General features: G+C 40.6%; 2 protein-coding genes across 2 annotated transcripts; one reads left to right on the forward strand and one right to left on the reverse strand.

Moving 5' to 3' along the window:
- Nucleotides 1-31,808: 31,808 nt before the first annotated feature.
- Nucleotides 31,809-41,721, reverse strand: supt4h1 (SPT4 homolog, DSIF elongation factor subunit). The gene is made up of 5 exons (XM_052035581.1): nt 41,614-41,721; nt 40,185-40,291; nt 36,560-36,615; nt 34,034-34,087; nt 31,809-32,826 (listed from the first exon to the last, which is right to left on the reverse strand). The coding sequence occupies exons 1-5, from the start codon at nt 41,683-41,685 to the stop codon at nt 32,759-32,761; spliced, it is 357 nt and encodes a 118-aa protein (XP_051891541.1). The 5' UTR covers nt 41,686-41,721; the 3' UTR covers nt 31,809-32,758.
- A 9,013-nt stretch (nt 41,722-50,734) lies between these two features.
- hsf5 (heat shock transcription factor family member 5) lies at nt 50,735-117,122 on the forward strand. The gene is made up of 6 exons (XM_052035963.1): nt 50,735-51,260; nt 56,834-57,247; nt 75,923-76,020; nt 94,717-95,262; nt 106,061-106,250; nt 117,013-117,122. Exons 1-6 carry the CDS (start codon nt 50,735-50,737, stop codon nt 117,120-117,122), a joined length of 1,884 nt encoding a protein of 627 aa, XP_051891923.1.
- Nucleotides 117,123-141,995: the final 24,873 nt, after the last annotated feature.

Here is a 141,995-nt window from a genome sequence, read left to right on the forward strand (position 1 = left end):
ACTGATGTCCCAAGGACAGCCTGAGAAGATCCTGAGGCAAGAACGTTTAGAACTGTGGTCTCTTTCACAGCCATTGGGAAAGCTGTCCTGGCATAGCTCTGCAGGTACAATTCTGGCTGTAGTATACACAAATCACAGACACCACTCCCATGGAGTCACCAAAGGCATTGCTCCTTAATGAGGAAATCTGTTCCATGAACACTCTTCTGGATATCCCCTCCAGGACAGAACCTCACTTCTTCTGTTCTGTGGGCCTTACCCTCCTCCTGCCTAAGATTTTGGAGGCCCAGTGAAAAAGCCATTACTGCCAGATTATGAAGACAGCGAAAGACATATCTTGGGATTCTCAGTTGAATCCCAGCCACAGCACTTTCTCCCTCAAGTGAATGAGCAGTTTTCTTAAACAAACTGAACTTCAACTCAGTGAAAAAATTCTGCAGATATTGAGGATCCCTTCAAATAAACATCCTCATTTTAGGGTGGGGTTGGTGGAGTACGCCTTTCTGCTTCTGAATGCTGGGTTTCCCATGCATGGGAGGTAGAAATACATTCCCTTGATCCATTTGGTCTTGCCCTATCAGAGATTTTCCCCTGTTCTACTCATCCCTCCTCCATCTTCTCTCCTTCTGAAAATAAACTTGTTTTCTCTCTTTCCCCGTTCTGATGAAGAGTCCTGGTCCTGAAGTGATAACTGTTTCTCTTTCCACACAGTGTTATCTGCTGAGTTCTTTCAGCCTTTGTTTAATTCCACTGCAAGTGAAACTGAATTTACCCCCATGGTGCTAAATGAATTGTTTCAGCCCAGTTTGTTAGCATTGGTTTTAAATCAATATACTTAAAATACAGACACCAAGCTATCCAATTGGCAGATTAGCAGGAGTCATGCTAAAAACGGGCTCATGATTCATTCTAGAAATAAAATAGCACCCACAACATGAAAAACAAATGTGCACATACCCAATTTCATGGCCAAAGGTCACACAGTTCTCAGTTGAAGCAGAAGTGTCACTTGGTGGATATTCCCCACCCAGTTAATGTTCCACTCCATAAAATATTTTGAGTACTTTCTATTCTTTATCATTCCTGAAACAGAAACAGCACAAGGAGCTCTGAGTCTAACAGCTAACATGCAGAGAATACTAACCTGAGCAATATCAACAACACTCCAAAGATAAGGGGATGGATTTTGATACAAGCCCTCAAGAGGAGATCAGCAGAGTTAATTTGAACTCAAACCCCAGAAATAATAGAGAAGGGACAAGTGTACTGTATCCTCATCAATGCAGATGCAATGGAAATACACCCCAGTTCAGATGGAAATGAGGGGGACAGATGAGTGCAATACATTCAAGGCTTGTTTCCTAAGAAGTAGATAAAAATCTTAAAGGATTTTCAGTAGGTTTAGAGCAAGAAAATCTGCACTTTCATTTCATTAAGTGAATTTAACGGTCAGTTGTAGCTTCATTTGCAGGAACCAATGTGACTCATGCAGGGCAGAGCTTTCATGCTCCACCCAGGCAATGATGAGCAGTAAATAACATCTAAGCCAAACACAAATGAAAATAAAACTATCAGATGCTGAAATTAAAATTCTGATGAAACAATTCAATAAATTGTATTGTTTGCTTCTGGGAACAGGAAGAGAGGGAACTTTAGGCTGCTTGGTAGATTGGAGAACTACTGCAAGGAATCTGGTTACAAAATTACTAACAAATTATGTGAAAGTTGCAGCATGCTACTGATTGTCAGGATCAAAATGACATCAAGGTGTTGCAAGGAAATAAGTCCATGCAGAACACAAAGCAACTGCAATGCCACTTCCCAATGATTCATGTAAGGAAATAAACTGAACAAACAAGGGCAGTGAAAATATCACAATTTCTGCTGCAGAGAACGTGCCATGTTGTTTAGACTTTGTTGACTGGTCACTGCTACTTTGTCAAATATTCATTCATTTGATATTGTCTCAACAGTTATCACAGGCCAGTTTCATTCATATTATTTCAGAAAATGAACTGGTCTGTGCCCATAGGGAACATAATCTGGACAATGTCCTGTGCCAAGCTGAGAAATTGGAAGTATCATTCATGCCACACAAGTCCCAAGAATTGACCATCAACAACAGGAAAGAATCCAAGACATTCAAAAACATTATCATTGCTCAATCCCTATCTTTAACATTCTGCACCATGGCTGCAATATGTGCCATCTACAAGATGCACTGCGGCAACTTGTCAAGATTTCTGACAGTACTTCCCAGACCTGCAACTGTTATCATTTAAAAAGACAGGGGCCAAAGGCTCATAGGAATAGCATCATCTGCAATGGTAATGATGTTGAATATCTTCTAAGTCATAACATCCTGACTTCACATAAATCACTATACCTTTGTTATTTCTAGGTTAGAGTTTGGGAGCTTCCTAGCTAACAACACTGTGGGAATGTCTTCAGTACATGCACTGCAGCAGGTCAAGAAGGCAGCTCACCATTCCCCTCTTGAGAGCAATTAAGAATGAACAATAAGTGCTGGCCTTGCCAGTGACACCTACATCCAACATAGAAATAAAAAAATAGTGTGGTGTAATATTCCACATTAGTCCACATCAGTTCTTTTTTCAACACAGTGGTGTTTCCTGTAAAAGATTATTACATCCTCATTGTGAAGTTCTTCTCAGTTCATACAGCATCAGTGAAGTAAATCTGTTCTTCATATTTCCAAAGCTGATAGTTTCACATGGAAATTGCCATTGCTGCAGAGGAGGAATGAAATTAGCCCATTGATGATGATCTGTAAGGTGGAAGGACATCAAGAAATCCCCCACAGGCATAGACAGCAATTGTTTTATCAGGGAACAGGACATCTCACAAAGAGAGTAATTGCCTACAGCACTATGACAAGTTAACAGGCTATAGCACATAATACTGTCCTTTCCACCCACCTCAACCTCCACCTACCATTGCAGATAAATATAAAGTTCAATGTGGATTCAACTGCAGGTACAGTGTAAAGCACAGAGCAATATCACATTGCACATATTTGTTATACTAAATTGTTCTTTTCAGTGGATATGCCATGCACACTTGTACCAATGCACCATCTTGCTCCTCAGCAGACTATCCACTTGGCTTTACACAAGTCATCTGAAAACAATTGTATTCAGACTCCTGTCTTAATATTTTAATGTGTTTAGTTTGGAAGGATTAACCATAAAGCAAAGGGTAATCCAAACAGTCATGGTTGTGTGTGTTATATGGTGAGATGTATACTCATCTCGGTGTGGAACAGGGCCAATGGAAGTTTATCCTGATATATTGGTCACCACTGTATGCCCCTTTTCCATAGACTACTGACAATTTGGTGCATGTGCTGCTATCAGGCAGGTTATAAAAAGGACTAAATGTGTTATATCCCCTCATTTGTTTGAAACGGATAATGTTTCCTTACTGTTGTCATTCTTTGATGCATTCCGAAGAGTTGATGAAATAAACAAGGGCAGCTACAAAGTACAAGACCCAAATCAAGTACGACTTTAGAAATATAAAACTATTAAAATGAAATTCATATGGCTGGAGCAGAGAAGTTGCAATACATACAAGGAAGAACATTAAGCTACAGAAGATGGAATGGATGACTCTAGATATAGTTAAGCAAGGGAAACAACTGGAAGGATTGATGATACATTGAACAGCTTTAATCCAGAGGGAATTAAAGAGATCAGAATCAGGTTTATTATCACTGACATATGTCGTGAAACTTGTTCTTTTGCGGCAGCAGTACAGTGCAAGACAAAGACATAAAAATTACTATAAAGTACAAAAATAAATATAGTGCAAAAGAGGAATGACAAGGTAGTGTTCATGGACTGTTCAGAAGTCTGATGGCGGAGAGGAAGAAGCTGTTCCTGAAACATTGAGTGTGGGTCTTCAGGATCCTGTACCTCCTCCCTGATGGTAGTAACATGAAGAGGGCATGTCCCGAATGGTGAGGGTCCGTAATGATGGATGCCGCCTTCTTGAGGCACCACCTCTTGAAGATATCCTTGATGGTGGGGAGGGTTGTGCCCGTGATGGAGCTGGCTGAGTCTACAACCCTCTGCAGATTCTTTCGATCCTGCACATTGGAGGCTACATACCAGGCAGTGATGCAACCAGTCAGAATGCTCTCCACCATACAGCTGTAGAAATTTGCAAGAGTCTTTGGTGACATAACAAATCTCCTCAACTCCTAATGAAGTAGAGCTGCTAATGTGCCTTCTTCATAATTGCATCAATGTGTTGGGCCGAAGACAGATCTTCTGAGATGCTGGCGCCCAGGAACTTGAAGCTGCTTGCCCTTTCCACTGCCTACCCCTCAATGAAGACTGGTGTGTATTCTCCCGACTTTCCCTTCTTGAAGTCCACAGGCAATTCCTTGGTCTTGCTGATGTTGAGTGCGAGGTTGTTGTTGCGACACCACTGAAACAGCTGATCCATCTCACTCCTGTACGCCTCCTCACCATCTGAGATTCTGCCAACAACAATGGTGTCACCGGTAAATTTATAGATGGCGTTTGAGCTGTGCCCAGCCACAGTCATGAGTGTAGAGAGAGTAGAGCAGTGAGCTAAGCAGGCATCCTTGAGGAGCGCCTGTGTTGATTGTCAGTGAGGAGGAGAAGTTACTTCCAATCCACACTGACCGTTGTCTCCCAACAAGGAAGTCGAGGGTCCAGTTGCAGAGCGAGGTACAGAGTACAAGTAAAAGAAATGCAATCATATTTTCCTGTGTAGATGTTGAATGCTGTTTTGACAATGCTAAATTAGAGCAAATCAGAAATTTCTGGATGAGCTAAGTGACACTTACTGGAGAGAACGAAAATTTGGACTATTAACGCTGGTCAATAATGAAGATATCACCTGGAGCTGAAGTGAAAGGATTGTTCATGAGGTGACTATTTGTGGCAACTAAAGCTATTAGGAATAAGTGATGGCATTCAAATAGTCAAATGCAGATAATAAAAACTAGAATATAGGAAAATAAATAATAAAGTTGCTAAGAAAATTAAAATAAATTACAAAAAATGTATATCAAGGGAAATGAAATAGTAACAGAGCATTCTTTCATATAGCATTTTAACATAGTAAAAGGCCCCAAATGTTTAAGGAAAAATAATCAGACAGAAATTGGCCAAAAAATTTGGACTGGGGATCAACAGCTTGGCTAAAGTATATTTTAAGGAGCATTGTAGAGAAGGGAGCTGTGGAGGAGCAGGGGTTTACAGAGCTTGGAACCCAGACATCTGCAGGCTGATAGTAGGGCAAAGGACATCAAGAATGCACACAAGTCTAGCATTGGAGTAATGCAGCCAGAGGGCTAGCAGGTTCAAGGAGGTTTTGGATGAAGGGAGTGATGAGGTAATGAAGAACTAGAACACAAGGGTAAATATTGGATCTTAATATAAATCAGCAAGGATGTGATGGAGACTACAGGGCTACAGGTTCAAAAGTACATTTCTCCATCTAGTAGTCCAACAACTGAGCCTAATGGACATTGTTTCAGGAAGGGGCAAAGGTTTAGGAAGGAAAGGTAGGTGACTTGAGATAAGGAAGGAGTATAAGTGCAGTTTCCTGTACTCGGTGTCAGATGTGGGAGTTCCCGGAGTCTCCCTGCCTCCAGGAGGGCTATATCTGCACCCGGTGTGTCGAGCTGCAGCTCCCGAGGGACCATGTTAGGGAACTGGAGATGCAGCTCGATGACCTTCATCTGGTCAGGGAGAGTGAGGAGGTGATAGAGAGGAGTTATAGGCAGGTGGTCATGCCAGGACCATCGGAATCAAGCAATTGGGTCACAGTCAGGAGGGGGAAGGGGAAGGGGAAGGGGAAGAGTCAGGTACTAGAGAGTGGCTGTACCCCTTGACAATAAGTACTCCTGCTTGAGTACTGTTGGGGGAGACAGCCTACCTGGGGGAAGCAACAGTGGCAGTGTCTCTGGCACAGAGCCCGGCCCTGTGGCTCGGATGGGTAGGGAAGCAGTGAGGAGGGCACTAGTGATAGGGGACTCTATAGTTAGGTGGGCAGACAAACGATTCTGTGGACGCAGGAAAGAAACTCGGAAGGTAGTTTGCCTCCCAGGTGCCAGGGTCCGGGATGTTTCGGATCGCGTCCAAGATATTCTGAAGGGGGAGGGAGAACAGCCAGAGGTCGTGGTACATATTGGTACCAACGACATAGATAGGGAAAGGAATGAGGTCCTGAAAAGGGACTATAGAGAGTTAGGAAGGAAGTTGAGAAGCAGGACCTCAAAGGTAGTAATTTCCGGATTACTGCCTGTGCTAAGCGACAGTGGGTATAGGAACAGAATAAGGAGGAGGTTAAACACGTGGTTGAGGGATTGGAGTAAAGAGCAGGGATTCAGTTTTCTGGATCATTGGGCCTCTTTTGGGGCAGGTATGACCTGTTCAAAGAGGACAGGTTGCACTTGAATCTCAGGGGGACCAACATACTGGCGGGGAGGTTTGCTAAGGCTACTGGGGAGAGTTTAAACTAGAATTGTTGGGGGATGGGATCCATACTGGAGAGACTGGGGCAGAGGTGTTTGGCTCTCAAATAGAGGAGGCTAGGAGTAAGTACCATAGGCAGGTGATAGAGAAGGGACGTGTTCAGACAGGCTTGAGATGTGTCTATTTTAACGCAAGGAGTGTTGTGAACAAGGCGGATGAGCTTAGAGCTTGGATTGATACTTGGAGCTATGATGTGGTGGCCATTACCGAGACTTGGATGGCTCCGGGGCTGGAATGGTTGATTCAAGTGCCGGGTTTTAGATGTTTCAGGAAGGACAGGGAGGGAGACAAGAGAGGTGGGGGAGTGGCACTGTTGATCAGAGATAGTGTCACGGCTGCGGAAAAGGTGGACATTGTGGACGGATCATCTATGGAGTCTCTGTGGGTGGAGGTTTGGAACAGGAAGGGGTCGATAACTGTGCTGGGTGTTTTTTTATAGGCCGCCCAATAGTGACAAGGTTATTGAGGAGCAGATAGGGAAGCAGATCCTAGAAAGGTGTGAGAATAACAGAGTTGTTGTGATGGGGGATTTTAATTTCCCAAACATCGATTGGCATCTCCAGACAGTGAGGGGTTTAGATGGGGTGGAGTTTTTTAGGTGTGTTCAGGAAGGGTTCTTGACACAGTATGTAGATAGACCTATAAGAAGAGAAGCTGTGCTTGATTTGATATTGGGTAATGAACCTGGTCGGGTGTCAGATGTCTCAGTGGGTGAACATTCTGGTGATAGTGATCATAATTCTATCTCCTTTGCATTAGCACTGGAGAGGGATAGGAACAGACAGGCTAGAAAGGCGTTTGCTCGGAGTAAAGGGAATTATGAGGCTCTCAGGCAGGAAATTGGAAGATTAAATTGGGAACAGATGTTCTCTGGGAAAAGTACGGAAGATATGTGGCAAATATTCAGTGGGTATTTGTGTGGAGCTCTGCATAGACGTGTTCTGATGAGACAGGGGAGTCATGATAGGATACGGAAACCGTGGTGTACGAAGGCTATAATAAATCTAGTCAAAAGGAAAAGCATACAAAAGGTACAGAGAGCTAGGTAATGTTAGAGATCTGGACGAGCACAAGGCTAAAAGGAAGGAACTTAAGAAAGAGATTAGGAGAGCCAGAAGGGGACATGAGAAGGCCTTGGCGGGCAGGATTAAGGAAAACCCCAAGGCGTTCTACAAGTATGTGAAGAGTAAAAGGATGAGATGCGAAAGGATAGGGCCTATCATGTGCAGCAGTGGGAAAGTGTGTATGGATCCGGAAGAAATAGCGGAGGTACTTAATGAATACTTTACATCAGTATTCACCATGGCAAAAGATCTGGGGGATTGTAGTGGGGACTTGCAGTGGCCTGAAAAGCTTGAGCATGTAGATATTAGAAAAGAGGTGGTGCTGAAACTTTTGGAAAGCATCAAGTTAGATAAGTCGCCGGGACCGGATGAGATGTACCCCAGGTTGCTGTGGGAGGCAAGGGAGGAGATTGTGGAGCCTCTGACGATGATCTTTGTGTCGTCGATGGAGACTGGAGAGGTTCCGGAAGATCGGAGGGTTGCGGATGTTGTTCCCTTATTCAAGAAGGGGAGTAGGGATAACCCAGGGAATTATAGACCGGTGAGTCTTACCTCAATGGTTGGTAAGCTGATGGAGAAGATCCTGAGAGACAGGATTTATGAACATTTGGAGAGGTATAATATGATTAGGAATAGTCAGCATGGCCTTGTCAAGGGCAGGTCCTGTCTTACGAACCTGATTGAATATTTTGAGGATGTGACTCAGCACATCAATGAAGGGAGAGCAGTTGATGTAGTGTATATGGATTTCAGCAAGGCGTTTGATAAGGTACCCCATGCGAGGCTTATGGAGAAGGTGAGGAGACATGGGATCCAAGGGGACATTGCAGTGTGGATCCAGAACTGGCTGGCCCACAGAAGGCAAAGAATGGCTGTTGAAGGGTTGTATTCTGAGTGGAGGTCGGTGAACAGTGGTGTACCTCAGGGATCTGTACTGGGACCCTTACTCTTTGTGATTCTTATAAACGACCTGGATGAGGAAGTGGAGGGGTGGGTTAGTAAGGTTGCGGATGACATGAAGGTTGGGGGTGTTGTGGATAGTTTGGAGGGCTGTCAGAGGTTACAGAGGGACATAGATAGGATGCGGAGTTGGGCTGAGAAGTGGCAGATGCAGTTCAACCCAGATAAGTGTGAAGTGGTTAATTTTGGTAGGTCAAATATGTTGGCGGAATATAGTCTTAATGGTAGGACTCTTGGCAGTGTGGAGGATCAGATGGACCTTGGGGTCCGAGTCCATAGGACACTCAAAGGTTGACTCTGTGGTTAAGAAGGCATATGGTGTATTGTCCTTCATCAATCGGGGAATTGAATTTAGGAGCCATGAGGTATTGTTGCAGCTATATAGGTCCCTGGTCAGACCCCACTTGGAGTATTGTGCTCAGTTCTGGTCGCCTCACTACAGGAAAGATGTGGAAGCCATAGAGAGGGTGCACAGGAGATTTACAAGGATGCTGCCTGGAATGCAGAGTATGCATTATGAAAGCAGGTTGAGGGAACTCGGCCTTTTCTCCTTGGAGAGACGGAGGATGAGGGGGGACCTGATAGAGGTATATAAGATGATGAGAGGTATTGGTAGGGTAGATAGTCAGCGGCTTTTCCCCAGGGCTGAATTGGTGGCCACAAGATGACATAGGTTTAAGGTGCTGGGGAGTAGATAAAGAGGAGATGTCAGGGGTAAGTTTTTTTTACTCAGAGAGTGGTGAGTGCGTGGAATAGGCTGCCGGAAACTGTGGTGGAGGTGGATACGATAGGGTCTTTCAAGAGACTGTTAGATAGGTACATGGAGCTGAGCAAAATAGAGGGCTATGGGTAAGCCTAGTAATTTCTAGGGTAGGGACATGTTCCGCACAGCTTTGTGGGCCGAAGGACCTGAATTCTACTGTAGTTTTTCTATGTTTCTATGTTACAGTAGCAATATTAAAAATTGTCAGCAGGATCAGTGGTTGCAAGGGTGGAGTGAATTTTGCACAAGATGTTTGTGTACTCTTTCTCGAAGCTCTATTTTAGCCACCGCTGAAGTGTGTCAAGGTAGCAATCCATGGATATAATCATTCCATTTTACACACAATGACCAGCAGAGAGGGAAGGCAACATTGATCAATGGAAAATTAAATACGGAATTGTAAAGTATAATTAATGCTCAAATTGCAAAACACCAGGAACTTTGGAAATAGCTCTCATCAAGTCAGCATATCAGTGCACTGGATTTTATGGTAAAAGTGCAGCATTAAAGCAAATTCTCGCAGCATCAAAACATTGAAATGTTCCTGTAAATGTGGTGAGCCAGCCCATTGCTGGTGAGCAGTTATTGGCTGAGCCAATGCCTGAATACTGCTTTTCAGCAGTTTGTGGTATTTTTGCAAACTTTCCACTGACATAGGTGAGATGTGTTATCTACCCACAGCATCAAGGCCAGTCAATAAGTGGTGGTAGCACCTAAGACAACAGCAGCTTCTCAGCACAGCTCCACCTTTCAAAATCGTTCAATGTGGAGAAACAACTCTATAAGCACATTTTTAAAAAATAGTGGCAAGAGACTCTGCAAACGTGGTGCAGATGAAAAGATTGCACAATTCTAATTCCCAAGAGCCTCCAGACAGTAGCTGCTTGTATCAGGGTGTTAAAACCATGAGCCTGGGTGTTGATGTGGAAATGGATCTGTGTATATTCTGCAACTTCCTTCCTTTTGCTAGCTCTGAAAGGAGTGGGTCTTTAAACTAATTTATTGACTTATTTTTTAATGTCTGCAAGCCTGTGTGACATTGCATGATAAAGTAATCTGGCACTACCAGCTAATGGTCGGTAGAACAACTGAAATGTACCTTGAGGTAATCGACCAAAGGTTTGGTATATTGTCAAGGCATATTCAGGATGTTCAGGCACAACTTTGGTAACATAGCCAACAAAGAGTGCAACAACGTACTGGTCATAACTTCAGTAATGTAATGAACAAGTAGTAGTGTGAAATACTGAGCCAGACTTCAATAATATAACCAGAGACAGCACTGAAAGGTGCTCCAAATTTGAACAACCCTCTTCAGTGATATCTTGACTTCACTAACTTTATTGTTTGAACATTAGTAGAAGCCCAGTAGGTCCTCAATTGGAAGGGCAGTCATCCTAGACCACAATCATTCTTTGTCTATTGGCTGGCTCAGAGAAGCTTTAGTTAATGTCTGGCGACCAATTGCTTATTGGCTGCCTACAGTGCAAGGCCAGGACTGCAAGAAAGATTCAAGCAAGAGCTGAAGATATTCCCCAGGACATGGAAGTTCCTGGGGAATATCTTCAGCTCTTGCTTGAATCTTTCTTGCAGTCCTGGCCTTCCATGTACATGGAAGTCCCTTCCATGTATTATTTATGGTGTGTAAACAGCCAACAAAGAACAGACCAGATCTCTTCTAGTTTCGGGGAACCAAACCTTTGGGCTAGGGAGGCTTACAGCATTTGAACATACCAATAGTTTTCCAGTAGATCCTTAAGTCATTATCAAGACTAACTATCAAGCTGAATATTCTTTGCCTTATAAAGACTTTACTGGTACATCAAATATTAAATATCTTCAGTGCCATGCATTATTCATGGGTAACCACAAGCAATTAACATGGAATGTAGGAACGTAAGAAGTGGAGTGGGCAAATTAGAGCCTGGTCCACCATTCAATTACAATGCACTGAAATAGACTTTTATCAGATTAAATGGAATGATGAGTCCACCAGTGTAAATGTGGCATCTGTGATGGGTTGTGTACAGGGGAAGTCAGGGGTGGTATAGAATCATAGAAAGTACAGCACAATACAGGCCCTTCAGCCCACAATGTTGTGCTGATCTTTAAACCTCGCCTAAAAACTATCTAAACCCTTCCCTCCACATATCCCTCCATTTTAACTTTCTCCACATGCTTATCACCTCCATACGCTGCCTCCACCACCGCCCCAGGCAGTACATTCCATGCCCCAACCACTGTCTGGGTGAAAAACCTTCCTCCGATATCTCCGTTGAACTTTCCCCCCCATTACTTTAAAGCCATGCCCTCTTGTATTGAGCATTGGTGTCCTGGGAAAGAGGCACTGGCTGTCTACTCTATCTATTCCTCTTAATATTTTGTATACCTCTATCATGTCTCCTCTCATCCTCCTTCTCTCCAAAGACTAAAGCCCTAGCTCCCTCAGTCTCTCTTCATAATGCATACTCTCTAAACCAGGCAGCATCCTAGTAAATCTCCTCTGCACCCTTTCCAATGCTTCCACATTCTTCCTATAATGAGGCGACCAGAACTGGACACAGTATTCTAAGTGTGGTCTAACCACACTCAGTGGCCTAAATCAATAGCCAGAATTGTGATTTATTTTGTTTTCTTAAATACAAATTACAAGACCCTGCTCCAAAAATTGAGATTTGATTATGAAACTCATCTGACCTTGATGATTAATTTTACTTCTCACGGCACACCCTATCATTAGACTGTATAAGATAATACTGAACACTTTAACTCCAGAGTATATTTTCCATGTTGCCCTTTTGTGATTCACATCATTGGCCTTTCCCAAGACAGTAAAATAAGCTGACAAGTGAGGTCCATGCAGTGTGAGAGATACAAAAAATATATATAGAACATGAATATGTCATACAGATTTCTTTGGAATAAATGTGTCTCTAAGGGCCAATGAATGGCAGCCAGGTATTAGAAATTGTCATTTGAATGAACATATATTCATTCTATGTGTTCTTTAATAGACCCACTACAATGAATCTCCAAACAAGGTGGTGCAGCATTTAAAAATATTAAAATATTGAAATGCTGTTTGAACAAAGCAGTGCAAAATCCATTGAAGTTATGCTGGTTTAGCTCAATAAACTTTGTCAGACCACATTAACATTCTGGAAATGGCCACCACTTCACCAAGGTATTCAGAAGTTAGAGAAGAAATGAGCAGGAGAATATGGATCCCAAAGTAAAAAGCACAAGCTGTGAGAAATATTTTGAAAAGCTTAAGCTCCATGGTGCAGGTAAGAATAGTTGGCCTCTGCCATGGCAGCTTTATACTTTGGCACCAAAGAACCCTAGCAGAACTGAGTCAATTAGAGTTAAAAAATGTACGCTCCCATGGCTATTCATAGTTGACAGAAAGAAAAAAATATGGCTCAGAGGCCAATCACGGCATTGCTGCAAGAGTTCTTCAGGAAAGATCATGGATTCAACCATCATCAGTTGCCTCATCAAAGACCTTCAACCATGAGGCTCTTTACTTACACTTCCCGAATTCCATTACATTATACTACCTCTGAAAATAACAGTCAGATATGCTGACAAGTAATATATGCAGCACTGAAGTACTGGACAATGACCATCTTAAACAAGAAACCCCCAAACATGGAGTCAGGTCACAGATTAGTCATGATCTCATTGTACAGCAGAAGAGAGTTGAGAGGCTAAGTGGCCTAATCCTGTTCCTGTATTCCTCTGCTCTCTATTGTGTCAGTCCATTATCACAACATTCTGATGTATTCCAGTAAACACTTCAAAATCCCCTCTTCTACAGCTGCTCCAGTTTGGTGCAAACAAGCCTGTGTCATAACAACAAGTAACATCTTTAGAACTAGTTTGGTTATAATGATAAAGAATAAAGATCTACACCATTTCCTGTTTGAAGTTAAAACTTTTTCAGTATTCACAGAAATCTCCTTATGCAGCAAAGACAAAATAAATCTATGCACTCTGGTAAGAAAGTGATAAGTCAGTTAAAGACTGACTTGCCTAAACTGAATATGTAAGCAGTTCTTAATAGTGCCCTGCTAACATCAAAGCAACTCACTCAAACGACACCTCACGTCGCATGGAAGAGAACAGGAGCTGCATTTCATGTATTCTATTTGCAGATATCGAAAAAAAGCAATGCGAGTCTGATGAAATGAATGTGTTTGCGGAGAAAAGGAAAGCATGTAGCTCATTGTTAAATGGATTCTGCTTTCATGACAAGTATTAGCAAATGAGAGAAGAATCTGCCATCTTCATCCAGCCTGGCCTGTATGTGACTCCAAAACCTACCACTGTGGTTGACTCTTAATTGGCTCTTTGAATCAATGCTAGTTAGAGAAGCCCACATCCTGTGAACGAATAAATAAAAAAAAATGTTCGTTTGTGAGATAGGTTTCTCCTAAAGTTCAAAAGACTTATTTTTTTAAAAAGGTAGACCAATCATTAAAACGTACACCACCAAAAAAATATTGAAAAGGTTAATTGTGATGGTGTCCTTTATCTCAACGAGTCTGGACAACTAAATGGAGATAGTGATGTTTAATTGTACACAGCCTTGGTTAGACTCCTTTCGTAGTATAGCATTCGGTTTCAGTGTGGAAGGCATTGAGAATGCATAAGTCAGCCAACCAATGGCAGGGATGTTCGGCTGTTGCAAGTAGGACATTATCTGATGAAATCCACTGGAATATCTCTAATCAGAATTGGTAAATCTATGTGCTTTGGTTTGTTACTAGTTTTTGAAACAGACTTATAGCTTGGAGAAGTAAACTAGAAAACATTTTGGAGATTAGGTTGTATAAACCTGAAAATATGCATCAAGCCTCATGGTATTCAATTAACCTACTTCTGTTCAGTGCATTCACACAGCAATTCAAATTCATGCAGCCTGGTGCTTTACATGATTGCAGCATGCAGCAACAGTAACTGCTCCATTCATTGGCTGCCCAAGTTGAAGACAACTGGCTCCACTTAAAAGCAACTAAATGAAATATACTACAGATGCTGGAAATCTGAAATAAAAACAGAATATATCAGAAATATTCAGCAGGTCAGGCAGCATCTGTGGAGAGAAAACAGAGTTAATGTTTCAAGTTGAAGACCTTTCATTAGAATTGTAAGAGTTCTAATGAAAGGCCATCAATCTGTAACATTAGCTCTTTTTCTCTCTCCACAAATGTTGCCTGAACGAGAGAGTTTTCCAACACTTTATGTTTTTATTAATACGTAAAGAAAGACTGCACTTCTTAAAAACATGGTGTATTGTGGATGAAGGAACTGGTGGGAGATTTGAGCCAACTATACCCATTTTGTGAAAAACTGAAAAATAACTGGTCAGGAAAGGGAAGACCAAAATTTTCTTATTATCCACTAGAGGTCAAATTGCAAGTCATGGTGAGAAGGAGAAGTAACATATTTGATAATTCAGTCAACAGGCCCATCAAGTCTATGCCAACTCTCAGAGCATTCCCAGAAATCCCATTCCTCTGCCCAAATTCCAACTTGTCTCCAAAAACTACCCTGATTCTCCTGTCATCCATCTATACCTGGGCTAATTTTGCCAGTTAACCTCCCAGCGGGTCTTTGAGATGTGGGAGGAAAACCCAGGTGGTCACAGGGAGCATGTGCAAAATCCACACAGACAGCAACGGAGGTCAAGATTGGACTGAGCCACTGGAGCTAGAGCAACCACTGCACCAGTGTATCCTTTATTTATAAGGGATAGGAGGCCTTCAAGCATTAGATGGTGAGAAGAAATACCATAATTCTCATCAATGGTCAGGCACCAGTGGGTAGGAAGCAATGAATCCAGAAGTTAATACTGGAGGAGTCTCAGCCATTGCATATGTCCAACAAATACTAGTTCTTGCAGTTTGATTTGACTGAGAGCAGAGGCTGCAGGGAGGATGAGCAAACTGACGACAGCATCATGGGACAGGGTCCATTAAAGTTGGGGAAGCAAAAGGGAATGTAGTAATGATAGGCGACATAGTTAGGAGATAGCTACTCTTCTCTGCAACTGTGAATGAGAGTCCTGAAGGCTGTCACCTACCCAGTGCCAGGGTTAAGGACTTTAGGACTGGAGGGGAACTTGTTGGCAGGAGGACGATCCAGTTGCTGTGATCCACATAGGTACCAATGACATAGGCAGGACCAAAAAATAGATTTAGCTGAGGGAGTTTATGCAGTTAGGGTCTGAAGTAAAAAGCAGAATCACAAAGGTAACAATCTCTAGATTGCAATCTGTGCCATGTGCAAATTGGTGTAGGGTCAATAAGATCAGAGAGCTGAATATATGGCTCAAATGTCAGTGTGAGAGAAATAAGTTTTGATTTATGAAGGACTGCTGCCAGTACCGGGGCAAGAAGAAGCTGTTCTATTGAAACGGAAATCACTTCCAGTGAGACCAGTTCCTGTCATCTCAAGAAACTAGTCCTGTAGCTCGGGCATTAAACTAAATAGTTGATGGAAGGTTCAGGCGAGTTAAAATTTAGAAAGGTAAAGAGAGAGGGCAAGGCAATATTGCAAGGCAATGATATGGGAAAAATAATCAGACTTTATCGCGAAGGGGCAGAGTGAACCTGCAAATCATAGCAAAGAAAATGGTAAAAAAATAGAATTACTTCTACGAATTAATTTAGTGTTCATAACAAAACAGATGGATTGATGCCACAAGGAGATACAAATGGGTATGATTTGACATCCATTGCAGAGACAGATGGTCACAAGGTGACCGAGGGGACTGAATATTGCAGGCCACTTGATATTTCAGAAGGATAGACAGAAAGGAAAAGGAGGTGGGATAGCTCTGTTGATGAAAGATGAGATAAACATCATAGTAAAAATTTTTCTCAGTGTAGGTTGAGATGCAAATTCATTTTGTTGGCGATAAGAAATAGCAAGGGAAAAAAGTCATTGATGAGAGTACTTGATAGACTCCTAACAGCACCTACATTGTAGGGCAAAGTGCAAATCAAGAATTAAAGGGAACTTGCAATATCACAACATTGCAATAATCTCAGGTGATTTTAAAACTTTATATAGGTTGGACAATTGAAAGTGGCGAAGATAACATTGAGGACAAATTCATAGACTGTGTTCAGGACAGGTGCAGTGATATTGAACATATTTTGTATCAGTTTTCAAAGTGGAAACCCAAAAGTATAGCATAACAGTAGAAAACCCAGGGACAAAATCATAAATCAATAATTGTTACTGGAGAAAAGGTACTAGGCAACTCAAAGAGACTAAAGGCTGAAAAGTCCCATGGACCTCATGATCTGCACTCCAGGGTCTTAAAAGATAGTGATTGTGAAAAGATAATGGTTGTAATCTTCCAAAATTCTCTAAATTCTGAAAAGGTCCTAGCAGATTTAAAGACTGCAAATGTAACACCCCTATTCAAGAAAGGGGATTGATAGAAATCAGTTATCATAACTTCCATCATTGGGCAAATGCTGGAATCCAGTGTTAAGGAAGTAATAGTAGAATAGTTCAAAAATTAAGTACAATCAAGCATGTTCAACGTGATTTTAAGAAAGGGAGATCATATTTGGTAAATTTCTCAAAGTTCTTTGAAGACGTAACAAACAAGGTAGACAAAGTGAAACCAATGGGTGTAGCATATTTTAAATTCCTAAAGAGGTTTGATAAGGTGGTGCATAAAAGCTTACTGGACAAGGTAGGAACCTGTGGAATCTTCTGGAGGAGAGTGTGGTAATATACTAGCATGGATGGATGATGAGCTAACATGAAACCAATAGGATTAATAGCTGAGTAGATTATTAATGAGGAAGAGCTTCTTGATAGCACAGTCAACAACAGCATCTATCACCTTCCGGGTGATCCAGAGTAGAATGATTGGGTGATAATTAGTCAGATTGGATTTATCATGCTTTTTGTAAAAATGATGTTCCTGGGCAATTTTCTGTATTGTTGGGTAGATGCATGCACTGGAATAGCTTGGCTAGGTGCAACTAATTCTGGAACACAGGTCTTCTTTACTGCAGCTGGGATGTTGCATGGTCCAGTCATCTTTGCTCTATCTAGTACTCGATTTCTTGATACCACATGGAGTGGATCAAAATTGTTTGGAGCCTGGCTTCTGTGATGGTGGGGATCTTAGGAGGAAGTTGAAATGGATTATTTATTCAGCAATTCTGGCTGAAAACTTCTGTAAATGCCCCAGACATGTCTGTAGTGCTCACATGCTGGCCCCACAATCATCGAGCTTCCTCCTCCCATGTTAACTTCTTAATTGTCCACCACCATTCATGACCAGATGTAGTAGGATTTTAGGGCTTCAATCTAACCCATTGGTTGTGATATCACTTAGCACCATCTCTTGCATACTGTTTTGCATGCAGATAATAGTGTTTCATCATTTTTGAGTGTGCTTTGTACTGCTCCCTTCTGTTTCCACTAGGAAAAATATCCTCTCTTAATCCATCCTGGCAATGCCCCTTGGAATCATATGTTTCAATAAAATCACCTTTCACTCTTCTATATTCCAATGAGTGCAGGGGGCTCACCCTTTCTTCATTCATCAGTCTCATCATCCCAGGAACCAACCATGTGATCCTTCTACAAACTGCCTCCAATGCAAGTATATCTTATCTTGAATATGGAAACCAAAACTATATTCACCCATTCCAGGTGTGCCTGGACCAGCATCCTGTGAAGTTGAATTAAAATTCCCTACTTTTGTGCTCCATGGCCCTTGCAATAAAGGCTGATATTCCATTAATCTTCCTAATTACTTGCTGTAGCTTCATATCAAACCATTGGCTTTCATGAACCATGACCCCAACATCCCCCAGTAGTATAACATTTTGAAATCTCACTTTATTTAAATAATTTGCTTTTTCCATTTTTCCTTCAAAGTGAATAACCTCACATTGTATTTCATCTGCCATTTCTTGCCACCTACTTATCCTTTCTTTGTACTTTTCCAGGCTTTTCATGATTGGTCACAATTTGTAAACCCATCTCCTTCTGTTAAGGGCAGCGGAGATTAATGCTTTCTGAATAACAAAGGAAAGAGTTTAATGATGCGTCACCAGCAATCAAGGTGAATGAGGTTAATCTTTAAACTTCAACTCATTCAGTTCTCATTCACTGCACTCCCATTACCTATTATTCAGTTCTTCAATTCATATGCATTACCTCATTCCCATACATAGAACAGTACAGCACAGGAACAGGCCCTTCGGCCCACAATGTCTACACTGAACACAATGCCAAATTAAACTAAATCTCTTTTCTGCTTGTACATAATCCATATACTTCCATATTCATGTATCTAACAGCCTCTTAAATGCTACTGTTGTTTCTGCTTCCACCACTACCCTGGCAGCCTGTTCCAAGCACCTACCACTCTTTGTGTAAAAAAAAAGCTTGACCCACATATCACTTTTAAACTTTACCCCTTCACCTTAAATACACATCCTCTAGTCCTTGATACTATCAGGTCCCCTCTCAGCCTCTGACGCTCTAGAGCAAGCAACCCAAATTTGTCCAATCTCCCCTTAAAGCTCATACCCTCTAATCCAGGCAGCATCCAGTAAACCTCCTCTGCACCCTTTCTAAAGCCTTCACATCCTTCCTGTAATGTGGTGAACAGAACTGCACGCAATACTCCAAGTCTGGCATAACCAAAGGTTTATACAACCACAACATGACTTCCTTACTGTTATACTCAATGCCCCAACCAATGAAGGCAAGCATGTTATTCACCTTCCTTACCACCCTATCTACTCCTGTGGCCACTTTCAGGGAGCTATGGACTTGGACCTCAAGATCCCTCAGTATGTCAGTTCTGTTTAGCATCCTGCCATTAACTGTATACTTTCCCCTGACATTTGACCTTCCAAAGTGCAAAACCTCACACTTACTTGGATTAAACTCCATCTGCCATTTCTCTGCCTATATCTGATCTATATTCTGCTGTATCCTTTGGGGCGGCATGGTAGCGTAGCGGTTAGCACGACGCTATTACAGCGCCAGCAATCGGGGTTCAATTCCCGTCACTGTCTGTAAGGAGTTTGTACGTTCTCCCGTGTCTGCGTGGGTTTCCTCCGGGTGCTCTGGTTTCCTCCCGCATTCTAAAGACGTACAGGTAGGTTAATTTGGGGTTTAAAATGGGCAGTGCGGACTCGTTGGGCCAGAAGGGCCTGTAACCACGCTGTAAATAAAATTTTTAAAAAGTTTAAAAAAACCTACACTGTCCACAACCTTTGTGTCATTTGCAAACTTACTAACCTACCCACCTACATCTTCATACAAATCATATAATATATATGACACACACATATATAATCACAAACAAGAGGCCCCAGCACCAGTCCCTGCAGAACACCACTGGTCACAGACCTTCAACCAGAATAACACCCTTCCATCACTACCCTCTGTCTTCTATGAGCAAGCTAATTCTGAGTCCAGACTACCAAATCTCCATGGATCCCATGCATCTTAATCTTCTGGATCAGCCTACCATGAGGGACCTTGTCAAATGCCTTACTAAAATCCATGCAGACTAGGTCCACTGCCCTGCCCTCATCAATCACCTTTGTTACCTCCTCAAAAAACTCAATAAAATTTATAAGACAAGTCCTGCACTGCACAAAGCTATGCTGAGTGTCACTAATTAAGTCCATGTGTTTCCAAATGTGCATAAATTCTATCCCCAAGAATCCTCCCCAATATCCACTCTACCACTGATGTGAGACTCACCAGCCTATAAATTCCTGGATTGTCCCCATTTCCCTTCTTGAACGAAGGAACAACATTGGCTACTCTCCAGTCCTCTGGGACCTTGCCTGTTGCAAGTAAGGATACAAAAATCTTCATCAAGGCCCCAACAATCTTCTCGTTTGCCTCTTTCAATAATCTGGGATATATCCCATCAGGCCCTGGGGACATCCACCTTGGTGCTCTTCAAAAGACCCAGCACTACCTCCTTCCCAATCTCAAAATGTCCTCACACATTAAGGTGCCCCACACTAATCTCCCTAGCCTCCATTCCCTGATGCAAAGTACTCATTTAGTACCTAGCCCACATATCTGACTCCAAGCACAAGTTCCCTCATTTATCCTTGAGTGGTCCTACCCTTTCCCTAGTTATCCTCTTGTTTTAATGTATGTATAAAATGCCTTGGAATTCTATTTAATCCTACTTGCCTAGAATATTTCATGACCCCCTTCTGGCCTTCCTAATCTCCTGCTTGAGCTCTTTCCTGCTATCTCTATATTCCTCAAGGACCCTGTCTGATTTTGGCTTCCTAAACCTTACATAGGCTTCCTTTTTCTTCTTCACTAAGTTCATAACCTCTCTTGTCATCCAAGATTCCCCTACCTTACCATCCTTGTCCTTCTCTGGACTGGAACGTGCCAGTCCTGAGCTCTGATGTGGACTTGCTCCATAACAGCCACTCTCAATTAACTACCCCCTAACTCCTGTCTAATGATGTCATAATTTGCCCTCCCACAATTTAGTACTTTCCCCACAAGGTCCAGACTTACCTTCATTGATATTGATCTTAAAACTTGAGTAGTTGTGATCACTGTTCCCAAAATGCTCTCCCACTGAAAGGCAAGTCACCTGACCAGGCTGATTCCTGAGCAAGGTCCAGTATTGTCCCTCCCCCAGTTGTACTACACATGCTGTTTCAAGAAGCCCTGTTGGATGCTCTGAAGAAATTCTGCCCCATCTAAGCTTCTTGTGTCGTAAATATCACACCCACAACTTCTAGCAGCTATTCAACAAGGATAGCCACAATACCCAAACATGTTTCATACACCCATTCGAGGAGAAAAAAAGCAAAAAGCTACGGTCACTCAATCTTACATTTCCGGCCAATAGCTCAGATATCATTATTATATGTATTTAGAGGCTAGGATGGAAGCTGTGTGCTGAGACAGCAGGAGTAGTCAGACATAAATGGCAGAAGGAGCAAACCACCTCAAAAACCGCCCATCCCCTCACCCCATCAGGCACCTCCTGCCCCATCTGTGGAACAGTCTGTAGTTCCAACATCAGCTTCAGTAGTCACCTCAGAACCACAGAACTGGAGTGGTGCAGGTTATCCTCGATCCTGAAGGACCACTGAGAAGAGTGCAACAAAAAAAGGATAACACGGCAGTAACCAGGGTAGTGTTTAAAAGGAGAATTCAGGTTCTGAGGGGAATGTTCGCAGTCTATTTCTACAGCAGAGCAGTTGGGTGAAGATTTTGACGATCCAGGCCATAGATGAGAGTGGACATCAACAGCCTGGTACTTATGCAAGGCTGCCCATAAGCAATGCACAGTCAAGGAGCATGGAGAAATGCAGCTACAAGTTAGCACAAAGGCTGTTCATTCCCACATGGAACGGGTGACCATCACCAGGAACACACCGGTGGATACACCATGATGTCATAGATTTGAATACAGTAAAATCAATGTTCATTAAACGTCTGAATTCCACAATGGATCCCCTGTTCTGAAGCCTGGCATGCTCAGTCTTTATTCCACTGAGATGGTTTCCTAGTATTACAGAAGTCTACTATTCCTTTTTCCACCAAAGCAACATCATTGCTGAGGAGCTGCCATGGCCAATAACCTGCTGACCTCTCTCAGAATAAGGTCATGCTCCCACCCTAGAACAGCACCACCGTTGTTCCTAGTCAGCTAGGCAGCCCAAACTGCAATAGCCCCAGATAAGAATCGTAATTAAAGTTAGATCCTCGAGGTCAGAGCTGCTCAAGGTCATCTTCCAATGCCATCTAGGAAAGTACCTGATAGGAACAAAAAGGAGAGGACAAGGCATGCAAATCCAGGCACTAATCAATTGTGCAAAGATGATTTAGTTTATTTTTATTTGCATTTTATCAAGCCTGAATATATAAAATTGGATTGGAATGTGTTCTCTCTAGTGGCTTTTATTTTTTACGTGATGATGGTTAGTGAGAGGAAGGTTGTGAGGGCAGGACTTTCAGTGAATGTGGAGGTGTTTTTGAGCTCACTGATGTTTGAATGCAGAGGCCTGGCAGAAAGTGGGTGTCTGTGTTGTAGTTTCACTACCGCTTTCTCTTCACTACTCTTGCTTTTCTCTTGCACAAGTCGCAGTGGGGGTCCAGGTGAGGAGAAATTTAGAAACAAATACTGCAGTGTAGCAAGATGGGTAACAACAAGTAGTGTGACAGGAAGGAATACAGCAACAAATAGGGTCAAAGTAGAGAAATTGTTCTAAATGGTTGAAGAATTTATAACAAAACAGATGAATTGGTGGCACAAATAGAAATAGATTGGATTGATCTAATTGCCACCACAGAAATTGCTATTACAGATCACTTGAGGCTTTAGAAAGACTGGCAGAATGTAATAGGAGTAGGGGAAACTCTGATGATACAGTTGACATCAGGACAGCAATGAAAAAGGACTTTGGCTCAATACATCAGGAAGTATGACCCATCGGGTTGATGAAAAGGGACATTAAAGGACAGAAAACATTGGTACGAGTGCTCTATAAACCCCCTAAATGTTGCTGTACTGTTGGACAGAATATCCATTGAGAAATAATGCAGTAATTATGAGGGACTTAAATCCACATGTAGACCAGGCAAATTAAATTGGTAAAGGTGGTCTTGAGGAAATTTGAGATGTTTGCCAAAACAATATGTTGCAAATCCAATCAGGTTACAGTCTATTTTAGAACTTGACATGTGACAATATATTAGTAATCTCATAGTAAATTATACAGCAATGTGGATCTGCCTTAACCACCACATGCACAGAATGATATTTGGGGTAATGATGCCACATGGTGGACAAAAGAGGTACTACAAATGCAGGAAGGAAAGAACCCACCACACCAGAAATCTCCAATCCCGACAACATCAATTTTAGCAGGCCATAGGGCCAACTGAGTTTTACTATTCTGGTTTTACTCATATAAATGAATCGTGTGACAGTACAGCGCCAGCAATCAGGGTTCGATTCCCGTCGCTGTCTGTAAGGAGTTTGTACGTTCTCCCGTGTCTGCGTGGGTTTCCTCCAGGTGCTCCGGTTTCCTCCCACATTGCAAAGATGTACGGGTAGGTTAATTTGGGTTTAAAATGGGCAGCGTGGACTCATTGGGCCAGAAGGGCCTGTTACCACGCTGTAAATAAAATTTAAATTTAAAATTTGAAACTGAAATATATGTCTTTATTCTTTGCTTGTGTTAGAATATCTCCTGTCTGGTTATAAACTGCAGTTACTTTAGATTGCTGACTGAAGAATAAGAAAGGTATTCGCATTTCAAGCCAGGAGGCGCAAGATAAAACATATCTGCCACACTTGAAACAGTACTCTCAAATCACTGAAATGCTGAAAGTGGATTAATAAGTCTGTATAGAATTTTTTTAAACTTTGATTCATCCTAAGGAACTTGCATTCTGACAATCTCTTGAGTCTCTGATAGGAAATATATCTCCTGTGAAGTACACATTTATTATCTGTAGTCACTTCAGTTTTGCTGCTTACAAAGGAAAACAACAGCAGTAGGGCTATCAGTAGTGTATCAGCACATTCTCAGCCAATAGCAGTGTCTGGTGCAACAACGGATCAAAAAGCATACCACATGGTACGCCCAGTTCTTAAAAGGTACACTTACACTTAAGGTACTACAAAGATGTGAGTGTCGAGTGTCATGGATCATGATTCATCCTTGCTAGAACTGGACTGCTCTATCAGGAAGCATAACTCCCTACTTTTGTATTCAATTCCCCTTGCGATGAATGATAGCATTGTTAGTTTTCCTAATTTTTGATGTGAAAGCTTTTCATTTTAAATAGGCAAACAAAATATCAAATTGTGATTTAAAGGGGATCATGGCTGACAGGAGAGATTAAAAACTATTATTCTGCAATAGAAATAAGACAACAGCAATAACACCATGCAACAGAATTAACGTCAATTGTCAGAGATAACAGTTTGCAGCTGAGATAATGTTCTGTAGCAAGGTTAATGCTCTGTAACAGATATAACGCTCTGAAAATAGGATAATACCTTATAGCAGGAATAACACTTTGGAACAAGGATCATGGCATGCAACTGAGATAATGCTGCAGAACAGCATTAATGACCTGTAACAAATAGATGCTTAGCAATTGGATTGGGCTATTTTTGGTAAACATGTGCTGTATCTTGCACTAATGCTCAAATAGATCCCCAATAAAAAAGATAAAATTGGCCAAAATCCAGTTTGAAAACAGAGAAATGATTAAGCAGTAGGCAATTGGGCTCTTTGAACCTGTTCTGCCATTCAGTACAACCATGGCTGATTTTCTATCTCAATACTATATTCCTTCTCTTTCCCCATACTCCCTGATGCCTCGTGTCTGGAAACTTGTTTTCTTTGAAGTCTACTCACCGACCTGACCTCCACGAACATTTGTAGTATAGAATTCCACAGGTTCATCACCCTCATTGTTAAATGTCTTCCCCTATATATCCTGAGACTATGATCCCTGGTTCTAGAATCCCCCACCCCCCAGCATCCAGCCTGCCAAGCCCTATCAGAGTTTTGTAAATGTTAAGATCCCCTCTCATTCTTCTAAACACTGGTAAATATAGGCCTGGTTATCCCAGTCTCTCCTCATACTGAAGTCCAACCATCCCAGGAATCAGGTTGGTAAACTTTCATTGCACTCAATTGATGACAAGTATATAATATCTTAATTAAGATGACCAAAGCTGCACGTGAATCTTTGAGTGAGGTCGCATCAATGCCCCATATAATTGTCATAAGACATCCTTGCTCCTGTACTCAAAACCTGTTGCAACAAAGGCCATTTGCCTTCTTAACTGCTTTGATGACTGGCATATAAAAATATTTGGGTCACATTTTTCCACCAACTTTTCACAATCTCTTACCATTGTAATACTCTGCCTTTCAGTTTTTCCATACTGAAGTGGATAACTTTACATTTATCTAATTGAGCTGCATCTGCCATGCATTTTCCTACTCACCTAACTTGTCCAAATTGCATTGAAACTCCTTTGCACCTTCCTCAGAATTCACATTCCCACTCAGTTTCTTGGAGATATTGCATTCAGTTCATGCAGCCAAGTCATTGATCAATGTTGAGAGTAGCTGGGACCCAAGCATTGATCCCCATGGGTTCTCTATTGGTTACTGCCTGCCATTTTGACCCTCTGTTTCCTGTCAACCAAACTTTAATCCATCACAGTATAGTAATCCTAACACCACGCATTGATTTTGCTCATGAATCTCTTAGAGTCCTTGTGAAAGTCCAAATGCAATCAAACTCTTTGCTAATCTGGCACATCCAGGGCTTTGGTGGTGGTCAACTGGCAGATTTTGGATGTTATTCCAATAATACTCCAATACACTTTCAACTCATTTTTATTTTTTAAAGATGTTATACAGCAATATCATTTTTCTATTGAAGCCAGTGGGTTTAAAGAGAGCAGCAAATGAGACTCCATTGAGTTTAAAAAGATGTAGGAAACAGAACCAGTTTAGTTTCAAGGGAGCATAGAAACATAATCCTGGTGTGTTTTAAAGGAATGTGGGAAACAGAACTAGATGTGTTTCAAAAGTGTGGGGAAATGGGGCCCAGGTGAATTTCAAGGAAGCTTGGGATACAGAACCAGGTGAGTAACAAGGGATCACAGGAAACAGGGCCCCGGTGAATTTAAAGAGAGCAACTGGAGCACTGGCGTGTTAAAGGGAGTGCAGGAAGTAAGCAATGATTCACTGTGATTTGATCTACAGAAGATATTCTCATTACCATCTGTGCTGCTGCAGGGTACTGGGTGTTAGGAGAGGTCCCCTGTTTCACCTTTCGCAGAACACCATCACTCTGAGCAGGAGGAACAGCAAAGCAAGGGGAGCAGGAGTTGGGGAAACTGGAGCAGGAGGAGACGACTATAACGCATCATTGCATTTGGCACCCCACAGCCCCACCTTAGGAATGGGAACGACAAGGGTTGAGCAGATTAGGCTGAGGACACATGTCATTAGGAGCCTGCCACTAGGAATAGAGAATTTTGCTGAAGGACATTTCCAGGCATCTGTATTGCCCCAAAATCTCAGATAAGGACCAGGACAGGAATACTTTCATGGCCAGGCAAGATGCAGATAAACAAATAGATGGTACGCACATTGTCAGGCCTGCCTAGTGAAATCCTTGAGATAACATGGAATCCATCTCCATGATCTCAAAGGAGGTTCTGAGCCAAGAGATCTGGACTTCCACTGTGGTCAATTCTCAATGGCATTAATAATTAAAGGTCTTATTTTGAGTCTACTGATTTCTTACTATTAATTTCCAAAGTGGTTTTCAAACAAAATTCCACAGGTTCATCAACTATCTTAGGATTTTTAAACACGCCCTCATGAGAATTGCTCACAAGGGTTACATCACTAACAAAAAATACACACCCATCTATATCTAGGGAACATAATAAAATATCCATGACTACACAAAATAAAATAAACCAGGTCACCCTGCTTAACTTCCCTCCCTACACTTTAATAAGAATGGGCTCAGTTTTTAGCTTCATTGCCTTCAATTGTTGTGGTTGAATTTGAATATACGTCCACGACAAGGTCAGTAAAATGCTTATCAACCCCATACAACCTAAACCTTTTATTTTGGACTTATGTCCCATTGAGATGAACACTTTTGCAAGATCTATGCGAGATTTTTGTGGTTCCCTGTTGCTCTCAATAATGTTATTTAAAATGGCTGTTTTGATTACATTGGGGGCAGCTGTTAAAAATCCATTCTGACAACTGTTCAGGGCCACAGCCTCCCATTATTCGTTTGGCTAAGATCTTAGTAAACGCCCCAAGGGCAATGGAGCTGATAGAATCCAAATTTAACCCAGTCATGAGATTTGGGAATAAGAACTGCTTGGCTGTCCCTGATGCTATCAAGTACTTTGTCACATTTAATCCAAGAATAAAAAAAATTGTGTTAAAATCTCAATCTCTATTTTCTCTTGATCTCATTAAAACTCAAACCATCCAGGCCATAAAGTATGTCCTTTTTAAAGTCATTGAGGGCCTCCCTTATCCTGGCCAGACCGATCGCTGCTAACAAATTTTCATTCCTAGCAATGAATGAACACAGGTTGAAGTTACCAAAATCATTTTTTGACGAGCTGTACATTTGCTTTGGACACTAATTTGTTAGATATTAAAACATTTATATTTCTTTTACCTTTGTAATTTTTCTCTAACCCTAATAATTTAACAATCTCAACATTGTTTGCCAACAAGATTAATGACTGCTTTTCTATGCTGTTGGTTGCAGTAACATCACCATAAGACATAGGAGCAGAATTAGGCCATTCGGCCCATTGCGTCTGCTCTGCCATTCAGTCATGGCTGATTTATCTTTCCCTCTCAACCCTTCTCCCTGTAATCTTTGACGCTCTTACTGATCAAGAACCTATCAACCTCCGCTTTAAATATACCCAATGACTTGGCCTCTGCAGAGTCTGTGGCAATGCATTCCACAGATTCACCACCCTCTGGCTGAAGAAATTCCTCCTCATCTCTGTTCTAAAGGGATGTCCTTCCATTCTGAGGCTGTGCCCCTCTGGTCCTAGACTCTCCCACTATGGAAATATCCTCTCCACATCTACTCTATCCAGGTCTTTCAATATTCAGTAGGTTTCAATGAGATTCTTCCCCCCGCTCCTCTAAACTCCAGTGAGTACAGGCCCAGAACCATCAAATGCTCCGTATACGTTAACCCTTTCATTCCTGCGATCATTCTTGTGAACCTCCTCTGGACCGCTCCAATGCCAGCACATCCTCCCTTAGATATGGGGTCCAAAACTTCTCACAATACTCCAAATATGGTCTGACCAACACCTTATAAAGGTGTCCAACCTGTCCAAGTCCTTCTGCAGACTCCCTGCTTCCTCAACACTACCTGCCCCTTGAGTAATGATAATCACCATTGAGTAATGATATTACTACTCACGAAATCCACTGAGTAGTAGACTCAGCCCAATACATCTTGGATACATCCCTCCCCACCAAAGTAGCTACACAAGGCGCTGCCTCAAGAAGGCAACATCTATCATCAAAGACCCCACCATCCAGGCTATGCCATCTTCTTGCAGCTACCATTGGGCAGGAGGTACAGAAGCCTGAAGTTCCACACCACCAGGTTCAAGAACTGAATAGATGAAGGGAAATAGCTGTTCTTGAACCAACCTGCGCAACCCTAATCATTACCTCAGTAATAGCAACACCATGACCGCTTTGTACTACAATGGACTTGGTTTTCTTTTTTTGTTCTAATTGCGTTCCTTCTTGTATAATTTGTTTTCTCTTGTTAATGTTGTATATTTGATGCTATATGCCTGTGATGCTGCTGCTAGTAGGTTTTTCATTGCACCTGTGCATAAATGTACTCGTGCACACGACAATAAACTTGACCTCGACCAGAATTACCACTAGAATTGCAACATTCAATGCAGGTGACATGGCACAGCTGGATGAGGGAGTTTTATGCTTCATCTGACCTCTTCTGGTTAATTACTGGTGCAGTGTTGAAATTAAGGATTGTTGTGTGGAGTAGGTTGTTTGATTTCAACTTCAGAATTTCATTTTGCAGGCTCCTTATGAAAATCATCTACATTACAAAGTCCCTTCATCCAATGTGGGGAATGCCTGCCTCCTCTGCTGCTCTGGGAGATGAGGCTATGCTTACTGAGTAACCGCATTTCCCAGTGGCCACCTTCTTTCTACTTGCCCCTGCTGCTCTTCAGGCTCCATCTCTGGGATTTCAAGCTGCAGTCTACTTGCTTCTCTTCCTCTGGGACCAGCTGCTATTTACAGTTTGCTGGGTTGTACAGCATGCAGCTTCACATCTGCTTGGTGTGCACTGCACGATGCCAGCAGACTGATGCAGTCAACAAAATCTTACCTTCTGGAGAATGGTGTCATTTTCCATCACTATCCTGGTGCTTGCGTGGTTGTAGAGTGCTCTGGCATGAGGAGTCATGGAGATAGAGAACAGCACCTTGTCCCCCAGTGTCCATCCCTTCAGATAGTGGCAATCATTCAAAATGCCTGCCAGTGCAAATTCCCCTGGGATGAAAGAATCATAATCATATGCTTCCTGGCAATTTGGAATGAGGAAATTTCACAATGACCTGATTTTTGTTTTCCTTTAGTACTTGTAATTTGATTTTTTTTTCTTTTTTTTGCTCTAGGAGTGAAGGACATGCCCAACTTGACACTGGTCATGTCTTGCTGCTCTGCATTTCACAACTCCTATATTCTTTTGTCTATGTTCTCACTCTCTAACTGCTCCCATTTACTCATTGACCAGGTAACCTTGTTTACAGCTTATCACCAATAGTCACCCCAGTTTTATCCCATCAGAGACATCCCCATGCTCCCTGCAGCTTAACAAGCTTTTTTCCTCTCCTTCCCAGTTCCGATAAAGGGTCTTCAACCTGAAACATTAATTTTGTTTCTCTTCCCATAAATGCGACCTGATCTGCTGAGCATTCCGATTTTTACTTTAGATTTCCAACATCTGTACTTTTGTTTTCACTTCCCAACCTGAGATGCAGGAACCCTTCAAGCAGTTAACAAAGATTACAAGAGGTATGAAAGAGTTCAATAATATTGAGGTAATTTGGTGAGAATTTTTTTTTATATAAATGAAAGGTACACTCAGCATGCTGGCTGTCTTGACCATAGGGCTGGCGAGCAGTCCCTGGGAATCCCCAGAATTGGATCATGTTACATAAAAGGAGTGCCCTGTTCTGCTATCAGACCTTTATAGGGGGATGCAGTTTTTAATGAGCATGAACAAGTGGAACTCAAAATTTGGGAAGCAATCCTCCAAATTGTTCCACTAACATCATATGTCATTTGAAAAGTTTTTGATGTCTCCATTGTGTAATCTTGGATTATCTACTCAGTGTGATCAGATCTTAACATAAATTAACATATTCAAGATAGAGCTTGATAGATTTTGATACATTAAGGGAATCAAGGGATATGGGGGTTAGTAAATAATTAGCCATGATTCTATGGAATAGGAGAGCAGGCACAAGAGACCAAATGGCCTACTCCTGCTTCTATTTCTACATAAAGAAATAGAAGCATGATAAACATAATTATGTTCATTAGCCATAAAACACTCAGGACATCCCAAGGTCATCAGGCACTTTTAAAAATATTTGTACATCAAATGATTATTCAATCCAATGCAAATTTAAGCAGAAATTGGACTTCTTCCTTCTGAAGACAAATTTGCATGCAGGAGCAGAACTTTAGCAGGAAAGGGGAATTCTGGAATGAGGGAGATGGCGCCCGACATCCTGGTTGAATTTTTTTTGGGAGGCTTTAAAAAGAAGAGAGGAATGAAGTGATTCAGAAAATGGGATGTACAAACTAAACTTAAATTCTGAGATGGGTGGAATGAGCAAGTAACATTAATCTAAACTCTGGGAGTCAGAGGTCTCAACTGCAAAAGATCACTCATTAAATTGAATAGGGCCAAAATAATTAGATATCATGAGTATTTTGAAACAGGTTTGTTAGACAGGAGAAATAATAGATCTTGGTAGAAACATTAGGGAAACCATGACTCAAAACTGGTCAAAAGTAACCCACAACCAAAATTTTCCAACCAAGCCACTGCTGCCTTTGAGATTCACTGAACAATTTCAGATAACCAGACTTCCTAGTTTTTTTGCATCTACTGCCGACCTGCTCAGCTTTTCTTTCGTTTCAGCTTTCCAGCAGGCGCAGTTCTATCTCTCTCAGTTTGACCACTGTTTATTCCCCTCTCCTGTTCTCTCCCTTTATTTACACCTCACAGGTTATTTGCCATTAACAAGCCTTCACCACCAATCTCTATCATCCATTTTTTCTTAACCACCACCTCTCCCACTTCTCTGCAACTTAAAACAGGTTTTCTAATTTGTAATTGAATGCATATGCCACTGTTATAGGATTTTCTCAGCGGGAACTTCCAGCCAACAAAAACATACACTCTGTTATCTGTAGCTTCTTTAAGTATTTGATTGGTGGGTGCCTATATTTCTAGTTGAAAGCCTTCTAAATTTGCTTTTAACTTTAGATGACATTTTCAGAACCTTCCAGAGAACATTTGTCCATCACATAAGCTGAAAACACATAGATATGTATTTATTTCCCCCCAAAAGATTTTGAAAAATTTTGGGAACTAAATTCCCCCAAACTATTTTTAGACAAATGATGAATTTGTATGAAAAACATTGCCAATTAAACTTTTTCTGACATGAATATCCACAGGACAGCAAAATAGCTCAAATATAATTCTGTATTCTTTGTAGTTGATCATAGATATGCACTTTCAATTCAGTATATTGGCTTATTTTCAAAAAGTGAATCACTATTTAATCTCAATAGCAATGAATCTTGGAGAGTTTGAAGTAAATTCGTTTGACAAAAAAAGTTTATTAAAGACCATGTAATATGGAATGCTTCAAATTACAGATTGATTTGGAACCTTTTTTCATTTGAGGTTTTTTTGCCTCATGGCCCAACAACATAGTGAATTTACAGTGTGTGAATGTTGAGAGATGAGTAACTGTTTTCTGCTTATCAGCAAAACAGTCAAATGAGTTGCTTTCACACAGCACAACCCAACTGGTTCTCTCTCACTATTTCACCTTAATCCAGTCAAACAGCTGCTATCATATACAAGTTTCACCCAGTTAATGTACAGTATCAGTACTAAATGTAAAGCTTCTTGGAAGAAACACTGACATATTGATCAGTCCCATTCTCTGATACTCCCATACCACCCTTGGTCCTTTCCCCAGCACGCACATACCAATTTTCCTTGCACCATACCTGCTGATAGAACACATGAACTGGAGTGGAAGCAAGTTATCATCAACCCTTAGGAACTGCTTGAGAAGACAACAACATCTGAAATTAATATCAATAATATTGGCCATTGTATTAGTTCTAAATAAAACATACTGGGTGTTTCAATATTTTTTCTCCTTCCCTCAGTAAAGTGTTTTACGTTAAAGTACCCAAATTTGCACTGATACTTGGCTTGTATCTAGGGTACTTTATTCCAAAGTTCACGAAACAGTCACATTAAACTTTTAGTGATGTATAAAAATAACATTTTATCCTTTACCTTGTAGATAAATGTTCACCTTAACTAAGAAGAACCATGTTTGCAGACTTCAGATCCTGCAATTAACTTCTTTGGAGTATAACTATAAATGTAACCAATTTGGATGCTACCTTACACCAATATATCACAACATACTTGGACTGAGATCAATACAAGTGTTTCCAGTCACAAATGGAAGAAGGGGATTCCTAATTGTAGAGATCATCAGTTGGATAGGAAAAACAATGAGGGTATTAAGATTTGATAGCTGTGTCTCTTGATTTGTAGATAACACCTCGACTTTTCAGTTCCCTCACAATACCTGTAAAAAAAGATCAATAAACCAAAGTTCAAATCATCAAATACTGGCTTCTTTTCCACAACTGCCAACAAACTCAGGATTTCCATACCTGCATGCACAGATGTAGATGTCTGAAACTTCCTGGCAGCTGTTTGCAAGTGATTATTTGACTATGCTATGCCTTTGAATATAAAGCGATTGTACAACACTTAGACTAGAGAGAAAAAAAACAAACTGCTGGAGGAGCTCAGTGGGTCAGGCAGCATCTGTGGAGGGAAAGGAATGGTTGACATCAGCCATTCCTTTCCCTTCATAAATGCTGCCCAACCTGCTGAGTTCCTCCAGCAATTTGTTTTTTGTTCCAGATTCTAGCATCTGCAGTCTCGTGTCTCCACTTAGACTAGGGAATCTGCTTAAACAACTGACACCAAATTGGACCTGTTGTAGAAACAGTATCTTCATTCATTTCAAAGATGATGAATGTTTGAAATACTAAGCATTAGTAATTTTTTTAAATCTGGTTTATTTAAATCTTTATGATAATTTTAAGTGGTTTCCTATTTTTCACCTTTATTTTCTAACTTGTGATAAAACTAAACAAATTTTAAACAACTTATTTGTTCTCAATGTTTCAGAATACCAGAAATATTCAAATCAAATAGCTTTGACAGCCAGATAAATAAGAGAGGGTCATTTAGCTTTTCCAACTTCACACCACAAAACCACAATCAGTTTACTGCATTGATGTCCTGATGGAGCACAGGTCCCAAGTGATGAGCTTCAGAACTACACTCACAGATATGCACATTAGGTAAATGCAAACCTAGCTTATAGGCGAGTACTACTAACGGGAAAACTTAGCCTTTGGATTTACAATGTAATCAACAAGAAAACAACAAAGCATGCTTATTCTAGGATATACTGCATCAACTTTTGACACTAAGCAGATTTGGATATATTCTCCTAAAGAAAATATATGCTACCACCCCATGCTAACTTTCAATATGTTCAAATATGCAGCCCATACCACTGAATGAGCACTTTTGTGCAAACTGCAGAGTTTAAGGGATGGGCAATTAGTGTGTGAAGAAGCTTCCTTCTAATCATTCTCATTCTAATGAGTGGACCCCTTCCCCACTATTCATTTCCTTACATTTCATAGATTTGAAATTATTTCTGCAACTGTCCCAATATCTGAAATGTAGCCCTTACAGATGTAATATCTTACCCTGGGGTAACCGTCCAGTCACTGATACTGCATAGATACCTGGCTTGAAGTTACCTGAAGAAAAACACAAAATAGCAATGTGACAGATTCAGGCCATCATATTTCAATTCAGGTAAACAATTACCAAGGATTTTCATTGTATGTGAAACAGTTATCAGATCTTCAATACATATTGATTGGTAGCCTAGCACTGCAGCATTTTTAAACACCAGAAGAATGTGCTAAAGATGCAAGATGTGAATGATGTAGATGAGTTGTGCAGATATATGATATTGTAGCTTTTAAGAGACATGGCCAACCAAAAGAGGAAGAGTGGCACTTTGAGGTTCTTGTTTATTATTGATGTGGTGCATCAATTAGATTGAGAGCGGGATTGAAAAATAGGGGAGGACGACAATACTGAAATAGTCACAGCTGTGAAAAGGGACAGCATCTTGGAAAGACCATTGACTGCAACTACATCGGTTGAAATAAAACAAAAGTGACAGTCATGCTGCATTAAAAACCTACAAGAAGACCAAGGGAGACAGATGAACACATTTCTGTTAAGTGCAAAACTAGTAAGATGGTAACAATAGATCTCATTTACCCCAATGTTAATTGAGATACGATCAGTGCAAGAGGTATAGAGGACACAGAATTCCTGAATTGTATTCAGGACTACTTTGTCAACTCACGTTCAGCAAGCCCAACAGCAGATTGCAGTGGGGCAATTCTGGATGTACTTTTAGGGAATGGATCTGGGCATGGACATTTCAGGTCACGACCCTTCAAGGTCTTGATGCAGGATCACAATCCCAAATGTCAGCCACTCCTTCACCTCCACAGATGCTGCTTGACTCATTGAGTTCATCCAGCAGTTTGATTTTTTTCTCCAGATTCCAGAAACTGCAGTCTCATGTCTTCAGTTAAGGAAAAGGTCAATTATAAAGCAGGAGTAAAAAGATTAAAATGAGGTTACGGTCAACTTTTCTGAGAAGTGATTTAGCAAAAGTAGACTGGAAGCAGCAACTAGATGATAAATCAGCCTTGAACCAATGGGAGGCACTTCAGGGCAAGATCCAATGGGTTCCCACAAAGTAAAGGATGCAACTGCAAAATCCAGTGCTCTGTGAATGACAATGTGAGGGTAGAACGAGGCAAAAAAAGTTATGTTGGACGTAGAAGCATAATACAGCAGAAATGTAGGAGTGAAATTAAAAGGATATTTAGAAAAGCATAGGGGGATATGGAAAAAATATTGACAAATTTCTTTAAAATCCAACTATGTTTTATACAAGTACACAATGAATAACACAATTAAAGAAAGAGTAGAGCCAAATCAGAACCAAAAAGTAACCTGTGTGTTGAAACATGTGGGTAAGATTCTGATAATTTTACTTTCTTTGCAAAAGATGGGGATGCTACCAATGTTGAAGTTGATACCAATTTATGCTACTGATGTGAAAATATTCGGTGGGACAAACATGGTAAAGGAGGAAGTATTAAGTTTAGTATTTATGACATATTCAAAGCTGTTAAAAGTGGCAAGGGAGGAAACTGCAGAAGTTTTACAGGACTAGAACCAGGGGATTGGAGAGCTGCTGTTGTAGTATAAAAGTTCAGAATCCAGAATTTGCAGTAAAATCAGAAAATACCAAGAAGCCTTGCGTACAGAAGAGAGAATGGTAATAATTAAAACGTCATTCTCTCTCCTCTCCCATCAGGCAGAAGATACAGGAGCCTGAGGGCACATACCACTAGGCTCAAGGACAGCTTCTTTCCCACTATGATAAGACTATTGTACAATTCCCTTATACATTGTGAGGTCAAGAGTCTATCTCAATCTACCTTGTTATGACCTTGCACCTTATTGTCTACCTACAATGCACGTCCTTGTAGCTGTGACACTTTACTCTGTATTGATATTGTTTTTACCCTGTAGTACCTCAATGCACTGTACAATGAATTGACCTGTATGAACAGTATGCAAGACAAGCTTTTCACTGTACCTCAGTACAAGTGACAATAATAAACCAATATTTTAAGTTATAATGGCTATTTTTGTCATCAAGAATGACAATCTCTAATCTTTAGCATAAAACAGCCAGGTATTTATCAGTGAAGGTGCTGAGGATTGAAAGCGTAGAGGTTTCTCAGGTTTTCTATGGATGATGTTTTAAATTAAAATTTTTACTTTAAGATATCATAGCATGAGCAAATAATGCTTATTCAATTTTCACAGAATATTGCAGATTTTTTCTGGTACACTGCAGAAGATCTTTACTTTTAGCTCTGAATGAGCTGACCAAGTTAAAGTAAATACTATGTTAGACTGTCATCAAGAGAATAATAAATGCACCTCCACAGCTATATAGAATTAAACTTTATTTTTAAATTTTCAGTATTTATACAACACAAGATAACCAATATGGATAATCCATATGACATATTAACCTACTGCACAGATATTTCCACCTAAATGATCCAATTATAAACTTCAAATGCTGGAATATTGGAATATGTACCAAACTGCTTTAAACTTACTGATTCGCTGCCACTTAGAGACCCAGCTGTCTTCAGGACTCATCATTGCTATGATCCTGAAAAAGAGACATTAACAACCTGAGCAGCAGCATCAATAACATTAAGCACTGCATTCAAGTCAAATAAAAAAATATTGGTGCATTCCAGATCCAGGATGCCATCATGAGCAAACATCTGAGATTTGGAACTAAAAAAAAAGGAAGGCTACATGGAATAACTGGCATCTTTCAAGCGTTTTTGTTTCTCCCCAGTCCATTTTGTACTTAGGGGCAGAATTCAGGAAGTACTATTTCATCAAGTTTATTTTTAATATATGGGCCGGATACAAGGAAGACACAGCCACAAGCTAAGAAAATTCTTGCACTGTTTGATGATGCTTGTTATAGTGGACAAAGGTAGCAAGTTAATTCCCAGTCTAATTAGTTAACTGATCTCAACCAGATAACATTGAGCTCACTATCAACTACTTGCTTTGACATTCTACATCCTGGAAGGAGAGGACAAGAAAAGAAAGCCAATATTACAACCTTTCATTAATACCCACTAATTTAAGCTGCAAAGTGTAAATTGTGTAAACATGGATGATGAACTTCCATGGAATTAAACTGTGGAAAATGCTTTGAGAGACTTCACAAACAAGTAAAATGCAACTTTTCCCTCCCTTCACAGGTCCATGATTCTTTTTATGCATTTTCATGGGCTTTCTTCCACAAAGGCTGGACTGGCACAATATAGCAACAATTTCAGTTGGATAACTTCAAAAGGTAGTTGACCAGAGAAGCATCATCTTATTAGGGACGGTCACCATGGTTTTGAGAGGGGCAGGTCATGCCTCACAAGGCTAATTGAGTTTTTCAAGGAGGTGACAAAACAAATTGATGAAGGTAGAGCAGTGGATGTGGTGTATATGAATTTCAGTAAGGTATTTGACAAGGTTCCCCACGATAGGCTCATCCAGAGATGCATGGGATCCATGGAAACTTGGCTGTGTGGATTCGGAACTGGCTTGCCCACAGAAGGCAGAGGGTGGTAGTAGACGGAGCGTATTCTGCCAGGAGTACAGTGACTAGTATTATTCCACAGGGATCTATTCTGGGACCCCTGCTGTTTGTGATTTTTATAAATGACTTGGATAGGAAGTGAAGGGGTAGATTAGTAAGTTTGCAGATAACACAAAGGTTGGAGGTGTTGTGGATGGTGCAGAAGGTTGTTGTAGGCTACAACGGGATATAGACAGGATGCAGAGTTGGGTGGACAAATAGCAGATGGAGTTCAATCTGGAAAAATGTGAAGTGATACACTTTGGAATATCGAACTTGAAGTCGACGTACAAGGTCAATGGCAGGATTTTTAGCAGTGTGGAGGAACAGAGGGATCTTGGGGTCCAAGTCCATAGATCCCTCAAAGTTGATAGGGTGGTTAAGGCGGCATATGGTGTATTCATTAATCAGGGGATAGAGTTCACGAGCAGCAAAGTAATGCCGCAGCTCTATAAAACTCTGGTTAGACCACACTTACAGTATTGTGTTCAGTTCTGGTTGCCTCATTATATGAAGGATGTGGAAGCTTTAGAGGGTGCAGAGAAGATTTACTAGGATGATGCCTGGACTAGAGAACATGTCTTACGAGGAAAGGTTGAGTGAGCTAGGGCTTTTCTCTTTAGAGTGACAAAGGATGAAAGGTGACTCAATAGACGTGTATAAGATTATGAGGGGGATAGATAGAGTGGACAGCCAGCACCTTTTAACCAGGGTTAAATGGCCCATACCAGAGGTCATCCATTTAAGGTGAGATGAGGAAAGTTTAGTGGAGATGTCAGAGGTAGGTTTTTTTTTAAATATACACAGAGTGGTGGGTGCCTGGAACACACTACCGGGGGTGGTGGTAGAAGCTGATACAATAGGGACATTTAAAAGACTTTTAGATAGGCACTTGGATGCAGGAAGAATGGAGGGTTATGTGCTGTGTAGGAGGGAAGGGTTAGATTGATCAGGGAGTAGGTTTATGTAGGTCGTCACAACACGGTGGGTTGAAGGGTCCATACTGTGCTGTACTGTTCTATGATTAAATTTTGGAAACAAAAACACAGCCTAATATATAGGTGCAAAGGGAAATTATAATGATTTAGAAGGAAAGAAATAGAATCCAAATTCTGGTCATAAGCCTCATCATGCCCATGCCAGCTGTATTACTCCTTCTTTCCACATAGTTGTAGATCAAAAAATATTTACAATGCCTTCTTTTGCCAATCACCTTAAATCTGTGTTCTCCAGTTACCACTACTGCCATTAAAAAGTTTTTCTTTAACCACTCTAGCAACCCTACTCATGATTTTAAACAATATGTTTCACAAACTTTATTTAATTATTTGAAGTAACAGAAAAGATTGCCTTTCCCTGCTCCCCTTCCCTTGGAGTATCCTAGTCATCCATCAGATGATCCACATCAGGAGCAATATCCAAGGAAAGGAGGTGAAAGATCATGAAAAATTATTTCTTTTTTCACCCAGACACTGATTTACAGATATCACTTTGCTGAATCCTTCACACCATGAAGTTTATTTTTCACCTTAATAACACTGAGTGGCAACAATCCCTTTCCTTGTGTATTTTTGCCCTGTAAATCCAAAAAAAAAGCTGGAGAAGGGGGCAGTTGGGGATTAGTTCTGGTATGATGGGACTCCTGAAAATGTTACATCCTGAGAAACAAAAGGAATAGAAACCAGGTGTTTCCTATTGCTTTCTCCCGATTTTAATAATTAACTTTCCAAGTAGAAGTTTTCTCTCATGCAGCCTTTAAAGTTTAAATTTCCCTATCAAAAGCACATACCTCCAGTGGACCTCAGTGTGTATACAGCATCTCTCCAAGAAAAAGATCTCCTGCTGCACTTAATGGCCTAACCATTTCAAACGACATGGCTTTGGTAAAATTTACAATTTCACCAAATGCAGCAAATAGAGGAAAATCAGATGGGGGATCCAATGCCATTAAAGTAGTTTACCCAAATTTCCATCTAGTGAAGTGGAGATAAAATTGTATGGGATTATTAAATACACCCCCAAAAAAACTGCCAATGAGTGATTTCCACTTTTGGTTTGGTTCTCTATATAATATACTATTGTATAGCTTTGTTTCATTATAAACCATCTTTAGTAAGAGCTCTAGTTTTGGATATTCTTCATTTTCCTACTCAAGCTAATGTATTCATTCTATATCTAAAGCATCTCCACTGCAAAGACTTCTTTTTTGCCCCCACCTCATTACTCTTCCTACAAGTACTTCATTTCAATACACCTGAACCAGATCAGTTGTGATCTGGTTTACCTTTCTCCAGTTAAATATAGTTTATATTTTATTGTTCCATGTTCTTTTCTATAATTTTCTAAATGCAAGAAATAGCAACTGCCACTCTACAAATGCTTGTACTATTTCTTAAATGAAAATTTTCCCAATTTTTTTTTCTAGGTACACTTGAGCCAAGAATATTGTTCCCAAACCCATACTGTGACCCCGGTCTCTGATGTTGATACCATAAAATCACATGGTGGCTTAATCTTGCAGCTAAGAAATTAACCCCACTTTCAATCAGAAAGATTTGGTTTCAAGTGTAGTTTTGTTAACTCACCCATCAAAAGAAGAACTAGTGCAGTCATACACCATCTCTCGATTTCCCTTCATTTGCAGATAGGCATCGCAGTTATCACAACCATCATATTCAAACTGATCTATGGTCTTCAAAGAGTTGAGGTAGGAGTTGAAGTAAAAAGACAAACATAAATGTCAGGCTTTGAAATTAAACACGATCTTTGTCTGTGACCGAAGACAGTTTTCCTCAAAATATAATGCAAATGGAACATAAAGGATTTAAAGCAAAGAGGCATAATTTATCCATACATTACAATATTATCAGTTTGAAAATGGTTTATTTCAAAACACCAAATGCAAATCGAGTAAGTTGGCATTGGCATGAAACTGAATAAGCTCACTGTTATGGATGATTGGATTTGGCTACAGTTCAAGTCACACAAGTTCATTTCCCCAGTACTTCAATTGCAACTATTTTTCATTATGTTGCAAAGGCCACAGTAACAATTTTCACAAGCTTGACTGTAGATAGGTGCAAAGGTAGGAATGTAATGAAACAAAATAGAAAATTCTGCACATATTAAACAGACCAGGCAACATTTGTGGAGAAAGAAACAGAGTCAATGTTTCGGACATTTCCTATTTTATCTAGATTTCCAGAACCAGCAGTATTTAGCTTTTGAATTGTACATTATATAACTTTCAAGCAATGTACTTGGCAAATCCATTATGGTCAAGATTACTTTTCATTTATACATTTGAGCCAAGTTTTAGGTGACTGTCCAAACATTAAAAATTCTGAAGATTGTCATCCAGGCAGAACTCCAAACATACAAGGAATCTCAGAACATATTAAAAGGAGACAGAAAACAAGGCACCCAGCAAAAAGATAATAATCACTTCCTAAATAAGAAAAAGATACTCAAGTTGGCTGAACATGTGCCATAATTTTAAAAAAAGACTACAGATGAAGGCTGAGAAATTAGGGTTAAATTGGATTATGAATGCCCAATATCCTGATTTTTTTATTTTTTAATTTTAGACTGGATCTCCTTCTTTGCTGCTCTGTTCACAATCGGACAATGCCCTATCATGTAGATTTCTAATTGTATTATGGAGCATTATTTATTGATCCAACTCTTTCATTATACATACATGTGATAGTACAATGTGTCAATTGCATCCTGTCATTTTCATGGTGAAAACACAAACACAGCAGAATTAGGGAAAGGTTATTGCAACATTTAAAACATTTTTTAAATACGTTTTTACGACTAGATCATACTCTGTGCAATTTGAAACCGAAGATACAATATGTACTGCTCTTGCCGGTCAGAACAACTGAAACCAAGCAGCAGCGGCCTTTAAACCCCGCTGTTTAACGCGAAATCAGGCCACAGTTGCCTCAAAATAAAAAGAACCACAACCTGAACGCGGTAATATCATAGGACGCCTCTCCTTATATTTACCTTCACCAACGAACAAAGAAGACAAGCTCGCAAGTGCCTCAAATCCTTCGGCACCGTCTCCAGCGCTGCCATGACTGATGTAAAAATTCTTTACGCTTTTCCGGGAACGTCCTGCGTTAAAAACGTCACTTCCGTAGAATTGCCCAATTGCCGAAGGAGACGCAGAGCCTTGCCACGTTTGTGTTGGCTTTGGTCATTGGTGTTGACCGATTCAACAACAACGTGGTTCAGGTCGGTCGGTTTTGGGAGCAGTTTCTCTGTTGCCACATTAACCAAAGAACCCACGTACAGGAGTGGAAGCAACTCGTCCTCGATCCAGAAGGATTACCTGAGAGGAAGATTTCTGATCGGAAAGAACAGCACATAATTTTATCTTCATTTACATTAGTTTGTTTCTTCTGACACAATTTAAAGTATAGTATACAAATAACATTACTGAAAATAGATTACCTGGTCATTATCAAACAGTTGTTTTAAGGAGCTTATACTATGGGAAGCCACACTAAACTTAAATAGGGATTGCAGTTTTAACAAGTGCACTGGTTGTAAAGTCCTCCAGTACCTACTGTTATGGAAGTTAATATGGATGGCACTTCTTTTATTTTAAAACACATATTCTTTCACCAAACGAACAGTATACATGAAGCAATGTCAAAGCCAATCCTCTTATCTGACAATGCAATAAATTTGACTGTAGTCTATGCAAGTATTAAAACATGCACCAGTGGTCAATTGTTTTATGTTTTCCAGGACAGCAGCACAAAATCCTTAGCTATTATATTTTCATTATTGGTTCCTTCTTCATTCCTCTTCTTTTAGCTTGGAACAATCTGCCAATCCTGCTCTCACCAAAGATTTTTTTTCATTTACTGTTGCGGGCAAGGCCAGCATTTATTGTTCATTCCTAAGTGCCCCTGATATGATTTTGCTGAGTGACCTTTATGAAACATTGCAATGCTACTGAAGAAAGTACTCCCACAGTGTTGCTGGGCAGGGAGTTCCAAGATCTGGCGCAGTACTATGTAAAACAGCAATACAGTTCTCAGGATGGTGTATGACTTGAAGGGACACTTGCAAATGAAGATGTTCCATGCACCTGCTGACCTCCTTGGTGGCAGAGATCACAGAATTCAGGGTGTCAAAAGGTGGAAAAAAATTCCAGGGTATTACACATTAGGAAAAAGAGGTTGAGCAGTGCTCTTAATAAAGGATGGCATCAGTACATTCATTAGAAAGCATCTTGGAGTGGAGCTAAGAATCAATGGGGAGGAAAACATAGGTAGTGTTGTTTATAGGACATATAGTAATAGTGATTTAGGTTATGGTTTAAAAGAGAAAATTAGAAGCCCACCTAACAGCGTTGATACAGTAAACATGGGGGACTTTAATCTACAATACAGACCAGGCAAATCAAATCAGTACTGACAATGTAGTGAATAAAGTCCTAGAGTGTTTATGAGTTGGATTTCTAGATCAATATGTTGAGGAATCTACTAGAGAGCAGCTACTTTAGATCCAGTACTGCACAATGAGAAAAGGTTAATTAATAATTTTGTTGTAAAGGGGTCTCCGGGAAAAAATGACCATAACATGATAGAATTTTACCTTTCGTTTCAAAGTGATATACTTCAATCTGAAACCAGAATTTTCAATGTAAACAAAGGAAACTATAGTGGTAGGAGGGGGAGGTTGACAAACAATATGAAGGAATATGACCGTGGACAAGCAATGTCTAGCACTTAATGAAATAATGTATGATTTGCAATATATTTAAATTCCTTTGAGGCAAATCGATTACAGGATAAATCAAAGATTGTATTAGGTCTAAGGAAAAGACTTAAAAATTGTAAGGAAAAAAACATTAAGCCCAAGAAGGGAATATAGAATATGATAGTCAACTAATGAGAAGCATTAAAAACTGAATGCAAGAGCTTTTAAAGTATGGAAAAAGAGACAAATATGAGTCCCTTACAGATAGCAACAGAAGAACTTACACTGGGAATAAGGAAATAATAGAGGAATTAAACAAATACTTAGTGTCTGTCTTCAGGATAGAAGACACAAAAAATCCCAGAAGAACTGGAGAACAGGATCCAGTGCAAATGAGGAAGTCAGAGTAATTCATATTGGTAATTAAGTACAAATGGAGAAGTAAATGAGACTGAAAACTGGTAAATCCCAAGGACCTGATGATCTATATGCCAGAGGTTTGAAAGAAGTGGCTATTGAAGATAGTGGATGTTCTGGTTGTCATCTTACTGAAATTCTGTAGATTCTGGAGTGGGGTGCTGCAGATTGGAGGATAGGAAACTTGCCCCCACTATTTAAGAAAGGAAGGAGAGAAAAAACAGGGAAAGGCCAACCTGTTAGCCTGACATCAACATTAATTTATGAAAGGAAAATTATGTTTGCCTAATGTACTGGATTTCGAGGTTTCATCCAGTAGAGTAGATAAGTAAAACCAGTGGATGTGGTATATTTGTATTTCCTGATGTCTTTTGATAAGGTCCCATATAGAAGATTGCTGAACAAGCTTAAGGGATATGGAACTGGTGGCAATATATAGCATGGATTGAAAATTAGTTAACAAATTTAAAACAAAGAGTAGGAATAAACAGGTCCTTCTCAAACTGGCAAGCTATGAATAGTGGGGTACCACAGTTTTGATGCTTGAGCCCCAACTGTTCACAATCTACATCATTGATTTGGCTAAAAGGACCAAATGTAATATGCTCAAGCTTACGGGTAACACAAAGGTAGTGTGAGTGGTAATTGATGATGCACACAGAATTCAAGAGGATATAGGAAATCTGAGTGAGTAGCAAAAACACAGCAGATGGAGTACAATGTCGAAAAATGTTTGGTTTTCCATGTCAGTAGAATGAAACAGAAATTCTGAGAAGTTTATAAATGGTGAGAGATTGGAAAATGTTAATATTCAAAGGAACTTGGGTGTTCTTGTGCATATCTCACTGAAAGCTAACAAAAAGATGCAGCAGGCAATTGGGAAGACAGTTGGCATGTTGGTCTTTATTGTAAAGGATTTGAATATAAAAGATTTCTTAGTACAATTATAGCTTTGGTGAGATAACACCTAGCATCCTCTGTACAATTCTGATTACCAAATAAGGGAGTACTTGCTAGATAAGAGTCACCAGTCTAGCTCCAGGTTTGGTGGGTGTCAAAAAGGCTAAATGGGGTAGACACAGAGAGGATGTGGCTCCCCTGGCTGAGCAGTTACAGAGTCACAATCTCAAAAGAAAGGCAAACCACTTAAGGGAAACTAAGGTAAATTTCTTCAAATTCTCCAACCTAGAAGGATATGGAGGCCCATTCACTGATTGTATTCAAAACAGAGATTGATATATTTCTGCATTCTAGAAGGATCAAAGGATATGCTGATAGGTCAGGAAAATGGTGTTGAGGTAGAAGATGAGCAACAATGTTTAATAGCAGAGCAGGCTCAAGAGCCAGAATGGCCTAATCCTATTCCTGTTATATTCTTATGTTTAGGAGGCCCTGTCAAAGTAGTAATTGAACAACATGTTGTAGAAGATACACACTGCCACCACAACTTCCTGGAGATGGAATGTTTAGGGTACAGAGTGGTCTCAAGCTTCTTGAGCGTCTTTGAAGCTGTCCTTGTTTAGTAAAATGGAGATTATTCCATCAGACCCCTGACATTTACTTGGTAGATGGTAGAAAGGCTTTGGGATGTCAGGAACTGAATCACTCACTAGAAGATACCCAGATCAGTGGTGGAGCTATTTTCTCATGCCGGGCACAGTGGAGGTGGTAGTTAGTGTTGGGAGAGTGGGTGTGAATTTCTTGCTAGGGTTCCATTCTTACAGTAATGACCCAATATCTTAGTCGACTTCAGGCAGTCGTAAGGGGCCTACCAGCCTTAATTTTCGATCCTAGAGGAGAAACTGCAACAACCACGCCTACCCTCCTACTATCTGCACTGAGTCCCACCAGCTCTACTTTTGCCTCTATCTTTCTGGTTGGCCTAAATGATTTTCTGATTCATATTTTGATGCTGGAAGACTTTGTGAGGGTAATACTGCTGAATGTAGTTAGATCTCTTGATGATAATTGTTATTCGCTTGTTTGGAACAAATTTTATTGCCTCTTATCAGACAATGCCTAAATATTCTCTATTTTGAATATTTGATGATAAAATAATTACAGGCGTTTCCACACAATGTTTACACATTTGTTACTGAAGGACATCATTTCTGTGACCATATTATAACCACTCTAACAGTTTCAGTGCCTCTGTGATCAGCATTTCTGATTAAAAGAACTTCATTGATATTGGTTATCTATTCAGAGAATTGTACATTGGATTTTATCAAAGGATCAACCAGAGTAACTTCTGGGGAAGATGGCCTGAAACTCATAATAGAGATGTAAAAGGTTGGTCATGGCACACATCAACTCCAGCCTCCCAGACAGCCTTGACCCATTGCAATTCACCTATCGCCAAAACAGGTCCACAGTGGACGCCATCTCCCTGGCCCTACACATCTCTGGAACATCTGGATAACAAAGACACCTATGTCAGACTCCTATTTCTCTGCCTTCAACACCATAATTCCAAACAAACTCCTCTCCAAACTTCTAGATCTAGGACTCAGCCCCTCCCTCTGCAACTGGATCCTTGACTTCTTGACCAACAGACCACAATCTGTAAGGATAGGCAGCAACACCTCTGCCAAAATTATCTTCAACACTGGTGCCTGCAAGGCTGTGTTCTCAGCCCCTTATTTTACTCCCTATACACTCACAACTGTGTGGCTCTAACTCCATCCACAAGTTTGTAGATGACACTACTATAGTGGGCTGGATCTCAAATAACAATGAGATGAAGCAAAAGGAGATAGCGAGCCTCGTGGCATGCTGTCAAGACAACAATCTTTCCCTCAATGTCATCAACACAAAAGAGATGGTCATTAACCAGGAAGTGGGGTGGAGTACACGCCCCTGTCTGTATCAATGGTACTGAGATGGAGATGGTTGAGAGGTTCAAGTTCCTAGGTGTAAATATCACCAATAACTTGTCCTGGTCCAGCACAAAGACACTTTGGCCAAGAAAGCACATCAATGCTTCTGCTTCCTCAGAAGGCTGAAAAAATTTGGCATGTCCCCAATGACCCTCACCAATTTTTACAGATTTACCATAGAAAGCATCCTTTTCAGATGCATCTCAGCTTGGTATGGCAACTGCTCCACCCAAGGCCACGGGAAATTGCAGACAGTTGTGAACACAGCCTAGTCTATCATGAAAACCAGCCTCCCTTCAATAGACTCTGTCTACACTTCCCGCTGCCTGGAAAAGCAGCCAACATAATCAAAGACCTCTCCCATCCTGGTCAGTCTCTATTCTCGCTCCTTCCATCAGGCAGAAGATACAAAACCTTGAAAACATATACCACCAGGCTCAAGGACAGCTATTTTGCTGCTATAAGACCCTTGAACAGACCTCTTGCATGATTACTAGTAGTGTGCCGAACGGGTCGGTGTTGGGACCGCTCCTTTTTACCTTGTACATCAACGATTTGGATAATGGAATAAACGGTTTTGTGGCTAAGTTTGCGGATGACACCAAGATAGGTCGAGGAGTAGGGAGTATTGAGGAGATAGGAAGGTTGCAGAGGGACCTAGACAGTTTAGGAGAATGGGCAAGGAAATGGCAGATGAGATTCAATGTTGAGAAATGTGCAGTTGTACACTTTGGAAGCAGAAATAAGCAGGCAGATTATTATCTAGAAGGAGAGAAGATTCAAAGTACGGAAGTACAAAGGGACTTGGGGGTACTCGTGCAGGATACCTTAAAGGTTAACCACCAGGTCGGATCGGTGGTAAAGAAAGCGAATGCTATGTTGGCATTCATTTCGAGAGGTATAGTGTATAAAAGTAAGGAAGTGTTGATGAGGCTCTACGGGGCACTAGTGAGGCCTCATTTGGAATATTGTGCACAGTTTTGGGCCCCACATCTTAGGAAGGATGTGCTGATGTTGGAGAGGGTTCAGAGGAGATTTACGAGGATGATTCCAGGAATGAAAGGGCTTACGTATGATGAGCGTTTGTTGGCTCTTGGACTGTACTCACTGGAGTACAGAAGAATGAGAGGGGACCTCATAGCGACATTTAAAATGTTGATAGGAAAGGACAGAGTAGATGTGGCTAGGCTGTTTCCTTGGTGGGTGAGTCCAGGACCAGAGGGTACAATCTTAGAATTAGAGGGTACAGTTTCAAAACAGAGATGAGGAGAAATTTCTTTAGCCAGAGGGTGGTGAATTTGTGGAACCCCTTGCCACGTACAGCAGTGGAGGCCAGATCAGTGGGGGCGTTCAAGGAAGAGATAGATAGATATCTAAATAGTCAGGGTACCAAGGGATATGGGGATAAGGCCGGAAATTGGGATTAGAATAGGTTTTTTTTCCTCCCCATTCCCCATTTCTTTTTCCCTTTTCCTTGGAGCAGACTCGATGGGCCGAATGACCTGCTTCTGCTCCCTTGTCTTGTGATCTTGTGATAAAGAACTCTTGATCTCTCAAACTACCTCGCCATGGCCCTTGCACTTTACTTGACTACCTGCACTTCACTTTCTCTGTAACCAGAACACTATATTCTTCATTCTGCTATTGGTTTTCCTTTTGTGCTACCTCAATGTACTTATGTATGGAATGATCTGTCCGGATGGAATGCAAAGCTTTTCACTGCATCTTGATAAATGTGACAATAATAAACCAATTACCAGTTACTGATTTTCCAGTTATGCCAACTGTTCAGGAGAATCCACAAGAAGTTAAAGGCAGGAGTAAACTTACTCTGCTATTCAATTTTAACTGACCCAAACCTCCAACCCATTTAGCCATTCTTACATATATCAAAAATAAATTTAATAGTGCTAGGGGAATAAAGAAATCATGGGAACAGAACAGAAAAGTGCTGATTTTGAAGTTATGCTATAATCATATTGAAGAACAGAACCAGCTTCAGGGTCCTATGATTCCTCCTTTGAACACTTTAATTAATTTAGCACCTATAACTTTTTGGTAAAGAGATGCAGATTTCTACTATGATTTGTGTTTTGAGGTGATTTTACTGCTTATTAAGAAAGAAAACAGCTACAAATACTGGAAATCTGAAATAAAAATAGACAATACTTAGCGAGTCAGCCAGCATCTGTGGAAAGAGAAATGAAGTAATGTTTCATGTTAATGACCTTTCATTAGAGCCAATTATTGGGGAACAAAATGTGGAAGATCAAAAGTGGAGTGAAAACACAGCTAGGTGTCAGACTTGGGGCAGGGGTGGAGAGATGGGCTCAGAGGAAACTGAAGAGGGAAAAAGATCCATAAGAATGTTATAATGCATGAGCTATTGAAGTTAACAATCTTTGATGCTTTGAAGGAAGGAAACCCTTTTATGAAGAATCAAATACAATGAAAGATGATAGAAACTGCAGACCAGAACAGCTCTGATATTGTGTAATCAGTGCTGCTGCAGAGAGATCGAGAGCACGTATGTGCCAAAGCATGGCATTAAGCATGAATCACAGGATGAGATGAGCAATTAACATTCTTGTCATCATGGGTGAAAATGAAATATGAAGGGTAGAATAAGTTGGAGCCAGAAATAATTGTTAAAGCTGTGAAAGGGAGTTTTGATCAACACCTCATCGAACATAAGAGGGGAAACAGAATCCACTGAAGTCATCAAGGTAAAAGAGACAAACAAAACTTGAGTCGAGAGAGGAGCAGAGTTTTTTTTAAGTTGTTCAATGAGGGGTCATCACCTGAACATTTACTCAGTTTCTCACTCCACAAAAGCTGCCAACCTCACTGAATATTTCTAGATCCTTCTGTTTTTACTTCACTCCTTAATGGCGTGATTCTCAACTCAAAAAGAAACACCTTCCTGTCTTGAATTCCTGCACCAGGGGAATTAAGTTTTCTTTATTGATTCTTTTTATCATTGTAAACTGATTGTATTGTTGCTAAAGGCAATTCCTTACAGTGAAATTTGAAGTTACAATCTTAGACAATAGTTTTCTCATTCAAAAAAAGTTAAGGGGTTGCTAGATTACATATCACCTTTCAAACTCCGTTATTTCCTATGAAATAAGTGCAAATTGGTATTGGTTTATTATTGTCACTTGTATCAAGGTACAGTGAAAAGCTTGTCTTACAAACCGATCGTATGGGTCAATTCATTACACAGTGCAGTTACATTGAGTTAGTACAGAGTGCATTAACGTAGTGCAGGTAAAAACAATAACAGTACAAAGTAAAGTGTCACAGCTACAGAGAAAGTGTAGTGCAATAAGGCGCAAGGTCAGAACAAGGTAGATCGTGAGGTCATAGTCCATCTCATTGTATAAGGGAACTGTTCAACAGTCTTATCACAGTGGGGTAGAAGCCGTCCTTAAGCCTGGTGGTACGTGCCCTCAGGCTCCTGTATCTTGTACCCGATGGAGTAGGAGAGAAGCGAGAATGACCCATCATAATTTACGATTACAAAGTTATTGTCCACAGATAATAATCATCCGTTTGTGAAACATCAGTCGTTTGTCAATGAGGAGCCTCGGCCGGAAAATAATTACCAAATGTCCAACTGACGAGTTGCTGGTCTGTTGGGACGAAACCGCGCGCGTCCGGGAGCGAACCGGATCACGTGCACGCGCTCCGTGGGCGACTGAACCGCGGGCGGCGTGGGGGAGGAACCTCTGAGCGCATGCGCCGCCCAGCTGCGAGCCGGCCGCCGGCCTCGAGCGGCGAGCCTTGCCTCCAGGCGCGTGCGCCCTGGGCGGTTGGTCGCCGCGAGCACGGGCCGGGGCTGTGCCGCGCGCGTGCGGCGGGCGCTGGGCACGAGCCCGAGCTCGGGCACTGATTGGCCAGCGCTGGAATTTAAACGGCGGTTCGGGAACGCGGACCAACGGTTCCATTGAAGGATCGATCGGCCGTCGGAACGAGTGATCGGCACCGATCGATATCAGTCAGAAGGAGCGCTCTGTTCCGGGCAAAACTTCCCCCCGCCCCGACACCCCTCACTACCACACTTTATGCTTCGTCAGTCAGCCCGATCGATGAGCCCTGTTGTGAGCCATGAGATGGAGGAGTTCCTTCTCTCCACCCCCATCAACCCCAATAACTTCCCAGCCAAGCTGTGGCGCATCGTGAACAGCCCCCGATACCGCTCGATCCGCTGGGACCCCCGCGGCGAAGGGCTCATCGTCGACCAGCAACTCTTCGAATCCGAGCTCCTCACCCCGATCAAGAACGTCAACAATGGTGCCAACCTGGAGCCCGACACCGACCTGCTCTTCAAAACCACCAACTTCACCAGCTTCATCCGCCAGCTCAACCTGTACGGCTTCAGGAAGATGGGGCAAGGGAGCGGCGAGCAACCAGTGCCTGGCGAGCTGGGGGCAGGGGATGGGCTACTTCATCACTTCCACAACCCCAGCTTTAAACAGGATCACCCAGAGCTCCTCATCAACATGAAAAGGCTAACCAGTGCCAACAAAGCCAAGCTGGCAGCTGGGCTCCAGGTCAACACCAGACCACCCAACCGTTTTCAGAGGTATCTCACCAACTCCATGGACTCCATTGGCCAGACCAAAGGGGACCGACATGGTAGGGATGGAGTTACAGTTACAGACTCTGATGGGTAGCGGGGAGTGAGAAAATTAATGGCAGACAAATAAAAACAAGGCTGTCTTTTCATGATGTTTACTATATGAAAAAATTTGATGGCAGTATCTTCAGTTCTTCATTTTCATTCCCTCATGTAATGTGGATAGTTCTGGCAAGGGTAGGAATTTATTCCCTATCACAAGGAGCCCTTTAGAAGGTTTTGATGAGCCAGCTTCTTGACCCTCTGCTATTCTTCATGGTGAAATTACTCACATGGTGCTGTTACACAGGGAATTAGAATCATGACAGCGCAGAAGCCAGTCATTAAGCCCACACTGGCTCTCTGCAAGAACATTCTAGTCAATTCCATTTCCCAGCTCTTTCCTGCAGATTATTTTTCTTCAAGCAGCTATCCAATTCCCATTTGAAAACAATAACTGAAACTTATCCTTCTCAATTCTATGGCAACAGTTCACTTGTGAGCTGCCCCAAAATTACATGGGCACAAGAACCAAGGTGTTGTGCCTGGATTTTTCTTCCACAATCTCCTGCTATTGTGAGCAGTGAAGATCATGGTGATTGTGCTGGAGAGCATATGGAGATGGAAAGGAGATTACAGCATGGTGGGGATGTCAAACAAAAAGTCAATTATCTCAGGACAGTGGGGATTAGTCTGAGAGATGATAGGAGGAATGGGAATGGAGGTTAGAAAAATGATAAAGACTGTAGGAGTGGTTGGTTTGAAGTGTATAGAAACTTGGGTAGGAAGGGAAGATGGGATCATGGGGAATGCTGAGAACATCAGTGCAAGCTGGAAGGGATGGGTGGGAAGAGATTAAAGGAAGATGGACACTCCAGCAGCAGCCCACACTGTTCAGTCTTCTGAGTAAAACCCCCTTCATTGTTTTGTAGAACTCATATGCATGACCAAATTTAAAATATGATGTCAAGTGATTCACATACTGTATGTGCCTGGCACTGCTCCTGCATTAGCACACTGCGGGCACAGAAATGTCAGTAATGATTTCAACCCATTGGTTTCTATTCTAACTTCTATTCAAAGCAGAAAGTTTGGGTGCCCCTAATCTTGGAGACAGAGTACTCTATCTTTCTTTGTAGGATAATCCACCCATTCCCCAATCAGTGAAAAATTGTTTCCCTTTGTCATAGATAGTGAGGATCAACTGGGGATTGTTGAAATGTGATTGATAGGTTCCAGGAATGTTCTGCTTAGTAACATCGATGGGCAGAGATGTTATGAAGCATGTACTTCATTTCTTTATTATTTGGGTCCACTGGCAAAGCCAAAATGAACTTTGTATTACTACCATCCCAGGAAGCATGGTAAACAGATGGAAGCATATTGCTTTTGTACAGACACAGCAAACAACATCCATTCTGGAAAAAAGTATAAACTGGCAGATGCTGGAAATCTGAATTAAAAACAGAAAAGCTAATATACTCAGTAGGTCAGGTAGCATCTGTGGAGAGATAAACGGAGTTAAAGAGTCAGTTAATGACCATTCCTCAGAACTAGGAAATGTTACTAAACAAGTATGTTTTAAGTTGCAGAGGAGGAGGAATAGTGAAAACAAAGTGAAAGTTTCTGAACAGGTGGAGACAAAAGAAACTGGATGACCCAGATAGTATTGGTATTAGCTTGTGGGGGTGGGTGATGAAGGCTTTTCAATCGCACTTAATAAGGAATCTAGGCTTTCAATTGCACCACTGAGGAATCTAGTGCACATACATAAACATTTTTAGTGCATTTGTTCACAAGATGCAGATCAATAGACTTGTAGATAACAAATAATCATTTTTTTGGTCTGGGTGTGCCCTGATTGATATATGCTGTTAAAGAGTTCACACACTTTGGCAAGCCATCTCATGCATGAAATCCAGTTTCTGCTTATTCTCACTGACGTAGTTCTCAACCCCAGTGAACACGTCATTAATTGCCTGTTTTATGCATTTGTAGTGAGCTGACCAAGAGAAGTATAAATACTGGCACCCTGAGAAACTTGCTATTCATTGACCTGCAACCCCACACTAGGAGGGCAACAGCAGAGAGGGGTACAGCATTGAGGGGAGTAGCAAAGAGGTAGCCAACAGAAAAGTGAAACTTATCAGATCAGATGAAGGAAAATAGTTAGGTCTGGAGTTGCAGCTGGGACCTATGTTCATGGAGAAGGCGGAGACCTCGCAAACGGGGGAACATAGTAGGGGTTGGAGCAAAGTTTGGCACTGTCAACAATTGGATGGATCAGTGGACATGTTGGGTCAGGTGATTGGTTGATTGAGAGTGGTGAAGAGAGTAGTATGGGTCAAGAGGGCCAAGAGTTTGGATAGGTGCAGGTCAGTACCAGGGTTGGGGGCCTGAAGGAGAGCCTGTAAATAATTAACAGATGAGTTATGTTTTGAATCTGAGGCTGAGACAGGCTCAGGGTGATACTTGTCAACAGAAAAACTTGTCAACAGCAGGACCAGGCCAGCTGACCCATTGAGCCTGCCTCACCCAAACTGTATAAAATATACCAATGCCCTGGAAATTGTAGTAATAAATAGTAGTAAAGGTCAATATACTATTTGCCTTCCTAATTGTTTGCTGCACGTGCATATTAACTTGTGTATGAAGACATTTTGTGAATGTCCCAATCCATCACCATTTAAAAAAAATACACTTCTGTTTCTGGCACCAAAGTGAATGACATCACATTTTTATGTAATACTCTATGTCACTCTTTATCCCTTTGATCCCTCATTCCCTCCCCCACTCAAAATCCCACCTAGGTTTGTATCATCTGCAAACTTGAAATTCCTCTCCGTTAACATATCAGATGACTGGTCCCAGGCCCAGCACATAGATGCAATGACAAGGAAGACGCACCAGCATCTTTACTTTCTCAGGAGGTTCAGCATGTCACCAAACACTCTAACAAACTTCTACAGATATACTGTTGAAGATATCCTGACTGGTTGCATCATGATCTGGTACGGCAATTCGAATGCGCAGGAACATAAGAAGCTGCAGAGAGTAGTGAACTCAGCCCAATACCTCACAGGCACATCCCTCCCCACCACTGGTAGTATCTACATGAGGCACTGTTTCAAGAAGGCAACATCTATCATCAAAGGTCCCCACCATCCGGGCCATGCCTTGTTCTCGCAGCTACCATTGGGCAGGAGGTACAGAAGCCAGAAGTCCTACACTGCAGTTTCAAGAACAGTTACTTCCCTTCAACCATTTGGTTCTTGAACCAACCTGCACAACCCTATTCACTACCTCAGTACAGCAACACCATGATCACTTTGCACTACAATGGACTTTGTGTTTTTGTTCTCATTGTGTTCTTTCTTGTAAAAATTGTGCATCATTTATGTTTAATTTATGTTTTTCTTATGAATGTTGTGTATCTAATGCCAAGTGCCTGTGATGCTGCTGCAAGTAAGTTTTTCATTGCACCTGCGCATACATGTATTTGTGCATATGACAATAAATTTGACTTTGACTTTGGAAATATGGTACTTGATTCACTAAACAAATCTCACACAAGCAGGATTCACAGTGATCTACAGGATTTGCGAGCCACTCCAATGTAAAGGTAGATCCTAAAATTGCTGCTAAGCTTGTTTATGCTTAATTGGTATTGATTGAGTCAGAGATCTGGGAATCTTTGTACTTTGCTTAAGTGTCAGTGAACTAGAGAGGGAGTATTCCTGCCCCTGAACACCAGTGACCTCTGTCATAAGGGAATTTGTGTGTATGTTGAATAACTATGAGAGTGAATGAAGCTGTGGTGATCCCACAGTCCAGCAGTCTGTTAGAATTTGTGGTAACTCAGTGACATCAATCTTTTCAAGGAAAGGAAGGAGAAAATTGGAGGATGAAAATAAATCAGAACTAGAAAATTGCAAAAAAAGTTAGTTATTTAGTCTCTCATCCTGTTTTGCCAATCTAATGAATCCTGTAACAATGCACTGCTGGGGAGAGAGTCCCAGAATACCATTACCCATTTTTCCCCTGTTTTCATTCCTAAATTGAGCCCTCTTGATCTTGATTCCAGCTCAAGGAAATGTTTTGCTTTGAGAGCACTATTATATTCCCCCATGTATTACATCATCAAGAGAATTAATTTGAAGTAATTTTCCATTAGTTATAGAGATAATCAAATGGGGAAAATGCAGTTGCAAAGGTGGCCTGAATGTCTCGAAAGTCCATGAAGTGATGCCAATCAAAAAGTCATTTCACACAGAGTGAAGTTATGTTTTGAAATTCAAGGCTCCTGTTTTTGAGAGTGCCACCATATTGATCTGCCTTCCACATTCCAAGATTGTCCTCAGAGTGTAGTTACTGTGAAGCTTTCTAAGTGGAGGAATCTACCCACAATTAATTCAGTAAAGCATCGTATCTAATGTCAATCTTCCAGTATACACCAAGAATGCTGAAAGAATAGCATAATTTTAATGGCTTAAGTAACTCATAGGAGATTGATACATTCAATTGATACATTAATTTGTCATGAACTGTGAAACTGAAATTCTTCTAATCACTGCTGACAAATGTTGGCGCTACCTGGAATTCCAGAAACGGGGCCATGATTGATTTCCTTGGGAAGCTTGACATTGCAGCAGAGTACAGTATTACCAGGAGAACTAGAGAGCTGGGATTGTTTTCCCTGGCGCAAAGAAGCTTGAGAGGAGATTTGATAGAGATGTACAAGATCATCATTGGTTCAGAAAGGGTAAAGAGATGGAAGCTGTTCCTGGTCATGGATGGTTCCAGGATTGGGGATATAGTTATTTTAAACAGAGTACTGGTTATAATCTGTAATTCACGTCCTGTAGAAATGATGGAAATGACATCAATTAAAAGGGTATTATATACATACTTAAAAGAGAATAATTTATAAAGGCAGGGGGGAAATGGGAATGGCAAGGATTACTGTACTAGGAGGCAGCATGGACTTAATGGGGCAAATAGCCTGCTAGTGTGCTATAAGAAATTATGGTTATTGCCCTAATTTCATGAAATTTCATGATTTTATAAGCATTTAGGAAAACACTGAAAAAGATAATATCTCTCAAGTTATGGTTCTACCACAAAAATGGGCCTCCCCTACCCCTAATCACTCTTAAAAGATGATAAATCCCCTTTTATACTGTATACTTTTATGCTCTTATACAAAGATAGAGCTAGCTTATTTTCAAATTTTAAATTTACCGAAGCTTTGAAGATGTCAGGAATTTACTGAATAATTAGTGGATTGAAATAATATTTCATTGGTGGAAAGTAGTAAATTAAATTTATGGACTATAACTAGAAACTAATGTGGCTACATTAGCAGAAAATGCTCAATGTTTTTGTATGCCTTGGCCAGTTATATTAATGAAAGCATTAACTGTTAATACCTCCATTAAAGCAGTGAAAAAGTAATGCTGTGCAGAAGGTCTAAGTGATTGTTCATTCATAGCAACAGCAATTTTTAGCTCTTTATTATTAAGTAAGAAGCTCTTATTTATTTATAAAAGTTGACCACCATATAATATTCTCTCCTCTGTTATGTTTTACGCAGGACCTGTGACAGTTGGCCAACTTCAACGAACATTCCGCAGGGATAACTTGTCCCCATACCCATTTATGTCATCTACCCACAATCAAAGTCCTTTACATACAGTGTCCATTAAAAATTTGTCAGGTTCTAACCCTGGTGGCCTAGATCGAACCCCAATTCCCCCACGTACATGGCACAGCTCTATTGGACTAGTGGCTGGACAAATTGATACCACCTCTTCTTCTCCATTTGCTGACAAAGCAATTCCATTTTCTGTCATACAACGATTTCCCACCGAGGTCACCTATACTCTGCAACCAAATCCTAATAATGTGCATGTTCAACAAGGATCTCAAGAGATAGGAACTGCTGGTCAGAAATATACCAGTTATCTTACTTCTCCTTCACAGTATCATCAGGCCTTCTATCCAACAGGTACAACTTTTTAAATCCTAGATGTTGCTATTCTTTTACTTGTTTTCGTTCATTTTGATTATATGAAATGCATTGCTAGGCTGCCCAATAGTAAACACTCTTCAGTCAAAGATGTGATCAAAGACTATCTTATCCAAGATCTCGACTCCATAAGGAGTTGTATGCAAAATTAATGATTTGGCATGAAATTAATTCAGGCTGGGCATGTGTGGTATTTATCTATGTATACTAAGAGAAATTATGGCAGATATTTAAACAGCATTGACAGGCATTATAGGGAAATGTACAAGGAGAGGGCAGTGTGTATATGTAAAACAATTTTTAAAATTCATATTACATAATTGCCAGATGAATAATGGAATCAGTTATGAATAGTAAACAAAGATTTTGTAAGCAATATTAATCCAGAGAGAGCAGAGAAAAAAAGGGGCAGAGTCAACTCTGCTTCCACCATGCTGCCACAGGACATCCTGGAGCTTCCAAAATTTGACCTGAACCTTGAATTAGACATCTGAGGACATGTTTATTGAGTCAACAGAACATTCTTCCCAAAATATTGTGCTCCATCCTAGTTACTTCTGTTTTCCATGTCACACATTTTGCTTCCCACAACCATGATGGCCCTACCCATGCTACCTGTTTTTTCTCTTTGAGCCTTCCGATAACTCCAACCCATCACTTACATCATCTCCATTATATATTCTGTTTTCTCAGTACCTTTGAATTCCAAATTATTGCTAGAAGATAGGAAAGTCTCAAGGCTTGAATCATGTTTTGGATAGAAAAAGAAAAGCAAGATACAACCATTATTCCAAACATAGCTTTACTAAGAAGGCTTCACATCATTTGCATTCACCCCTTCACCTGTTGTATCCTGCTGTGGACTTTATTTCTCTACTTTGGTTTCTACAGATGAGTCAAGCAGCAGACTGACAAAGAGGTATTCACAGAACCAACCTTGTGAATACTCACATTATCTTCAGACTCCATGAGATGTATACGTTAATCTCCTGATTACCATGTACCATCTTCCTTCAGCTGATGAATCAATACTCCTCATGTTGAATAGTACTAGGAAGCAGCACTGAGAGCAGAAATAGCACTGAGAGTAGAAATAGATGGTAATGTCCCCCATGTATATGCTGCATGGAGGACCTTACTGTCCATCATTAAGAGTGCCTTGACAGCAGCACCACTATGAGGTGGCCATGTCCTGAAAGACATAGGTGACAGGCTGGCTCTGGGGCAGGTGGTGAGTCAATAAACAAAACTACTTGATCCTCAAAAATCTGCCATGACATCATTGGTAGAAACAAGAATCTCATGGTCCTTTGGAAACAAAAGTCATGTCTGCACACAGAGGAAATCCTATATTTTGCCACTATCACTGTGCTGAATGGAATACACTCAAGCAGGTTCAGCAGCTTGAAACTAGGCATCTATGAGGCTTTGTGGGCTATAACCTGCAGCAGAATTGTATTCCACCACAATATGTAGCCCAATGGCCCAGTATATTCCTCACTCTGTCACTGTGGTTATATCAGGGGGCCAACAATGCTTCAAAAGGCATGCAGCAGGACATAGCAGCATCAGGTCTACTTAAAAATATGGTGCCAACCTGGCAAAACTGCATAACAGAATTAGGTGCATGCTAATCTGCAAAAAACAGGATGCAATGGACAGAACCATGTTAACCAATGGATCTAGTTGTGAACAGTGAAATGGACAACAGGAGAGGAGACACCACGAACATCAATATCCATAGTAATGGAGGAGTCCAGTATATGATGAACTGAGGCATTTGCAGTCACCTTCAATCTGTGATTCCTCGCAATTCCGGAAGCCAGTCTTAAGCCATACTGAGTCACTCCAAGTGATAGCAAGAAACAGCTAAAGGAACTGGATATAGAAAAGGCAAATTGGATCAGACAACGTTCTTGCTATAGTACTGAAGACTTGAGCTCCAGAACTAGCTGGGAGTCTAGTGAAGTTTTTCTAGTACAGTTGCAATACTGGCATCCATCTAACAATGTAGAAAATTGCCCAAGGATGTTCAATTTATGCACATATAGTAGGACAAAACCAATGTGAACATCTGCTCCCCAACTAGTTATATCCTGTATCATCAGCAAAGAGAAAGAAGGTGTAATTGACAGTGCAGTTAATTGAGACTTACTCTCTAATCACCTGCTGATTGATACTTGGTTTAGGTTTAATGAGGACCACTCAGCTTCAAACCTCATCACAGCCTTGGTCCAAACTTGGAACAAAGAGCTAAATTTCATAGACATTAAGGTAGCTTCTGACTGAGTATGGCATCAAGCAGCCTTAGTAAAAACTAAAATTAAAGGACAACAATGGGAAGACACTCAAGTGGTTTGAGTCATAACTCACACAAAAGAAGCTGGTTGTGGCTATGGAATGCTGGAAATACTCAGTATGATAGGTGAGAGAAACAGAGTCAACATTTCAGGCCAATGACCTTCATTCAAGAATAGAAAGCATTAGAAATTAAATGTTTTTTAAAGATGAAAAGAAGTAGGGGGGCGGGGGATGGAGAGAACAATGGGAATGTCTGTGATAGGGTGGAGACCAAGAGACACTGAACAATACAGGTGTAGTGTTGTTGACTGAGAGATGATAGTGAAGGCTTCTGTTTCTCTCTTTGGTTCCCATCCATCTCCTTCTGTTTCTATCCAAAGAGAGAGGGGGAAAGCTGGAAATTGAAATAAAACACAACTACAGTGAATGCTCAGCAAGTCAGGCAGCATCCGTGGAGAAAAAGAATGGAATTAACATCATAGGTTGATTAGTTTTCATCTGAATTGGATAGTTCCAATACAAGTTGGAAAGCAGGTTATCTGGAATTCATTATTGAGTCCTAAGGGCTATAACATGTCTAGTTGGAAGATGAGATGCTGTACCTTATCTTACATTAGACTTTGTTGGAACATTGCAAGAGGTGTAAGAGAGAAATCGGTGGGAATGGGATGGGGAATTGAAGTGATGGACCACTGTAATTTAAGTGTCATTCAATGGGACTGAATGGCAGCATTCTGCAAAGCAGTCACCCAGTCTCCATTTGGGTTCTCCAATATGGAGATTTTATCATGACCACTAAATGCAATATACTAAATTAGAAGTATAATTGAATTGCTGCTTCACCTGAAAAGAATGTTTCCTGTTATCTGGTGCCAACTAGATTTTTTTCACCATGGACATCCAATCCCTGTATACCTTCACCCCACACTAGGATACTCTGAGGACCTTTCACTTTCTCCTCAAAGAGAGGTGCAATCAGTCCTCCTCCACCACCACCAGACTCTACCTAGCTGATCTTGTCCTCAAACTACTTTTCCTTATAGTCAACTTACTTCCTGCAAATTAATTGGAATCCATATAGACCCAAGCCATGGTTATCTCATTGTGGGATGCATGGAACAGTCCTTGTGTCAATTCGACTCAGTTCCTCTTCATCACGTTTTCTGGTACAGCTGCTTCCTGCTCTCATACAGGACTCAAATGTTTCATTACATTTGCTGCCAATTTCCACTTACTTTCACACAGTCCACCTCTGCCTTCCCTTCCCCTCCTCAATTAAAGCATCTGCATCTCAGGGGATAGTTTATCAACTCTATATACATTACAAGGCCAGAGACTTCCACAGCTATCTCCTCCCACCCTGCTTCCTATAAGCATTCTATTTTCCCAGTTCCTCTGGCTCCATCACATCTGTTTTGATGATAACGCCTTCCACACCAGTGCTTCTGAGGTGTCTTCTTTGTTCATTAAAGTTGTCAGGGCTCTTAACTATATCTGTTCCATGTCCTGCATTTCTGCTCTCAACCCCCACCCCCGACACACACACAAACACACACACACACACACACACACACACACACACACACACACACACACACACACACACACACACACACACACACACAGGATAGGGTTCCCCTTGTCCTCACCCTCTACCCAACTAGCTTTCACATTCAATAGATGTTCCTTCATAATTTCCACCACCTACAAAGCCACCTACAAAGTGATATCACAGGCAGACACATCTTTTCCTCCTCATTTGTATTCTGAAGAGGCTGTTTCCTCTGTGAGTCCCTGGTTCATTCTTCCATCTCCACCGATGCCGATTCTTGTTCTCACAGCACTTCCAAATGCAACTCTTTCCTTCGCACTGTCTCAGGACTGAAGCATTCCCACCAAGTGAAGCAGTGGGGCACTTTTACTTATACCAGTTCATTATATTTGTCTTCTACATTGGTGAAACCAAATAAAAATGGATGACCACTTTGACAGTCTAACTGGCTGTCATATTAATTCTGCATCCCACTCCCATTCTGACCTCTCTATCATTGGTCTCTTACACTGTTCCAGCAAAGTCCAATATATAATTAAAGAACAATATTTCATGACCTGAAGAGGCATTTTACAAACCTAAAGGCTCAAATGAAGAGCAAAGCTGGCAAATTTTGTTACGCAGATGGCAGGAAGACCCACTTTTATCACATGGTCTTAGATATTGTTACCAACGTTATCATGGACTGTAATTGCACTATTACCAATAACAGAACCACCTTTGTAAGTTTAAAACACATCTCCTGTTACCCACTCCGACACATGTATTTTATTTTTAAATGCTATTGTATAACGGTGTAAAGGACTAATATTTTATAGCGTCTGGGCTGTGGCTAATTTGGCAAGAGAACCTTTGCTTTTGCAATCCTAAATTATAATTTGTTACCAGTAGCTTTGTAACTTGTATCAATTTTAGAGAGCAGTTATGAACCAATTAAGCAAAAGAAATAGTACTTGCAGATTTCGGAAATTTTCATTTCACTAAATGCTTCACAACTAAATATTTGTAACGGAACAAAACACAATCGGTGACTCTAGATTAATGCTACAGATAATGGGACAGGAAAGTGCTGAACCCTGAAAAATGGAGGCCAGATTTTTCCAGTCAACAACCGACTGTCAACACTGTCAGTATTTTTCAGAGATAGTCTCTTGAAACCTCACCTAAATAGGAAATCTCATGCTACTTTAATGGCCACTTTATGGAGGTCAATAAGGTAGAATGTTCATGGGCATCTCAACAGAGGGTTGCCTGATAATTTTGAGGAGAAACTATTACTCTAAAAGAGAGGGATTGGTGGCATGGAGAATTCTCTGCAACAGGCATAATCACCCTGGGTATTTGGAGAGCTCAACTTTAACATTTCCAGGATCTGACCATGCGTAAGAAAGCTTTACTTTATTGAAGAGGTCATTACAGAGATTTGAGGCCTTGTGATAGACTGATCAGATGTTAAAGCTGGAACTGCATTGCCTGTTTCAGTCAAGGTCACAGTACTTCTATGCTTCTGGGATCTTCCAGACCACAATGGGTGATCTAAGCTAGTCTAGCAATCCTTTTGCAGGGAGATCTGAGTCTCTAATCACTCTATAGGATGACTGTATTACACTTCCTATTGCTAGAAACAAAGATTGCAAGAATTTTGCAGGTTTGCCTTTTAAATTCAGAGGTAATCAACATTTACTTGAAGTATTGTTTGTCAATTACTGCTGGCAGTGGATCATGCAGATTTCCATGTTTCCGTTTTTCTTTACAATGTAAAAGGAGGCAATTCAGTCCATCGAGTTTATGCTGGCTCACAGAGTAATCCCACTCCCCCACTACTTTTCCTTATAACCTATTCTCTCCACATTCCCATTCCACCTACACTAACTGCATTTACAATGACCAATTAACCTGCCAAAACATATATTATTGGCACATGAGAGAAACCCAGTGCATCTAGCAGAAACCCATACAGTCACAGGAAGAATGTGAAAACTTCACACAGACAGCACTGGAGGTCAGAATTGGACTTGTGTTGCTGGAACTGTGAGGCAGCAGTTCTACTTACTGTACCACTATACCACCCAGAGCTACCAGGATGCATTAATAATTACATAATTGAGCTTGAAAGCAACATGGTCACTGGATTTTAAAGTTGTAAGATTTTAAGGCAGCATGGTAGCGTAGCGGTTAGCGTAATGCTATTACAGCGCCATCGATAGGGGTTCAATTCCTGCCACTGTCTGTAAGAAGTTTGTACATTTTGCCCATGACTGTATGGGTTTCCTCTGAGTACTCCAGTTTCCTTCCACATTCCAAAGATGTACGGGTTAGTAGGTTAACATGGGTGTAATTGGGCAGTGCCGACTTGTTAGACCAGAAGGACCTGTTACCATGCTGTATAAATAAAGTTTAAAGTTTAAAATTTGCAATAGTTCATAGCTATCCTGTGAAACTCTTTGATACCAGCTGAATCCCCACACTAGAATCAATTCAAGAATATAATTAAGAATACCATTGAGGCTCTCAAGCATAGGATTCGTTGCCTTGACTCATCAAGTACCCAAGGAGAAGTTATTGATATTTCTGGAGATCTGCTTCATATCCATAATATAGTTAGAGACCAGTTGTTACCACCAACTATTGTGCCAGATGGTCAAGCTTGGGAGTCAAAACAGGAAGAGGAAAAGGAAGGTGAAGGGGAATAAGCAGAAAATAACTGAAATTTTCAGCAACTCACTGAGGGAGAACAAGAGTTTTTTTTTCAGGTCAATGACCTTTTGTCAGAACTGGGAAAAGTTTTAAGTTGCAGAGAGTGGGCAAAGCATGGAAAGAACAGATGTGAAGATCAGGGATAGGGTGTGGAGCAGGAGAAGTTAAATGACCAGAGTGGCTGTGAAGCCAGCTAAAAGAGGGTAATAAAGACTAGTGAATAACAGCAGGTATGTCTGGGAAATGTATAAACAGAAAGAGCAAATTACCAACTGATATTACCAGAGGAAGGGAGAAATAATCTGTGATTGCTGGAAAAGTGAGATACTAGGCTAGAATGGTTGATTATATGAAGTTGTTGAATTCATTGTTAAGTCCAGAAGGAAATAGTTTGCTTAGGTGGAGGAAGAGGTGGTCAACTTCAAACACCCTTTGAGTTTCATTGGAAGAGTGTCTCAGGCTAAAAACAGACAAGTCAGAGTGGGCTAGGGAATTAAAATGGTAGGCAACTGGAAACTCAGGATTACCTTTGCAGACTGAACAGGTATTCTGAAAACCAGTCACACAATTTCCATTGTTTTCCTGAATATAACAGAGACCTCATTGTGGGAACCAACAATGAGGGGGGCAGGTGGGAACACCAGATGCTCCAGCTGAGGGGGATATCTACTGCCACCTAATTGAACAGCTTTCGTGAGATGCATTAAACTCAAGCTCGCATTGTCACATATACCCACCACCATTTACAACCATCAGACAATCCATTATCTGCTCATAAATCTTTCAACTACTTTCCCGTGAAGATCAAAATGAAAAGCTCCACCACCCCACAAGCATCAATTCCTCTGATTGCCCTAAACTCATTCTCGCTGATGAATTGGATGGCAGTTGCAAGGATAATGATAGGCAGATGGGTGAGGGGATCAGAAATAGGCTAGTAAATTCCTGTTAGATAATTCCCTCACTGTGATGCCAACAGATCTGTTCTCCACAATATTACTGGGTAGTATTTGCAGAGCTCACTCAGTGACCTTGTGGAGGACAAAGCTGTTGGCATCACAATCCACAAACTCCTTTCAGTTAACAAGCACTATGGCAACATGATTGCAATAAAATCTTCAAGTTCATCAGACACTGCATGATGTTGACTTCCACAGGTTACTATTAGTAAAATGGATTCCAGTCTCTTTATCCTACCATGGACCAAGATGGCACTGGGTTCCGACATCCTCCCAGGTGGGACCTGTATTCTTCAAAGAAGGCTCTCCACTGCAGCAAATATTTGGTTTGTCACACATACCTGCCTTTTTCTGAATTAACCATGCTAGGTTCTCATCTGACTCCTTCTCAATAGTGACTCTCTACTGACATTGGAGGCAGTCCAAAAGATATATACTAATTCCTGGGATGAAGCAGTTTCCTGTCATGAACAGCCAAAGAGATTAGATCGATGTTCTTTGGAGTTTAGATGAGGAGTGATCTTACTGAAATATATAAGGTCCTTAAGGGAAATAACAGGGTAAATGTCAAGATAATTCCACAAGCTGGATAATCTCAAATGAGAGGGCATAGTTACAAGATTTGGGCTCAGTCATTTAAAACAGAGGTGCATAAGAACTTATTCTCACAGAGGGTGGTAAATCTCTGTAATTCTCTACCCTGGAGGGTTGTGGAGGCTAGACCAATAGGAGAATTTTAAAAGGAAATAAATACACTTTTGACAGGTGATGGAATTAAAAGCAATGGGCATAGAAGAGGAGATCAGGCCTGAGGCAAATCAGCCATGAATGGCAGGGCAGGCTTGAAGGGCCAAGAGGCCTACTCCTGTCCCTATTTCCTTATGTTCAGCCTACCCCCTTCCCGCAGAATTATAGCATGTGGCTGTCCTTCCATCATGCATGGCAGCTGCTCAGTATACTTGATGTGTTCCAATGCAAGAATCCCTCTTCCAAACTCACCTGTGATTGCTAGGCTTCAAAATAATACCGGTGACAGTAATAGCCATTGATGCAATTCACTCCTCCTCATTCTCCTCCCTCCAGAATTGAGATAACAGTTGCTTTTCCTGAACTTGTTCCAAGAAGCATGGTATCTCTTTATTCAGGGAACTGCCATCACAAAGCTGAAAAGTTTGGAGTATAGCCTCGTGGCCATTATAGAATGATTTATGCAATGAACCCATATTAATGTTCGAATTGCAAATAAGTTTTAACAATAACATATTTATGAAAACAGCAGAGACCACATCCTCTATGTGAAATGCTACTTGCTTTGCCAGCAGCTGCAGATTCTGCCACTCATTTCCTGATACTGACTAGCACTGCCTCCTCAGGGAGAGTGAACATTAAGTTTTTCTTCCCTTCCCTTCCCTTGATTGAATAGGACTGCATTCCCCTGTAATGTATACATTTTTCCAGGTAGAGAAAGAATAGTAATTGTGAACGAGTGTATTGGGAAGTGTATTTACGTACATTTGATGACTTCCATAGTTAAGGACGCATGAGGCCAGATTTTTACTGCCAAAAATGCTGTCATGTGGATTGAATATTGAATGAATGAAATATGTTGACATAATTCTACTGGAAGTCATAGTGTAATGTAATCACTTGACTTAAATCATTAAATTTCAATGCAACTAGAGCCATGTCCTGGCATCAGAGCTCTTGTCTGTAACTTCCTGGGTTATATTATCCCATCCGTAGCTCATCAATTGCTTCTGTGGCTCTTTATTTTACATCTAGATGAGGAATCCTGTCCTCTCTTATTAACACAGCATCATTTACACTTTGGTCTCCATCCACACTAGTTGGCACATGACCAAAAAATAAATGAAATTGTTGTCAGAATTAACTTCATCACTTTTATCATATTTCATTTGCGGTTTGGTTTTTAGCAACTTCTGAACTCAAATTGCACACAAATTTTGACATTTGCAATGGTTTATGTATAATTTTGTGTACAGAAGCATGATCTTTCTGTACCATACACAGTCTACAAAATTTAACCTGGTACATTCATGTGTATTATGTGGCAGAACACATAAGATGTTTGCCACATAAGGTGCACATGGAATGATGTCACTCATAATTCAATGCTCTTTTGGAGCATTTACAGCTAAACTTGGAATATGCTTTTCTGTTTTCAAAACATAGGGAACCAAATTTTCATGGTACCCAATTCACTGTAGATGTGCCTTTTAAAGGGCTACTGAGTCACTGTACATTTACTACTGCACTATGCTAAACTAAACTCCAGAGGCTGCCTGGTGACTTGAGAAGTGACTAAAACCTGCTTCAGGCACAGTGAGTGAGGTCCTTAATATTACCTCTCTGTATTGTTGCTTCTGTTTGTTCTCAGTGGGTGTGCTGCACAAGGTCAAGTTATAGGGCAGGCATTGAAAGCAGGACAGACTTGCCCAGACACCCTATAGAAGAAGGGGAAGGGGTCAGGTCCTGAATATAATACAGGAATACATGCGTAAACTTACTGCTATCTAAGGAACAATATATCAGGAGGATCTTTCCTATGCCACAGGTGACAGAGATCCCCTTCAGGATCAGTGTGTTTAACCATAGGAAACTGGTGAAGACTTAAATGAATACTTCTCATCTGTATTTACCACGGAGAAGGACATTGAAGCTAGTGAGTTCAGGGGAGAGAACAGTGATATTCTGGAGCACATCAACATTATAAAGGTGTTGGAGGTCATGAAACACATAAAGGGGAATGAATCCCTGTGGCCTGACCAGGTGTGTCCTTGGATGTTATGGGAAGCAAGATAGGAAATTGCTGGAGCCTTGGCAGAGATTTTTGTATCTTTGTTAGCTACAAGTGAGATACCAGAAGACTGGAGGATAGCTAATGTGCCTTTATTTAAGAAGGGCAGCAGGGAAAAGACAGAGAACTACAGGCCTTACAGCAGTGGTGGGAAAGTTATTGGAAGGGATTCTGAGGGACAGGATTTATTTCCATTTGGAAAGCCAAAAACTGCTTTGGGATAGTTAGCATGGCTTTATGCATGGGAAATCATGTCTCATGGATTTAATTGAGTTTTTTGTAAAGGTGACCAAGAAGATTGACAAGGGAAAAGTTGTAGACTTTGACTACATGAATGTTAGCAAGGCCTTTGACAAGGTCCTGCATAGTATGCTAGTCTGGAAGGTTAGAACACATGCGATCCAGGGTGAGTTAGCAAATTTGATACAAAATTTACGGTGGTAGGAGGCAGAGGGAGGTTGTGGAAGGTTGTTTTTCAGATTGGAGGCCTCTGAGCATTGGTGTGCCACAGGAATTGATGCTGGGTCCTCTGTTGCTTGTCATATATATTAATTTGGCTAAGAATCTAAGTGACTTGATTAATGAGAGGTATCTGTACAGGTACTCGAATAAGCAGGGAAAAGAGTGATATGGAATTAATGCAGGCAAGTGGGACTAGTATAGGTAGGCAGATGCAGTGAACTGAAGGTCCTGTTTTTTGCTGTACAATTCTATGACCCTTGCCTGTTCTATCTGCAGAGGATGAATTCTGAACTTTCTAGCCTCTGGATCATTGCAGGCTGTAGCTACTAAGAATGTCATGTATCCCATTTTGTAACACACAGTAAAATGCAAATAATGTGTGGTCATCATTACTGGAGTGAATGGCCTCACTTTCTTATTAACTTGCGCAACTAATCTGTAGCATGGTCAGCGGAGTACGGTCACACAAAATTAGCTAGTATGAGCTGGGAATTTGAGCTGGAGCTTCCAATTAATCAGCTTTTTCTCATATTGCCTGAAGTAATTGCGAGAGCCAATATTGACACAGCAATGGGAGAGAACTGTCCACAAAGCAACCAGGCAAGACCTTCATAGGGTCTTTGCATTTCCTAACCTATGATTTCAGCTCTGCTAAACAGAGGATCCAAGTCTCAACAATTCATAATCAAGTCAAGTATCATTCATACATTCCCTTCCTGTGCATGTAGCCAAGGCAAACACAAGAACTACTGTTAGGGGAACAATACACCAAAAGTGTTGGAGGAACTCAGCAGGTCAGGCAGCATGTATAGAAGGAAATAAAAAGTTGACATTTCAGGCCGAGACCCTTCATTATTGTTTCTCTCCATAGATGCTGCCTGACCTGCTGAGTTCCTCCAGCACTAATTGTGTGTTGCTCCAGATTCCAGCGTCTGCAGGATTTCTTGTGTCTCTGTGTTACTGTTAGGGGAAGTTGCTTTGGGAGTTCATTCCTATGGTCTCTTTGTGAAGACAGCAAATTTGCTTGGTGTGAATTTTAACATTTATATGTCGTTTCCCCTGTACTGATGAATAATGCAAACTGACGTTTACTAAGGCCTGATCATTACTCAATTACATTGAGATCAGTCTACCTTATGTTCTAGACCTTCACACCATTACCATCTACACACGGCTTCCCAACAAAGCCATGCAAGCCTAAGGAAAGGTCCTGAAGCATGTTCTTCTTCAGAGTGGATCTAAGACATATTTTCCAAAAAGATGAAGGCATAGGAAGAACTACCAGTGCCTCAGTTAATGTTATAAAATAAGGCCCTGGCACATTGCTTCCTATTGCTTTGATCACACCCATCAGCATCGTCATTTTACGCTTGTAGCTGACCAGTGCCATTGTGAAAGGAGAATTCTAAGGGCCTTTCTGGAACTGTAGATCACGAAGAAGTCACCTTCCCTCTTATATTCTCTTGTAGTGGCAGATTTTTATATTGACTTGTGGGTTCTGTTGCTATTGCACAGTACCACCACCACTTTCAGCTCTGCTGCAGCCAGGTTGATACAAACTTCTCCTTTTCTGTAGTTAAGACAGCAGATTGCTATGATGAATAACCATGCTATTTGTCTCAACAGCCTAGGTGGCCACTGTGCTCTCTCAGTCTAGGCAACAGCAGTCTGGGGTAGCTGCTTTTGGGGTACATTCAAGGCCTTTGCTGGAGAAATAGTAGGATGAAAGATGCTGACATCCTGAACATGGATAACAGAGGCTCCCAGGACTGGTTATCCAAAAAGGACTTCTACCATGTGTAGCTCAATTCACCTACCATCACTACCTTCATAGCCATACCAAGGAGTGATCAACTCCTGATGACATCTGTGTACACCCTAATGGCAACCCCTTGTTCTCCATAATGTCTCTCTTCTCCTGGAGTGCAACAGACTCCTCCTGCAGCATTCTGTTCCTGTGTCAGTAAGCAGAGTTCTGATTGGGCAAATCCAGGGTTTCAACCCAAAACATTGACAATTCCTTCCCCTCACTGATGCTGCTCGACCCACTGAATTCCTCCAGCAGATTGTTTGTTGCTCCAGATTCCAGCATCTGCAGTCTCTTGTGTCTCCAATCTGATGGAGGAACTCAGTGGGTCGAGCAGCATCTGTGGCGGGAAAGGAAGTCACGATGCAGAGTTTTGACCCAAGATGTCGACAGTTCCTCTCCCACTACAGATGCTGTTCAACTCGCTGAGTTCCTCCAGCAGATTTCCTGCTGGAGCTATAACTGCCATCACAGAATTAAGCAAGGCATTCAGTGTATCAGAAACTATTACAACAAATTAGGAAAGGAATAAAACTGGACAATCCACCTTGGATCAATCTTGGCATGAAATTTGGACATGGCAAAGTTGCTCTTAACTGAGTGCCTTGTAAAGTCTTTCTTACAAACAGCAGTCGAGGGTCTAAATTTGGAGAATTCTCTTACAGGTCAGTTAATGAATAGCTAGACATGGTTGTACTGACAGAATCATACCTTAAAGACTAAATGCCAGATTCTATCATTATAGTCCTTTGCATACATCCTGTTCCATGAACAGGTGAGAACTAATAGAGATGGTAATACAGGTGAGTAATGGTGATCCTGAGAGTCCTCAACGTTGATTCCAGACTGCATTAACTCTCATGGGATCAGGCAAACATGAGCAACAAACTTTCCACCTGATTACCAGCTGCCTTCTCCCTCAGCTCATAATTAGTATTCCTATATATTGAACACTTGGAAGCAGCTCAATGAAAGTATCAAGGGCACAGTATGTACTCTGGATTTCCATTATTAACACTAGCTTGGCAGCCCCATCACAGATTGAACTGGCTGAGTTATGAAGAACATAGCTGTCAGACTGGGTCAAACAGATGTGAGCAAACCAAGGGTAAATATATTTGACCTCATCCTCATTAGTCTACCTGTTGCAGATGTGTCTGTCTCTGCCAGCATTAGTAGAAGTAACGACAGCAAAATCCTTGAGGAGGCAAATTTATATCCTCTCACCAAGGATATCCTCCATTGTGTTGTTTGACATGAATATTATGCTAAATGGGATGGACTTAAAGATTATGCATCTTAAACTGGGCAATTATGAGATACTCTGATAAGCAGCAGTAGCAAAAATGTATTCCACCACTATCTGTAACCACTTAGCCCAGCATATCCCTCACTCTAACATATTTAAATCAATAAATTAACACTGGTTCAATGAGGAACACAGGAAAGCATGCTGGAGCAGCACCTGCTTTACCTAAAAATGAGGCACCAAACTGGTGAAGTTCAACACAGGATGACATGAATACTAAACAGCAAAAACAGCATGCAACAGACAGAACCACACCATCGCACAGTCAAAAGGATCAGATTAAATGTTTGCAATCCTGCCTCTTCTGTCGTGCACACTAGTGAACAATTAAACAGCTAACTATAGGAAGTTGCACCAAGAACATCCCCATACATAATTATGGCAGAGTTTAACATGCAAATGCCAAAGGCATGGCTGAAATAATTGTAACCATGTTGACCCAGAAATGGCGACTGAAGTATCCACCCTAGCTTCCTCCCAAATTCCCCATCATCACAGAAGCCTGATTTCAAGACGAGATATCCTTATTAGTCACATTGTGAAATGCATCTTTCACGTAGAATGTTCTGGGGGCAGCCGCAAGTGTCGCCACGCTTTGGGTGCCAACATAGCATGCCCACAACTTCCTAACCCATACATGTTTGGGATGTAGGAGGAAACCAGAGCACCCAGAGGAAACCCATGCAGACACGGGGAGAACGTACAAACTTCTTACAGACAGCAGCCGGAATTGAACCCAGGTCGCTGGCACTGTAATTGTGTTGTGCTAACCGCTACACTACCGTGCCTGCCCTCTACACGTACAAACAACTTGATTCATTTCTTGAACTGAATTGAACTTGAACACAACTTGAACTTCAGAGCACAAGACACAGCAAAGGCTATGCGACTGGATCAAGCAGCATTTACTCTCCAATGGAGATGCTGAGTAATGATTGCAAAATGTTCCATTCCACTTGTAACTCTGCAGCAAATGAAGCAGTTTGTGTCTGCATGCAGTTTGGATTTTGCCAGGACTATTTGGATACAGACCTCATTACAACTTCTAGCCAATCTCGGAACAAAGGGCTGAAATTCAGAAGACTGGAGTGATTTCCCTTGACATTAAAATAGCACTTGACCAATTGTGGCATCAAGAAGCAATGTAACGTTGATGTCATTGGGCATTAAGGGGAAAACATTTGAATGATTGGACTCATATCTTGCACAAAGAAGCATTCCTGCGGTTATTGTGGGTCAATTCCACCCAAGAATATTGCTGCAGGACTTCTTCAGGGCAGTGTCTGGACCTAACCATCTTCAGCTGCTCATTAATGACTTCCCTTCCACATATCAGAAATAAGGATGTTGACTAATCGTTGCAGAATGTTCTGTATCACTTGTAATTCTGCAGCAAACGAAACAGTTCGAGTCTACATGCAGCAAGACTTGGTGAAAGTGCAGACACAAGCTGATTAAGTGGCAAGATTACACTTGTGCCACAAAAGTGTGAAAAGAATCACCATCTCGAACAAGAGACATTCTAACCATGATATTCAATGGCATGACCATTATCACGTACTCCAATAACATTCTGACCAGAAACTCAATTGGTCTGGCTCAAAAATATTGTCGCTGTAAGAGCAGGTCAGACACTGACCTTTGGTGAATGAATCACCTCCTGATCTACAGATAATGAGATGGAATTATCTTGACCTGTCCGCTCCAGTAATTGAAACATCATCTAGGACTGAGCAGCTTGCTTGGTTAATACCCCAATCACTTCCCTAAATAATAATTCCCTCCACCACCTACAAAAATCTGTTCAGTTACTCACCTAGGCCACACCAACTATCTTCCCAAACCGGCACTTCTACCATCAGCATGGACAAAGGCAGAAGTCACATGGGAATACTACATCTGCAGGTTCTGCTCCGTGTTGCACAGCATCTTGGCATGCACAGGGACCCTTGAAATGGATTCTTCCAGCCATAATGATCTTCCTTTAACATGTGTAAGCTGGCTTTAATTTATGCAAGTGAGCTTTAACTGGAGATAGTCACTTACTATACATGTGCCCCGATAACATGACAAGGAGATGAAAAATTGTAAGTGCTGACTGAATGCAGAACTCATTCAAGGGACTAGAAAGCACAAATTGTTGATTACAGTATTGCCTTTGCAATTACCCTTTGGAATCTGTACCATTTTTAGGTAATATCCAGTTTAGCTCTGTGCCTAACCATGCTCATTTCTGGTCATCTCAAAAGGCCAGTTACTGCTTGTACTTTTTGCCAAGGCTGTTTTTGTTTCATTTTGTCCAATTCATTCATACGGATAACACTAGCAATAAGTCAATGAATGTTTTACAGCACAGAAGGAAGCCACTTGACCCATTGAGTCTGTACCAGCTCTATGTAGGGCAATCCAGCTTACTCCACTACACGTCTCTGTTTGCTGACTTAAACTTAGATTATGTGGCAGCCTGCATTAATTAAATGATAAATCTTCTCCAGCTGTTTCTATTATACAACTTGGTTTTGTATTGGTGGATAGGGTTAACATCACCTGCGATGAGTTTAATACCTGGAAAGATCAGACATTTTTTATGTCAAAAAAATTTAAAAACGTATTATTTATATTAGATGCCTTTGCAATTGAGTATATCGCCATTCAACGGTTGCAGGTGGCAGTTATTTTGCTGCATTACAAATTGGGGCTACAAATGTGAATTCCCACATCTGATGCTGATGATTAGTATATCTTCTGATCAAGGATGCTTATTTGATTTCCTGGCAAGCATGTGTTGCTGATTTGCCAAAGGTAGAATCTTCCCCCAAGATCATCACAAATTTTAAAATTCTCCTACAATGCTTCTTATAGAAGAACAAACATCAAATGCTGCAGGTCTGAAGAGATCCTCCCAGGTAAGTTCCACACCATTGCTGGACTCCATCTGGAGCCCACTTGGTGCTGGGACCCTGTGTAGGATGGAGTGGAATGAGGATTCAGAATCTGTACATTTAGAGAAAAAAAGGTGAGTTCAGTTAGTTTTTTTTTATTTTAATGTCTTAATTACTTCTCAGAGATAGCTCAGCTGAAGATGTTCACACTGATCCAGATAAGAGTGGGTTGACAGGGCTGGAGACCTGCAAGTGTGTGTGGTGAGTGGTCCACAGATGATTTGGGCTAATAGGCCATTCTGAAATCTGTCACATTACATTTCTCAGTGTTGTAATCAATATTTTGGCTTCTAATTAATTAAGAATTTAATTTGTGTTTAAATATCTTTTAATATTAGCTTTTAAAAGCTTTTTAAAGCCTTGACAACCTTTCAAAGAAGGTGAGGCTCCTTGTGCAACCGTGCACCCTGTAAAAGGCTGACAAGGTGTTCCAGAATGGAGTCTTAGCGATATGCCATCTGAAGTCTGAATGACTGTTGAGGCCTCACTGCACCTTGCTAGCTGCCTTACTCCACATTCAGATCAAGTATATGAGTGTATGAACACAATGACTGTGGATGGCAAGTCCAGGCAGCGGGATAAATGCAACTCGATTTTGCCCAACTGTAAATTATTTCCAGTCCTTTGCATTTATCCAAAATGTTTGCCAATTATTGCCTCATTTACATGAATGCTTTAATTAAAAAATAAGGTCCAACTATTCTGGCTGGGCCTTCTCCTCGAAGAAATTTAATGATTTAATGTTTACTTTCTAATGAAAATAATGTTCCTTAAGAGTTTCCTTCATTTAGTTGATCCCATAACAGCTATTTGAGGCTGATAAAATAAATGAGTTTTTAAATCATTCTGTACAGCATATTCATCTTCAGTAGTTGATAAATAGCACCAAAAACTGTTCTCCATTACTATCTTTGTTGCTATGCGTAATATACACAAGTTATGTTTGTGGCCTCACCCACTAGTATGTCAAATGCTGATTCAAGCAATATTAAACTTTGTTTTCATGAATAAATTTCCCAGATGTTTTCTGTTCTAAATGTATTCAGTTTGAGAGAATCTATATAATCACATGTGAATATTATGGTATTAATGCTGTATTTTTCTAAATATCTACAAATTGCCTTGCAGTCATATCAGAAAAAAAATAAATCTGAACTTTTACCATTTTGCATTTGATAGCATTGCTTAAGTTCTCAGCTGAAAAGCCAGCAATTCCAAGCAAACTGCTGACAATTAATTTGTATTTGTGCCTTAGTTGGGATTCCCATTCAAGAGCAGAGTACAACTTCCACAGATTGCTCAGTACTTCTACTGAGAAATCTACTGGCTGTTTCTGTTAGATTTGGGACAAGAACAACAAGCAGGTTCACTTGAATGGAGGGGGACTATAGTGAACAATAAGATTAAGTACAAGGTCAGTTACTTTTCGTTTCTTTAATTTAGTCAATTTTGTTATTTCATAGTGTCAAAAACAATCAGAAATCTACAATCTCTTTGACAGTTTTGACAGCCAGTAAGCCTGAGGTTGTGGCTTCTCAACTGAGAACAATTCTGTGGCTGGGTCTTGTTATTTATGAAAAGAAAGACCCTATGTTGCTCAAAGTCTTGTTGATTAGCTTGGAGCCAGGTTACCTGAGGAAGTTCACACTATAGACATCCTGCTCAAGGTAAAAAAGGGTTCTGCAAGGAGAAGACTATCAAGCATGGGTAATAAGTGGTTTGCAGGTGATTTGGGCCAATATGCCCTTGTGAAAACTGTCACATGATATTTTAAAGCATTTTACTGACAAGGGTTTTCTTTTTCTAGCTGTCTTGCAGTGCTGTCCTCCTAACTCCCACCTGGATCCACTGACAGGTTGTCCAAATACAAACACCTCTTCTTATCCTAACTACAACTATTATCAGGTGCGTTCATAGAACAGTACAGTAGAGCAAAGGAACAGGCCCTTTGGCCCACCATGTCTGCACCAACCATGATGTCAATGTAACTAATTCCATCTGCCTGTATATGGTCCATAATCCCTCTATTACCTGCCTGTTCTTGTGTCTATCTAAATCCTTCTTATACATTGTTATCATATCTGCTTCTACCACCTCCCCTGGTAGCGTGTTCCAGGCACCTACCACTGTTTAAAAAACTTGACTAACGCATCTCCTCTAAACTTTCCCCCTCTCTCCTTAAACCAATGTAGTCTAGTATATAACATTTCCAACCTGAGAAAGACTTTGACTATCTACCCTTTGCATGCCTTTAATAATTTTATATACTTCTATCAGGTCCCCACTCAGCCTTTGACACTCCAGCGAAAACAACCCAAGTTTGTCCTACCACTAGATATAGATAATACATTCTAATCAAAGCAACATCCTGGTGAACCTCTTCTGCACCTTCTCTAAAGCCTCCACATCTTTTCTATAGTGTTGCGACCAGAACTGCACACAATGCTCCAAATATGGCCTAACCAACGTTTTACTTAACTGCAACATGACTTGCCAACTTTTATACTCAATGCCCTGACCGATGAAGGCAAGCATGTCATAAGCCTTCTTTACCACCTTATCCACCTGTATTGCCATTCTCAGGGAGCTATGGACTTGCACTCCAAGGTCCTTCTATGCATTAATGCTTCTAAGATTTATTTACTGTATGCTATTTACTGTATACTTTCCCCTTACATTTGACATCCCAAAATGCCACCTCACACTAGTCTAGATCATAGTCCAGATTAAACTCCATCTGTCACTTCACCGCCAAATTTCCAACTGATCTATATCTGCTATGTCCTTTGACAACCTTCTTCACTTTCCACAGCTCCACCAATTTTTGTCATTTGCAAACTTACTAATCAGACCACCTACATTTTCATCCAAATCATTTATATAGAGTGAAATTCTATAGTTTAAAAGAAGGTATATTGTAAATGTAACTGAACAATAAGCTCATCTTGAATCCTCTTTCTCCTATTGGAACAGAGGTTAAACCTTTGAGTTTGATTAATGCTTGATTCAAATAGCAGAGTGAAGAGTTTCTGGAGATAAGGGTTGGATGATTTATGTAGATCTTCATTCCTGGTTAAGGCACTGTTTCACAATACAACTGTCAATGCCATAATTTGCACTGAATTTCCTGTAAAATATAAAATCAAAGTACACAGTCAATTTGCACAGTGTAACTTTACAGATTGAGAAGCAAAATACTGCAGATGTTAAAAATCTGAAATAAAACAGAAAATTCAAGAAATACTCAGTGGGACAGATAACATATGTAGAGAGAAAAATACAGTTAATGTTTCAAGTTGATAAAGACATGAATCAGAAACATTAGCTCCATTTTACTTATTTAGCTGCCCAAATGCATCATTTTGTGCCAGTCAGAATTTAAAAAATTAATTAATCATAATTGCTTCAAATTCTGTGAGATATACTTATCAGTTTTAATTGAATGTTAAGTGGAATCTGACTCTTGGATCTTGGATCTCTCTTCTTTTACGACCACTGGTGTTCTTTTGTGGTTCTTGATACCGCCAGTAATGATATAGTTTCCATAAACAATCTCCACCACATCAATACAAAGCATGCCACTGCAAACACTAATATGTTAAATAAAATGAAAAACTGCCCCACACTTTATCCAGATTATTGAAGATGAATAAGACAGTTGATGTATTAAACCAAGTGCCAATTGATTTTTATTATTATTATTATATCTAAAAGGAAGTCAGGATTCATAGTTGTATAGTCTTTCACAGCCTCAGGATATTATGGAGTGCTTTACGGTTGATATTTGAAGTATGGTCATTTGTAGGAAGCACAGCAAACAATTTAGACACAGCAAAGCCCCACAAAGAGCATGGACTAATGACCAAATCATCCCTTTTTAATGCAGTCCTTCGAGGGTATTGGCCAGGATACCAGGAGAACTCTATGTATAACACCATGTTATATCTGCTCAAAATGCTAGAAGGGCCTCTCTATAGAGCATCTGAAATGCCATGCATGATCCATTAGAAGTGCTAGAAGCAGAGTGGAAACAGATGTCTGAGGCTCGAATCAAAAAACAGAGGAAAAATGCTTTATTTAACTATGGATTTAGAAGCAACAACCCTAGAAATCAATCTGCATCAAAGTCACACTAAAGGATCATTGCACATCATGCCAATGACTGCTTGGAAGTGGGCTGGCAATTGCAAAGTTTACTAGTACAAAAAAATACTAATAGCAAATGAAAAATGGCAAAGTTAGAGCCAGATAAAAGCCAGAGTTCCTGAGAGCAATTTGGTTATGGATGTGGGTACCCCATTAGTCTCAGTCAACCCAAATCTTTTGGTTTTGGGTTGACTGATGAGGGTAATGGGGTACCCACAGACTCTACCACAGATGGAGCAAGAGGTTCCTGATGGGACAGGCAGGTGGTAAACTGGTGCACCCCTTCTGCTGATGTGAGGCTTCTCTGTGCTTCCAATGCATGAACCCAGTTTTCTCAGTGCCATCCCCAAAGCTCCTTCTCCACTTTGTCAGAAGTCAGTAGAGATGTAACATCTTTTCATGGAAATTTTGAGAACATCCTTGAATTTTTTCATTTGTCCACCTGTGTCAGAGCTCAAATAATGTGTTTGTTTCAGGAGTCTGGTATTAAATATGCGAACGAAGTGACTGGCACATAAGAGATAATTGAGTGAACGGGGGCATAGGCAGTAGTTCAGCTTGGACTGTAGCCAAAACTTGGGTAGGGGGCCAGAATATGGACAACAATATGGGCAGGTGTACCAAGAGAAACAGGGGGTTTAATAGCTTGAGGGAGAGTGGTGAGAGGGAGGATTGGACAAGGTCCTTAGTACTTATCTGTATCTATTAGAGAACAGATAAGTAGATTGTAGTAGGACTTCCATTCAGCAGTGGGATCTAGAGCTGTAATGGCAGCAGTCTGAACCACACAGGTATTTGTTTGAAACAATAATTGATACTGTGACATCATCCAACAGATGCTCTACACAGTGTATTCTATATATGCCCTAAAGGAAAGGATAGGTTAGCTGTTCTGCTAGTGGTGTTAAGTCAGCGTCAGACTTGATCCTACCCTTTGACACTGATCACAGGTTTTCTTACAAGCTTTCCAATACTTCAGTCAGTCATTTACTAACATTCTCTGTCACCTGGCCATCAAGTCCTTGTGTGACTCCTCTGCAACAGAATCGATGTGCAACTTCTTAACATCTCTAAGAAAAATGAACTAATGAGGTATTTTTAATTCAATTTTAGTTAACATTAAATTTATCAATAAAGTGTCAGTTTACCAACCTTTGAAATGAGGTCAATTTGAGCTGCATTTCAGTTGGGTGTTTAAACCAGTATATGCTCCATCTGGCTAAAAGCCCATTTATTATAACTTGTGATTCAGTTGTTTCTGGCAAATATTTTGCAAAGAGTATATGTTAATCCAACTTCCTCTAAGCAATGGAAGCTTGTAAAAGCACACTGAATTTGTTTGACAGTATATCAGAATGTAATCACCACCCACATCAGTGATAACAGGTAGATGAGAAGTGTATTTCAAAAAAGGTGCACAGGAGGGTGGCCAAGATCAAGTCAGACACTGCCCAATTTACAGAGTTTACAGACAGCAGTTCAGCTTCCTTAATCTCTCAGAAAAGTAATGTTCTTGCAGTCAGTGGTTGCTACATTAAATGATAGTTGATTCTGAAGCCCATAGTAATAGACCCACCAACTGCTGGAATGCCAGTTACACATGACTATGCATCATTCCCCTCAATTTTATAAAGTCTTCTTTATTCCAGAGTGATTTGGAAAACATTTTACATTTTGATTCATATAAATGTACAAGACAGATGATGAGTGGATTGTTTGCCTGGACTGGGTAACAAGTAAACTTGTCCTGTGGTGAAAATAGCTAAAATATACAAGCACTCCATTTCACATCTCTGATTTGATGGCCAAAGATACAATGTACCATCACGGGAGCCAGAAGTTGTAATGAACTGTAAGATTTGTTGACCACAAGAAAGGGTTCATCCAGGTGTGTGTCACAATCCCTGTAACCTGTTATGATACTTTTATATGCAGGCAGCCCAGTATTGCAGACATTTTTGTTCTAAGATATAGGAGAAAAGAGCCACCCATGTCAAGCTTGGCTTACAACATGTGAGAGGCCCCACAGAGAAAGAGAGAAGAGCTATGACAAGAGCCACATGACTATCAAGTATGTCATATTGCAAAACATCAGAATATTAAAGATGAATTTTAGGTGCCTGGGTAGGTCTGGATCTATCATTCAGTACTCACCAACAAGGATACCCCAGAATAATATTGGTCTGCCCTTCTTGCACAGACGATAGCAAATTAGAGAAGATTGTAGGTGTAAATGGAATGAAGAGGAGTAGGGGAAGGTTAAAGAATCGAGTACCACATTTACAGACTACCATGTGCATTGCTTCTGGAGATACATGGGACAGAATCATAGAAACTTACAGCATTTGGCCCATTGTAAGAATATAAGAAATAGAAGTAGGAGTAGGCTATTCAGCTCCTCACGCACACTCAATCATTCAATAATATCATGGTTGATATTTTACTTCAAGGCCCAGACAAGTCAATCTCCCCTTATAAATAAACTCTTTCAATCCAGTCAACATCCAGGTGAATCTCCTCTGCACTCTCACCAACACAATCACTTCAAAGTGCAGCCTTACCAGTATTTTATTAAGTTGCAACATGACATCACATTTCTTATATTCTATGCTCTGACCTATGATGGCAAGCATGACGTATGCCTTCTTCCCTACCCTAGCTACCTGCATTGCCACTTTCAGGGAACTATGAACTTGTACCGCAAGGTCTCTTTGTTCATCAACATTACTTGGTTTTCAACCATTTACTGCATTTATTCTACCCTTACGTGACTTCCCAAAATACATCACCTCACACTTGGGTTAAATTCCATCTGTCAATGCTCTGCCCAGTTTCCCATCTGATCCATCATCCTCTGTGTTAATAGCTCCTCCAACTTTTTCTTCAACTCCATTTCAAAAAGTTCATTAAAATATTTTTTGATTCTTCATGATTTTTTCATGAAACTTGGTCAATTTTTAATTGTGAAGGCCACAAGACTGCCTTTAATATTGCTAACTGACAGCAATAATGCATTCCCCCTACAGGTTTGGTCACACCCATTGGTGCAGTTTCCCCTTTTGGTGCCTCATAAGTTCATCTTTTGAGCTTATCTTTCCACTTCACACTGTAATTGTTTCCTAAATACTCTAATATCTTAAAGTCACTTGGTGTTGATTCACACAGTAAAATATGAGGACCAGGAGTTTCCACTTAAAATGCAGTTAACAATCAGGACATAAAATTGTGCCAGGTAATTTTTCTTAAATTCACATAGTCATTTGCATATCCCAGAATGTTACATGTGCCCTAAACCAATGGTATAATTGGGCAGAATTTTAGAATCAAAGTATAAGAGCTTCTATCGATTTGTAAAAAGAAAAAGATAACAGTAACTAAAGCTAATGGATGTCCTTTACAGATTGAGACAGAAGAAATAGTATTGGTGAATAAGGAAACAACAGAGAAGTTAAATGTCTTGCTCTATTTTGTGTCTACCTTCACAGAAGGACAGAGAAAACCTCCCAGCAATAGTGGAGGACTACAGGTGTACAATAAATGAGGAGCTGAAAGAAATTTGTATTAGTAAAAAATAGTATTGTTGAAATCACTGGGGATGAAAGGCAGTAATCCTCAGCACCTGATGACCTGCATCCTCATATTTTGAAGAAGGTGACAATAAAGATACTGATTGTCATCTTCCAAAGTTCAATACATTCTCAAACAGTTCACACTAATGCGAAGAAGCAAATGTAACTCCAATATTTAAGAAAGGTGGGGGGGGGGGTGAGAGAGAGAGAATGAATAGAGAACCACAGACCCATCAGTAGTAGAGAAAATGCTGGAATCTGACCTGAGAAAGTGGTAACAAAGCATTTGGGAAATAATACTAATGTGAGCAGAGTCAACATGGATTCTTGAAAGGGAAATCGTGTTTGACAAAACTGTTAGAATTCTTTGACATTGTAACAAGCAGAAAAGATAAGGGTCAATTATTTGATGTGATGTATTTATACTGGATTTTCACAAGGGCTTCAATAAATTGCCACCTAAGAGATTATTAAATGAGATTAGAGCACACAGAATTGGGGATACTATACCATCTTGGAATGAGAAATAGTTAATGGATAGAAAATAGAGAGTGGAAATAAAGAGATCATTTTTGAGTTGGAAGACAATGCCTCAGTGTCAGTGTTTGGTCCCCAGCTGTTCACAGTCTATAGCAATTATTTGGATGAGGGGATTAAATGTAAGTTTTATGATAATACAAATCTTGGTAGAAGTGTGGGTTGTTAGCAAGATGGAGAGGGGCTTTATGGAAGTTGGCCAGGGTAAGTGAATGGGAAAGGACATGGAGATGAAATATAATGTGCAAAAATGTGAGGTCATCTACTTTGGTTAAAAAAAAGAGTCCTGATACAGGGTCTCGACTCGAAACATCAACCATCCCTCTCCCTCCACAAATGCTGCCTGACCCGCTGAGTTCCTCCAGCAGTTTGATTTTTGCTCCAGGTTACAGCACCTTCAGTTGCCTTTGCCTCCAAGTTAATATGTAGGTTGTTTGAGCAGTTGGAAAGCAAATGGTACAAAAGGCCAAAATGAATTTGTTGCGAAAGGAATTGAGTACAAGAGTAGAGATGTCTTAGTCTCGCTATAGAAGCCCTGGTGAGACCACATCTTGTCTTCTCTCCCTTCCTAAGCAAGGATAGAAGAAGTGCAATAAATGTTCACTAAATTGATTCTTTAGCTTGCAGGTTTGTTTTCTGAGTAGAGGCTAAGCCTATACCATATTTTACAAGAATAAGAGGTGTTCTCATCAAAATATCCAAAATTTTTAAGGGGCTTTATAGGATAGATGTAGACTTGATGTTTCCTTTTCTGGGATATGTAGAACTACAGAAATAAGTGGCTGACAATTCAGGACAGAGAAGAAACTGAAAATCAAGAAAAAACTGCAAATGCTGGAAATCTAAAATAAAATCAGAAAATTCTGGAAACAATTAGCAGGTCAGGCCACATATGTGAGGAAAGAAACAGAGCTAATGTTTCAAGTCAAAGACTCTTCATCAAAAGTGGGAAGGACACAGAAGAAACTTGGTAAACTGAAAGGAGGGTGGACGTCTCTGATGTGGTAAAGCCAGGGTGACCATGGGGATAAACTGTAAACAAGGTTATCTGTTCAATAATTGCATGGAAGCAGTTAGAGAGCGAAAACATAGACAAAAGAATATAGGAGTTGCAAAATACAGAGCAGGAAGACATGTCCAGCAGGTCAAGCTGGGCATGTCTTCCACTCCCAGAGGAAAAAAGGGTAAAGAACAACAGGAGAAATAATCACACAGGCTAATATCACAGATGGGTGACTGATACAGTTAGAGAAATTAAATTATCAAGTGGTAGAGTTCAATATTAAGTTCAGAAGGCTGAAGCATTCCCTGACAGAAGATGAGGTGCTGCCCCAATGCAGGTCAATCAAGTCCATGCTGATCATCCATTAATCCCATTTTCTATTCTTCCCACACTTTCGTTAACTACCAACACAACCCCCTCCCCCCACCCTACACATAAGGGGCAACTTACAGTGGCCAATTAAGCCACTGACCTGCATATCTTTGGGATGTGGAAGTAAACCAGAGCATCTGCAAGAACCCCATGTGATCACAAGAAGAATGTGCAAATTTCACACAGCACCCAAGGTTGGGATTGAAACCAGGTGTCTGGTGTCGTGAGGTCTAGGTCTACTACCTGTGCCACAGTGCAAGTGCTGCAACACTGAATTCATTGTGGAAAAACTTCAATTATTATTTGAATTTTAATTGAATTAAATAGAGCTAAGAACTTGTTGTGCAAGCGCCAAACCTATCTGCTGAGAAGCTTTGAGATGCAAAATCTGGGTGAATTGAATCAGCATATCATATGGCCTGCTGTGCCTGAAATGGCTCTGGCAGAGTCATCCGATTATTCCCTATTCTTTCACCATAGCAAATGCTTACTTTTCAAGTGTTCATCCAGTTCCCTTTGGAAAGTTACTGTTGAATCTGTTTTAACTATCCTTTAGATTAAAAAAATACCTTGATACTTAAAGTCTTCATATCACCTCTGGTTCTTCTGCCATTCATCTTACAACAATGTCCTCTAATGGTTGAATTTATGCCAATGGAAACATTTTCTACCCATTTGATGTGTCAAAATTTATTTGTGATTTTGAATCCCTCCATCAAATCTTTCTTCTCTGCTGGAAAGAGAAAGAAAACTCAGCAGATCAGGCAGCATCTGTCAAGAGAGAAACAGAACAAACATTTCAAGTCAATGACCCTTTGTCAGGTTTGTGGAAAAGAGAAAAAACAGTTCAGTTTTTTGTTTCTTATTTCATATTTCCAACATCTGCAATTTCTTTGCCTTTTTTTATTTCAACTTCTTTTGCCATCTACAAAAATTAGGTATGTTCCCTTTCTGTTCCTGCACCTCTTTAAAATTGTAGCATTTACTTTATGTTGCCTTCTTCATTTTTCTTGCCAAAATGTTTCATTTTCAATTTGTAACATTACATTTTATCAACTTTGTATATCTGTCTATATTCCCCTGAACCCTATTACTGCCCTCCATTTGGTTCACTGCATTTCTGTTATAAAGTGCTTTAGCTAAAACATACACAAAATTAACCACACTACACTTAGCAATCTTCTTAAACAATGAATAACCATATCATGTAAGTCAAAAATTCATTCATGAGTTGTAGGCGTCATAGGAAAAGACATTATTTATTGCCCATCACTCATTGCCTTTTCAGCTTCCTGTGTAAACCACTCTTGCCAATATGGTAAAGGTGTTCCTACACCAGTATCAACTAAAGAACTTCAAGATTCTGACTCAAGGATGGTGAAGGCATGCCAATATATTACCAATTCATGGATTGCATGTGAATTGGGGGGAAAATTGAAGGTGATGGCATTCTCATGGAGCTGCTGCCCATGATATTATATAAGTCATGATTTTGGTAGACGCTGTAGAGGAAGCCATGTCAAGTTGTTGTAGTACAATCTATAGGTGATATACATTAAACAAAATACATGGTGTTCTGATCAACCAGGCTACATTGTCATGAAAGATGCTGAGTTTCCTGAGTTTTACTGGACTGCATTAACCCAGGCAAGTGAAAAGTATTCCGTCATACCTCTGACATGCCTTGTGAAGGGTAGAAAGGCTTTGGGGCTTAACAGGTTAGTCATTTGCCAGAATATCTTTTCTTTAGACCCAAAATTTTTAGTGACTGAGTAAGTCAAATTCCTGGTCAATTGTGACCTCACCCCTCAGGAAGTTTACAGTGGGTAATTTATCATTGGTCATGTCAAGGGGCAATGATGAATCACTATTTTTGGTTCTGGTCATTGTTGTGCACTTTTGTATCATGAATATTATTTGCCAGTTCTCTGTCCAAATCTTGATATTGGCCATGTGAAAACAGACTGCTTCACAATCTGAGAAATTGTGAGTGGAACCAAATACATGGAATCGTTAGCGAATATTCCCACTTCTGAATGTATGATTTAAGGAAGGTCATTGATGAAGCAGCTAAGGATGGTTCAAATTAAGGCTTTGCCCATAGAGGTGAAGGTCACAGCCACCCTTAATTCCTTAACTTCCAGATCATTCTAGAATGACTATAGGAGTCATTCTAGACTCCTATAGTATGACTTTGGGCAGAGATGATTTGCCTCTGACAATCACAATTATTTTTTTGCACTAGCCAGTGGACCATTTACCCCGAACCCCATGACATCAGAATTACTAAAGCTCCATGGTGCCACACTCTATCAAATTTGGCCAAGATGTCAAGAGCAGTCTCTCTTACCTCAACTGAGAAATTAAGTTCCTTTACCTCTATTTGGACAAAGGCTGCAAAAAAGTTCTGGAGCAGACCGGGGCCTGGCAAAACCTAAACAAAGCATCAGTGAGCAGGTTTTTGGTGAGTAAGTTCCACATAACGCTGTCAATGTCACCTCTCATTTCAGGAAGAGGCTAATGGGTTAATAATTAACTGGACTGGATTTGTTCTAAATTTTGTGGAAAGGACATACCTAGGCAATTCTCCAATTTATCAAAAGAGTTGCAGCTAAGTTAGAATTATTTGCTGTTAACAAAATTGTACTGACTTTATTTTCTAAGCTCCTGCTTTACAAAGGGCCAAAGAAATTTAATTTCGATTATTGCTTCTAATTAATATAATGTTCAGTCATGTGAAACACACAAGCACACCCACACACACAAACTCAGGGTGCACACAGGGGTGAGTGACATCAATCCATAAGAAATGGTCATTGAACTTCTCCCCTTTGTGTATGTGTAATCAGCACTCAACCTAGGTCATGCAAAGGAAAGCAGTATGAACAATAGGGACAAGCACTAGACTTATATTATTTCATGGTACATCTTATTACTTACAGATTTATACGGGCATCATTTGGAATTAGTTTCATTGGAGTTCTGCTCACACAACTTAGGAGTGCTCTGAACATAGCAGAGATGGTCATCTGCATGTTACCTAAAAAAGGGTTCCTTAGTTACGATCCTTGCTGGGCCTTCAGTATAACCAGGAGCAGAAGAGGAGGGGCCAAAAGCAAAGTCTCCCTCATAGAAGGCCAAGGAAAAAGGAAGAGAAGGTCTCTAGCCTAATCCACCATGAACCATGCTCCTATGTCCTGTGTCCAAAGAACTATGTATCCAAAGGCCATGATATCTAGAGTTTTTTCTGACCAGGATAACCTACTGCTACACCTGTGCCAAGCCTGCTCTGCCCTTAGAGGTGAAGGTCACAGCCATTCTTAACTCTTTAAGATCCAGATCATTCCAGGTGGTGGCAACTGATACATGTCACAGTTTGCAGCATAAAGGATTCAGGATACTGTCTTCTCAAAGAGAGGGCAATTCATCCAGACATCCAGATTTACCAAGCTTTTGAGCTTCCTGGAAGTTCAGACAGTGATAAACTCCAGCTATGTAGTGCCCCAGATAAAGCATGTAAGGAAACAAAGAATGGAGGTGTCCAGTCAGCGATGAAGGAAGATCAGAGTGCACCTTCTGAGCCTAAAATTCACTCCACTATTTTAGGACTCAGAGAACTAATTTGTGCTTGAATGCGGCAAGAATTTGTAACCACACCACAACGGTGCCAGCAATGGCAATCTGTACCATTGAAGTCTCACCAACATCACTGCTCTCTACTTCCTCTGAGTGCAGCTTCAATAACAATCATTAATGGTCTCTACTTGCAGCTTAAAAGGCACTGAAGAATGCTCTATCTTATTCAAAGAAAAGCAGTCTGCGGCATTGCAGCTCCCAATAACCACCTAGACCTTTCACTGTGATCCAGTGTTGACTCAATACATGCATTGGTTGCCATTCTCCAACTATATACCATGAAACTATCATCCCAAACACTTAGAGAAGCCTCTGCCTGTCCCACCCAGAATGACTGTAGCAGCTATTCACACACCTTGGAATTACAATGGAGACCAGTATGCAGCAAATGTCAAATAAACCACGCTACAGAGCAGCACACATGATCTCCACTTGGAGAAGGTGGGGCATACACCAATGCTCTGAACTGGACTATGGACTGGTGTGTGGGGGTGTTTATGTCTCTGTGTTTGACAACTGTTAGAAATTAAGATGTTTTCATTTCCTCATGGTCCAACAAAACACCGGTGATAATTCAGCTAATTCAACAATCATCACTATACAGGTATCAACTGGATGAGAAGCTTCAAATATAATCTTTTCACAAGGAAGAACAATTAAAATGAGGAAAGAGATCAGTGTTTCTGATTTTTGCTCAAGTGTGAAAATAGCACTGAGCATTCATTTTCCCAATAAGGAAGCTGTTTGATTTTCATTTCACTTCCATAATGAGCCACTGCTCTTCAATGTCAATTTTATATCTGGTAAGTGCTGTACATTTAGCTGCTTTTCTAACTTAATATACATTCTAAAGTGAATTGTTCACAAAACAAAACTTTGTGTAATTGCTAAGCTTTACTCACTAACTTGAAAATTTAAAGATAGACCAAGAAACTCCATTTAGAATTCCAATTGCAAATTCCAACACGAATTGCACAAGAATAATGAAAAATGACTGTGACTATTAACCATTTTGAAAGAAATTAACACTGCAGTTTCCTGAGCCAAGCCCCATACAAATCCATTGGAGTAATGATTAGCATTATATAAATTGGAAGTAATCTGCTAGGATGCATGTAATTACAGTGCACCTTTTAAGATGCCCATTCTAACTGCAAACTTTAGCAACAACCTTGGGCAATAGGAGATGAATACACAATTTCTTGGCTTGGTCAATTGACTTTCATAGAGCATGACTGGCTCTCCCATATTTCTCTCCTCTTCTCAAAAATTTCCATTGTATGGGCAGGTGACAGAGGCAGCTAATCAAGAGAAAAGACCTTCTTAACTCTAGATCTACCTGTAAGAAATGGTATAAAAGTAAATAAGAGTTAATAGGTTTATTATTGTGAAAAATTGCAAAGACATTAGAAACTTATTAAGAGTGTATGGTTTCTTCGTAGCCAGTTCACATTTAAGCAATTCCACGCATACTGAGTAACATCCTGTTTGTGTTCACTAAGTATCTTAGCATGTCCTCATAATGTACACTACAAATTCTTTACATAAGTTATTAATGGACCAGAAAATAGTCAATATAGCAGAGCAGAATTAATAAATGGTTGGGTCAGGTGTCATTCAGATCTTCTTTGTTTAAATAACTGCCCTTCAAAAACTAGTCAGATACTAAGCATGTAGCCAGGCTAAGAGATGTCTATCTTTCTCCATGTTTTCTTACAGCCGGATGGGTGAGTTGAGGGTGTTATCTAAAGCTGTGACTAATTTGAGATCAACTTAAAAGCAGGCAGCACAAAACAGAATGTAGAAAGGAGAAGAGGAGAGATTGTTTTTCAAGATAGATCCATGAAAGCCATGGATGAACACCTTGACTAGCTCAAGAACATGATCAAGAAGTATACCACTGCTGCATGCCTTCCCATTGCTTGTTCCATCTGTTGGAGTATGTTTGTCTATTTGATGGAACTGTATTTGATATGACATATGGCCCTGCAACAGTACACTACCCACTGACAATAATGGTTCACAGTGAGGTCCTGAAAAACATGGTCCACTTCCCATATCTCAAGAGCCAATTCTCAGAAAATGCAGACATTAATGATGAAATTCACCACAGCCTTCAAAGTGTCAGCACAGTGTCTGATCAGCTGATGAAGAGGGCATTTAAAGATCAAGCCCTCAGCCTAGCACAAAACTTATGGTCTACTGGTCAGCAGTGATCCCTATCCTCCCACATGTTTCTGAGAACTGGACTATCAAGAACAAGAACTTCAAGGCATTGCAAAAATACCACCAATGCTGGCTCCACAAAATCCTCCGAATTCACTGGAAGGAATGTGAACAAATGCCACACCATCTTTCAGGCCAACATCTCCACCATTCAGGCCCTAGCTACATTCATTTGGCAACTTGGGCAAGCCACATCATTCACATGGCCAACACTAAACGCCTGAAACAGATACATATCTTAAGCTCCGTCAGGGAAGAGAATGTACTTAAAGTTTCCTTTAAAAAAATGAAACATCCTGGAGATCTTTGGCCCATGACTACTCAAAGTGAAGAAAGAACATTCAGAAGTCAGGAGGATAGGAACCGCAAGGCCATACATTCAGAGTAGACAGAGACCCTTCCCAAACAGCAGAAATATAGGTAGCACAAAGTACTCACTCATGCATTCCATCATCCACCATCTGTTCCATCTGTGGAAGAGTCTGTGGATCCCACATTAGCCTCATTAGCCACATCAGAACCTACAAGACTGAACTGGAAGTAAATCACCTTTAATCTCAAGGGATTGCCTAAGAGGATGGATTCTGGCATTTATGGCAACTGTCATTTCCTTAGGAACCAATGCTAAATATTTTAACCCTTTGGATAATCTTTGGTCTTTGGGAAAGGCTGAAACCATGCACGTCAATTAGGACAATGGATGGAGGAAGAACACTAAGAAATAAATGCCATCCTCGCTCATTATGATGACATACAATATTATGATCAGGGCCAAGCCACTCTGAAGTTCCTGAAGCCATGTGTCCATGAATCAAATAAAAATCCCTTCACTGCCATACCCTATGTTACATGCATTTGCATTCCAATGGGAATTGGATAGTGTTGCAGCAGTTGAGGAGACAGATGGTTCACAAAGACAAAGAAGTTCAAGTGGGAAGTGGGAGGATTTACCACTTTTCCAGTGTAAGTTGAAGAAAATCAAAAAACCTATATGAAGGCTTTGAGGTCCATGTCAAAAAATGTTCAAAACTGCTAAGTGTAATTCTTGAGTCCATGGGCTACTGGAGCATGTTGCAACTTTATTAGAATTTATCACAGACTTGCGGTGCAGAAGTGAGCAGGGACTAATCAATATCTACTGCTGCCAAAGCAGTAGATTAGAAAAAGGAAACAGCCTCCCAGACCACCCACATCAGAATATTTTAGTGCATTCCACTATATGCCCAATCATCCTATTGATCAATTGAGGCAAGCGTACAGACCTAATGGAATAGCAACAGCTGAAGCCAATCTAAAGAACTCTGTTTTTCACTGTCAGAGTCCCCCTCCATTGAAACAAAGGAATCAACACCAGGTTGTCTAGAAATAAGCTACAGAGAATCAGCCAGCATCAGCTCCCTGCCATAATCAATAATCCATGGCAATAATGCCAAAATTGCTCTGTGACCTTTTATAGAACACAAACAGCCAACCACTTGGTGATGTAAAAAAACAAACTGCTGGAGGAGCTTAGAGGGTCAGGCAGCATCTGTGGAGGCAAAGGGATAGTTGACGTTTTGGGTCGAGACTTTGCGTCAGTCCTGATGCAGCCTGAACCGTTGAGTTTCTCCAGAAGGTTGTTTTTTTGCTCCAGGTTCCAGCATTTGCTGTCTCTTGTGTAATCACTTTGTGATAATAGCTCTCAGGTTGTCTCGAAGGGAAGCACTAAAAAAGATAAAAGGAAATAAGATATATCCATCTGGTATTCATCTAAGGCATACTTATTGCATCACAGAAGGAGGACATTTGGCCCATAAGTTCCCTATATTCTCCTGTAATACTGCTCACACATTTTTTTATTATTATTCTTTCAAGGAATGTAGGCTTTGCAAGCTAAGCCAGCATTTAATTACCATCCCTAATTGCCCTTGAGGATGTGGTGCCGAGCTGCCTTCTTGAACTGCTGCAACCCTTGAGGTGTGGATATACCGACAATACTATTAGGGAGGGAGTTCCAGAATTTTGACCCAGAGATGGTGAAGGAACGGCAACATATTTCCACGTCAAGATGGTGTGTGGCTTGGAGTGCAATATCCAGGTGATGGTCTTCCCATGCTTTTGCCGTCCTTGTCCTTCTAGCTGGTAGAGGCCATGGATTTGGAAGGTGCTGAAAAGGAGTCTTGGTGAATTGCTGTAATGAATCCCGTAGATGGTGCAAACTGCTGCTACTGTGTGTCAGTGGTTGACTGAGTGAATGGCTGTGGTTAGGGCACCTATCAAGCAGGCTTCTATGTCCTGTATAGTTTTGATCTTCTTGAGTGTTGTTATAGCTGCATTTGTCCAGGTACATGGAGAGTATTCCATCACACTCCTGACTCGAGCCTTATAGATGGTGGACAGCCTTTGGGGAGTTAGGAGGTGAGTTACTCGCTGCAGAATTCCTAGCCTCTGACTTACTCTTGTAGCCACATTGTTGTTATGACTATTCCAGTTCAGTTTCTGGTCAATGATAACCGCCAGAATATTGATAGTGGGGGATTCAGTGATAGCAATGCCATTGAATATCAGGGGGTGATAGCTGAATACTTTCTTGTTGGATATTGTTATTACCTAGCACTTATGTGGCGTAAGTGTTATTTACCACCTGTCAGCCCAGGCCTGGATATCTTCCAGGTCTTACTGCATTCGGTGTAGTCTGCTTTGTTATCTGAAGAGTCGTAAATGGTGCTGAATATTGTGCAATGAACAGTGAACATTCCTACTTCTGACCTTATGACTGATGGAAGTCATTGATGAAGCAGCTGAGGATGGTTGGTCCTAAGATACAATCCCGCAAAACTCCTGCAGAGATGCCCTATGGCTGAGGTTATTGATCTCCACCACCAGAACCATCTTTCTTTGTGCTAGGGATGTTTCCAACCTGTGGAGCATTATCCCCCTGTTCCCTTTGACTCCAGTTTAGCCGGGGCTCCTTCATGCCATACATGATCAAAAGCTACCTTGATATCAAGGGCAGTTACTCGCTCTTCAGCTCCCCTCACATCAGCTCCTCTTTGATTCCTTTGCCATTAGCCTGCCAGCACAATAAAAGGGAGAATATGAAAACTCCTCTCAGACAGCTCTTGAGCTCAGGATTAAACCCAGGTTCCTGGAGCAGTGAGGCCACAATGCTAACTGCTGGGCCACCATGTATATTTTGTTGTAATACCATAGGTCATTGTGATATATTATACAAATAAATTAGAATTATTTAAGAAATGGGCATTAATTTTCCATTAATATCTTCAGAAATATGATGATTGGTATGTCACGTATGATTAAAGAGCATTGATGCATTGCCATATTCTCCAATGGATTGTGGATTGAATTAAAGTTTCTTTACTTGAAAGTAAAGGAGGGAAGGTAATGATGTCAAATGTGGTCTTTGTTAGACAAAAGAAAATTTCATTACTTAGATGTATTCCGGTGCTACTTGCAGCATTTTTCTCTGGTCTCTTTGGTAATTATCTCGAGTCTGTGTGTTCTGGTTACTGACACTTCAGTGAGTGGAAATAGTTTGACCTTATTTAATATACCAAAACTCTTCCTAATTGAAGTACTTTTACCGAATGTCCCTTCTGTACTATCCTGGCTTTCCAATTTAACTGAAGTCTTTCTTCTATTATTCTTCTAAATGGCCTCTGTATTCTCTCTCAGGCTTTTGAATTCTTCCTAATTTGAACATAATAATTCTGCTGAGGCCGAACTAGAGATTTATGAAAGGCCCAAATAACTTTTCTACCTTTTCGCTCTATGCTTCCAGTTATAGAACTGAAGGTCCTGTATTTCTTTATCACTTTGCCATGTCACCTTTAAGATTTATGTATCAGACAACCATGTTAAGATTAAACCATTTAGTTTGTATTGCTGGCTCTTTATTCACAGGAGGCTTTGTCACCATTACCCATACTTTGATATAATATTTTACCCTAAAATCAGGGAGGCTGGACAAGAAACATAGGTGTTAGGAAAATTAGTAGATCATCCAGTCCATCAAAGTCTCAATATAGGTAGCATGGTCTTCATTCCATATCCATTATTAACCATCTAGCCTGAGTTACTGTTTTGGGAAAGAATTCTAGATTTCCACTGTCCTTTGGAATCATACCTATCTTTAATTTTAATGTTATTCCCCTTGTTCTGGTTTTTCCCACCAGAGAAAATAATTGCTCTCTATTTGGCTTATAAAATCCTTTGAACATCTTAAAACCCTGAATTAGTTCACCCCTTAGAGTATTATAATCAAGGTCTATTATCTGCTGAAAGAAAGAAAGATAGATAGATAGTAGACAACTCTCAATCTGCTGAAAGACCATTGACTTAAAACCTGGTAAGTATTTCCAGCATTGTCTGCTTTTGTATTGTGCTAAAAGAGTCAGTATGAAAAAGCATTCTCAACTGCAGAAATTACTATTTAAACTTCACAATCTTCAGAATCTGAAGATTGATCTTAACAATAGATTGTCAGATTTTATATCCTCCTCTGTATCTTACAACTTTCTCCAGATTCTTCACCAGTGTAAAAATGGAAAATGTAGAGCTAAAGTGTCACTGGTCCTTGCTATAATAAATTTATGGGAGCTCACTGGGTACTCATGGGTAGATTTTAGGAAGGGCAATAAAATGACTGGGAATTTTTGAGAGAATTAAATTTTACATTGAAAACATTAGTATCCATTAAAATAGTTGAAGGATGAATAAAATTGTAAAATATGTATTTTTCTTTCTTTAAACCTTATTTGAATATTTGAAGTTTCACTTAATGAGGCAGGAAAAAGAACCATGAAGAGATATTTAGAAAGCAATTTTAGAAATTTTAATGACCCAGTGATCAGATTAGTCGGTCATCCATTATGAATCTGGGCCTAGAAATTTCTAATGGAAAAATATTGACATAAAACTTAACAAAAAGGTGGCAATAGGAAGCCCAGTTTACAGGAAGTACACAATTGTGAAAAAATTAATAAGGTATATAGAGAGAGTTATACATAGACAAAAAATCTTCAGTGTTTTAAACAAATACAAAAATAGTTTTTTGAAACCAAATTTAAATTGCAGTACACACTTTGAAATTTCAACTTTCTTGCCCTTCAGAATGCTGCCATGCAGTCTTCATATCCTGTTGATGTGCTACACAGCAATGCAGCAGCCTGGCACTGCACTGCTACAGATGAATCCAAAAAGTCTGAAGTTAACTTGGAAACTGTCTTTCAGATAGTGGATGAATTAAGGGCTTCTCCAAAACTTCAGCTGGTGAAAATCGATGGCACAGAGAATCCAACTCAAATGCAACAATCTCAGAATACCCAGAAGGCCCCCAGCACTCCAACATTTACTGACAATGCAGGAGCCAACGTACAACCAATGGAACTTCAGACTCTCACCTCTGCAGTCTCAGAGATTAAGTCTTTCGTGGTAGCAGTAGACCAGCCACTCTCATGTTCACTGCCAGCAGTTGCTGACAGCATGCATACAACTACTTCACAGCTATCTGAGAATACAACGACTGTAAGCGTTGTATCTGCATCAGTAGCTTCTGATCAGTGTCTACCACAAGGCGAAGTATCTAAGCTGTGCCACAGTACATCTCTCCATCCAATAGTGCTTGTTGAGGATGGACCAGAATCCAGCTCTGAAAGGGTAAGTTATAATAGAAACATATTTCTACCCAGCATGTAAAAAGAGTCATACATTGTAAGAAATCTAATGAGGATTTGTTCAGCAGCAGTTAACATTCTTACAATAGTAAACTAATTCATCACTAGAAATATATGAGAAAGCCATTTTGACAGCTTTACAGTGCTACCTCCTACTACCTTAATATTCTGCTTCATAGTTGTAAGGAAACACATATATTCTGCACAAGCAAGTCTGGAATCAATTCTGTAAAATATTTCAACAAGAATTGTTATTCACCATTCTATAAAGGTGTGAAAGGAGATGACCAAGCTGGATTTGTTGCTGTGCATTAGTAGTAAATAATAGCTTTGACCTTACATAGATCGATGAAATTCAGACAATTTAGATTAACACAAGGAGAAAGAAGTCACCATTTGATCATTTTGCTTTCATTTTCTGATCTGACAAGAGTATCCGCTATTTTAAAGAATATCTCTGTAAATTGGCAGATGGAGCACTGAGTGTGTTGTTGTTATTTACTATCATCCTAAATTTACTTTCTCGACAAATGCAGAAATAAAAATGGACAAATACTAAAAATTATAAAGGTGTAAAGTGAAAAGGCAGTCAAATGTTTCAAGTATCTACTTAATACAGAAATGAAAAAGAAAAGTAATCCAAAACATTTACTGTTGTTTTCCTAGCAGATGTTGAGACACATGTAGTATTATTCAGTATTTCCTGTGTGAGTTAGCTGTATTCTCAGTAACGTTAACAACATAGTTACAGATTGAAGTCCTTCAATCTATCTAGCTATTTACTCATGCATTTCCAACACCAAATCCCATTAGTTGACAGAAACTGTCTAGTTTATATAATCATATATAGATACGGTACAGAAACACACAAAAAGCAAATACCTCCAGATTCTGGAAATCTGAAATAAAAACAGAAACTGCTAGAAACACTCAGCATATGTGGAAAGAGAAACAGAACTAATGTTTCAGGTAGATAATTTATCATCAGTTGTAAAAAACAAGGATGTTTCAAGTTGCAGAAAGGGTAAGGAGCAAGAAAACAAGAGAAATGTCTCTGAAAGGGTGGAGACCATAAGAGACTGGAATACTGCCAGCTGAGAGAAAGTGGTGAAGCTTGTTGATTGCATATGATGGGTTAATGCATATAAAAGGAGATGAATGAGGGCAGAGGAAGGAGCAATAAAGAAATCAATGCCGATACTATAAGATACTGTGAGGTAATTGCTGGAAATCTAAAATAAAAGAGAAAGGTGAAAGTAGCTAACAAGTCATGCAGCATCTGAGGAGAGAGAAAAACTGAGTTAACATAACAAATGACCTTTCATTGGATCTGAGCAGTTCTGAAACAAGCTGAAAAGGCTGGTTATCTTAAATTGTTGAATTCAATGTTGGGACTTGATGGCTGCAATATGTCTGGTCAATAGATCAAATACTGTTCCTTGACCTTCATTAGAACAGTGCAAAGTGCCCAAAACAGAGAGGCCAAACTGGGATTGTAATGGAGGATTAAAGTAACAGACAACTAGAAGATCAGAGTCATTCTTGTGGATTGAATATTTGATTTTCATAAAGCAATCGCTAATTTGTGTTTAGCTACTCCAAAGAAGAGGAGATCACAGAAACATCTCACTTAGCACACAAAAGTATGTCAGGGGAGTGGTCCATTTAGTCTCACACTCCTGATCTCTCCCCATCTCCCTGCATTTTTTCTTCAAGTATTTATCTATATGTGGCTCCAAAGAAGAATTGTAAATGAAGTCACTGGGAATCAGGAAAATTCCTGAGATTAGAGTCATATCTGAGATGGCTGCATTTGCTGGAGATTAATTACCTCTTTCTCAAGGTATCATTCAGGGCTGGCTAATTATTTTCTGTTGCTTTGTTGAAGGCCTTCCTTGGATTGATCAAAACATAAAAATGTTTTGCTCTGTTGCCAATCCCTCAGTTATTGAAGCAGCCCATGCTTGTATGCAGAAAAACTTAAGTATACTTAGATTTGAAAGGGTACGAATAAAGTCACATTTGTACATGTGTCAGCTTAAAGTTATCTCTGCTTACAGAGAGCTTAACAATTTTCCTGCGACATTCAATCACTTTGCCAAGTATCTTCACTATATTCTAGCTATATTTTACACAGGGATCCTGCAAATGGCATGCAATCCTGATTTGCAGTAGAAAAGCAGCTTTGTGCTTGCTTCAGTTAAGTGGGCTGCTTTCCCATTTACAGGCCCATCAGAATATGACATCAGGCAAGTCTGGGGCTGCTGTTTAGCCCTTCCTCATCCCTAAAACTCAAGTCCTGGCCACCTGCTTTTCAATGCACAAAATAGATAACCATTATGTCCCAGTGCCTGCATGAAATGATGATTCGCAAATTTTGGTTAACTCGGTCTGAAATGATAGATCAACATTTGGAGTGACAGAGCTGGGTATGGATAGCAGCATAGAAATCAGTCTTCATCCAATTCCTTTCACTCCATGTAACACCCAGCAAAGTCTGAGTGCATTAGATGTATCAAACACTCTGACTCCAGGCTATGTCCTGACAGTAATACTGAGGTTTTGCGCTCCAGAACTAGCTGCAGCTCTAAGTAATGGCATTTGAATATACCAGTGGAATGGTACCACTGTAATTGGCATATGATAAATAGATTGTGTTGTTTAACCATTTTTTTTTCAGTGATCTCCATATATCTATCACTAAGAGTAAAATTGCTGGCATGAGCTATTAAACTGATAGCTCAAAAATATTGTTTCTCACCTATCATTTAACTATTTCAGACTAAAATTTTAGCAACTGTATAGCACAATATGAACACTAATGGATTCATAAAATCTATGGACTCATCCTATTGTATATACACACTTAGCACAAATACATATGCAACAATACCAAAGTGTATATGATGCACCTCTCTCCTGCACACAACGCTGTAACAGCAAACAGCAAACGTTGACTTTTCTTTTGCAGACTAAAGCTGCCAAGAATTTCAGGTTATCCCTCCAAACAGGTAGTGAACCATCTATGGCACAGAGGCTGACTTCCATGGAAGAGCATGAGACTCCCATAGGAAACATGATGTGTGCCAGCCACAAGCTTTAATAGTTGCTCTGAGTGTCCATACTGCATCAGGCATGTTTCTATATGTTATTCATCCCTTACTGGCCCTACCTCAGATGATCACATCTCTGCTCCTTGTTATTATGTAACAACCTTCACCTTCACACACTGATGTGTTTCTCTTTAACTATTATTTACAGCAAGAACAACTTTAGAAAAATACAAAAAATACAGCTCCATCACAAGAGCAAGGGGAGGAGTTGTCAGAGGCACAGGTGGAGGAGCCACTTGGGAATCTCACAGTGAAGAACCAACCAACCCCGATCTTGTTGAGTTCACAGAGACTCCTACTGCAGCCACACACACTGTGTCACTGCACATCCTACCATCTCAGGTAGACTGTGAGGGATGAGTAGCAAGAATCTATGGTAATACTTCGTGCTTCACAAGGTGAGACCCCTGGGGTTAGGAAGCTGCAATCAGATGAAATCAGAAGAGAGGGCACTCTGAGCTCTGAGGATAGGACACCACATCACTTCTAGCCAAGAGGATGCAGATGAGCACAATAAAAGGAAGCACACAGCAAAGTTGGAGATGATGGGTGTTACATTTTGCCAAAAACAATGACTCATGTGACAGACAATTTGTTGTAACTTGTGGGGATGCACAAGAGTCCCTATCCACACACACATCTTGTCACTCAGAGGCTGGAAAATATAAACCCAGCTCTCCACCATGGCTATCCAGCATTTGATGGCCTCATGGGTTTTTTTGCAGCTTCCATGCATGGACACATGGAGTTTACTCAACAAACAGATTTGATTCAGGAGGGTCTAGCGATAACCCTTAGAGCTCTACTGGATCCCATCTGAAAGCTAACTGTTTCTCTGCATGCACAAACTGCTGTTATGAAGAAGCAGAGAGAAACTACCCATGATCTGATGCCAGAGAGATTCTTTGCTGTATACATTGATCTGAAGGCTTTAACTGTGGCTGTGTAATCTGTCTCACGGTGGATATGCACCATGTTGTCTGCCTATCCCAGAGGGTCTCAGTCAAGTAGTTGAATGAGAACATATTGAACTCCCTCAAGATGAGATTATTTCACCTAGCATTTCTGTATCCTTGCATGTATCCTATAATGTACATCTACAATTCTGGTGGCATTAAACAGTCTGAACTGTCCTTTGCATAGGAAGTGATACTCATGGGCATCCAACATACCCATCTTATGTTTAGTGCACAGAAAAGGATCAGCCTTCCACTAAACCAGCCACAGGCAAGCAAGATTTTAAATTACAAGGTTTTGATTAAGAAGAAATAAGATGTATATTTTATTTTTTCTCAGTGTCCTTGCTTTTAAATTTCTTTTACTTTTGCAATGTACATAATAAGCTTGGTTTAATTGGAAAACTTCCCCACCATTGTGTGAAAACAGCACTTCGTACATTATCTTACATACAGAATCACACATAGCTCAGAAAGATGGAGCAAACAGCCTTTGTAGGTAGACATAAAGTCAGGCTAGTGGAATGTTAAACTATTATATCTATTATTTATAGAAAAATATAAGAGATATCAAAGAAATTAACTTCCTGAAAACCCATTTTTATCAGGTCTTGGCACGAAGACATTTTGAATTGTACTTTTTTCTTTTTTTAATCATTATTATATATACTTATATATAATTAAATATTATCTAAATAATACCTACGAAGTTGAAGAAGACAGGAACCCATTCTCTTTCCATTTGTGCCCTCCAAGTTTTGTGCAGAAGCTTGTTGAAGTTGTGACTAACCCTTCAAATTGTGATGTTACAAAGCAAACATCACTTCCCTGAAAAAGTGGCAGGGAACATTGTCAGTGTGTTTAAAATACCTGCTTGCTGTGTCTTCCATTGCCAGCAGTGTGTATAACATTGTTAGATGTGTGTGTGCAAACATTATTGGACACTTGTACACACATGAGTATGTGGTAGCTTCTGTGGGCATTGAGTAGAACAGAAAGCTATGAAGATTGTTAATAGTTGAATGATGAAGGAGTGGTGCATGAATCAATGTGTAAATGCAGAGTTGCTGTTGGTAGTTATGATTTATTGATGTGTTTACTGGCTAGGCCCTTGGGAGATTGTACCTGATGCTTACTTTTCTGGCAACCTCTGCTTCCCTTTTTTTTTATTTCTGCTCCCTGGATGCCAAAGCCTTCCTTCATGTTCTTCACAAATTAATATTTCCAAGAATCTAGTGCTGTCTCCAGTAGCTAGTTTCCATTGCTGTATTGAAAACTATAATATGCACCAGCATTTGGAGAGGTACAGATATAGCTTCCAGTCATGCTGGTGATTTTCAGCTGGTGCAAGGAACTCTTGGAAATGCTCTCTTTATTATGAATCCACAAGGAATGTTGAACAATCTAAAGGAGTTTAATCCTGATTTCAACACTACTGCTCACAGGAAAAGGTGTGGTATGAGGCATTACCCTTAGAACTACAGACCTAAGGAAGAATGAGCAAAAAGAACACAGTGCAGGACAATCTAAAGTAGGAAGGAAGAGGTGGAAGGGAAAACAACTATGATCAGGAAGCTAAATCCAATGAAGGTATTTGAAAAACAATTCTCTTACCTGAACATCAGTGGAAAAGACTCAATGAGATATATGCAGTAATCAAAAAGCAAGAAACTACAGATGTAAATCTGAAATAAAAACAAAATCTGAAAACATCCAGAAGATCAGGTAGGATCAGTGGAAAGAGAAACAGGGTTAATGTTTCACGTAAGTGAACCTTCAGAACTGTGATGTCAGCAATTTAACGACAACTTCATTAAAATCTGCTCCAGTCATCACAACAAAGGATGATCACATCTCCTGTTAAGATTATTGTAGGCATTAGTTATTAAGCGTCAGTTTAGTACAGTCATCCACGTTGCATAATAGAGATCACTGAGGCTCCCATTTTCAAAGACCTAATTGTATTTCATTTTCTCTTCTAGGGAGTAGAAATGTATCAATCATGTTGTTTATGCAAGGATTATAGCAAACACTCAGTATCCATCTGCTTTGTACCCATTGGAAGTATAGCATGCAAAGCACACAAAACTCTATATCCTGAGAGCAATAATGATGCCTTCATTTTGTGACATTCAGGTATACCACCTCCATCCAAATCACTATAAGTGAACTAAGAGAGGCTCATGGGCAGCAAGAGCTATTTGCTGATGATATAACTCCTGTTGCTACTGCATAACCTATGTACAAACAGAAACCATCCATGTAATGAGAGTGATGTTACCACAAAATGGAATAGAGTAATTCACTGGCATCCTGAAACAATTCCTTCTACTGGCTAGACTGTTCTGGAAGAACAATGCAGTCCTTCGAGTGCATGTCAAGATTGATGGTGGAATGCTGTGTGCTTCACTGACTTGTTGGTATGTGGTCATGTCACCAGCCATGTGGACAGTAACAAGGGAGTAAGTGAAACAGCAAGAGCAAGCAATGGAGGTTGAAGAGGAACAGAAGCAGCCTATGCAGCCCCTTTCTGAGTAGTCTGTCTATGAACTACTCTGACTATAGTAACAGAAAATGTAACATTAATTTACTATACATTGAACCTCTTTCACTTCCTAGCTATCAGAGCAAATTCTTGACCACAATGAAAATAAAATCCATATAAAATAAACATTCTAAAGAAAATGTTTAAATCAAAGCATTCTGTATTCCATAGAAGCATCAACCAATCACCCTCATCATATGGCAATGATATTGATATCCTGCTCTTGGAATCAATTTAAGGCATCTGGTGTGGCTCCATGAATTTGGATCAAATGCCCTGGAAAATGATTGGAGAGAGCTGTCTTTTATATGTTCCAGTGTTTAGCTTTAGTTGCTGCATTCACAATTGGGAAGATTTGAGTGTCTATCAGTGTAAAAGAAGGTCATGTCTTTACCAATCTAGTTCAATACTATTTCAGTCCACATACATATTTCATACGGTTGGTGATGTAGTCTTTGTTTGAGACACTGTTATTGTTCTGTCAGGACCTCCATTGTTCCTTCAGGGCCTCCATTGTTCCTCCTAAATAAATGATATATAATTGGAGTCTCATCCTAAGAGTTTATTTCATTTGAGTCATGGTCTTGGCATGTTTCTGTTCCTGTGATGGATCAGTATGATGGGATCACAGATCTGTAGTACACAAAGCAGGTGACAGAGGCTAGGCTTCTTATAACAGGGGAGCAGTGTTCACCAGTGTTGGTAGCCAGTCGACAGGTGTTGCCTTTAGTGCCATGGTAATGATGTGCATAACCATATGTAAGTTGCACATCCCCGGCCTCCATATGGTGACTGTCTGTCCATATAGCTGTGCAACCTTCCATGGTGGAGTACACTGAAGCCAAAGCTGTCATTTGGAAAGTATTTATTGTTGTACCTCAAGTGTTTCCCATAAGTTTCTGCAGAAGGTTGTTTACAATGTACCATTACTTGTCATTGTGATCCTACGCAGTACTGCCCCAGAGTTTATATAGAGTAATTGGTGGAAGGACAGAAACAACAGATAGCCTTCAAGAATGATCTGGTGAAGTTGCAGTGGTGAGATCACAAATTTCATCGTGATCCATCACAGGATGGAAGACATGCCAAGTCCGTAGCTCAAATCATGCTGCAGGCCATGTGCCAATTTGTTAGTCCTACCTCTAAACTAATTTCTAAATTATGCTGAAGGCTACAAGTGTTAAATTAAGTGAGTGAGTTTCCTTGCTCTTCTACCATGTCCTGGCTGGGTTGTAGTTCTTGGATACTTTGATGGAGAAAGACACAAGGTCGTAATAAGGATTGAGCATGAATGTAGGAAGTGCACATCTACTTGTAATTCAGAACAGTTGGACTGAGTAGGTGGTAGGATGTGAGAAGGAGAATTAGGTTCATCAATAAAACTTCAGTGGCTCAAAATGACAGCACTCCACCACCACTATCTTCTCAACAGCAATTAGAGTCAGGCAGTACATCCTGATAATGCCAGTGGCACCCACATCCTGCAAATAAATATAAAATAAGGTCATCTTCTATGGCCTTTGGCAATAGCTGTTCCAATGATGGCAAGCACAGTCTACTCCATCAAGGTAAGATCAAACAATCTTGGCTGTTCCACATGGTTAGCTGCTGCTACCTCTACTAGTGTTTCACCTTGCTTGCAAGAGAGGGAGAAGTATTTTTCAGTTTTGCGTGTTTTGGTGATGTGGATATCGTGGTTGAATAACTGGCAGTATATGTAAACTGTGGGATATAAGTCCAAAATTTCCAGCAGTGCTTAATGTGTGCAGATTAAATGAATAATGGAAAAGTTAGACGTGAGTCCTAATTGATAGAAGCTGCGAGTGACTGAGTGATAAGGGATAAGGACTCTGAGCAGTGCCTGAAGTAAATGGTGCAGATGGTGGGATTGCATACAGTATATGAAATCAATGATTTTTCTGTGACATTGCAACCAGGTCCTAGGTGTTTAACTGCAATTACCAAATGCCACAGTTGTTTGTTCTCATTGACTTTGTCTGAAGATCTTCCTGGACAGCCAGAACACCAAGGTTTCCTATGCAATATTTAAAAATCTTTGAGTCTGCTCCCTTCCAAGTTACAAGATTACTGAAAAAAAATACATTACGGATTGACTTTTACACATATCTTTACCATTGCTACAACATACTTCTTCCATTGAAGGCTATCTATTCACACTATTGTATGACTGGTTTTCATTATTTTCCTTTCTGCTTTGTGCTCCTCCTGAAGCATACAGTCAATGATCAGTGCAATCAGTCTTGGCTGCATACACCAATCATGAAAATGTGTAGACGGCGTGAACGTTGTATGTCGTTATCATTACAATCAATGGACACATGCTTTTCATGCATTGTTATCTTGGGTCCATTTATGGGGGGGCTTTCAAATTTAGCTCTCAAGAAGCCCAAGTTACAATCCCTAAATCCGATATCACAATGGTATTCCACTTTAACGCTTGGTGCAGGAAACAACATTATTTCTTTTCCCTGTAAAAGGATGTTTCAAATGCAGAGAATTCAGAGCTTTGGCAATTTGTTAGTACCCAAAAGAGGCATCATAAATGAATGTGGGCAGCCAACACAGCTCCTATGACATCCCAAATATATACAAATAGGAAAAAATACTAATCCTTTATGCTACAGATTTCTTTGGACAAAAACATCACCTTGTATATAATTTCTGTCATACCAGAAGCATCTATAATGATTTCATCCTGTAAATATTCTTAGTTGGTGCAATTCCTCATGGTGACAAGAAAACTCCCAGATAACTCTTAGGCCAGAGTTGTGATGTGCCTCTACGACTGTTGACCCCAATTAGAAATTCCAACACATCAGCAAAAAACAAATAATGAAACCCAGCCATCAAAATTATTCCTGAATGGACGACTGAGATCCCAAATGTTGACTCAGAAATTCACTCATTTCCATCTTTTACTTCTGCAGGAAATAGAATGCAGCTATTACCTTATAAGACCAGGCTGACTTTGTACTCTCTCTAGTCTACCCACAGTGCTAATGTACAAAAGGGCACCAGCAGCATTTTGAGAACATTATTGGAATAGAATTAGCTAAGTACTTCACTGTCTATGTATCTCACTTCTGTTAAAGGGGAACATTTTCCTCCCATTCTATATCCTGGAAAAGAGAAAAAAAAATTGGATAATACACTCCATGGTAAAATAATGCAGCATGAACATAAACAAACATTCCTTTAATCTGGTACTCCTCTAAATAATGAAAAACTTTTACATTTCTTCTTCTGTAACTTCTTCTTTGTGCATCTTTCAAGTAGATTGTGCAGTTGGTATTTTCATACCCTCAAACCCTGACGTAAGTATAATTCAGTAGTGCCTAACGCCCTGCACCTCAGGCATTTCTGAATTTTCAAGCGGTTGGCCCTAAACCAAACAGGTCATTGGTGTGCTCCCCCTTGATGGATTAAAGCACTTGTATGGATGACAAGACATTTCTGAGCCAATATTTCTAAATCAGTTCCAAGTGGTGTGGATCAGAATTAAAATTGTTTAAAATAGGAAGACTTGCTCTATATTACACCTTTCAAGGCCTAAAGTTGCTTCAGAACACTTTACAACCAATTAAGTACTTTTGAAGTGTAATCACTGTTGTAATGCAGAGAAACACAACACCCTTTTGCACACAGCAAAATCCCACAGCAATATGATAATTATCAGAAAATCAGTTTTTGTGGTGTTCAGTAAAATTAGCAAAGACACTGGGGACATGCCTGTTCCTTCTCAAAATAATTCTTCAGAATATTTTATAGTCTCCTGAGAGCGCGGACAGGGCATCAGCTTAATATTTCATCCATAGAAATGTGCTACAATTGGACAATTCAGTTCTCTTTTTAGGTAGGTTACCTTCAGATGCTAATAGCGTACTTATTTACAGGGTAGTGGTGTTATTTTATACTATCATCTCTTAGCTTATGTATTTAGAGTGCCGTTAAAACTTTCAGTGGACTTTTTTTAAAGCTTCTACTGGCTCATTAATAATGTAATTTGGGCTGATTTTTAAAAGAGGTGCAAAACTGGTCATTTTCATGGAATCTGCAGTATGAAAATAAATGATTTAGTTGCTAAAAACAGTAACAATGCAGTTGGCTTATGCTTTCTAAATTGGCATTAAATCTTCATTTCTGTAGACAGTACATGGTACTGACTATCAGACTGGCTCCTTGGATTCCATCCAGACCTCTGATCGATCAAGAACCATTATTTCAGCACTACTCTCTGACTTTGACATACCTAAAGATACAATTGCAGCTAATACTATTTCATCGACTCCTATCAAATCAAGACGACAAAACAGTGGCCAACAAGCTAAGTCTCCTGGTAAGAAAATTTTAATTAAATATAAATTCAAAGCTCTGCACAGACATGTCAGGCCTCTGATTTTTTTTTTAAGTTTTCTGTAATTTTTAAAGAAGGTAAGGTATTAATATAAAAATATCGTTACAGAATTAATGAAGATTTGTTTCTTTAAGTTTCATGATTAAGTCTAGGAAGAGGAGATATTTATCATTAAAATAGCTACTTATACATTTATAAGTATGAGTGCATTGTGATCAATTACTGGACATTGTATCAATGAGCTGCATGACTAACTATTTTTGTGTTTATGTATTGGTCTCCTTTGTTTTTTTTTACTTGGTATTAATCACAGATGCTTCAAACAAAACTACGAAATTTGATTGTGCTGTTATTGGGTTAAAACTCAATGTGGTTTGCTGTTGGTGGGCCTGGGTTGAATTATATAATATTCCACATACTGTAGTGAGTTTATGGTTTTATCTATATCACCAGATTATTATAAAAAGTGTCTTCAAATGGACATCCAACATATTCACAACTATGCAGTGGTGGTCATTAAACATTGGTAAGCCGATGTATTTAGCTACATGCTTAGTTAGCTGTTAGTGACAGGTAATCTCCTGGGATAGATAAAAACATCTGATGTTCCTCTATTCAAATTTGGCCAATAAGCAGTCCTGAGTCACAAACTCCATAGTTCACGTATTGATATTTCCTTACGACATTGAATGATGCTGTTCAGCCCGGCAAGTCCATGCCAGCTCTCAAAGCAATCCCACTCCTCCATTTATTTCCACTTACCTCACATGCCCGTTAACTCCCCACCTACCTGCACTAGGGGCCAATTAACTGACCTACCAGCACGTCTTTGGCAGGTGGGAGGAAACCAGAGCATACAGAGAACCCATATAATCACAAGGTAAACATGCAAGCTCCGCACAGACAGCACCAGTGCTCAGGATTGATCCTAGATCACTGGAGTTATAAGGCAGCAGCACTACTGTGCCATCCCAGTACTCTGAAGCACTCCATCAAAAGTATTTAAATAAAGCTACAAAGACACATATACATAATTTAGCCATGATTGGCTGTACTAGTACATAAAAGCCAGAATCCCTTTACCACTGTATTTACCACTGTATACCACTATACCACTGTTACCACTTTACCACAGTGCTGGCATTGAAGCCAGGTCAATATGTTACAGTAAGTCAGGGAGTAAAGGGAGAGAAATGGTCAAATGCTATTACTAAATCAGTGGAATTGAAAATAGAATGTGCTTTTTTGCAATGGATGTTGGATCCATAAGATAAGATAAGATAAGATCTCTTTACTAGTCACATGAACATCGAAACACACAGTGAAATGCATCTTTTGCGTAGAGTGTTCTGGGAGCAGCCCGCAATTGTCGCCACGCTTCTGGTGCCAACATAGCATGCCCACAACTTCCTAACCCATACGTATTTGGAATGTGGGAGGAAACCGAAGCACCCAGAGGAAACCCATGCAGACACGGGGAGAACGTACAAACTCCTTACTGACAGTGGCTGGAATTGAACCCGGGTCGCTGGCGCTGTAATAGTGTCACGCTAACTGCTACACTACCGTGCCTGCCCTGGGACTAATATCAGTCTCGGACTGCAGCATTCAAATCTGGTGACCCTAACCTTTACAAGAAATCAAGATATGACCTCTGTAAAGCTATCAGAGATGCCAAGAGACAGTATCAGTCTAAAATCAAGTTGCAGACCAGCCGTCAATTGTGGCAGGGTTTACATGCTGTAACAGCTACAAAATGAAGTCGGGCAGCAACGTCAACAACAGTGCATCCCTTTCCAATGAGCTTAACACACTCTATGCAAGCTTTGAACAGAAGGGGATTGGTATGGCACCACCCACCCTGACAGCCTCCAATGAACCTGAACCCATGGTCACCTTGAGGACATAAGATCAGTCTTCCAGAGAGTGAACCCACAGAAAGCACCTGGCCCAGATGGTGTCCCTGGCCGTGTCCTCAGATCCTGTGCAGATCAGCTGGCGGGGGTATTTGCAGACATTTTTAACCTCTCCCTGCTTCAATCTGAAGTCCCTACCTGCTTCAAGAAGACCAATATCACCCCAGTACCTAAGAAAAACAAGGTAACATGCCTTAATGAGTACCGCCCAGTGGCTCTGACATCCACCATCATGAAGTGCTTTGACAGGCTGGTCAATACACGCATTACCTCTAGACTCCCAGAAAGCCTCGACCCACTGCAATTTGCCTACTGTCGAAACAGGTCTATAGCAGACACCATCTCCTTGGCCCTACACTCATCTCTGGAGCATCTAGACAGTAAAGACACCTACGTTAGAATATTGTTTATTAACTACACCTCTGCCTTCCATACTATAATTCCAAGCAAACTCATCACCAAACTCCAAGACCTGGGACTCAACACCTCCCTCTGCAACTGGATCCTGACCAACAGACTGCATTCAGTAAGGATAGGCAGCACCTTCGACACGATTATTCTCAACATTGGTGCCCCACAAGGCTGTGTCCTCAGCCCCCTACTCTACTCCCTATATACTCATGATTGCGTGGCCAGATTCTGCTCTAACGCCATCTACAAGGTTGTAGATATTACCACCATAGTGGGCTATATCTCAAGTAATCATGAGTCGGAGTACAGGAAGGAGATAGAGAGCTTAGTGACCTGGTGTCATGACAACAACCTTTCCCTCAATGTCAGCAAAACAAAAGAGCTGGTCATTGACTTCAGGAAGGGGGGCGGTGGGCATGCACCTGACTACATCAACGGTGCTGAGGTCAAGACGGTTGAAAGCTTCAAGTTCCTAGGAGTGAACGTCACCAATAGCCTGTTCTGCTCCAACCACGTAGACACTACGGCCAAGAAAGCTCACCAGCACCTCTGCTTCCTCAGGAGGCTAGAGAAATTTGGCATGTTCCCCTTGACACTCACCAACTTTTACTGATGCACCATAGAAAGCATCCTATCTGGATGCATCATGGATTTGTATGGCAACTGCTCTGTACAGGACCACAAGAAACTGCAAAGAGTTGTGGACACGGCTCAGCACATCACATAAACCAGCCTCCCCTCCATGGACTCTGTCTATACTTCTTGCTGTCTCAGTAAATCAGCCAGCATAATCAAAGACCTCACCCACCTGGGACATTCTCTCTTATCCCCTCACCCATCAAGCAGAAGATACAAAAGCCTGAAAGCACGTACCACCAGGCTCAAGGGCAGCTTCTATCCCACTGTTAAAAGACTGTTGAACAGTTCCCTAGTATGATAAGATGGACTCTTGACCTCACAATCTACCTTATTATGGCCTTGCACCTTATTGTCTACCTTCAATGCACTTTCTCTGTAGCTGTGACACTTTACCTCAATGCACTGTGTAGTAAATTGATCTACATGAATGGTATGCAAGACAAGTGACAATAATAAACCAATTCCAATTCCAATTCCAGTTTCACAGACTGGTAACAATTTGAAAATCCCCATTTTACTCCAGTGCATAAGGCTGTGTTTGTGCAAACCTCTCAAGTGAAGCAGTTTGTCAATTTGCATTATGTTAAAGTGAAATTTAACATGATGAAATTTGATTTAACATAATGAAATGGAGCTCCCAGTGAAAGCAAAGTGAAAACACAACAAAAATTGAAGGGACTGAAGCCAGGTCAGAAATTATGTTACTGGATGGTGAATGCTCATTGTTGCTTTCTTACCAGATTGTACATACATGTGTGCATGCAAGCACATACAATTAAAGATACTTACTTATTTATGTATGCCCTTAACTTGGTATAAAGGGAGATCCACTGTTACCCTCCCCTTGATTAATGCCACAACCACAGTTACCATTGATGGTGGGGTTCACCAGATAGTGACTACACAAAGTACTGTCCCAGAGGAGACAAATAGAACAACAATTAGAAAGCATGCATGAGAAACCTATGCACTGAAATTGTTGATGTGTTGTCAGCTGACTAAAGGCAGGCAATGATAAAGAGCATCTAGGAGTCTATCTCCCAACTAATGCAGAGTAACAAAAACATCATGGCCAGTTTAGAGGCGGCATGCACTTCTGTAGAAGTGGACCAATAATCCCATCACAAACTGGTTCTGGGTCAGGAGACAGCTTCCATGGAGACTGAGGCTTAACACCTTCAAGTATGCAACCTAACCCAAGTAGAGTCTTGAACTTTGCCACCTGCAACGAGGATCTTGCTGTTCAGGAACAGTGAAATCTGAGACACCACTGATCAATAGCTTGCTGACCTCGTTTAGCAGAACAATACCACCCATGAGCAGATTGGCATCATGTTGGAAAAGAGATATGCCACTCTTGACCTCATCTCCCTTATCCAGGAACAAAGAGATCCTCGTTGTCTTCAAAAGCTCCTCCATCAGGAGTAGTCCTGCTCAGAATGAGCCATGAACTGGCTACTGGGAAAAGATTGAAGAAAACAGGGAGATGACAGCAGTGAGTTAGAATGTGTCAGTATCCAGTGGCATCTTTTCATTTATTCCTTTGTCAGGATATGGATATTGCTGATAAAGCTATCAATCAATGCTCATTCCTAATTACCCCTGAGAAGTTGGTGTTGAGCCATCTTCTTGAACTGTTGCAGTCCTCCTGGTAAAGGTATTCCCACAGGAGTGTGTTCCAGGATTTAGATCCACCACCGAGGTTGGAACAGATATATATTTCCCAGTTGGGATGGTATGTGACTTCTCATAGCACTTAGGAGACCATTTGGTACATTAGGTTCATGCCAGATTTTAGAGCAATCCCATCAATCCCATTTCCCCACTTACTTTCCCTGTAACCTCTCACACATACCTGTCAACTCCCCCCCACCCCCCGATTTTCCTGCCATCCACCCACCAACTGGGGGTAATTTACAGTAACCAATTAACCTACCACCATTTCTTTAGGATGTGCGTGGTAACGAGGAGGAATACAGGAGTGAGATAGATCAGCTGGTTGAGTGGTATCATAACAACAACTTTGCGCTCAACATCAGCAAAACCAAGGAACTGATTGTAAACTTCAGGAAGGGGAAGCTAGGTGAACAAGCACCAATCCTCATTGAAGGGTCAGCGGTGGAAAGGAAGAGCTGCTTCAGGTTCCTGGGTGTCAACATCTTGGAGGATCTATCCTGAGCCCAGCACATAGATGCACCCATGAAAAAGGCCCAGCAGTGTCTCTACTTTCAAAGAAGTTTAAGGAGATTCCACATCATAAGATCACAAGATCACAAGACAAGGGAGCAGAAGTAGGCCATTCGGCCCATCGAGTCTGCTCCATGAGCTAAGGAAAAGAAAAAAAGAAAAAGAGAAAAGAAAGGGAAAAAGAAAAAGAAAAAAGAAAGGGGGGAAAAGAGAAAGGAAAGGGAGAAGAAGAAAAAAAGAAAGGGAATATATCATCGAAGACTCTGACAAACTTCTACAGATGAACAGTGAAAAGCGTTCTGACTGGTTGCATCAAAGCCTGGTATGGGAACTCCAATGCACAGGAATTGAAAGGGCTACAGAGAGTGGCAGACGCAGCCAGTTCCATCACAGGTACAACTCTTCCCACTGTCAAGGACATCTATAAGAGGCGATGTCTCAGGAAAGCATCATCCATCATTAAGGACCCTCACGTCTGGGCCAGGTCCTTCTTGATGCTGCCATCAGGCACGAGGTACAGGAGCCTGAAGACCCACACCTCAAGGTTCAACAACAGCTTCTTCCCCACTGCCATCAGGATCTTGAACCAACCTGATAAAACTCCTAACACTACTTTGGACTATATTTCATTTTTTCTCTCAACTTGTACCAATGTCATTATGTTTATTTTTATTTATTTTGTTGTGTAAGTTATGTATAATTTAGGTTAATTTAAATCTATGTTAACTTAAGTTTGTAATGTGCTGTACTGCTGCTGTAAAAAGCTGACTTTCACAGCATCTGTACCCTGGGTATATATGTCTATGACAATAAACTTAAACTTGAAACTTGGGAGGAAACTGGAGCACCCAGGCAGTCACATGGAGAACACACCAGAGCTCTGGATTGAACTCAAGTTGTGAAATATCAGCATTACCTGCTGAGGGACAATGCTGACCTGAAGGGGCAATATGAAGGGTGGTGCTCCCATGTGCTTGCATGAGGTCATAGGCATGGAAAGTGCTGTCAAAGTGGCCTAGGAGAGTATGCTGTGCATTTTGTAGATGGTGCATTGGTGTTAATATTTGGAGTGGTGGATAGGGTGTCAATCAGGTGGTCTGCTTTTTCTTGGATGATGTTGAGCTTGTTGACCCTTGTTTGTGCAGCACTCATCTAGGCAAGTGAAGTCCAAACATGCCTTGTAAATGATATTAAAGGTGGTGATTCATTTGCTACAGAGTACCAGTCTCTGACCTGTTCCTGTTGCCACAGCACTTATGTAGCTAATCCAGTTGAGTTTTGGTCAATGATAACCTATAGGATAATGGGGGACTTAGCAATTGTAATGCCATTGAATGTCAAGGTCGGCGGTTAGAACCTCTCAGTGGAGATGGTCACCATCAGGCACTTTTGTGGTACAAATGTTACCTGCCACTTATCAGCCCATACTTGAATGTTACCTAGGTTATAAGAACATAAGAACAGGAGTAGAATAGAGCAATCATCCCCCAAGACCCACTGTTCAACAAAATCACAGTTGACCTTCAACTTAAACATATTCCTTGATTCCTTCAATATCCAAAAATATATTGATCTCTGTTTTGATTACAGTTAGACTGAGCCTTCATAGACCTTGGGGCCAGAGAATTCCGAAGATTCGCCACCTTTGAATGAAGAAATTTCATTCCCAAGTATATTACCCCTTCGCCAGGGGAAACATCCTCCCCAAATGTGCCCTCAAAGAATTTTGTGTGTTTCAATGAACTCACCTCTCATTCTTCTAGAGAATAGGAAGCCTACTCACTCTCTCCTCAAATGACAAACCTGTTATCCCAGGAACTGACCCTGCTCAATCATTATTATTATTATTATTATTATTATTATAAGTGTCTTGATATCATATTCATTGTAGATTTCACCATTTTCTTAATCATCAATGTCAGACTAACAGGTCAGTAGTTCCCTGTTTTCTCTCTCACTCTTTTTTTAAATGGGTCACATTTGCTACCTTCCAATAGGCAGGAACCAATGTTACCAGTGGATATGGTGTGCTTGGATTTTTCTGAGAGCTTCTGATAACGTTCCATATCAGCTGGTGAACTAGGTTAAAGCACATAGAATTAGGTGTAATCAGCACGGATTGAGAGTTGTTTAATAGCTGGAAAACAAGGTACAGGAATGAATGAATTCCTCTCAAAATCGATAGAATTATGGAAGATAATAAACAGAGCATCTATTATCTCTAGCCACCTCTTTCAAAACTCTGGGTTATAGATCACCTGGTCCTCATTAACTTCTCCAGTGGTCTTCCTTCATCAGAACTTAATTCTTTCACTTCATTATTTGCACTGGATTCTTAGTTCTCCACTGTGTCTCAAAGTTTTTTTGTGCCTTCTTCTGTAAAAAACAGGCATTTGGTTAACTTTTCTGTCATTTCCTTATTTCCCATCGTAAGTTCTCTTGTCATTGTTTAAGGGACACACATTTGCCCTCACTTGTCTTTTCCTTTTTACATATCCATCAAAGCTTATAGTCTGTTTTTAAGTTTCTACTGGTTTACTACATATTCTTTTTCCCTTCCTATATCGATTTCTTGATCAATGTTTATTGAATTCTAAAATATTCTATATCCTTGGTGTTACTGCTTTCTCTGGCATCTTTTTAATCTGTTTTCTTAGATATCTATAGTTTCTCCTGTGGCCCATGGTTGGACCACTTTTCCTGTTGTTATTTTGTGCCTTAAAGGAATATATGTTTGTTGAAAATTATGCATTATTTCTTCAAATTCTAACCTTTGCCTCTCCACTGTCATATCCTTTAATGTAGTTTCCCAACTTGTCCCTTCTAATCAAAGTCTTACTGGATACAATCATGGACTGTTCTTTTGCTCAGGAGCTGCAAATTGAGTTGAGCATTGCACAATTATCGATAATCAACCTCATTTCTGACTATTGATGTAAGGGAGTTCAGTGTTGAAGCAGCTGAACCTGGGACATTGCCATGAGTAACATATTCTTAGAACTATTTGAAACAGCACTGAAGAGATTGCTAACACCATTTAAACACTGGGAAATGGCACAGACAAATTTCTATCCTTGTTTCAATTAATTGGTAATTGGTTTATTATTGTCACATGTGCTGATGTACATTGAAAAGCTTTGTTTTGCATGCCATCAGTACAGATCATTTCATCAGATCAGTACATCAAGGTAGCACAAGGGAAAAGCAATAATAGGATATACTGTTACAGTTACAAAGAAAGTGCAGTGCAGGCAGACAATAAGGTGCAACGCCATGACAAGATAGATTGTGAGGTCAAGCGTTCATCTTATTGTACAAGAGATCTGTTCAATAGTCTTATAACAGTGAGATAGAAGCTGTCCATAGTTTAAAATTTTGGATTGTCATCTGTGAAGGGTTATGATTTGCTTAAATCCTTTTCCTATATGCAAACTTTTCTTAAGGTGTATGTAGACCTTATAATGTATTAAAAAAATCTACAGTGCTGAAAAGATGCATTCTCCCTTCTGTTGTTGATCTACCTCTTAGAGAGGCACAGACTGATACAGCATAGAAACAGGCCTTTCGGCCCAAGTTGTCCTTGTTGACCAGGTTACCTGTCAGAGCTAGTCGTGGAATCTCCCGGTGGCCAGCAACTTCAATTCCACTTCCCATTCCCACACCGACATGTCTGTCCCTGGCCTCCTCCACTGCTAGGTCACGGCAAATGAAAATTAGAGGAACAACACCTCATATTCCACCTGAGCAGTCTCCAACCTAGTGGTATGAACATCAACTTCTTAAACTTCCAGTGAACACTCCCCCCTGTCCCTTTTGCCCTATTTTTCTTTTTCCACCCTCTCCTCCCCACCTCCTTTATTCCACCATCCTCTCCTATCAGATTCCATTATCTTCATCCCTATTACCTCCCAGCTTCTGACATCATTCCCACCCTCACCTGCCTATCATTCCCCCCACCCCTTTAGCTGGCTCCACCTATCACCTGCCAGCTCTTGCTCCACCCCTTCCCTCCACCTTTTTATACTGGCTGTCTCCCCTCTTTCTTTCCAGTCTAGATGAAGGGTCTCGACCCGACTGTCCAATTCCTTCCATTAATGCTGTCTGACCCGCTGGGTTCCTCCAGCATTTTTTGTGTGGCTCCAGATTCCAGTATCTGCAGTCTCTAGTGTCTCTAGTCCTATTTGCCTGTGTTCGGCCCATACCCATCTAAGCCTTCCTTATCCATGTACCTGGCTAAATATCTTTTAAATGTTTTAATTGTAGCCAACAGCTACAACACTTTTCAGGGCCCTGCCATTTACAGTGTAACTCCTGCTGTGGTTTAACTTCCCAAAATGAAACACTTTGCATTTGTCTGAGTTAAATTCCAATTGCCATTCCTTGGTCCACTTTCCTAGATGACCTATATCCTGTTGTAATCTTATATAACCTTCTTTTGTGTTCACTATGCCATCATTTTTGGTGTCATCCGCAAACTTACCAACTGTGCCAACTACACTCTCATCCACATCGTTGATACAGATGATAAAAAACAGGGGACCCAGTATCAATTCCTGCAATACACCACTGGTCACAGACCTCCAATTTGAAAGACAACCCTCCACTACCACCCTCTAACTCCTACCACCAAGCCAATTGTGTATCCAATTGGCTAGCTCACCCTGGATCCCATGTGATCTAACTTAACGGGCCAGCCTAGTCAAAGGCCTTGCTAAAGTCCATGTAATAACATCTACTGCCCTGCCCTCGTCAATCCTCTTGGTCATCTCTTCAAAAAACTCAATCAAGTTTGTGAGACATAATTTCCCATGCACAAAGCCATACTGACTATCCATAATCATTCCTTGACTTTCCAAATGTACTTAGATCCTGTCTCTTAGAATCCCCTCCAGTAACTTTCACACCACTGATGTTACATGCAAAAAATGTTGTAAAAGCCAGTTTATTTAATGACTGCAATATGTTGACATGCTTTTTAAATTTAGTTTGCAGATCGGATCATTTGTTTCCCAGGGTAGCAAGTCTATGGCACCAATTTGTCCCAGGTATTCAAGTGTTGACCAGGCTTGAGCCTGCTTGGCTGAGTATTCAGAGACTACAAAATGAACACTGGTCCATTGCTTCCCAGAAATCCAGCTAAAGCAAACAACATTTGATTCCACCCTCTCCAGGAGATTGATAAAATACTTAACTATCACAGCACTTAACTTTGAAGGAGACTTAAGGTGATATGACAGCCAAAATGGATAAATAACTCATCAAACTCTAAGATACTATGAGAAATACAGACCTATCAATTGTTCCCCTAAGCAGGAATAATTCCTAGACCTTTTAGCCAATATGCCTCTCTCTCCAATGACCAAAGTTATGAAACTGGGTTATTATACTAGAGTTTGTAACTATGCTAAGAAACTTATTTCTTCATTGTATAACAGTACAAATGCTGTGAAAGTAAATTGTATAACTAAACAGTTTATAAACACGTATAAAAATACTGCATTAAAAATATTTGATGCACTAGTTTTATGTTGTAACCATGTATTTTGACACTTCTAAATGGTTTAATAATTAGGATTTTTGTTTTCAATTAGATCTTCATCTTCTAGTAGATGTGGCCTGTAATCAGGATCACTTTCAAAAAGAAGAGGATATTTGCGTTTGGGAGACAGAAGCCAACCATTCTCCTCAGCTATCACCTTAGCCATTTAACTACTACAAGTGGCCTGAAAGTTATACTTTCTACATTAAAATATTAGCATTTAGTATTCTGCTTTCTAATTTACTTTACTTTCTTGTATTATTTCAGAAACAATGTTTTATATTTTCAGCTAATATTTAAAAGTTAAATGGTAGAGAAATAATATTTAGTTAAACTCTTCAAATACAATATTTTAATATTACATTAATACAATTATTATTTGTAGTTTATGTTGAAAGACAATCTCTAATTTCTATAGTAAATGTCCTCTTTCTTAAATCCTGCATTATAGTCATGTAAAGTATAGCCAGAAACTGGAAGGAGAATTTGATTTGTGCACTCTTTTTTGCTATCAGTGTGAAATGCTATACTGTAACTTTGCATTCCATCACATAAAATAATTTTACACAAAGAAATTTGTGTATCTTAAATATGAATTAATGTTGCAACATTGCATTTTCCAATGGGAATAAAAGTGATCTCAACTGAAGTACTAACTGGTTAATCTCCCTTAGGCCAAAGCAGACTGAGTAAAATATATTTGCTTCATAATTTCAGGGAAATGTGCATTATATTTGATTTGTCACATCCACATTTTGAATATTTCTCAGAAGTTTCTTACAAAATGTAATTACATAATTATTAGGGAGAGCCAAACTTTATCACTTACAAAATAGCAGCCAACAGAGTAGTTATTAGTGCTAGTGGGTGAAGCACCTTCTCGTTTTGAGTTCATTTATAACTCACTGGACCTTTATACGCATTGAAAATAGAAAGTGGAAAAATAAAATTATTTTTGAAAATTTCTTTAAAGAAATTTTTCCATAGGTATTTTTTCCAAAAATACATTACATTTTCGATTGCAGTGAACTTATTCTGCCTGCCAGTTTTTGCTGTAATGTTTATTATTAGAACTAACTTTAATGCTATAAATAAATTATATCAACTGCTAGTTGGAGAAGTAAAGGAAGCACAACTTGCACATACCAATATTTTTAGCTACAAGTTTTAAAAGACTGCAAAAATATACCTTATTCAAATGATTTTAGTATTACAAAGCTGGGTACCCTCTCAGCAGCAACATCATTATCATGTAATAACATTTTGTATAAATGATTTCTGGTTTGAGTAGTTTGAAATATAGAAGCAATGGATTGCTTGCATTCTGAATGACAATCTGAAGTTTTATTGTGCAAAAGCACAACTGGCTACATGGAAATTTGACCAATAGAGATATTTAGCCAGATTTTTCACTCATATAAGCAGAATATGGCCAAATTTATCTCTTATTATCATTGGGAGCAAAGATTAAAGATGTTTTGCTTTCCATCATCATCTCTCACCTCTACCAGGCAGTTCACTGCATTAAATATTAATTAAAAAAACAGGATGACTGCTTTTTCTATGAACTGCAATGATGAAGAATAGAACCATTCAGATTGGGCATTATCATTTCAATTTCTTCATAAATGTTTTGTTTTTGTATAATTGCTTTGTTTTCATCTATTTAATATAAAGTATGTATCTAATAGGTCAATTTTAGAATGCTGTTTCATTACATACTGCACATGATATATATATTTCTCTGTAATTGGCAGCATATTAAAATGTTTTGGTTGTTTATCTTGTACTTCTTTTGGCTTTTTAATACACATTTATCAGATCATCTGATAACAAAGTCTACTTATTTAATCTGGATGGAATATTTTTGAAAACCATTATGTTTTACAAATTTTGTTAGCTAGGGAGAGTAGTTCATAGCAAATAATTGAACATGCTATTTAGAATAATAGAAAAGTCCAAGACAGTTGACCCATTGAGTCTGCATTGTATAATTTGAAATGCAGTCTAGTTAGTCCCAGCTCTTTCTCTAAATCTCTGCAATTTTACTCCAACTACTATAGTTATTAAATTCTATTTTGAAAACTATCACTATTATTAGGCCACGAATTCCAAATGGTAACACTTTCTGGGCTTTATAAAAAAATCACTTTTTGCCAATCATGAATCTGTGCTTTCTGGTTATTGAAAATAATGGGAAACTCAACCAATAATGATTTTAAACACTGCTATCAAATCTCTTCTTAACCTCGTTGACAATTACTTGCCTATCAAAATAATTATTATCCCTTGGTCTAGTAATGCTTCATGTAAATCTCTCCCGTACACTCCATAAGCGTACATGTCCTTCTTGAAAGGTATAATGCTAAAAGTTGGATACTATATACCAGTTGGGTCCAAACCAGTGTCATATAAATATATATATATATATATATATATATATATACATACTATAGAAACTTGCATTCTTTTCCCCAAATAGTAAAGTCCAGGATCATTTATTCTTTGTTAGTTGCTCTGTTAAACTGTCCCAAGCTTTTGTTTCATTGAATTTCATCATCCAACTGTCCATTTAATCACCTTGTCTGAATCCTCTTGAAGTCTTTACTATCTTACACTTCCAAGTTTCATTTCAACTTCAAGTTTTGAAGTTATGCCCTGCAACCAAGATAATTAACAAGTTTCAAGATAGTTCTCTCAAGCATTAATACATTGTTAATTTTAACAGAAGTTAATTTAGCAAATAAAATGCCTAACTCCATTCATGTGCTTCAGAATAGTCCAGATTCAGAAAATACAGCCATAAAACAAAATAAAGACATAAATGTGCCATTAGCATTGGCAAACAAATCAGTTAAATCATATGAATAAGCTCATAATCATCCATTTAGACTTATGGGGTGTGGTTATGGAATAAAATATCAAATTGATTTTTTTCTTAATATAAATTTCATTACACAAAAAGTAAAAAGAACAGTGTGCTATGATATCACAAAATCAGAGTGTTTTAATTGCTTCAAAATCCTTAATTATTACTTTTTATTCATAATATTCTCTGAGCCCCAAAAATGCTTCTCCCCCATTTTCAGTTTACTTTGTAGCCTGTTTAATTGACCATTCTTCAACTGGAAAAAACGGGAGGATTACGTCTTTGTAATACATTATCAATTCATAGAAATACAGCTCTTACTGTCCATCCCAGAATGCCCTTGAGAATGTAATGGTGATCCACCTTCATAAACCATAGCAGTTCATGTGATGAAGTTACAGTGTGGTTATGGAGAAACTTCAAGGATATTGATCCAGTGATGATATAAAAATCTATTTATTGTCAAGATAGTATTTGACTGAGAAGAGAACTTGGAGATATTTCCATTCCCATTCATTTGCTCTCCATGTCTTTCCAAGTGAAAGAGTTTGCTACTTAGGAAGAGATTTTGAAAAAGCCTTGATGACAAATTGCTGCATCTAATTGGTGGCACACACTGCAGCTGAAGTGCATCAGTAATGGAATGAGCGACAGTATAAATAGGATAATCACCAAGGCTGATTTGGCCTGGAAGGTATTAAGTTTTTTGGCTCTTATTGCAACTTGTTCATCCAGGAAAGTGAAAGGTATTGCATTCCATTCCTGATTTGTACCTTGTAAGTGGTAGAAAGTGCTTTGTGGAGCTAAGCAGAAAATCACATGCCACAGAATACAAAGCCTGTAAAAGCTATTGTCTTTGTGGGGCTAGTCAGTGATAACTTGAGGGATGTTGAGAATTAAGAATTTAACAATGGTTGTGATGGGAAAGTCATTTGAGTTTTTCATTGGAGATGGTTATTGCCTTCAACTTTTGTGGCATGAGTACTACTTGTCCCTTATGAACCAAGTAATATCCATACTGAAGGCAGGCATGGACTGTTTCACTTTCTGGGTTCTGAATTAAATTGAATACTTCAATAATGAATGAACATCTTTATGTGAAGGACTTATGATGCTGCTAAAAGGAAACCATGCAGCAGTGTCCTGAGACTGAGAACACTGGCTGTTAATAACCACTAACAACATCCTTTATCAGATCAGATCAGATTAGTCTATTGTCATATACACCATGATGCAATGAAATTCCTCGCTCACTTAAAGCTCAGACTGAAGTAGTGCAACAAGAAATGCGGAAGTAACAATAACAAAAGAGGTAGAGTTAAGAGTTTGAGAATGTGGCAGCACCCCGGGAAGGGGATATGAAAGAGGTGATGATGATAGTGAGGAAGAAGCTGTTCTTGAGTCTGGTTCTCCAAACTTTCAAGCTCCTGTATCTTCTCCCAGAAGGTAGAAGAGAGAAAAGGGAAGGCCAGGGTGGCAGGCATCCTCAATTATACTAGTAGCCTTCCTGATGCAAAGTGCCATGATTCCCTCCAGCAAGGAGGGTTTTCCCTATGATTCAAGTTGGATTCAGTTTTAATCTGTGCTGTATCTTGTCAAAACTTTAAGCTTTAGCTCAGAGGCAATCTTTCTCACCTCACCTCTGCCCATCAGCTTCTTCACATCTCTGACCATGGTTTCTTGTAGAACCCCACCCACCTTGCCATAACATTGATAACCATGCTTTCACCTGCCATGGCCCCAGACTCTGCAATTCCCTTTCTACCTCCTTCTCATCCTTTCACAACAATAACAACTTGCATTTATATATCACACTTAACATAGCAAACTATCCTAAGGAGTTTCATAGGAGTGTTAACAAATAAATTTGATACTAAGCCACATAAGGAAATATCAGGAGCAAAGGATAAAAAACATAAGGAAAAGGTTGGGTTTTAAGGAATATCTTAAGTAAAGGAATGTGAGAGTTAAAGAGGTTTAGGGAGGGAATTCCATAATTTGGGACCATAACAAGGCCCTGAATGAACAACACAAGGATGATTTGATCCATTGGAAATTGGATTACGGCCAGAATTATTTCAGATGACCCCTTAGCATGACCATTTTTGGCTTTGTTTCAATTTTATCCTCGTCTAAAGACTTGAAATATTTTTTACATCGAAGAAAGAACAGCATTTTCACGTTTCCTTATGTAATGCCATGCTGAAACTGAATCTGTTGGTTTCGGCATGACACTCCATATTGATGCATCGCAAGTTCTTTGAGATATCAGCAGTTATCCCCGAGATAGGATCCTTGCATCCATCTTTTAAAAAAACATACCACAATGCAAGAAACCCTCTTCCAGTCAGAGGGTAATGTGCTACAGAAGGAATGAAAGCTATAATGATTGGTGGAGGTGAGGTGGTGGAAGAGAACTTTTGAGGGATCGCAGAGCTGATGAAGAACAAAGTCTGCAGGCAATGATAGCATGTAATTGCCAGGATGGAGTGAATTCTTTGAGTGGCTGCCTGCAGCAAAGTTCCTGTGCCCATTCTGGATGCTGGTCTGGACTGAAGAAAAAGTAGGTAAATTCTTCTTTTCTTGAGTATGGAGCTGGATTTTGCTCCCTAATGAAACAGTGACTAGAAAACTGTAAAATGTGGCAAAGGTCAGCAGCAGCAGACTAGGCTAATCTTCCTTACTTATTACAACACAGGAGGCCCATCAGATCTGTGCTGGCATCTAGCAGATCTATCCCATCAGTCCCAATCTCCCTCCTTATTTTCCTGTACCCCTGCAACTTACTCTCACACACATAAATTGAGCTCAGTACAACAATTTCATAAGCTTTTCATCTTGGTGCCTCTACTTTCACCCTGCCTCATATCCTTTCCTCCACTGACTCCCTGTGGGCACTGGGTCTACCTGCTGCTCCTTTTGAAGTTCCAAGATCATTGCTTCTGACTTTCCCTTTCTGAACTGTCTCCAGTTCTGCCATGACCAATGTCAGGCTTCACTGTATCGATCTGACATCAGCAGAAACATACCTGCTAAAGAATCTCTCGTAGAATCTTTAGAACTTTTCAACCACCTCTGCAATGCCTCTTAATACATCCAATTCAATCTGTGCTTCATTCAGCCCATTCAACATATCTGTAGTTCTTCATCAAAACATGCAGTCTCATCTCATCTGTGCCGGGGTCAGCTGAAGTGACCATGTGACTGTGCTCCATTCCATGATTTTTGGTCTCCACATTACCTGTGCATTCTCATAATGGCACAGCCCTCATTTTGAAGCTACTGTGCACCAGTACATAGTCTGTGCAAACAGGTGACAGACTCTCCCCTGAACTGCTTGCTATTGAGGTAAGTGAATTTTTCCTTTGGTCTGAAAATGCTAATTCACTGCCCAAGTGTTTTTCTGGGTTTAGACAACTTATAATTGATTGTCCTTCAGTCTGGGAGATCTCTCCCCGATCTAATTATCTATCTCATTTTTACTTTGCTCCACAGATTTCATTTCAATCTCACAATGGCCTTCACAGACCCACATTAGAGGGTATGAGCTATAAGGAGAGGTTGGACAAACTTGAGTTGGTTTCCATGGAGTGTCAGAGGCTGAGGGGAGACCTGATAGGTTTATAAAATTATGAGAGGCATAGATAGGGTTGAGGGTCAGAAACTTTTTCCCAGGGTGGAAATATCAAATACTAGAGGACATGTATTTAAGGTGAGAGGGGAAAGTTTAAAGGAGATGTGCAGGACAAGTTTTTTTTACACAGAGAGTGGTAGGTGCCTGGAACGAGCTGCCAGGGGTAGTGGTGGAAGCAGATATGATAGTGGTGTTTAAGATGCTGTTAGGTAGACACATGAATATGCAGGGAATGGAGGGATATGGATCACGTGCAGGCAGAAGAGATTTACTTTAATTTGGCATTGTGTTTCGCACAGACATCATGAGCTGAGGGCCTGTCCTGTGCTGTACTGTTCTATGTTCTATGTTGTATCCGCAAGCCCCAGCTGCCATCTGGGATTTGGACTCATGACTCTTTGGGTCAAGGTTCCAGAATTCGGGCTGCTGGTCCAGTGACCGACTCACTCCATTACCAGGATAATTGTGTTCTATCATAATGGCATTAAACTTATCAGCTGAACTGCCACCTAATCCCGAAAAGCCCATTCCCCTCTGCATGGAGCTCAAACAACTGGAATAAGATTGCGCTTCACTACAGGACTGGTCAGTGGAAATGTTGATTCAAGCAAGGCATTAGATGCTCAAGCACTGTGAAAATAGACCCCAACCTATTATTACCAAGCAAGGTTATCACACTCACCTTATAGAAAATGCCCAATACTTTCATGATATCATGACAAAGGAAAGGTTAATATTTACTTCTGTTAGAGAAATTTATTCTATGGTGTCTGCTGCATGTTTACAATATGTTATTGTTAAAATGTAACACTAATAGAAATACCACCACCTACAAGGTCTTCAAGGTCCTATTGAGTTGAGACCAAGCTCAAGGAACCATTTGGCCAATTACTGCTACAGTTTAATCATTTTCCTCTTTTGGTCACTGGAAAACTAACCGTGAAAGAACTAGAGACACAAGAGACTGCAGATGCTGGAATCTGGAGCAACAAACAACCTGCTGGAGGAACAGGAGGACTGGGAATATCTGTGGAGGAAGAGGGACAGTTTTATTGTTTGTAAAATAACTACAATGTTATTAAGCAAATTATTCGGCAGACAACAGTGTGTTGTTTAAATGGCTATATTGCAAGATTAGTAATAACAGGGAACTTAGTTAATAATCCAGAAAACACATTTTCAAGTTAAATTTAAATTAGTTCAAAGGGTCAGTAAGATCTTAGAGAAATATTTGTGCTACACTCAGGGAAGGCAGCATCAGAGGATAGACATTTGGCATGGTGCAACAAGACACACACAGCTACATAAAGCATGTTGCAGGGAAGTAAAACATTATAATAAAATAATTACCTTGCGTTTATTTTATAAAATTCACTGTCACCCCTCTGACTTTGAGACTGTGCTATAGGGAAATACATTCCTCAGTCTATGGGCAATATGCTTCTCTGCTGCCATCCAGTGGTATGTGATGCATCTGCATTCTGATGATGTGCTCAACGAGTCAGGTAGAAAAACTACACACTGAACCTTTATCAGTTCCTGTGAAAGATCAGTGATCCGAAATGTTAACTTTATTTCACTCTCAATAAATTTTGTTTATCCTGCCGAGTGTTTACTGCATATTCAGTCCTTAATTGGATTTTCAAGATCCACAGTATTTTTGCTTTGCTTATGTACATGTTGCTCTCAAAGCTAAAATGCAGGATCACCAATCTGCAGCTCATCCTATCTGCATGGTCCTTTACCTCCAGATATGATGATCATAACATTGCCCAGAAAAATTACAGGCACTGCCAATGAACATTGACTCACAGTGAAAGGGACTAAACAGAAGTTTCCAATGTAATGAATGAAAATAATTTGTTTAAAATGTTTAAATAACAATGAAAGGTTTTGATTGGGTAAACAAAGAATAAACAGAAGGGGATGAATGGTTACAGCACAGAATGAGGCCATATGGCCCATCAAGCCAATATTGGTTCCACGTAAAAGCAATCCAGCAAGTCCCACTTTCCCCATAATCCCGCAATTTCTATTTTTTCAGACAATTATTCAGCTCCCTTTTGAATGCTACGGGTGAATCTATCACCACTCCCACCCCTACCAGTGCATTCCAGAGCCTAACTATTCATTCAATAGAAAAGTTGTTCCTTACATCACTTCCAGTTCTTTTAAGAATCACCTTAATTCTATGTGCCCTGGTTCTTGACCAATGGGAGCGGTTTGTGTCCATCTTTTGTTAATTCTGAAAACGCCCTAAAGATGTCAATGAAAGTCCAATGTTTGGATCCATATTTCCACAAATGTGTACCGATCAACGACCATGCTCAGAGAGTTGGTATGAATATTACCAAAGGCAAAGAGTTAACTGGGTGCACAAAAATCAACTGTGCACCTGTCAGGAACCGTTGTCACAGCAAAAACAGGGAGGGTGACTGAGTAATATACCAGATCCTGCTGGTGGTTGCCAGTAATTTCAAATGGAACTTAGTTTTTTTTACTTTTCAGTAATTTCAAATGGAACTTAAGGATAATTTATTTTTCAGGTTGTGGGCATCACTGGCAAGGCCAACACTTATTGCCCATCCCTAATTACCCTCAAGCCCTCAAGAAGGTAGTGGTGAACCACCTTCTTTCAACACTGTTGCCCTTTACAGTGAAGGTTCTCCCTCAATGCTGTTGGGGAGAAAGTTCCAGGATTTGGACCCAGCGGTGATGAAGGACCAGTGATATACTTCCTGGTCAGGATGGTGTGCAGTTTAGAAGGGAACCTGCAGGTGATGGTTTTGCAGTGCACCCTTGTACTTCTTGGTGGTAGAGCTATCAGGTTTGGGAGGTGCTGTCAGCTAGCCTATGTGAGTAACTACACTGTATTTTGTAGATGAACACATTTCAGCCACAGTGCAATGATAGTGGAGGGATTGTCTGCTTAGAGTAATGGATGGGCGGCCAGTCAAGCGGGCTACTTGGATGTCTTGAAAGATGATGGAGCTGTTTTCATCCAGGGAAGTGGAGAGTTTTCCATCAAGCTCCTGACTTGTACAAATGGTGGAAATGCTTTAGAGTGTCAGATGAGTCAGACGCAGCATACCCTCCTAACCAGGAGTGTCTGGGGGCCATCACCTCCTCACTGCACCAACACAGGTCCTCAGACCATTCCTCTCGACTCCAAGCAATATCACCAAAACAACAGGTTAATTGATTACTTTGTCTGTGTACTTGCTGATTGTACTCGGTTTGCCTGCATAACGTGAGCTGCATTTTAATAATACGCTGGGTGTGAAGTGGCTACTACATCTTGGGGAACGTAATAAAAATTGATTTTCTTTTATTTTGATTGGAAGCTGAACTTACAAAGTTTAAGGGATCTTTATCAGATCATCTCTGGGTATGGTGGAGCAGTTAATTTAGTAATCCAGTAACCCAAGGTCACATCCCACAACAGCTGCTGTAGACTTTAAATTCAGCTAATAATCTGAAAGTTGGAAAATAAAACATCAATTCGTTTGAGCAGTGATGACCATGAAAACTACCGGACTGTTGTAAAACCCCATCTGGTTCATGAATGTTATTCAGGGAAGCAAATCTGACATCCTTACCCCATTTAGCCTACATGTGACTTCAGAGCCACCCCATGTGGTTAACGCAGCTACCCTCTGAAGTGGCCAAAGTCGGTGATGTTGTGGATAACGAGGAAGGTTGTCTAAGTCTACAGCAGGATACAGATGAGTTGGAAAGTTGCGTGAAATTTAATTCCAACAAGTGCAAGGTGATGCGTTTTGAGAAGTCACATAGGGGTAGGACATAGACAGTACATGGTAGGGCACTAAGGAATGTTGATGAAGAGAGGGACCTTGGGGTTCAAGTCTATAATTCCCTCGAGGTGGTAAAACAGGTAGATAGGGTGGTGAAGGCATATGGCATGCGTGCCTTCATAGGTCAGGGTGATAAAGTATAAACATTGGGAGGTTATGTTGCAACTTTACAAAACAATGGTTAGACTGCACTTGGAGTATTGTGTGCAGTTCTGGTTGCCACACTATAGGAAAGATGTGGTTGCACTGCAGAGAGTGCAGAGGAGATTCACCAGGATGTTGCCTGGATTGGAGGACTTTATGCGAGAGATTGGACAGGCTGGGCCTGCTTATCATGGAGCGAAGGAACCTGAGGGGTGACCTAATTGAGGTTTGTAAATTTATGACATAGAGTAGATAGTCAGAACCATTTCCCCACAGTAGGGTTGTCAAAAACAAGAGGGCATGGGTTTAAAGCGACAGGAAGGAATTTTAAAGGCGATCTGAAAGGGTAAGCTTTTTACGCAGAGAGAGGTTGATATCTGGAACACACTGCCAGAAGAGGTGATGGAATCAGATACAATTGCCATGTTTAAGAGACATATAGACAGGCACTTGAATAGGCAAACTGTAGAAGAATACAGACATAATGCAGGCATGTGGGATTAGTGAAGACGGACGAAAAGGTCAGCATGGACGTAGTGGGCTGAGGGGCCTGTTTCTGTGCCGTACATCACCTTGACTCCATGACTCTATGAAACAGCCCACTTAATAGGCACTACAACCATCTGAAAGCTGCAATGTTTTTATCGACAAAATGCATTGCAGTTACTCACCCAAGGTACCCTGACAGAACCTCCCAAACCCTAGACCACTATCACCCAGAAGAACAAGAGCAGAAGTTGTATAGGTTCACCACCACCTACAGGTTCCCTTCCAACCAGCACATCATCCTGACTTGGAAATATACTGTCAATCCTTCATCACTGGGTCCAAATCCCCAAACTCTCTCCCCAACAGCATTGTGAGAGCACTTTCACCAGAAGGACTGTAGCAGTTCAAGAAGATGGCTCTCCAACACCTTCTCAAGGGCGTTTAGGGATGTGTATTAAATGCTGGGCTTGCCAACAATACCTAGATCCTGAACATTAATCTAATAAAATGGTGATTTGAATTCACAGTGAGAATTGATTGTACAATGCTGCCTGCCAAAAAAATGGCCAAAACATGATTCTCAGACACAACATCTTGTGAACCACTGACTGCAGGCACGTGGTCACCTTGGATACTGACTGAATAAAAGTGTTTATTGTCATAAAATGTAAAGAAAATTGATGTCTAGATGCCATTCTGATACCCATTTTGACTGCAGACACGTTTGCAAATGCTTTCAATGCCTTTCCATTCATTGCTTAACTTTTCACAATCCTACACAGGTGCTACACCTGGAAACTGGCTTTTGAGAAAGTGTCATGTTGTCGGTGAGAATCTATTTTCAGCTGTTGAATGTTGCTTCATTCCTTTCATTTGATTTTCATAGGAGATAAGAATTTATTGCCTGAAGCCTTGGATCGTAATTCCACACCCTTCTGTGCAGTAAAATCCAGAGAAAGGTTACCTGCAGACACTTTACAAAGTTAAGTGCAATTTGGGGTTTAGACGACAAAGATTAATTTTTATTTATATTCCTTCACGCAATGTGGGTGAAGCTGGCAAAGCTCGCATTTATTGTCCTTCCATAATTGCCCTTGGATGGAGGAGGTAGTTATGACTCAACCACATTGGTGAGTTTGGAGTGACATATAGACCAGAACAGGTAAGGACAGCAGATTTTCTTCCCGATGGACATTAGTGAATCATGTGTTTCTTTTATGACAATCCAGTAGTTTCATAGTTACCATTACTGAGACTATATTTTATATATAGATTCCAGATTTATTAATTACATGTATTTAACTTCCCCACCTGGGATTTGAATTCACATCAATGGTCTTGTCTACTAGTCTAATAACTTCTCTCCTCAGCAATTCAGTGGCATAGAAGTTAAGAACTTCTCTATGTGGCAATATTATATATGGCTTCCCTGAAGAGCTTCAATGTGATTTCTTTCCAAAAGAGTACACTTAAAACTTCACCGGAAACACAGACTCGCCAAAATCTTCAGCCACAAACCAGCAGTGTTGTTAAATGGAAAAGAAAAAGGAAGTTCAGTAACTATCACTCTAATTACTTCCTTACGGTCTTTATATTTGTCTGCTAATTTTTTATTATTCCTTTGTCTCTCCAAATGTCTATTTTTTTCATCTCTTCCCCCTGTACTCATTTTCATATTTCCCTCCATGAGAAAAATAAGGAAATGTTCCTTTATGAAGAAATCTCGCCCTAAGTAACAAATGCAATGGCTCTTGGCACTTTAGCAAAGATTTTTATGACAAATGTGTACAACAACCAATAAATGTTACCTTACCTGTTTTCATTGTTAGATCTGTTCCCCAACACTCATGTTAGATAACTTGCTGCTAATTGAGCCATGGGTGGAAGGTGGACATTTTCATTTTGTTTTGAATTTATGTGGGAAAGGAGTGATTGGAACAACGGGGCATGGGGTTCGTTTCCTTGTCTCTCCAATTAACCTAGGCTGAACTACCAAGATATTCTTCACTTCTCCCTGGTGACTGCTCTTTTCATGGAATTTCCAATTTCTGCAGGTATTTTTGTGTTTTTATTTGTCATTATATATCAAAATCTCTAAATTATTCCCAAAAAAAACACAACTAATGGCAAGATCTTTCCTCCTGTCATCAATCACAGTTCACTACATATAATTTTAAGTCACATTATTGGACTACACAATATTAAGCTCCATTTTAAAATGGAGCTTCAAGATTTTATACTTTGGACAAATCATAGAATCATAGAACAGTATAGCACAATACAGGCCCTTCGGTCCATAAAGTTGTGCTGACCTTTAAACCTCACCTAAGACTATCTAACCCCTTCCTCCCACATATCCCTCTATTTCAAATTCCTCCATATGCTTATCTAGTAATCTCTTGAATTTGACCAATGTACCTGCCTCCACCACTGCCCCAGGCAGCGCATTCCATGCCCCAACCACTCTCTGGGTAAAAAACCTTCCTCTGATATATCCCTTGAACTTCCCAACCATTACTTTAAAGCCATGCCCTCTTGTATTGAGCATTGATGTCTAGGGTAAAGGCACCAAAGCTCATGTCTAGGGTAAAGGCATCAAAGGTATGATTACTAAAATTTGCTGATGATACAGAGATAGGTATGAAAGTAAGCAATGAGGAGGCTACCAGAAGATATAGTTAGGTTAAGTAGGTGGGCGAAGATCTGGCAGATGGAGTATAATTTCAAAAAAATGAAATTGTCCTTTTGGACAGGGAAAAGAAAGATATATTATGTAAATGACAAGAGATTAATGAATGGTGACCTGAAACATTAACTTTGTTTCTATCTCCACAGATGCTGCCTGACCTGATGAGTTTTTCCATATTTTCTATTTGCATCCAGACAGCCTGTCTGCCATTAACAAGCCTTCCTCAGCCTCTCTCAGCCAGCACCATCACTACTTATGTCATCCAGTCTCTCTCGGTCTCCACAGGCATTGTTTGCATCCTTCACCCCCATCCTTTTTCGCAACTTAAAACGTGTTTTGCTTCTACCTTTTTTAAGTGCCAATGACAGATCGTTGATGTAAAGAGTTTCTCTCTCTAGATTCTGCCAATCCTGCTACTTCCAGGTGGAAGTCTTTGGTAAGGCTTCTGCTAAAGAAGTCTTAGTGGAGTCAGCAGGAATGTTTCATTTCTTCAAGGAGGCTGTGAGCCTCTGTCTGCTTGGTGATCTCTTCCTGTGGCAGAGCTCGGAATAGTGTGTCTAATTTTGGAGTCCGGTGGTGGATATGTGAACAATGTGGTCTGCCCAACTGAGCTAATTGAGTGTAATGAGGACCTCAACACTGGTTCGCTAATCCTTCCAGTAAATTTGGAGGATTTTACAGAGAGAATATTCATGGTATCTTTCCAGTGTCTTGATTTGTCTGCTGTAAATAATCCTGGTCTGACAAGCATATAGGAAGGCAGTGATCACCGCTACACAGTAGACCATGAGTTAGTATCAGGTCTGACCATTGTTTTCTTCTCAACCATACATAAGCTCAAATACTTGGGCTACGTAATTAATGAGGATGTTGCATCAGTAGATTTACAGAGCACTAAGGAGTCAAAATAATAAGAGTTGGATCGGGATTAGTTATTCTCCCAATGACTGTTGATGGAATGGGAGTTACAGGTACTTGCTGAAAAACACAACAGTTGAGGAATATTACATGTTAGATTCAGATGTCTACCTCAGAGGATTTACAGCAACAGAAAGCAATTGCTCTAGAATTTCCAGTTCTAAGCAGTGGCATCAGGTAAGCTTTTACTTTTTTGCCTTCATCAATGGAGTACATGGAGAATGCACTGGAATCTGCCGTGATCCCAACCTGCAAAACAGCCAAGTAGTGGGAGACAGAGTAGACCATACCAGTGTACCAGCTTACAGACTGGTGCAATTGTTGCTCTGTGCTGCCCTTAAATCAGGGGCATAGATCCAAAGGGCCATTGGCTGGCTGCATCTCTCAGGACAGTCGCAAGTGCCAGGTTTCCATCATTCCTCTTTAAATGGGATGTTTGAGGGGGAACCATGTTGCTTAAGAACAATCTCCAGCGATGGAGCTAGTGGTGGCTACCTCATTGAGGGAAGATCCATCATGGTCCTACAACTCTCCTATGTATATGAGCACTGACCATCCCTCGCAATAATGGCCCTCAGGTTGCCTCAAGAGCAAGAATAGATGAGTTTGAGCTTATTGTCATTGTCATATGCACAAGTACATGTACAGGTGCAATGAAAAACTTACTTGCAGCAGCATCACAGGCACATAGATGAATGAAAGGCACTTTTAGAAGTCTCAGGAATGGGAAGAACAATGTTAAACCAGCTTGAGATCACTTGGGAGCTTGTTATATTAAAATGAATACCATGTTTTGTTACTCATGAAGGTCAAAGTCATACATAAAAGGTTGGAATTCCTCAGCACTGACATTCACTGAACTGACAATTGTTAGTGTGACCACGTATAAGCAGATAGTGCAGAAACATTGCCGTGTTCTAGAATAAGAACACAAAAAAATAAGAGCAGGAGTAGGCTACCAGTCTCCTCAACCCTGCCCCACCGTTTAACATGTTCATGGCTGATCTGCCTCAGGCCTCAACTTCTGTGCCAGTTCCCCTTAGCCTTCAGCCTCCAAAGAAAACAGACCCAAACTGTTCAGCCTCTCCTGACAGGACAAGACGGAATATGCAATGGATTGACAGACTGATCCCCTATTTGAAGATGGGAGAGGAGAGGTAAGAAAATGACGACCGACCCGACCTGTCGAAACACTTAAACTTTTATTACCTCAATGGTCTTTTTAACAATGGAACACTTACCTAATTCAACTATGTCTCCATCGCTTTTAGACCACTTCTGGTGTAATCATTTCTACAGTAGAAAGTCAGTGTTGCCCACTACATGTACACTGATGTGAATGTTCCTTGTAAGTATAATGGAGAAGACTGATGAATGTGATGTGTCAAGTTCCTTTCCATCTGTTTTTTGGGCTACTTTGTACATTGTCAGGAACCTACCCACTGAGGCTGTGGAAGGATTGTCTGTAACAAGGCGAATGCTGCCTATTGTTCCTGGAAGTTGGGAGATGACCTGAATGACCTCCCCACTGCTTCTGTGCGGTGACATTTAAGGTTAAGTGTCGCCCAGCTCTGCTGTAACATGGTATAGAGAAGCATTCCAGAACTAACGATACCTCCAGCCAACTACTCTGGTGCTGGTCCATGACGCCTACCTCCCCAACAATGTAGAAATTCTCCAGAGCAGAACCAACCGGTGGCCTTTGCCTCTGAGGTGATGGTGTACTAGTTTCCTCATTCCTCTGGCCTAACTGCAGTGTTAGTGTCAACTGTCTCTCCCAATATTACAGGTGCCACACCCGATATCCAAGCCACCGCTTTCTGGAGTTAAACAAATACCAGTGTCCTCTTCCTCTGTGAAGTGGTATCCTGCATCAGTCAATGGAGTGCTGGGCATGTGATACACCTGGGCATGTGATACTCCTGGGATACTCCCATAAGAAAGGTATGGTGATAGTTATTGCATGGTGCTCCTTGAGAAAATCTCCTGTAGACATGCAGATAAACATAGACAGAACATTCATTGCCACAAGAGAAAGAGGCAAGGTAAAGGTCTTGTAGATACTTGCACACCTCGCGTGCCTGTGACATCCTCAGCTCCAGCATGGATACAGCCTCTGTGATTGCAATGCCATCAGAGAATCCATCCCTCCAGGCTGCTGAGCCTGGAAGGGTTCTCCTCCAGTTGTTGAACCAGCCAACTGTTGGGCATGCATGCATGGTGTGGAATTTCTTCCTGCACCGTTACCACTTGCATGGTGAATGACTGGGGGAATCTTATCTCAGAAGTAACCATGTCTGTTCTGCTCAACATTATTCACCAGTACATGCAAGTGGGAGTCAGTGAAGTGGGGAGCACATTCACTTCCCTGCAGGATCTCCCTTATATCCACCTCAGCAGACAACAGCTACATGTATGTTTCCAGCATGCTGTAGAATAGTGGTGTGTACCCTCACACCATTAGCGCCCTAATGTCAATTAGTCCAGGAATGGACTGGCAGGGATGCAGTATAGAGTCACTAATGGCAGTAAGAGACACATTAAGATAAAGGTGGTGTTGCAGACTCAAAAGGTGCATGGACATTTGCATGCCAATCCCTAACTCACACTGACATAGATCAGTGCAGTTAACCATGCAGCAAAGGTTAGCACGCATATTTTGCAACAATCCAATTTCTAAACAAAAGCCTCTTTTATCAGATGGGAGATAGCAGGACTTAAAAAAGGAATGAAGAGTAATTATGAATTTATTTCCCTGAGTCTTTTGATGTCTTTCAACTTGTCAAGCACTTATGTAAGAAAAGATGTGCTGGAATACGAGCTGCTTGTAAAACGATTACCAGATAATAAAGGGTTAGCTGCAAAGATATTTTGCAATTTAGCCATGACAAATAACATTCCATTCAGTGACATGATTTGCTAATTAGAATACTTATTTCCATGTACCAAGTTTCATTGTAAACAGAAGCAGAAAATACTGGGAGCACCGAGCAGGTCAAGCAGCATCTGTAGGGAAAGAAACAAGAGTGGGTGTTTCAAGTCGAGGAACCTTCGTCAGAACTGTAAAATTAAGAAAATAAATGTGCTTTGAGTTGCAGAGAGGGGGTGGGTAACAGGCAAAATTTCTGTGATCGGGTGTGGACCAAAGTTGTAGAGACAATGGAGACACAAGAGACCGCAGATGCCGGAACCTGGAGCAAAAAATAAACCGCTGGAGGAACTCAATGGGTCGAGCAGCATCAGGAGGGAAAGGAATTGTCAAGGTTTCAGGTTGAGACCCTGCATCAGGACAGAGAGTGGGGAGGGAAGGTAGCTGGTATAGTGAGGGGAAGGGGAGGGGTGGGACAGGGGCCAGTAAGTGATTGGTGGACCGAGGAGGGGGAAGGATGATGGGCGGATGGAACCAGGTGGGGGGGGGGCAGGAGTTGGGAGACAGAGGCAGGTGGGTGAAAGGTGGAAGCGGGTAAGGGAATAAAAAGGGAAAAGAGACACAAAGGCTACGGTGCTGGGATCTGATAAGGAAGGTGATAATGGGAACCAAGCAAGGGAGAGATGGGCAGTTGGAATCAGATGGGGAAGGGGATCCAGTGGCCAAAGTGCGTGGGTAATAGGTGGATGGAACCAGGAGTGGAAGGGGATAGAAAATGGGTGATGGGGAGCTGGAAGAGGGTATGGAAAAGGGGGAAAAACTGGCAAAGTTGGCATCGGGGCCGTAGTCAACCACAGAAAGACCAAGGCCAGGTTCTTCGGCATCTGGCCCAACCATTTCTCCGTCCCATTCACTGTCAGGCCTGACTACCTGAAGGTGCTGTGGATCTGGTTCAGAGGGCCCGAGGCATGTAAGAAAACTTGGCTGGAGCAGACAGACAAGGCTATATAAAAATTGGGATTGTGGGAGGAGCAGTCCCTCTCAATAACTGGTAAGAACCTAGTCATCAGCTGAGAGGCGCTCTAGCTGCTGGTGCTCGTGGCGCAGGCATGGCCCATTCCCCGCTGCTCCGCCCTGGCAGATACCTGACTTCATCTGGGGATTCAAGATGGAATGGGTCCAATGACTCACAACGCACAAGTCCCCGGACAATGGCAGGAAAAGCGTATCCGACATTGCCCTCATCCTGATGTGTGTCACTGTGTCAGGCTGTGCCTGGAGCCAAAGTGCCCAGGCACCAAGTGTAACTGTGTGCTGAGGTTCTATCTGTCCCTGGTGTTACAAAAGAAATTGATTAGGGATAGTCAGTGTGGCTTAATGTGTGGGAAATCATGGCTCATGTATTTGATGGAATTTTTTTCAAGAGGTGACCAAGAGGATAGATGAGGTCAGGGCAGTAGATGTTGTCTACATTGACCTCAGCAAGGCCTTTTGCCAAGGTCCCATGTGGTAGCCTGATCCAGAAGGTTAAATCACATAGGATCTGGGGTGAGCTCGTCAATTGGATACAAGATTGGCTTGGTGGTAGAAATAAGAGAGTGGTAGTAGAGAATTGTTTATCACATTGGAGGCCTGTGACCAGTGATGTGCCACAGGAATCGGTGCTGGGTCCACTGTTGTTCATGATCTATATTAACAATTTGGATATGAGTGTAGTTGGTATGGTTAGTAAATTTGTGGATGATACTAAAATTGGTGGTATAGTGGACAGTGAAGAAGGTTACCTAGGGTAACAACAGATCATCTGGGAAAGTGGGCCAAGAAATGGTGAATGGAATTTAACTTGGACAAGTGCAAACTTTTGAATTATAGGAAGTTAAACCAGGACAGTGGCAAGGCCCTGGAGAGTGTTGTAGATCAGAGACACCTAGCAGTACAAGTATATCATTTCCTGAAAGTGGTGACATAAATAGATATCTTTATTAGTCACATGTACATCTGAACACACAGTGAAATGCATTTTTTGTGTAGACTATTCTGGGAACAGCCCACAAGTGTCGCCACGCTTCCGGCGCCAACACAGCACGCCCACGACTTCCTAACCCGTACGTCTTTGGAGTGTGGGAGGAAACTGGAGCACCCGGAGGAAACCCACGCAGACACGGGGAGAACGTACAAACTCCTTACAGACAGTGGCCGGAACTGTGGCCGGGTCGCTGGCGTTGTAATAGCGTTACGCTAACCGCTACACTACCGCAATGGTGAAGAAGGCATTTGCCATGCTTGCCTTCATCAGTCAGGGCACTGAGTACAAGAGTTGGGATGTCACGTTACAACTGTAAAAGACGTTGGTGAGACTCACTTGGAGTATTGTGTGCAGTTCTGGTTGCCTAGCTCCAGGAAAGATATCATTAAGCTGGAAATGGTGCAGAAAAGATTACAATAATGTTTCCAGGACTGGAGGGCTTGAGTTATAGGGAGAGGCCGAGTCTTTTTTCCCTGGAGCGTAGGAGGCTGAGAGGTGACCTTATAGAGGTATAAAAAACACAAGGGGCTTAGGTAAGGTGAATGGTCACAATCTTTCTCCCAGGGTAGCGGAGTCTAAACCGAATGGGCATAGGTTTAAGGTGAGCTGGGAATATTTAAAGGGCACCTGAGGAGCAAGATTTTCACACAGATGGTGGTGGCTATGTGGAACAATCTGCCAGAGGAAGTGGTTGAGGCAGATACAATTACAATGTTTAAGAGATATTTGGACAAGAAAGTGGATTAAAAAAAGTTTAGAGCAATATGGGCCAAATGCAGGCAAATGGGACTAGCTCAAAAAGGCAACTTGATCGGCACGGACACATAGGGCCCCATCACTATGCAATGTCCCAGTTAGTTGGGCAATGCCACACCACCTGTCCTTTGTGGAAAAGTTCTTTCAAACAAACACCTTTGACCACAATCCATCAGGTAGTGGTCAGCATGGAACGTCCTGCAGGCTCTGTGGGACAAAAACACCATGGATCCTGTGAGGTGGTTCCCTGAGAAGACTGTCCAGATTATCTGGCAGAATGCCTCCTCGCCAGAACTCACCAAGCACCATGACCTCACTTGGCTAGCAGTGAGAGGGACCCACCCAGTCAGATCCTTCCTGTATGGTTGGAATATCACATCCAACGCATGCTGCCCACAGGATGGTTGCAACAAGGATGGGACAGTCACCCACTTCTCTGCGGACTGTGTATTTGCAAAGTAGGTCTGGAGAAGGATGCAATGGTCCTTGCTGCGGTTCATCCCAAGCAGCTGCATAACAGAGGACTCTCTGATCTACAGGCTGTTCCCAGGGACACACAAGATGGACATCAAGTGCTGCTGGAATATCATCAGCTGGGTGAAAGACATACTTTGGTCTGCCCAAAGCTTGTTGGTCTTCCAGCACAATGAAATGCCTGTAAGGGAATGCCGCCAAATGCCAAATTCCAGGCTACAGGAGATTGTGCTGAAGGATGCATTGAAGCTCGGTGCAGCCAATCCAAAGGCTTTGTGGGGAAGGACTGCAGTCTAAGGTCCCTCTGCCATGAGACACTGAGGGGCTAAGCCCTGTGTAAAAACCTGTCAAACACTTGAAGCTGGTATCATCCCAGGAGGCCACGTGGATTTCCAGAAGACATTCAATAAGGTGCCATATAAAAGACTTATCCATAAGGTAAGGATGCATGGAGTTGGGGGTAATGCATTAGCATGGATAGAGGATCGGTTAACCAATAGAAGGCAAAGAGTTGGGATAAATGGGTGTTTCTCTGGTTGACAATCAGTGGTGAGCGGGGTGCCGCAGGGGTTGGTGCTGGGCCTGCAATTGTTCACGATATTCATTAACGATTTGGAAGAGGGGACAGAGTGCAGCGTATCTAAGTTTGCTGATGACACTAAATTGAGTGGAAAAGCAAATTGTGCAGAGGATGCGGAGAGTCTGCAGATGGGTTAAGTGAGTGGGCAAGGGTCCGGCAGATGGAGTACAACGTTGATAAATGTGAGGTCGTCCACTTTAGAAGGAAAAAATAGAAGATCAGATTATTATTTAAATGGTGAAAGATAACAGCATGCTGTTGTGCAGTGGGACTTGGGAGTGCTTGTGCATAAATCACAGAAGTTTGGTTGGCAGGTACAACAGGTTAGCAAGAAGCCAAATGGAATGTTGACCTTCATTGCTAGAAGGATTGAATTTAAGAGCGGGGAGGTTATGCTGCAACTGTGCAGGGTACTGGTGAGGCCGCACCTGGAGTACTGCATGCAGTTCTGGTCTCCTTACTTGAGGACAGATATACTGGCTTTGGAGGCAGTGCAGAGGAGGTTCACCAGGTTGATTCCAGAGATGAGGAGGTTGGCCTATGAGGAGAGATTGAGTCGCCTGGGACTATACTCGCTGGAATTCAGAAGAATGAGAAGGATCTTATAGAAACATATAAAATTATGAAAGGGATAGATAAGATAGAGGCAGGAAAGTTGGTTCCACTGGTAGGTGAGACTTGAACTATGGGACATAGCCTCAAGATTCAGGAAAGTAGATTTAGGATGGAGGAGAAACTGCTTTTCCCAGAGAGTAGTGAATCTGTGGAATTCTCTGCCCAGGGAAGCAGTAGAGGTGACCTCATTAAATATATTTAACACACAGATAGATTTTTGCATAGTAGGGGAATTAAGGATTATGGGGAAAAGGCAGGTGGGTAGAGTTGAGTCCACGGCCAGATCAGCCATGATCTTATTGAATGGTGGAGCAGGCTCGACGGGCCAGATGGCCTACTCCTGCTCCTATTTCTTGTGTGTGGCAATGGTGCCACGTACGCAAAATGTGCTGACATTACCAATGTATAGGACTGATAACACTGTGAATGTTAGACTGAATGGCACTACAAATGTAAAGACAGACATGCACTGTGTTTTTGTACTTATATATTTTTTTAAGAATAAAGTTTATTCTTGGGGGAAAAATCCTTTTCATCCACAGAAGCTGTATGATCCACTGAGTTCCTCCAGCAATTTGTTTTTTGTCAAGACAATGATTACTCTTTAAGAAATGGCAGCTAGAGCAGAAGGAAGAAGGAAATAAACTGAAAAAATTATACAACCACATCTTCAGAGAGCACAAAGGGTGATTACCTCAAATCATTATGTTCCTAGGGCTGTAATTTACCCAAATGGAAGATGAGCTGCTGTTCCTCAGAATTACATTAGGCATTGTTGGAGCAATGTAGGAGATGAGAGACAGAGAGATCAGAGTGGGAATGGAACAGAGAATTAACGTGACTGAAAGTTCAGGTAACTCTTGCAAACTGATTTTGTATTTGAATGTGTTTTAGTTTTGCATTACCGGCACCTGCAATTTTTGCTCCATTGTACTCTTCATTTGCATATTCCGTTCTGCCAATGTTAAAAAACAGGTTCCTATTTCAATAATGATTGGCTAAAATAACTAATCTCATGGAGTAAAGAATTTCCACCTCTATTGAGTCTGAGGTATATCCTCGGACTTTGCTGAACATTTTGAATACATCAAATGATACTTAAGTCTTTGGAGACCTGATAATAGACTCCTTCTCAACTTAAATGCATGAATATAAATTGTGGCAAAAGTTGTTTATTGCATTAATCACACATCAAGATTATAATTCTTTTTCATACTGCAGAAATGTTTTGCACTTTTCTCTAGTGATCACACATCTTTTATTATTTACAGTTAAGCATCAAAACATATAGTGGCCTAAATGTCCAGGGGGATCCTTTGAATTGCTAGGTGTGCAGAGAGGTCCAGATTTTACCACCAACATTCAGAGAGATGTGCCAAAGATCTTAGCATTGAATACATGCAATTCTACTGGGGACAAGGGCCTGAGTCCTACTGGCATCAGGTCTGGTGGTCAACTGTTTCCTCATGAGACTGGTGCTCTTGTAAACCCAAGTTACAAGATTGTTTTGTAGGTGGAAATGTTGACCTTGACACAGCAGTTGTTTGTCTCTGCCTGCAATGTAATGCAATCCTCCAACCTATCATCCAATCCGCCATCTTAAATTCAGCAGTCAAAAGATAATGGCCTAGAACTTCTGATGAGAGGCCAGCGATAGGCTGGGATCTTCTCCACAGATGCCCAGGTTTCCAGCACTGCTATGGTCCTAAGCCAGCAGCAGAATCTTCAGCTCTGTCTCTCCAGCTGCTGACTGACTCTGCACTGCATTGGGAGACCTCTCAGAGTGAACCAGGAACCTGCCTGTTGACCTGGACAATGGTCCCAATGAATTGAATGGGAGAATCCAGCTGCCTGGATGAAGGCAGGTAGGGCAATATATTTAATAATTTACTTCCTACAAAATGCATCAACTTTATAGCACAAGGAACTCAATAAATTTGATTAGCCTTCTACATCACAAGCCCAGGTAGCAGTTAGTATTGGAACAGAATGGAGGAAAAGCCATACTAATCACAGGAATATGCACGATAAACATCCACATAAACTTTCTTCATGTAACTATATTACTACAAATTTTGATACAAGGTAATGATCTTATGGGAAATGGGTGTCATGCTGATATGAGCTCAGGATTAGGATGTGACGGCTACCTGCAGTCAGCTGAGAGAAAAGACTGATGCTGGTATCTGTTTAGGATACATCCATGAAAGTGTCCCAAATGTGCTTGGTGCTTGATTGTCTAACAACTGTACTTATTCATTGGTCTGGTATTTCATAAGTCATTATCAAGCCCTCTGGGAATTCTAATTTACTTGACCTGACTACATAGAAATGAAGTACACAGCACACTCCTACCATATGCAAGAGGATAGTTAACGCATTCCATACAGCATCCCCAATCAAATGCTTGCTCAATTCCAATCACTTGTTCAGTCTGTGTTTGACTGTTGTATTCTCCTGTAGCAACTCGTGGTTGTGCAGAATAGCAACTTCAGCTAAGGGAGCAGTAAGGCTTCCTCCAGTTGATGCTCAATGGATTCTCATCCAAGTCCATCATAGAGGAGAAAGGAGGAGCTCAAACAAAGTTTATTCAAGGGCTCCCTACACACTATCTCTTTCTATAAATATTATTGAAGATCAGAGAGCAGTTGGCCATTTGACAGTCCTTAAAGAGGTAGCAGCCTTAAAATAACTGTCATTGCTCACCATCGATATTCTGCATTCCACATCTTGTGATCCTACAACCATCCTATCATTGACTCTGTTGCTGAAGTGAATCTGGAACACTGGACAGGCAAAATGGCATCATGAGTGAGCACACAGAAATTGGACGTCAAAAAAAAATTGCCCATTCTTTGTGAATGGACACAAACCTCAAGTGTGACTTCAGTAAGGGTACAATAACACAGCTGGTGGACATCCCAAAGACTGGATAAATAGTAACGCACAAAAAATGCTGGAGGAACTCAGCAGGTCAGGCAGAATAACTTGATTTATCCCTAGATGCAGGAGAATTTAATTAAATCAATCTGCAATAAAGTGCTTGACCATAAAACAATCAGGTCATGGTGAAACCCATGACAGACTGCAGATGCTGGAAAGCTGAAGTAAAAATTGAAAATGCTGGAAGTATTCAGCAAGTCTCCGGAAAGAGAAA

The sequence above is a fragment of the Pristis pectinata genome, chromosome 21 (assembly GCF_009764475.1).
Source record: "Pristis pectinata isolate sPriPec2 chromosome 21, sPriPec2.1.pri, whole genome shotgun sequence".
Lineage (NCBI taxonomy): Eukaryota > Metazoa > Chordata > Chondrichthyes > Rhinopristiformes > Pristidae > Pristis > Pristis pectinata.

Excerpts from the sequence above, each read along its gene's own strand:
- supt4h1 (XM_052035581.1), bottom strand. The coding sequence starts at position 41,685 with ATGGCAGCGCTGGAGACGGTGCCGAAGGATTTGAGGCACTTGCGAGCT. Across the intron at positions 40,292-41,613 it reads TTCTTTGTTCGTTGGTGAAG|ACCATAGATCAGTTTGAATA; the intron begins GTAAATATAAGG and ends AACTCTTTGAAG. Across the intron at positions 34,088-36,559 it reads CTCTAAGTGGCAGCGAATCA|GTAACTTCAAGCCAGGTATC; the intron begins GTAAGTTTAAAG and ends GTTTTTCTTCAG.
- hsf5 (XM_052035963.1), top strand. The coding sequence starts at position 50,735 with ATGGAGGAGTTCCTTCTCTCCACCCCCATCAACCCCAATAACTTCCCA. Across the intron at positions 76,021-94,716 it reads CTAACTACAACTATTATCAG|AATGCTGCCATGCAGTCTTC; the intron begins GTGCGTTCATAG and ends CTTGCCCTTCAG. Across the intron at positions 106,251-117,012 it reads CCAACAAGCTAAGTCTCCTG|ATCTTCATCTTCTAGTAGAT; the intron begins GTAAGAAAATTT and ends GTTTTCAATTAG.